Source organism: Ammospiza nelsoni, chromosome 11, assembly GCF_027579445.1.
Source record: "Ammospiza nelsoni isolate bAmmNel1 chromosome 11, bAmmNel1.pri, whole genome shotgun sequence".
Classification (NCBI taxonomy): domain Eukaryota; kingdom Metazoa; phylum Chordata; class Aves; order Passeriformes; family Passerellidae; genus Ammospiza; species Ammospiza nelsoni.
This window is the reverse complement of record NC_080643.1, coordinates 3,485,552-3,628,702: the sequence shown is the minus strand read 5'-3', so window position 1 is coordinate 3,628,702 and position 143,151 is coordinate 3,485,552. Positions and strand designations below refer to the sequence as shown.

Sequence of the window (143,151 nt, the reverse complement as noted above, 5' to 3'; positions counted from 1 at the left end):
TTGTCATTAGATCTGTGTAACATCTGCATAGCAATGATATGTGGGAGCACCAGTGTCAAAAAATAACTCCTGATAAAATGTATTTAAATATTAGGATGACATGAGTGAGGGAAGTCAACATTGCAATTCAATCACCTGAGTGAATTATGCATTGTGGAAGGGGCTGAAAAGCCCCAGTACAGGTAAAGTCAAATTCACACTTGTCCAACCACAAGTATTCCAGCCAGGCACCTTAAATACTGCAGTGAAATTGTCCTGTCTGTGATACAAAGTGGTGGCAGTCCATTGCTATCTCCACAGCACAAACACCATTTTGTTGGAGCATTTCCAGTGGGAGAGCAAAAATGGGAAAAGCCTGGGAGGATGGGACCAAAAGTACCAATGCTGTGTATCCTAGCACGGCGAGCAGTGCAGTGGCAGCCAGCCAGCACGATGGTGTGAGCAAAGCCAGCTCAGGTAGGGCACTGGGAACGCCCTCGGGTGGAGACTAAGCCGGTAAATACGCAAGGTAAGGGTGATTATCAGACCTCCTCAAACTTCCTGACTTTGCAAGGTAGAGCCAGAGAAAGCAGGCTCACTCTGGAGACTTTGGTATTCACGCTTCTAGCTGCTGCCAGAAAGTGGAAGTGGGGGAAAAGTGGGGAAAAAAACTCAATCAGCTCTGTCTACAGTATTTCAGAATCTCAGAAGCCATCCCGTTTGGGTTCAAGTTCAGGAGGCGGCTCAGGCAGCAGGGAGGTCCTGGCTCTCTATGGAGATGTTTGTCCACCTCCATAAGCAAACAAAAGATCACTAAGGCTGGTCCTGCTGATGTGCAGCCTGAGATCTGGCTGTCTGCTCTGGCCAGCCTCATGCTCACCCATCTCCCAGCTTGCAGGCTGAAAAGGGGCACAGGAGTTTGGCTGGGCTCCCCTGGACAGCAGCAGCCATTTCCCACCAGTGACTGCTGCTCCTGGCTCTGTGGGATGAGCAGTTTGCTGGCAGGGGTTGCATAAACCTGGTTATCCACCTGCACAGCCCCACTTTGGAAACAATGGGTCTGCACACCTTGAAAAAGCAGAGAAAATTGGGAGTGAAAAGCCAAGTATGGACTGTCATGGATATTGAGCCACAGCACAAAGCAGAGCAGCAGCAGCTGTGTTACTCCAGTGGAACTGTAACAACATGATCCCAGCCCCTGTCAGGAATGTTGTTGTTCAATACACATCTAAGTCACACAACAACAACAAGCCTGCTGCACGCTCAGTTTTCTCCCAGGTACAGCAGATCTGGCTTGCTCTGGGGTGTGTGAAAGCACCAGCTCCAGGCAGCCAGAGATGCTGTGCTCTGTGCAGCTGGCACTGGCATCAGCAGCATCTGGGGGAGTGCAGCTACTCAGGACTCACCAAAACAGCAACAACAAAAAAGCCTCTTTTCTCGTGGAGTACAGCTGATTTCCCTTCCTCCCATTCTCTTAACAGATGTCAGAAAAAAGCATGAATGGCTGCAGCTCTGTGCTCAACTCACAGATTTCACACTTGCTGCAGAGCTGGCCTTCTGCTTCTGAACCCAGTTCTGGAAGGTGTTGCTTTTTCAAAAGAAAAATAGAGAGAAAGGGAAAAAAAAACCTTTAAACACTTAATAGTAAACTCCTTCAAAAGAAAACTTGCTTCAAGCCAAAAAACATTTGCCAAGTTCAACTAAATGTGGATTTTCACGACTCTGTAATAAACACCTCAATATGGGGGTTTCAAAATGAGAATGCTGAGACAACTTTGCTCCAAGCAGCTCAAAAATATATATGTATGAAATACATAACTTGTTTTTTTAAAAGAAAAATCCAACTACCCCAAGGAGACATTTTGTGGTGTTTCAGTTACATATACGTATAGAAAAAAAATCCAACCAAACACAGAATAAAACAAAATGAAAAGCTGTGGATTTGTGAGTTGCCCATCATTCCAGTCAGGCAGGAACAGGTGACTCCCCAGAACCAGATCACAGATCTGGATGCTATTGCAGCAGATTAACCTGAGAGCTCTACAGGAAGGAAGCATTTCCAGGTGAGAGAAGGGGTTCACTGCAGAGATGCTCTTGCAGAACCTACCTGGCCCTTTTACCTCATCCAGACTGCAGCCAGGGCTCCCCTGGTCTCTGTGACTCTGACCCAACAGAGTGGTGCTCCAAGTTGTACCCACTAAGGCTGTGGGTGCCAGAGGGGATCCAGCAGTGCTCTGCTGTGACAGGTAGGGATGGAGTGAGCCATTAAACATCCCTGGGGCTGGAAGAGTCTCAGTTCCTGACCTCTCAGATGTTGAATGGCTTTTCCTGGTGCATAAGGTGGGATCCCAGGGAAGCAGAGCTCTGGGTGTGAGGGATGAGCACATCCATCTCTTCTCAGGGCCAAGTCTGGCTGTTTTGCGGACAGACGTTGATTTGTTTTGGAATGCACCAAAACACCCTTAAATCCAATTCAGGCATTAAAGGGAAAATTCCCCACGAGTGCCTTATGGCAGCTTTGCAGCCCTGAGGGCACCTACAGCTTGTGAAGGAGCAGAGGTGACCCAAAGCAAGCATGGTGGTGCTGCCAAGCACAGCATCCCTGCAGAGAGGAGCAGTGGGACTCTGCTGCCAGGGGACCAATGGCCTTGGGCTGCTTTTAATTCCTGCCAGCTCCCTCGTGCTGTCACGCAGAGGACAGATTGGGAAAGCTGCAGCGGGAGCACAACCCACATTTCCGCAGGGAAGAGACTGGAGTTAGGACTGCAGCCATGAGTTAGCTAAACTTGTCCAAATAAAGGGAGGGAAAAGCTATTTGTGTTGTTTCCCCAGCCTCAGAGCAATATACTTCCCTAGGATCAATTCATAACAGGTTGTTGTGTTCAGGGCTAAAATTAATCTTACATCAGGAGAATGGATTAAAACAATGAAGAGCTTCCTGCATTCATTGCTAAAAAAATTAATCTTCTGAGAGCTTCCTTTTCTACTTTCCAACTGGCCACCTTGCTTTCATTCAAGGAAAGCCTGAGTAAAAAATGTAAAACTGCTTCCAGGTGGTTTTGGTTAAAGCAAACAAAGAGCCGTGAATTGTGTCAGAGCCTGGTTTCAAGGCATGGCAGAAGGTGGAGGGTTAGCCAGAAAGAGAGAACCACCACTGCTGAGATACAGCCACTGGCCTAATTAGGTGGAATAGCTATTAGCGATTCCACCTAATTAGATAATTAGATTAATTATCTAATTAACTGAGATTGTTGTTAGACAAAGGCAGGTAGAGCTTCAGAGGTGATAAGGAAGACATCAGGGCAAGGTTACTCTGATTTATATTGATTTCTTTAACAGTTCAAGAACTCCCCTGGTTCCCACATTTATTTACCCAAGTCTTGCTCCTCTAGGGTTGTTTTAAAGTGATTAAAACCAAGGAAGGGGGAGGATGTCCTTTTTAAAAAAGGAGAGGGAAAAAAAGGATGTTTCACTGCAAGTTTCCCCCGTGCTACTGAAAATCTGGGATTTGGCAGAGCAGAGAAACCAAATGAGGCATGGGAATGAGAACTACCTGTGCTCCCCCTACTTCTTGTGCTTGGATCTTGGTGTGCATCCTCCCCACAGATCTCTTTGGCTACCCAGTGTGTTTGTCTTTGGGGAGAGAGACAACATGTGAGCTAATGATGCACCAACAGCGAGCGGGAGCTGTGGCTGGCAGCTTTTCCTGCATGGCTGGCTCCGTGCTGGCAGTGCTGGTGGGAACCACAAGCCAATTAAGGAGGCCTCGTTGCGGTAGATGTGGCGTAAAAGGAGCATTAGAGCATCCTGCCCCAGAGACCAGGCAGTCCTGGATACCCGAGGGTGAGCACAAGGCAGGTTTGCAAATTTAATAAGCCAAGTCCTCCCCGCTCAGGCGTGAAGATAATATTATGCCAGGCAGGCCCGGGTGGAGGAGGCAGAGCTTCCACAATTTCAGCCACCTGCTTTGAATTTCACCACCACAGACTCAGGCCCACAGTGCAGCCTGAATTTTGGGAGGCACAGGAGGGCACACAACTGAATCCACCCTGTCCTTCCCGCCCTACATCTATTGTTAGATGCATCAAGGAATTTGACCCACTTTGGGACTTTGTGGTGGTTTTTCACATTCCATTTGTCCTTTCTGACTAACATTTTGCACTTGTTTGTCACAGCCCTGGCTCTGCTCCCTGTGGTGGATGCTCAGATTGCTGGAAAAAGATCCAGCTGCTGTATCCCACTGTGTTTAGAGCTTCTTAGCTCTGAGTGGATCCAGGACACTACCCACGCTGGGTTTTGAGGCACCCTCCTTTCTCACTGAGCTTCCCTCCTCCAGCTGGCTTGAATTCAGGCCTTACAGGCTTTTTACACTTGCTCACACCAAAACCACGAGCTTTGCACACCTAATCCTTGCAGAGGCCCATAACAAATGCAGTCCCAGGTGGGCTTTCCCTGGGGTTTTGGAGCTTGGCTGGTCCCTGCTCATGCTGCAGAGCACAACAGCATTTAGGACTAGGATGTCCTCGGCACAAGGGCTCTTTGGCTCAGCTCCCTGCAGGAATCCTCACAAATCAGCCATATGGCAGAAGAAAATGGTTTACACACCTTGTCAAGAGCTCAGAGGTGACTTACAGTTTATCTCCTCTGATCCCACAGATGCACCAGCCCCTTCCCACCACAAATGCCTCCCCAGCTCTCTCCCTGACTCTGCTGCACACCTCCGAGGTTTCTCTTTTGTGTGCCCTCCTATCACTTGACTTCTTCATTCAGCCTTAATACCTGTGTATAATAATAGCTTAATAACTTTATAATAGCTTCAGCCTGTCTCCTGGGAGGTACAGAAATAAGCCTGTCTTTCCTACTTGCAGACACTGTGTTAACAGATCCATTATTGGTCACACCAGGACCATGAGAACTCAGTGCCTCGGCATCCTTTTGGGCAGGATGCCCTTCCAGGCCACAGGGAAAAGCTGCATGGGTATCTCATGGGGCAGGCTGTGCCCTGCCAGGTGTGCTGTGTGGGGTTCCCACACTCTCCTCCTGCACCCCAAAAAGCCACAGAAGCCCCAGCCCCGATCTCAGGCAGAACTTGCTGTTTCCTGACAGAACAGCCAGGTCTCCACGGGAGCTAAAGGGTTGCAAGCACAGAGCAGCCACATCCCTGCGAGCCGCCGGCCATCTGGTAAGAGTATTGGAGAGAGGGACTTCCAAAGCCAACAGACACTTATTTTGCAGAGTTTTTCCACTGTAGAGAAAAATCACAAAAATTTCTATTTTGTTGTGTCATAATCCTGGTAGCTAAGAGAGATTTTTATCAGTTTCAACAAACCCTGAAAGCCATTGCAGACCTTGGGGAAGGAGCACTCTTCAGCCAGCCATGGGATGTTGTGTCCAGGGAAAATACAGGTCTTCAGGAATCCTGGAGGGTCATGTCCCCTCTGGAAAAACTTTCCCCAATGGGTTGGGTCTCCTTGGAAATCTGCCACCAATGTGCCAAGGCTGTCCCCCCTTATCCAGCAGGACACAGGGAGACCACAGGCTGATAGAAATGAATTTAAAGCAGATTTTCAGTCCCTATCACAAAATCTGGCTGTTCTGCTGCAACAGTAGTTCAACAAGTTGCAGGAACCAGGCTATAAGAAATCAGGCAATAAAGCTGGAGGCTGATCATCCACAGAATCCAGCAGCATTAATGTGCTGATCACATTTGGTGCTGAAGGGCCCAGGTGGGCAGTTATTTAACTTTTGGGGGGCTTGGAAATGGACCAGCACATCTCACCAGCATCCCCAGAGCTCACACCCCCAGAGGACAGTAAATCAGGGAACGGTGCACAGGCAGTGCATTGACACTCCTCAGCACAAATATCAATTTTCACACTGTGGTCAGGTTCTGTAAGTGTGGGGAATTGGTGTGGCAACGGGATTTTAACGAGGTCTGGCTGCGATTAATCCCTTTCTAGGCAGTTCCTCTAAAGGCTCCATTCCTTGCTCAGGAATTACAAGACTAAAGTGAACTGTAAGAGACCACAGTGAACACACAGATGAAACCATCCAAGGATGGAAAACAAAGGTACTCGCTGGAAATTATTAAAACAGCTCAAAAACATGGAACTTACCCAAAATGGAAGGTACCTTGGAACAAGTAAGAAATATCATATTGCAATTAATGCAGTGCAGGATATGAGAGCAAGACAGAGCCTACCTATGAAAGAGCATTCCAGTAGTGGAGCAAAACCTGTGGCCAAGCCTGGCGAGCGTGCTGGGGACACCCATCCTGGCCTGGGGCGGAGAGGAAGCGGCAGCAACCCCGGCAGGGTGAGATAAAGCAGCACTGAGATGGCTCACTCAGGTTCCAGCTCTTACATCGCTCACCCTCCAGCTTTTACCCCTGCGGCACAGAAGGTTCCCTGCCCAGCAGGCAGCCTGGCTGTGCCAGAGGGCGCTGGGAAAAGGGAGAGCGGGCTCGCTGTGCCGGGGAAGCGAACGCCTCCCTGCAGCCGATCCCCATCGCTCGTTATCTGCCCGCAGCTGCTCGCAATCTGGCCCGGCAGATAAGGGAGGCAGCGCTCCCCATCCTTCTCTTCCTGCCGCCGGTGAGGTCTGGCAGCTCCGCGCCTGCTGGGGCCGGGCACGGCAGCGCCACGAGGCAGGGACAGCGGGGACACGGCTGTGGCCGGAAGGTGCAGCTGTCCATGGGGATGGCAGGCATAGAGCAGGGCTCCCTCCTCACACATCTGCTCCAGCCCACAGCCTTCCTGTGCTGGTCTCGATCCCTTCCAGACCCATCCCTCCTCTCCATCCTTTCTGCCATCCCCCTTCCCAGCTGCAGTAGTAACTCGGTACCCTTCTTTCTTCCAGCTCCGTCGAGTGCATCCACTGTAAAAGGGCCAAATTCATCCCAGGTGTCCACACAGAGGCTTAACTGGAGGGACGCTGGGGATGGATTTAGCCCATTACACAGCGTGTTAATCATATTACTGCAGAAATCTGACGCAGTTCCCAAAGCACAAGCTGATGAATCCTCCTGGAGCCCAACAGGCCTCGTTCCAGCATGCCAGAAGTTCTTTTATTCATTAATCATATTTGCTTAATAACCTTGTATCTCTCCAGCGGAGGGAACTGCCAGGCTCGCAGAAGGTAATTGTGGGATGGCTCTTCTGGAGAGATGGAAGAACTGGCATTTTCAGCCGGTGTGTGTGGCACAGCCCTGGAGTAACTTCCCTCCTCATCCTCAATCACAAGGGCACAGGGAAAAATGTAAAGCCCTGCAGATGCTTCATACCCTTCTGTCAGTGCTTCTCCCTCAGTCTGGCAGCAAAGTTTACGACAGCAAATTTATGATCTTCTGGGTCTGAGCTTCCTCTTGATTGACAAGCCCCCTCCAAGCAGCAGCAGCACGCTTAGTGCAGGTAATTACTGATGATGTCAAGGAAAAAATTGCAGAGAAGATCCTGTTCGCAGCCTGTTAATTGTAACTGTTCCTCTCGCTAAAAGTTTTGATAGGTGCAATCCATCAAATATGCTTTATGCAACTTTGCAGGGCTTGACTAAAGGTCGATTTGATTGCTTTAGCAATCAATGGGGGCTGCACTGTTGGAAGAGAAGATCCCACTGGTCTTTCCCCATCTCCTGTATCAGCACCCGGTGGAAGAGAGGGAGGTGCTGATTCCAGAGCCTGTTTCTCTCTGCTGCTCACTCACTCCATGAGGTATCTGCTGCCCTTGTCCCAGGAGCATTTTTTAGCTCTTGTAGTCTATTAAAGCCTGAGATTAGTGCTCGTGTTGTTCCAGCATGTGGTCTCACTTTGTAGCTGAGGTTCAGGAGCTGCCCTTTTATTAGGCCTACTGAGAATCAAGCTTTTTAAATATCCTGTGATTATATCACTGGAAATCTTTAACTGGCGCATTTTCCCAAGTCTGTGCTGTTTGTATGTGGTTTGTTTATCAATCATCCCAGGGTTCTCCATCTCTCAACACACTTGTTTCAATACATTTCTTCAGTGTCAGTCCCAGAGCAAGATAGAGTGACACCCCACTACAATCCCCAAGGCACTTTTCCCCCATTATTGTTCAGGGAAAGGATTCCCAGCTGGCAAATTCTGGGGCTGGAGCATGGAAGGAGTGCTACATTTGATTGCTCATTCCCATTCAGTGTTGTTCACCTCACCCACAACTCAATTGCAGTTACAAAAACCCCAGCAGATGATGCACCATGCCTCAAAGGGCCCAGGAGTTGTAGAGGACAGGCAGTGCCCATCTGGCAGCTGCTACTTCCTCCTCTTCCTCCTCTTCCTCCTCCCAGATGAGGAGCAGTTTCACATCAGCAGTCTCACGGATGCTGTTAAACTACAGCCTGGGCCAGGTTTAAATCAAGCCCAGATGATCCCTCTCCACCTTCCAAGGAGTGCTGAACACCCTTCAAATCCCACCAACCGCAGAGGTGTTGGGAAGCCCCTCATCCTGGCAAGGTGCAGCTTTTACCAGGCGCTCCCTGTGCTGCCAGCACTGCCAGCTGCCTGTCAATCCCTCCCATGAAGGACTGCCCTCATTCCCGCTTTCCAGCTGGAAAAATGCAGGAGGACAGGCCCCAGGGAGAGCACACGCGAGGGGTGCTGCTGGGGCAGGGCACAGCGCTGCTCTGCTCCTCCTCCTTGGCTCATGCCAGCGGAGCAGCGCGTCCCGCTCCAACGCAAAGCGCAAGTGACGCTGCCGGGGCACGACGGCAGTGCCAATGCTCTTCCCATCAACAGCGCGGGCAAAGCAGGCACAGCATATGTGTGTGCAACTGTGTCACTCTTCCTCCACCACCCCAGTCCCCAGGCTGGAAATAGAAAATCAGGCACCTGCTGGCGCACACGTATGGTGGGAAAGAACTTGGGAAATTCGGTTTAAATGCTTTTAAAAAGCGAAGGGAAAGCCAACACCCTCCCAAGACAAGGAGACTAAAAAGGGCTTCAGCTACTGGGAACAGCCACAAATACAGGCTGGTGCTGGCAGAGTCATGATATTGTTTAATAACATTGCTGCAAAGCTGCTTGCATGGTTTAAAAGCAACCTTAATAAGAAGTAGCTACCAAAATGTTCGTTTTGAAGTTACAGGATTAGGAGAAAGCAGAGTAGTCTATGCTGTGTGTTAATGGCTGAATCAATGTATTAGAGCAGAAATCTGCACTTGGTCTCACTGTATAAACCTGCTTGATATTTCAGCAGCGAGATATTTTTGCCTTGGTTCTCACAGAGAAAAATACACTCATTTATTTCTCTGAAATACCATATTATGATGGATGCAACTGCCAGGTTATAGCTAATGGATGTAACATGATGGAAAACATCATTATTTAGGTGTGGGAAATTGTTCTTTAGGAATCTGGTGTCTGTAGCAAACCTGCACTCCTTGAACCTCAATTCCACAATGCATTTCAGATGTGGATTTTAAGTGACTGTTTCTAATTAGTGTATCACAGAGCCCTGTCAAAATACCTTTTGGTGAATGGCAATAACGTGTGCACAGGATTCTAAGCCCTGCCTAGAGAGCAGCTGTGGAACTCGATGCTCGGCTGAGCAGCAGGAGCACAAATGTGGTGACCACCCCCAGCACTCGTGGGTGCTGCTGCCCCTGTTGCACTCATCCCCCACATCCTCTAACAGGGGAGGTGCCTGGGGACACAGCAGCTGGCAGTGCAGACCAGGCTGGTGACATGACATCTGCAAGATGCTTCTTCCGAGAGCCCTGCAGCTCCCCAGGGCCCTGCAGCTCCTGTGTCCCACAGCACGGGTACCCGAGGGCCAGGCTGAGGGGGTGAGATGCCTGGCACTGCTAAGAGACGTTCCCAGCTGCACAGGGAATCTGGGAGCTCCCCGGTGGCACATGGCACAGGGGGAAGGCATTTGCTACAATTTCCCACAGGAAAATGAAAAGGAGCCATCAAGGAATGTGAGTGCAAGCATTCCAGCTGCTGCGGTGAAAATTCATCCCTGGCTTGCGATTTCCCCTGGCTGCCTGGGGTGACGGAGTCAGCCTGGTGTAACACCTGAGGAGAGCTGCAGAACCAGCCTGTGCTGAGCTTTCTTTGGCCATTTATTCAGCACTGACTCACTGCAATGTCCCATCACACTGCCCAGCCCAAGGGTCACAGATCACAGATCCATGGCCCAGCAGCCCCAGCCCAAACACGCTCATTCACACTTTTGACACCATTTCCTTGCAGCAGAAGAAACCCCTCTCTGCTCCCCAGCAAGGGCACACATACAAACACTTGCAGCTGGCTCCCATCAGCCACACAGAGGCAAATGCTTCAGGTGTTTGATAAATGCTCCTTGCTTCCTATTAATGCTTCTGCTGTGCATCAAAAGAGGCACTAAACCTGCCTCTGCAGCCCTAGCAGGGGCACTCCTGATGGTTTCTGCTCTGCTGGAATAACACGCTTTGCTACTCCTGGAGCTGCACAGGCAACTCCCACTGGATCAGGGCTGCTCGAGGGATGGGTTTCTGAGCACTCTTGTGGGTGCCTCAGCCAGTTTGAGAGGTGCCAAAGGCTGGGTGCTTTGGGATGCTGCCAGATCATCCCTGTGCTCAAACAGGAGTGAGACTCCAGCTGTGGGCTGAGCCCTTCTGGTCACTCAGGCTTGGCTGGCACCAGAGGAGCCACCAGACCTGGCTCTTACCAACTCTGCTAGCATTGAAAAGGCACTGGCAACATTGTCTCTCGTTAGCTTATTGAGGAATTAATGCTAATCACCTTGCACCAAGCCTCTATCTCCAGCTGGTATGTCACTGTTGCTGTCTTGTGTACAGTTCTTTTCTGCTTCTCCAAATTGCCCCAAAAAGCTTGGTCCATGCTCAGCCTCAATGACCACAGCAAAAGGAATGAAGGAGCAATAATTATTTCTTTGGAATGCCAATCTTAGATAATTTCTAGCACCCACTCTATAGTTTTAAGCAGTTGGCAAAGTCCTGATTGTCAGAGGAAAATTCACCAGGCTGGATCCAACAGCCCAGGGGGGCAGGCTGCTGCTCTCTGTGCCCTCAGCACGTGCACAGTACAGAGCACATATACAGAGATGTACTGATGTGCACAGCTGGCCACACACATCACAGACAGCACTCACACTCATGGGGCCAGCCCATGGAGCCTCATCCTGCTCCCCTTTCTGGCTGGACAGGGTGGAATCCCACTGGTAGAAAGGTGGCCCATGGACCCCTTCACTGCACAAACCCTGCCAGGGAAGCTGTCATGCTGGGAGCCAGCAGACTCACAGAATGCTTTGGACTGGAAGGGACATTTAAAACCCCCCAGTTCCAGCCCCGTGCCGTGGCAGGGACCCCCTCCAGCAGCCCGGCAATGGGGAGGCTCAGTCGGCTCACGAGCCAGCACGCAGCCCCTCCAGTTCTCCTCATTAGAGCTGGTACCTGTTGCAGAGCCAGGCTGGAGGGAATTGCATTAAGCTGTTTATGGATGAGAGCAGAGCTGCAGGGAGGAGGAGGAGGAGGAGAAGGAGGAGGAGAAGGAGGGGGAGGATGGGGAGAGCTGTGCCGCAGCCACCGCCGCTTGCTGAGCAGGGAAAGCCATGCCAAGGGGCATCTGGGGAGCCAGAGCCACCAGCCAGGGCTGCAGCACCCACATGGAGCCAGCCCCTGCCCACAGCCCCCGTGGAGGGGGTCCCTGCCCCAAGGGGATGGGGACACCCTCTCCAGCAGGCCCAGCACACGGGTCAGGCCATTGTTCTGACCACGCTTTTCTCCAGCCAGCACACAGGGCTTGCAGCTGCTGGGGGTTTTGTTTGGCTTTCTCTTCTTTCTCTTTCATGGCCGGGAGCTTATTGTGCATTTCCAACAGCAACCGAGTGACCCAGGTGATAATTCAGCTGCCACTCGGCCTGGCACCGGCACAACTTGGACGTGTTTCAGACACCTGGCATCACGCAAGGAGGGAGGGAGACAAAGGGATCGATACCCTCTGCCCCCGAGGCAAACAAATGGCATCGATTAACTCCAGCGGCCACGGAGACTCGCAGGAATTAGCTGGGATTCAGCAGGTCCCACAGAGACAAACTCCCCCACGTGTTTCTCTCTGAAGGGAAGTGGTTTCATCCCCCTGTGCCTCCTCCCCCAGCTGCTCCCTCTCTCAGATGTCCCAAACCCTCCAGGAGCACACACAGGGCAAAGAGGCCCCAGAAACCTGCTAGCCCCCCTGGGATCACTCCTCAGAGACAAACATTAAATAGAAAACAGGGGTTTTTGCTGCAAATAGCAACAATGCAGTTGCAGGGTTTGGAGACAGATGTGCAGAGAGAGAAGCAATCCTCGCCTGTAGCTGCCAACGCCTCCTTCCAGCTCCAAGGCATCTCTGTGTGGAGCAGCTGATGGCTCTTGGGATGCACACACAGCTCCCAGCAGCATGGCTGGCTTCTGCTTCCTTGGAAAAGGGTCCTGGTCCTTACCCACGTTCTCCTCCTGGGGTTCAGCCTCAGGCTCCCCCCTCAGCCCTCCCCTTGCCCACGGTCCCTCCCAGCATTTCCTGCCATTCGTGACTCCAGGCTTGATGGAGGTCAGGAGTTAACACTCTCCTCTAAGCTAGTCCCTCTGAATTGGATTCCCCTCTGAATTCTGGAGGTGCTGGTGTTCCATAGGCAGAGCTCAGTGGGAGCTCCCAGCCAGGCAGTGAGCAAAACTCCCCAAATCCTGCCTGTGAACAGTCACAGCCCCCTCAGAGGGCTTTGTGGCACAGAACCCCATCCTCACAGTGCACTGGCAGCCTGCTGCTGCTCCTGGTTTGTCCCAGGGGCTTCCCCCAGAGCTGCTGTGCTCCTGCTGCCTTTTCCTCTCCTCTCCCTTCACCCTTGCACTGCTCTTCTCGCTGCCCAGCTTGATACTCAGCCAGCAAGGACATAAGCCACTGATAAAAGGCTTTTATTTATTATTCAGCCATCTCCAGGGTTTCAGTGCCACAATGCATTACCCTACTTCCCATATCCATTATTTATTTCCTGGTTCAACACAGGTAAAGCTAAAGTGAATGTGAAAGATGTTTGAAGCCCATACACAAAAGATTAATCCAGCCCAGCTTCCCCAAGATGAAATCCCTTCTCTGCTCAAAACTCGGACTAAAGATGAAATCCGGCTCCTGCTGAAGTCAAAGAGAGTTTTTAATAATGGATTTCAAGGGCTCAAAGCCTTCACAGATATCTGAGGGAGGAGTGGTCCTGGATGCAGGCTTCTCCTCGCAGGCAGGTCTGCCCCACCACCCCTGTGGTGCTGCCCTTGCCATCTCCCTCACAAATGGTTCTGAGCTCACAGTGCTGCGAGACCAAAACATCTTGGGATCTTCCTACTTCTGTCTTTTGTTTTTCTTTTCCTTTTTTTTTTTTTTTTTTTTTTTTTTATTTGGCATTGAGAATCCGAAGGGAAGCAAATTCAGGAACCGGAGATGTCACAGAGCCCTTGGGTCAGAGCCTTTCTGCCATCTGCAAAGGAAGCAATCGAATTTCACCTCAACCCCGCCAAGCCCAGGCTGGGCCGGGGCCATCCCTGCAGTTTTCTGCCCTGCTCCCACCTCCCCAGGCTGGCACCTGCCCGGGGCATCACTGCTGAGCTCCCCTGGACAGCATTTCCTCAGGGAACAACAGGATGGCTTCGGATAAACTGTGGCTCCAGGAAGGAGGGGGAGGAATTTTATCTTCCACACCTCAGTCCCAAGAGGAGAATGAAGAAAGATCAGCTGAGATTATTCAGGCATTTATATTCTGAAGAAAGCCAGCACTCCAAGAAAAGGGAGAAAATCCTTTAAAAGGCAGGGGAAAATCCAAAAGAGGAAATGTTCCTTTTTTTTTTTTTTTTATGAACCCTTCTGCAAAGGATTGAGAAAGTCAGAGCAGGCAGGCTCACAACACAGCCTTCAGAAATGCTTTGCCATCCCTAGACCTACACCCTGAGACGTAGAAGGGAACTCCTCAGCACAGAGTGGCTGGATTCCCTCCCTGCCTTCTCCCACCCCTTCCCACCCTCTGCCCCAGCAGGCCCATGCAGCTGGGGCTCCCCAGGCAATGTCTCTGCCAGCCTGGGCTCCAGGGACGCCCCTTTCCATGTCAACTCATGCCTCACCCTGTCCCTGCCTCCTTGCTCCAGGACTGGCTTTAGAATTCAGACTTCGCCTTTTTAGCCCAGGTTTCAGCTGTGCCCAGCGGCAGCAGAGTGTGGGAGATGTCCCACAGCTTGTTGCACGGGGCAGGACCATCCCAGGACCCTCCTTTCCCTCCTGCTGCCACCAACTCTGAGCATCCCAGGACCCTCCAGTTCCTCCTGCTGGCGCCAGCTCTGAGCAGCGATGCCTCTCTGAGGGCAGAGACACGGTGCTCAGCATCAGGAACCCAAAAGCCTGGATTGGATATTGGATTGTTACCCTCGATGCCCCTGCCCTGCTCACCCAGGGCTCGCTGGAGCAGCGGGGCAGAGATGGAGACCTGCGGGCATGTCTGGTCCCGCCTGTGCCAGAGCCGGGGCAGGAGAGGATGCTCCCCCTGCCCATCCAGCCCCTTCACTGCCACAAAGCCAGCCCCAGGGGGCTGCAGCCCTCCTCAGATATGCAAGATCTCCCGGGCAGGAGTGTTGATACAATGATTAGCGTGTTTGTTATGTTAAACAGCCCTACTTAAACACGCGGTGCCCTTCAGCCGGGAGCCCGTGTCAATATTGGCTCGGGAGCAGCGGCAGCAGATAAGCAGGAGGCGAGGAGTCCTCTGCCATGTGCCACCAACAATGCCTTCCAAACCCTCTTTGATCACTCCCCACAATTGTCTCGTCATCAGGACTGTCTCTCTGTGTAAATAACACCAGCTTTGATGTCATATCGCTACCTTTTCTCCTAATAAAACGGCCTCGATTCAGCCCAGCTCTGAGTAAAGCCCTAAATATCGCTTTTCCCTCCTTAAGAGCGCACTTAAGTCCCTCGGAGAGCACGGGAAGGTGCAGCCGTGCCCGGCGTGGGGAGGATTCATCACACGCTGCAATCTGAACGTGCACTTAAGTGATTTACTGAACTGCAGCATTAAATGGGAAGCAGCGATTTCTTTTAACTGCCTATAAATACCATAAGTTCTTGTCATAGCTGGAGCTACTTTTAATGACTGGTGCTTAGCTACACCGAAGTTTTAAACCCCGTGGAAAAAAAAAAAAAATAATAAGCCTTACTTCAGGACATGGCTAACACAAAAGCAACATTTCTTGTCCATATGGAGAACATATTGGCTGAACTCAGCTCCGAGGCGACCTTTATCTTCACTCGGGAGATGAGACCAATTAAGCCGGAGGTGGCAGCGCTGCCGGTGAGTTATCACTCTCCTCCTCGGGCAGATAAAGGTCAGCCGTGAGCCGATGGGATGCTCCTCCACCGCGCTGCCTCTGCTACCTGTTGCCCTGAGACAGCTGCGGATGCCCACAGGCTGCTGCTCTCTGCATGGCCCGGGGCTGATTTCCAGCTAATTTGGAGATCTTCGACCCTGCCATACCTAGATGTATGTGTACACATAAATATATAAAAATGTGTATACACACCCCCTGGCAGAGAGCTCCAGCACCTGAACCAGACCCTCCCTGCAGTGCCAGGGGTTTGTCCCCCCTGTGCCAGCCCTGTCCCACAGCTGGGGACCATGGTGGCCTTGGAGCCATCCATCAGCACAGGCGGGTACCAGGGCCGGGGCCAGGGCAGCCGCCTCCCCCCGGGGATGAATTACAGAGCAATAAACCACGCTCCTCTCAGCGGCAGCGTTTTATGCCTGCCATCAATCAGGAGACACAAACAGCTCTGTTCCCAGCAGGGCTGGCAGAAACAGAGGCACAAGGGGGATCCTGGGGATTTACGGGGAGTCCTGGTCGGGGTGGGAGTGCTGGGCACCTTTGTAGCTGTCTGCCCAAAGCTGCCCTGTGGAAAATTCAAATCACAAACCCCAAATCTGCCAGGAGGAGCTGGGGAGGTTTGGGAGTTGGGTCCAGGGGAGGCTTTGGCAGAGGTGTTGCAGGTGCAGTTTTGCCATCTGCTCATTAGTTTGATCTCAAATTGATGAAAGAGCATCGTGTGAAATAAAACCCCAACACTTTGGGATTTGAGGTTTTGGAGGAAGGGAGTGGAGTATGTGTGCTTGGGGCTCACAAACCCTTCAGTGGCCATTAGATACCTCAGTGCCTCGTTGAGTATTGCCCTAAACATCTGCTTTCCCATTACTTACAATTAGGAGAAAGAGCAAAATCCAAGCTGGCACATCCAAATGCCTGTATTCTGAGCACAAACACCTGGACAGGGAGAATATCTCCTCTTGATACCTGCTCTCTGGCGAATTTGCATTTTCCTATTAGGCTCGTTTCTCCAGTGGAGTGGAGCTGCTTCCTGAAGCATCCTAAGCATCCCAATTCCAGCGCTCTGGGGCAGCCAGCCTCTTGTGCAGACCTTAACCAGAAGGAAAAGGCAATAAAACCACAGACCCCAGCCCATTCTTCAGGAGGAAAGCTGAGCTCCCCGAGCAGCACATGGTCTGCAAACCTGTTTCACTGGGGTGCAAAGGTTCAAATGAAGCAGCAGAGTCACATCTTAGCCCTGAAGCCCCTCGGGTGGTGCTCCCTTCAATGCTGGGGCAGAAGCTGCCCGGCTGTCCCAGAGAGCAGCAGAGCAGATCCTCCCCTCTCATCTCCTGCCCCAGGCAGATCCTCCTGGCACTGGGAGCCCCAGCCTCACACATCCCCACGGGATCCCAACGTGCACCGTGTTTCCTGCAGGAGACACTTCAAGGACATGGATAACAAGGGATAAGGACACAACAAAGAGCCGTTCAAGTATTTATGAACGGGCTTTTCCCTGGCTCCAGGTAGCTTCCATAAAGCCATCAGTTTTAATGAGTGTTTGGCTGTTACCTAACGTTTCAGGATCTTATATTTTTCCTTGCTCTGCTAGGAAAGTTTTCCTTGCTGTTGTATAGATGTTTTTCCAAGCTAAAAATAGGGCTATCTTTTTACCAGTCAAGTCTGTCTGGGATTATGTATTCAAAGAGCGTGACATAGAGATGTGGAATAAAGGTTTTATGAATCACAAAATTGAATTCTTTAGGGGCTGGCAGCATTTTTCTGAATAAAACAACTTAATGTCCTACGTGTTGTACTTTATGAACTGGGACCTAAACTTATCTTGTACAAAGGAAATTACAGAGGCAATCATGGGAGGTCTTTTATTAGTATTTCTTCTCTCCCCGGCACAGAGGAGAATATGAATTGATTGTCAAAGATTTTTTAAGTGCCTTTGATTGAAGAGATGATCTCTGATAAGCTGCTGGAGGAAAATAGAAGCCAACAGCTGCTCCATTTACCATCACTTAGCCTCCAGTTCTGGCAGTTTGCTAAATAACTCTTTTACATTCACAAACACATCTCTGTGTCACGGCCATGGCACACACACCTCCCTGTCCTGGGAGTGTGCTGGGTGCCAGATATTCCATGGGGCTGCAGCAGAAGTTGCACTGTGATGCTGGGAACACACCCAGGTCCTTCCCCATCTCCCCAGCCCGCACGCTGCCTTTTTCCAGCACTGCTCCAGCCCTTCTTAAGCTGGGAGAGAGAGAGGGAATCATTCCTGCTTGAGAGCCCAGGAGAGACAATAAGCCACTGGTTGTCCAGGGCATTGTGTCTAGCAGATAATTAAAACATCAAGACAGAATCTTTGCTGTTAATGAATTTTGAAGGGGTTGCTGATCCCTGCATAACTCTGCCACGTGTTCCCCCCTGCGTCTTCCCCTCACAGCTTATTACACCAAGGCACTGTCAGACACATCTCATATCTCTGGAAGCTGCTTATTGCCATAAATCACCTTTGCCAGTGCCACACAATTTGTTTTTATTTTAACACCATCACTGCCCGTGTGCTATGCATGGATCCCAGCCTGCAGGTGCCCAGCAGGAGGGCACTGCCAGCTGCCCTCCCTGCCCAGCCTGTGCCTCCCCAGGCTGCCAAATCGGGACAGATGTGGGCATGAGCTGGGCAAGGGGCAGCACCAGGCTCTGCTGCTGAGCCTGCTGCTTTTAGGGAGCCACAGCCCAGATCTGCTTCCTCCAGGGGACCCTTTCCTGCCCATCTCGTTTAAAAAATGAATCTAAATGACCTCCAGCTCATCAAACAGTGCCAAGTGCAGGGTGCCCATCTGCAGCACCCACCTCTGCACATGGAGCAGCCCTACATGAGCACAGCTGGGGGAGAAGAAGCTGCTGGTGACTCCCCCGTCCAGACCATGACAAACAACTGCCCTGGGCACAGGATCACCCTGCAGATGTGGGAGCAGGGCCAGGGCAGCAGCCCCACACTCCCTCCCTGCCTGGCTGCCAAGCCTGACCCAACAGAAGAATTTACATCCCACACCTCTCCTGCAAGAGGTGCCTCGAGGCACCAAAAATCAATCCCTCTGCACAGTTTTATTACTCAGTTCAAAGTGCAGTCAGAAGATGTCCAACATATTTCCTCCTCCTCCCTCCCTCCCTCCCTCCCTCTGTATAAGGGAGAGGAGGAAAATGAAGTTGCTGGCTGCTGTTGGCCCCAGCCCTGCCCCGGGCACTCCCCAGCTGGCTCAGCAGCACTTCCACACGTGTTGCAGCCTGGTTTCTTGGCAGCCTGCATTTGATGCTATCCTGGAAAAAGGCTCTGAGAAGCTCACAGGCTCTGCATTTAGCACAAGCAAGGCCTTTTCCAAAGGAAACACTTAAAGGGTTACGCAAGAATAAAGCTAAAAGGGCTTGTAATTAGTCAGTGCTGGGCAGGGGCTAAATTAGCCAAGCAAAGTCATTACCCGCCTGAGATCCTCACTGCAAGGCAGCAGAGGATGCACACACATCTCCCTGAGATGGTCTGCTAGGAGGCTTTATTCATCCCAGAAACCCCAGTGCCCCAAATGAAGCACAGCTGCAAACCACTGGCCCTGCAGAGCCACCACCTGACCTGCTGCAGCACAGAGGAGCTGATGGGAGCAGATGAACCCTGCTCCAAACCCCCCTGACCCAGCAGAGCCACCACCTGACCTGCTGCAGCTGATGGGAGCACATAGACCCTGCTCCAAACCCCCCTGACCCAGCCTGGCACGTTCTGCAGAGGATTTCTGCCCTCTGCCCTCCCTCACAGCCAGCTGACTGCTCTGGGGCAGATGGGGATAAAGCAGGGATGCATTTGGGGTGCAGCAGCCCTGGGGGGCTCTGCCTGCTGCCTCCATCATGTCCCAGATGCTGCAGCTTCAAGAATGAGTGGAAGAAATGGTGGATTTTGGCCATCTCTCCTGATGGGGCACTTGCCAAGGCAGAACTGACTTTTTCCTTCTGCCACGAGGCTCCTTCTGCTGGGAAACATCCCTTAGATGATGCCTGGGATAGAGGGATCAGAGCAGGGTACACTAAAGGTACCAGTTTGGGCCAGAGCATCGTGATCAGGCTGTGCTGGGAGTGTGGCTTTCAAGAAAACCCCTCCAGCCCGAGGGGAATGGAGCTCTGACCCACTGCAGAGATTCCTGAGCAGGAGCAGCCAGAGCAGGGACAGGCAGGGCTCTCAGGATGGCTGGGGCTGTGGGGATGGAGGAGCAAGGACAGGACTGTCCCCACAGGTCACAGTGGCCCTCACCACATTTTCCTAACAGAAGGGGAGAGGAGCTGTGTTTGTACTGTGGGTAGGGGTGAGATTACTGGAGAGATGGAGGGAAACTGAGGCAGCACTCGGCAACACGAACAGTTCCCAAGGTGCTGGGGGAGCATTGCTCCAGTGCCCTGACCCAGACAGACATCTCCCCTGGTGTATGAACCTGCCTGCTGCTGGAGGCCAGCCCTGCAGCTCAGGGAGGCACTGGGCCAGGGCCAGAGCTGCCAGCACTGTCACACAGTGGCTGTGGGACACCCCAGCTGTGCCAGCCTGCACCCAGACACCGGGGATCCCATCTCCTCCTGGGCCCTCTGAAGTACAACCTGTTAGAATTTGATTTCAGGATGCAGCTCCACCATAACTGATACCATAAATGTGGAATCAAACCACAAACCAGCCCTCCTGCTCCCTCCACACTGGGAGTGCTGCTGGCCAGGCAGGATCCTGAGCTCTGTAGTTATAGCAACAGGCACCGTCCTGATGGCAGCACTTACACAATCCCAGCTGCTCCTCAGAGAGTGCAACTCTCTGCACAAACCTCTGAGCAGGAACCGCCACCAAAACCCCGGGACAAGGGCTTGGGCATCCCTGGGAGTGTCCAGGCTGGGCAGGGTTCAGAGCAGCCTGGTCCAGTGGAAGGTGTCCCTACTTGTGGCAGGGGGTTGGAATGAGGTGTCCCCTCCCAACCCAAACCATTCTGTGATTCTGTGCCATCCTTCCTGCAACCCACCTGCCCCAGGAGCCTTCAGAGCTCCCCAGCCACTTCCACACTGTCCCCTGTGGGCACAACCCCCCAAAAAAGCAAACACCATGTGCCTGCTTTGCCTGCACAGCCTCAGAGTGTCCAATCCACACGATACAGAACATCTGCAAAGCCTGCTGCTGCCCCTGGGAGTAACAAACACTCTCTTTGGCACCCGGGGCGTGTGGGGTCAGCGAGGCACACTGGATCTCTAAGTGACACTTTGCTGATTTTCTCTTCTTCACCACACGCAGCCAGGCTAAAGAGCAGTTCTCTTGCTTACAGCTCAGACACCCTGCTAGAAAATCAATAGTCATTTGGTGATGCTCTGGCACTTGGCTGGCTGCATTGCAATGCCTGGGGAGGAGCAGCTCCCACTGCCAGCCTCCTGATCAGGCAGAAACCAGCAAGAATCAGACTGGGCAGATACTCTGGGGCCATTTGAGCAGCACAGCCTGATAAATCCATCCCAGCCTGCAGGAGTCTCATTCTGTGGTTGTCCAAGGGGCTCCCCCAGCCCATCAGATGGCAGACAGCAGCCTGGAAACATCCCCTGGGCTCTCTGCATCCTCCCCGTCCCAGCAGAGCACATCCCATCCTGAAATCCTGGAAAGCTGGGAGCACACCTTGCGTCAGCCTCGCTAGAGCCTGGAGGGGTTAAATATCAGATTTATATGGAACACATCCCAGCCTAGACCAGCAAACGGTGGCCCCAGTGTGAGCTTAGGTACCTGGAGCCTCTGTGGCAGGAGAGCAGGCAGGGAGCATCCCAGGACCTGGACCAGCTCACGGATCAGCCACAGGTACACAAAGATCAGACTACAGGGCACAAAGCACAGGTACCAGCTTATTTACCTCACCTTGGCTTATTTACCTCCAGAAACAGAACAGGAATGACAGAATTCAGTGCTAGAAGCAGGATCACTGCTTCAGGGCTGGGAAGTGCCCCTGGATTCCCGAGCCAGCATGGAACCAGGCTAAAGCAATGTGATTCTGTGATTCTGCTTGCTGGCTTGGCCAGGGAGCCAGGAGCAAAGGAAAGTGGGCATCAGCCACGGTTTAAAAAAATCAGGAAGCATAAAATAGCTTTGAGCTGCTTGGAACCAAACCCAAAGGCTGATGGAGCGGATGGCATCTTTGTTTAATGAGGAACAGAAATTGCTCTTTTCTGCAAATCCAGGGCAGCACCAGCAGGGCTGGATTTCAGCAGGCTCCAAAGGGCAGCAGACACGGTGCTTTTACATGATAAATAAAATGTAATAGCCCGACCTCAGGAATGCAATTGCCTGTTTTCAATGCTCCCCTGTTCCTTTAATTCTTCTCCATCAGTGCAGATAGATGGAGTGCCACAACTCCCTGCCGCCTCCCCATCTGTGTGGCACAGCCCCAGCCCAGGACCTGCATCGGGAGGCGAATCTCTCCCGGAGAGCAGCAGGGGAAGGACATGACTCTTCCCCTGGGCGCTGTCGGTGATAAGAGGAGAATTAAGACCGCCAATCTATTTCTAATGGAGAGGTTACGACGGGGCATTTTGGAAGCACTTGAAAGGTTGGTAAAGGGGCTCAGCCAGGAAATGTATGGAGTCTCATTACCTTTTATCTTCCGAGCACATAAAGTTTGCAGGATCTCTGTTTAGGTTAGCAGGAAAGCTCTGCAAGGATTATATATGCTGCCCACATGCTTATCAGGGAGAGGGAGCTGCGCTCTATCAGCCAGCTGTGGGGCTCGGCAGAGATAGAGATATCCCCCTGCCCGGCAGGGACCGGGATAAATCATCCTGTCCTCGCCCTGCCATGAGGCCTAACCCCTGCCTGGCCCCTTGCAGCCCTGACACCCCTGAGCTGCCACAGCCAGGGCCAGGGAGCGTGGCTGGGGCTGCTCCATCACCCTGGGGCTGTCCCTGCAGCCAGGGAAGGCAGGGAATGCTGAATTTACAGCACAGCTGTGAATGCTCTGTTCTACAGAGCCATTGGGACACAAGCTTAAATATGAGCACCAGGAAAACCAGTGTTTGGATCAGCTGGTTTTCAGGCTGGATCCCCAGGCTGGAGCCTGAGGGGCAGCTGGTGACCCACTGGCTGAGCAATGCCCATTTTTCTGCAGACCACCATCACCAGCTCCATGGGTGTCACTGTCCCTTTTTGCCTTCACCCTGGCTGCCCATCAGGTCCCATCAGATCCCATGTCCACCAGCCCCCCCAGCACCTGCTGCACCACTGGACACCATGGAAACATCTGGCCTCACCACACACATTTCCCCAGGGACCTCTGACATCCTCAGACCCTCTGTGAGATGCAGAAAACCACACGGGCCAAATGATTGTATGGAGAGGTTTAGGTTGGGTGTTTGGGAAAATTTCTTCAGCATGGTCAGGCACTAGAACAGGCTGCCCAGGGAAGGATGGATTCACCACCTCTGGAAGTGTTCAAAAGATTGATGTGTGCACATGGCACTTGAGGACATTAGTGAGCACGGTGGTGCTGAGGTGACACCTGCACTCGGTGATCTCAGAGGGCTTCTCCAACCTAAACAATTATGTGATTCCATGATCCTTCCCTGCTGTGGCAAAGAGGGTTTGCTCCAGCTCTAAGCACTGCTGGCAGGGCTGGCACTGGGGTTGGTGTGGAGGAGGGACAGCGGTGACCATCTGGGGGACAGCAGTGACCATCTGGGGGACAGCAGTGACCATCTGGGCTGGGGGACAGCAGTGACCATCTGGGCTGGGGGACAGCAGTGACCATCCAGGCTGGGGGACAGCAGTGACCATCCGGGCTGGGGGACAGCAGTGACCATCTGGGCTGGGGGACAGCAGTGACCGTCCAGGCTGTCAGAGCAGCCCAGACCCCACATGGGCAATGTCACCCCCAGCACTTGGGGACTGTCACAGCCATGAAGCAGCACAGAGATGTCCTCAGGTGCCAGAACCTGCTGCAAACCCCAGGCTGTGCACACAGGCAGAGACAGCCAGTGCCTGCAGCGTGTGTAACTCTGCAGAGTGGGCTCAGACAGCGCTGAGGGCACTGCCACGGCCACCCAGGGAAATCTGTCCCTTCCAATGTGTCCGGCTGTGGTCACGGGGACTGTGCTGCTCAGGAGGCTCACACAGAGCTGGTTTGCCATCAGCCAGTGCCACCAAGGCAGGAGGAGCAGTGATGCACATAAGTCACGTCCCAGAAGACTCATTGGTTTGTTTAAGCACCGTATTTACACCCGGAGAAGAAAACTGCCCGCGTGAAGGAGAACAAATTAAAATTCAATTTTGTCTATACCAAATAAACGCTCTCATCAGTGGGAGGATGGTGGAGATATATTGGTACTCACATAATTCCTTGGTGGATTTTATGGGCCAATTGATAAAAAATATTCTCATGAGAGCAATGCACATTATTTCTAGAGCTCCAGTATTTTACTAGCAAGGCAGCGTAGAGATGTGTGATTTACACACTGTGTGCAGAGGGCTACCCCAGCATGGGCAACACAGGCACAAGGGCTCCATGGGGAATTCTGCCCTGGAATCAAGGCACAATGCCTCTGTTTGGCCTGTGGAGAAATGACAACCTAAGCCAGGATTTTTGTGGGTGTCCGTGGTGGGCCAAGGTGGCACATGGAGCACACAAGCAACGCAGTCACACCTCCAGTGCACGTTCTGTCTGCACAATGCCTTTCCTTACCCATGGTCTCAAGGGCACGAACAGTTAAATAAAAGCCAACATGATTTTTCTGAGCTCTGAGTTTCTGGTTTCTTTGAATCCACAAGTCCTGTCTGTGAGGAACAGAGCTCATTTAGTTAATTAGTGTCATCTACATAGCAAAGAGCACTCTGAAGCTCAGACTCAGGAGCACAAACTTGAAACTCACAGGAAAAATACCCTGAAACTTGGAGATCAGGTGCTTGACTGATAACATCATTTTTGTATTTTACTACACCCCTGCTGTCCGTCCCTGCTCTGCTGCCCCTGGCAGATCAGCAAAGGCCAGGACTCCAAGCAAGTTTTCCTCACCCAGCTCCAACTCTTCACCCCAGGCACAACCTCTCACCTTTGAAACTGGGAAGGAGACATAGCTGAGACAGAGGGCTGTGCCAGGAAATATTTACTGGGGTTCAACATTCACCTGTTGGGATTTTATTTATTTATTTATGCACCTCTGCATTAATGTATATCATAGCTCGGCCAATGCTTCTTGGCATAAATTTTAATAAAATAATGCAAGATGGTTAAAACCAAAACTGACTTCATTACTTCTGACTACCAGTCGCTGTAATCAATTTTGCCATGTTTTAGGCCACTCAGCAGTTTTGTCTCTGCTCATCTGTACTGACACATGCAACTATTTTATTAAAATCTAATCCAACTACAGAATAAATAAAAAATCCAATAGTAATACTGAGGTCTAATTAAGGACAAAAATCTGTTGCCATCTTCCTAGACTGAACTGTCTTCATTTTACTTCACAGATTTGTACTCCTGTCAATCAGCTAATCAGATTTTCTAGCCATGTAGACAATTCCAGGGGAGGGATGGGGGCCCTGGAAGGACACCCTGGTGATGGTGGCATGACCTGAGCACTGCTTGGGCAGGTTCAGGTAAAAATGCAGCATTTGATTTTGCTGGTTACGTCTTGGGTTGCTTGAATCAAATCTTACTTTCCAAAAGGCATTTCTGTGGCTTCAAGGTGTTCACCATGAAACGGTGACTTTTGGTATTTATTGGGTATTTTCAAAGGCAGGGATGGCTGCTGCATCCCTCAGCCAGATACACCAAATTTAGCATCCTGTGGGAGGCAGCTGGCCTCAGCTTGCAGGGCTGCCTTGGGGCTGCAGCCTCTGTGTCTGTCACGAGAGCTCAGTGAGTGTTTGCGAGCTGGCAACATTGGGGGCTGTCAGAGCTCCACAAATTGTGCAGGCCCATGTGCAAAGCACACCCAGCAGAGCAGACACTGAGGATCTCCAGGCAGATCCCTGGGTTTGAAATCAGATGTTGCTGCTGTGTCAGCTCGGGTCCACACCTTGTATTCCCCCTCTGGCCTCCTGTTCCTTTCTTTAAACTGCAGGAGGAGCTTCCCAGAGCCCCCAAACTGACCCAAACTGTGAGAGGACACAAGGATGTGACCAGACACCTGCAAATTGCTGCAATCAGAGCCTCCAATACCAGCACCACATGGATTTGCACCATTCCCTCCAACACGATGTTCCTGTGCTGACTTGTGGGACTGGGGGATTCTCTGGCTCCCCAAACTACAACAAACACACATGAAAACACATCCTGATCAATAATTTATCACACTGAGATGGCAGCATAATTAAGTAACCAGAGGGCTTTGGGCAAATATCTGGTAGCATAAGGTGCAACGGGCTTTTGGCACGAGTTTTATTTAAACACGTTGGATCAATTTGAATCAATCTGACATGTACATACTTCAGGGCATGGCTAGTTTCAAATCAATTAAACTCCTTACGACTTTATGATTAGAAACCTGAGGTTAAAAACATTAATATAAAATCCCAGTTTATAAAGTGAAAAGTAAAATCCCAGCGTAACGTTTCACGAAGATCACAGGAATCATTATATAAGCTTCATTAAACAAACAAGGTAAGAGTAATTAGGCTGTAAATTGAGCACAGTAGTTAAAAAAAAAAAAAAAAGAGGAGACTATAATTAGGAGGTGATGGCCACTTAGCTAAAGATAAGGAAATATGGAGAAGGGTGCAATTTCAAACAAAAACACAATTGATTTCCTTGTGGGATGGTGCTTCCAAACAAAACCTTCCATGGCAGATACTGGTTGGAGGAAATAGATGCAGGACAAGCAAGCAAAGCAACTGGTCTGAAACTGGCCTGGAAAGAGAGAAAAACCCCACATTAGGCAGCAAGGTACAGGTAGTGCTGGTATAAAATAGTGAATAAAATCCTAATTTGTGTCATGGGTGTAATCTGTGCTCTGAAGCTGTGGTTCTGCAGAGAACTGAGCAGGTGCTCAGGTCTTCCTGTGAGGAAACTGTAATGTAAGTCCCACTAACTTACACACACAGGACTAAAATGTGACCATGATCACCTGGACTGATGAGGAATGGGTCAAGGTGGGTGTCTGGGAGCATTTCTAGGAAAACCTGCCAGTAAATTTTGCTCTCTTGTGCATTTAGTGTAGGAATTGCCAAAGTCAAACCTGCCACCCCTTACTAAGATAATTAACAGAAATCTCATGAGAACAAAATCCTTCCAATGAGCATTTAGAGCATGATGATTTTGCTGCTTCTTTGGCTTGGCACAAATGACCCAAACAGATCCAAACCATTCCCAGCATAAGTGCATCCTCAAGCAGATCCAGGCCAGCACATCCTTCCAAACACTGTGAAAGAGCCTGTAAGTGATTCTCCTTCAGAAATATGGATAATGATGTTTTATCTGCCCTACCCAAAACATATCTGTTAATACAAAAAACCTCTGTGGATGAGAAAATGGAAGGGGCTTCCCAGGAACTCCCTCTCCTACCCACAGGGCATCAATCCCTTCTGAGGGCACTCAGCCACAAGTGCCAAAGGGCAGAGTCCGAAGTCCTCAAAGTTATCAGGGAAACTCATCAGCCTCAGTGAGCTTTGCACAGGGCTGGGTGCCAGCAGATCTCCTTCACTCTTTGTCTTCATGGGGCTGAACACGAGGGGCCCATGCATGGCTGTGGGAACTTAACCTTTGCTCACCCCCAAATGGATGGTGCTGTAGAGATGTGCAGGGTCTGAGGAATAAAAAAAGGATCTGAAGGATCCTCCTGTGCAGGATCTGAAGAATAAAAGAAGGATCTTTTTTTTTTTGCATAAAAATGCAAAATGTAGAATCAGAGAATGATTAGAAGGTTAGAAGGGACCCTGGAGATCATTTGGGACAATCCTAACTGATTCCAGGCAGATTGCAGCAGACCCTGCCATGCAGGCAGCCCAGGTCAGGAATTGTCCTCTGTGCTGGTGTCACACCCAGTGTGCCCCGTGTGCCCACTCTCACAGCCAGGTGAATATTAATCTTCTCTCATTACAGCCCAGGTGTTTCCAGGCAGCCCAGCTCCATGTCCTCCTCTCCCCATCCTTCTCCTTGGAGAGCCCCTGACACCCACCCAGGCCTGCACAGCCCAGTGTGGAATGTCTATCTGTCTGTCTGTCTGTCTGTCTGTCTGTCTGTCGCCAGATGGATTCAGTTCACACATAAAGGCATCTGCTCTCTCCTCCTCTCTGCTCCAGGCTTGCTGGGGGCTGCAGCACCAGGTCAGGCATCATCCCCTGCCCAGAGGGGCCTGAGCAAACACAGGACCTGTTCCCCAGCCACAAACCCAGCCAGGCCACCAGAGCCTCCCAAACCCCAGCACAACATCCCAACAGCTCAGAAAATAAGGTATCAGGACTTGAAACAAACCCCAAATCTGCCACTTTGAACTTCTTGGCAACCAGTTCAGAGCCTTTGAAGCTGCATCCCAGTCCCACCTCCCTCCTGGTTCAAACGCAGCCTGCACGCCTCCCTCAGCTGGCCAGCACATCAGGACAGCACATGGACGGGCAGCTGCAGCACCCTGGCCGATCACCAGCACCACAGCAGAGCCTCCAGCACCCCAAAAAACCCAGCAGCACTTCAGCAGAGCCACCAGCACCCCAGGAGATGCACGAGCACCCCGACAGACCTGCGGGCACTGGGCAGCACGAGCCAGGAGCTGAGCCTCGAGGGAGAAGGTTGTGGTGAAGGCAGAGGCTGGGGGTTATTGCAGGGAATTAATACACAGAAAGAAGGGATGGGCCACTGTGGTGAGGCACAGGGCCCCTGGGATCAGACCCTGCAGGGTGAGGAATGTGAGTCAGGCCCCACAGCCGCGACCCTGGGTCAGAGCACGGGAGGTTTGACTGGCTGCCCGAGGCTTGGCTGCCTCCCTGGTGGCTTTTGGCTTGGCTTTCAGGGCTGGGATGAATCACTTCTCCACGCTTTTCCTCCTGCCTGGAAAGGTGAGAAACTGCTAAAACCCAGAGAAACCCCTCAAGTCGGTGATATTTCCTGTGGCTTTGCTGCAGGCGCCAGAAACCATCTGACCCCTGGGGAAAGTGTGCAAACGGGAGGAGAAAAACTGGGTCTGTCACACAGGTGCTGGGGCTGTGGTGGCTGGGTGACACTGTCCAGCCTCCTCCCTGCAGAGAACAGGGCAGTGAGCCTTAAGTACGACTTGGGGGGCTCACAGGAACCCCCCCTAGCTGGCAGTGGCACCACAGGGATCTGGTGTGGGGAGTGGGATGGGAAGGGGACCAGCACGGGAGGGTTTTACGAGCTGGCACAGGGCAGGTGGCCAGGGATGCCTGAGCCTGGCCAGGAGCCAGCACGACGCTCCTGCATTTATGAGGGGACCTGCTGGCTTGCCAGGAAATTACACAACAGTTAAATACTTTATACCCTGAACTAGTTTATTAAGGAACTGCTTGGGATTTTTTCACAGAGGGACTGTTCTGGAAAGGATGATGCTGCGAGCAGGAGCTGGCCCCACGATGTGGCACAGGCTGTGACACTGTGTGAGGCTCAGTGACTGCTGCTCCCAGGGAACAGGAGCACACTGTGCACAAAAGGATTCATCAAACGGGAGATCTCTCCCAGGAGCCTGCAAACAAATCCAGAGGAGCAAATCCCAACAGGCAGCTACAGTTACACATCAGCAAAGGCATGGCTGCCGCAAAGGCTGGCAAACCCACATGGGTTTTAATCTGTGAGTGTGGGCAAAACCCACAGTAGGATAAATCCCACAGGAAAGAAATGCTTGTTCCAGGCCTGGAATGGACAGGTTCCCACCAGGGCTCCCTGTGGCAGCACCCCTGCCCTGCTGTGATCTCTGCAGATGGGATCAGACCCCGCTGTGCCTTCTCAGGTCTCCACTAATTTTCCATGGATGCAAAGCCAGCTGTGACTCAGCCTGGGCTCACACACCAGGCAGGCTCTGGAGGCTGCCAGGATGGTAAATGCCAGCACAGAAACTAATGAGGAATCATCCCTGCAGGTGAGGAGTGACTCAGGGGCAGACCCCGGGCCCGCAGGTGCCAAAGCCAACACAGATAAATGACAAACACTAAACCTTGAGACTAGAAATGAAACAATGCACTGAGTGAGAAGGTCACAGTATGGACTGACCAGAACAGTCACCAAGGATGTTGTAGATAAACAAAGAAAGGAGAAAAAAAAAATCCCCACATTTTCTTATGGCAGTGAAGGAGCTCTGGGCTGCTGTCTGACCCCTTGTGCTGATGGCACAGGGACTTTGCAGAGGGACATGAGCACAGCCAGGGGCTTGCACACCCATCCCTACACCCCACCCAGCCCCGGGGAGCACCCAGTGGCCTCAAGCACAGCAGCAATCTTCTGCAGGGCCAGGGAGGGGAGTGCAACCTTTTCTGATCAGGCAGGGTAATCAGAGAGCCTGTAACTGCCAGGGTGGCTCCGACAGGGAGCTCCTCAAAGGAGGCCGTGAAAATCAATCTCAGATTGGATATTGTACAGGAAATTATCTGAGATTGGCTATTAGGAAAATGTTCTACACTTGAAGGGTTGTCAAGCCCTGGAACAGGCTGCTCAGGGCAGTGCTGGAGTCATCATCCCTGGAGGGATTTAAAACACATGGATGTGGCACTTGGAGACATGGGATTTAAAACATGTGGCACTTGGAGACTGGCACTGGCAGTGCTGGGTTAACAGTTGGACTTGATGGTCTTGGAGGTCTTTTCCAACCTAAATGATTCTGTGATTCCATGAAAATTGTCTCTGCCAGCAAGGTGGCACATGGCAGGAGGGGCACAACCGTTATCAAGGGACCCGCAGCCATCCTGCACCTCCCAGTGAGGAGCAGCAGAAAATGAGTTTTCCATGGCCACAACAACTGTCAGCACAGTGTTTGCAGCTCATCCATCACCTCTGCAGAAAACAGGGATGGTGAGTGTGCTGACCTTTCCAGGGAAGCACCATGGGCTGGCCCTGCCGAGCGGGAGCGCACGTCTTGGCTGCTGCTCTGCCAAAAGGATTTGTCTCACTCTCCACGGCCTCCAGGGCACAGGAATCTCCAGGACTGGAAGAATGGGTTTCCCTTTGGCTTTGCCCAGAATTCAATGCCTTGCTGCACAAGCCTTCCCCCAGCACCTGCTGCCCTGAGCTCCCACTCTCTCCCTTCTGGCTTTGGAGATGAGGTTGTGGAGATGCTCTGGAGCTCCAGAGTGCTCTGCCCTCATCCCCCTCTGTTCCTGCACAACCCTCTGCTCCTGGACAACTCCTCTCCCTTCTGGCTTTGTTGACAAGGTGCTCTGGAGCTCCAGAGTGCTCTGCCCTCAGCCCCTCTGCTCCTGGACAACCCAGGCACACTCAGCCAGCGGGCACTAGATCATCTACAACTGCTGGAGTGTCACCAGCAAGGATGTGGCAAGCAGCAGCTATGGCCACTCACCCATGAAATGTAAATTTAATGTAAGTATTTGCAATGTAAAGTGCTTTGCACTTTGAAAAATACGCTATTATTTGTGCCTTTTATTGGAGAGAGGGGGAAAAATATATTCAGAAACAGTCTCTTGTGCGTGTTCAGTTCTTTCTGCCTCCAGAGTTAGGGAGTTTATGTTGAAATTTAGCAGCTGTGGGATCTGTGGACCAGCAGTGCCATCACCACTAAATCATCTCTTATTTAGCTAATGCCCTTCATCGCTCGCACTCGCCTGCAAAAGCTGCATCCAGAATAGAAAATCACCTGCCAGGCTCCCAGCACACTGGTCAGGAAAATTCCTCCTTCCCTCAGTTCCTCCAAAATGCATCATCCCAATAATACTAACAATGTATTTATAAATATTTCAGGACTAGTGGGTTTGTTTTAAGGTAGTTGTAATATTTTATATTTTCCTAAAAGTCTTTTTTTTTTCCTCTGGTTCTCATTCCGCTTACCAAAAATGTCCACCTCCAAACAGTGAAATCCATTGTGAAGGAATAAATGCATTAAATACTGTTTAATCCAGTCATGAAATTTTATTCTATTTAATATTATGATTAGTAGAATAACTTCTTAGTTAATATCATTAAGGAGCTATTTTTTTAACTGTTACTCTGTAGTTATTAACAAACCAAGAAAAAAGTGTTCACAAACAGAAATATTTCAATTAATTAAAAATATTGTGGGTTGGTTTTGTCATTTCCTGACTTTCAAACGCAGAGAATCATAGAATTAGAGAATGGTTTGGGTGAGTGGGTACCTTAAAGGCCATCTAGATCCAGCTCTTGTGACAGGGGTCTGCAAGGGACATTATCAGAGCAGAGCCACCCCCAGCCCAGGTGAGCTGCAGGAGTTCCCTGCACCAGCCTGGTGGCACAGAAAATGGAAGGTTGATGATGGTGAAGGAGATTTTCATCGTTTGGTGAGGTGAGAGGCAGAGACAAACACTCCTGCGGGCTGCAAGGCTGGGGCAGTGCCCTCCCACCTCGTTAGGCTCCCCCCAGGCTCCATCTGCTGTCACTGAGGGCTGCACAAGGGGACGTGGTGGCCTTCCAGGGGCTGGCTCCAGGAGACAGCAGAACTTAATCCAAGCACTCTCTAAGCCATAGTGATGATAATAGAAAAAAATAATGAAAGGGAGAAGAGCAAATGTGGGTCAGTAGAAGCTGTACAGGTGGTTCCCCTCAATTTGCTGCGCCACAAAGGACAGTGGGAAGGAAGGAAACCCAGAGCAGAGAAATCCCAAACCTCACAGCCACATCTGCAATGCTGCTGGCATAGGGAGCCAAGGAACAGAGAGCTGCAGGGCAGCAGAGAATTACTATGAAAAACCATCATTTTCTGGCTTAAATCAGTGAAAATTGGGAGTTACCCAGGTAAAGGCTAAAGCAACAACAAAGCAGCAGAAATATCCATCCCAGAGAACCAGATTGTGCTGAACTGACCCCAACCATGAGGGTGGTGGCCCAGGTTCCTCCGTGGGTGTAGAGGTGACACCTGAACATGTGCAGGGGTTTGGGGCAGGGCAGGATGCACTTGGGGAGCCCTTGCTCATGGACCTTCATCCCCAACCATTGTCCCAGTGCCTCCCTGCAGACATCCAGTGCTCCTGCAGGACCTTGCAAGTGTCCAAGCTGTCCCCAAGGATCTCCATGGGCAGAGAACTGGTCAGGCTTGGACTCAGCTCCCCTCACCCCACAGACCCCACAGACCTGGGGCCATGGGGTCCCCTGCACATCCATCATCTCCTCCCCGAGCTTCTGCCACTTTCCTGCCCAGTGTTCCTTCTCATTCAGCACACACAGGGATGGGTTAAAACCTAAAGCCATTTATAGTAATTATGCTGAAGGTTGTCTACAGATAATGCAGCAAATAACACTGGATTTGGAAAAAAAAATCTCCACTCTCAGCTTTAATAAAAGCATTTCAAAGCCCTGGAAGGTTATTTATAGGGTGTGTAAATGTAACTGGAGGGGAGGCAGAGTAAAGGGAGTTCAAAGGGTGTCTGTGAAAAGAAAAAAACCCACTGTGTTATTGACACTGCTTCCTGCTTTCTCACACTCAACAACCTTCTTAAAACAAACTAGAGGAAACAACAACAAAAAAAAGCTACTGAGAGCTATTTGAGATTAAATAATACTTTTTGACAGCTGGTAGGAAAGGGACTGATTCTGCATTCATGCTTACAATAGCATGCTGCTCCCAACCCTGGCTGGCATTGTGGAGGCATCTGAAAGCCCAGAGGGGGCTGAGGGTCAGGGCTGGCATGGGGACAGGGATGGCAGGGACATGGGGATGGCAGGGACATGGACACAGGGATGGCAGGGACACAGGGATGGCAGGGACATGGGGAGGGCAGGGACATGGGGACAGTGATGGCAGGGTCATGGGAACAGGGATGGCAGGGACACGGGGATGGCAGGGACATGGACACAGGGATAGCAGGGACACAGGGATAGCAGGGACATGGGGACAGTGATGGCAGGGACATGGGAACAGGGATGGCAGGAGGATGGTGGCTGTGGGAAGAGCTGAGCTCTCTCCTGCAGCATCAGTGGGCTGAGGTGCTGCCCCGAGGTTCTCCCTTGGACCATCATCCCCCAGCATCACCCACAGCTCCAGGGGTATCTTTTAGGATAAGTTTTTCATTCCTCCAGGCTGAGCTCACTGCTCTTCATCTTGAGAGGACCCCAATTATTTTGGGATGCAGCTCTGGCACTCACTGCCCCTGGGCTTTGGTGGGAGACAGCAGCAGCTGCTGGGGGCTGCCCACACAGCTTCAGTTCAGGATCCGTGGGAGAAATTTGCTGGCAGAAAGTTGGCTTTAGGCAGAAATAAAATCGTGTAGTGCCATCATTTCCTCAGGGCTTTGGAGCATCTGTAGGCTGAACAGGGTTAGGAGCAAGGCTGAGGTCTGCCCTGCAGCTCCCAGCTTCTCCAAGGAGCACTTCCCATTCCTGATCCCTGGCCATGACTGGCCCTCAGCAAAACCACCCCCTGCACCTACAGAAAGCCCTTGGATTTCTCCTCCAGCAGGCTCAGCTGCAGATCCATACACAGCATTTTCTGTGCAGGATGTTCCCAAACCCAGTGGCTCACCCCTTTTCTTCTGCTCTGTCTGCTGGATGCCCTGAAGATCCCTGGCTGACAAGAAGCCCACGTGGGAATGTAACTGCAAATGTTTTTCATTGTAGCAGAAAGGAAAAAAAAAGTGATGGAGCAGGAAGAGAGTTCAATTCATTGCAAGAACCAGGGTGGGGAGGGAGGCACACCTGGATAACAAGAAGGATTTTTATTCCTTTGGTTTATCCAGCCCTAAGGGGGAAACTGAGGCAGGTGCCCTGCTGTGTCCTGAAGCCCCATCAAGAAACCTGTCCCAATCCTCCAGAGCTGACCTTGCTGCTTCCAAAAAGTTTCCCACTGAATGCAAATGAAGCCAGGAACATTGGAACCACAGGACAGGAAAGCTGCACAAACACAGATCCTGTAAAGTGTCTTCATCTTCTGCTGTTCCCTTAAAATACAAACCAATCAAACCACGAGCTTGTATTCCAGGGAGGAAATCAGTGAGGCTGGCCAGGAGCAGCCTGTCAGCCCTGGGCTCTGCTGATGGGCACTCCCCCATGGCCAGCTCAGTTTCGGGGTTCATCCAGCTCTCCTCCTGCCTGGCTCGGGGCAGAGGCACCTTTGAGCAGAGGGAGGAGGGTTTGGATGTGCTTGGCTGAGCAGAGCAGCTCGGGGAGGAGTGATGCTGGGTGAAAACATCAGCATGTGAGGCACTTTGCTCTTTGCAAGAGCCAGCATGGTGCAGGAGAGCTGGGCTGGCTGCTCCCCTCCTGCTCCAGAGCCAGCCAGCCTGTGAGATATTCATTCATTTTGGGTTAACTATCTCCTCCATTTCTGAACAGCTTCCATTTTCCTGATGTCTCGGGGAATGGTTTATGAGGAAATAGAGCCTTGAGGGTGGACAGATGGAGAAAAATATCCCTTCTCACCAAATTGATCCCTATAATCTTTCATCTGCTCAGCACAGGTCTGGGCTGCTGGCATGTGGAGGTGCCACAGCTTTACCTGTGGATCAGGGTGCCCAGAAGAGAGGAACCCTGGAGCAAAACTGGGAGGAGAATGCAGAGCACAAACCCAGACCATGTCACCTGACAGAAAGAAGAGGAAAGGAGATGGGGGGTTGGGGGGTTCAGATCCAGAGTCCTGAGCAGCCTCAGGGTTTGCCCACAGGGAGCACTGACACAGATTTAATTGCTGCCCTTGCCCCCTCCCTCTGCTGCTGTTCTGGGGCAGGAAGGAGCTCCACATCACTGCTGCTAATCTGGTTCTCATTCCCCTTACCAAAAATGTCCACCTCCAAACAGTGAAATCCATTGTGAAGGAATAAATGCATTAAAGACTGTTTAATCCAGTCATGAATTTTAATTCTATATAACATTATGATAAAGAAGTGAATTACGACAATCAGGAGAGAAGAGAAACCTGCTGTCCTTGTTATGAAGCACTTGTGTAAGAACACATCCATGCCACAGGCTGTAGCCAGAACTCTGACAGGGCTGGCAGGGACACACTGTGGGACCCCCAGTGCTGGCAAAGTTCAGGAAGGGGTTAAATAAACGCAGCTTCAGGGACTGATTTTGGCACAGATCAACCTGCCTGAGGGCAGGAAAGTAGGCCTTGCAAGGTGCGTTCTGTTTTTGGGTTCCTGGTGCTATGACACCACAGACATGCTTCCCCTGCCCAGTTCTAGGGTTGCTGAGCTGAGAACACAACCGGCCCCAGCTGGTGCCAGCAGAAGAAACATCTTCCCCCAAGAGGAAACACTGGCTAGCTGGCTCTGAGCAAAACTAAAAAAAATGGATTCAGGGAACCATCCTGACACCCCAAATTCAACCAGGTGCGCCGGGAAGAAGACATGCCGACTGCAGCCTACACATGGCGCAACTCAAGTGCCTACACCCAGACCAGGTGACCCATTTGACCATCACCCTTCTGGTCCCCACACAGTTCCCAATCCTCCTCCTCCTCCCTCAGGACTCACTTTTCGTTTCCAGGCTGTCCAAACTGCTCAGGAGAGCAGGCCCAGACTGCCCCGGCCTGCTCAGGGGTGCCAGGCCAACGGACCTGCCATGGCGGGGCCTCTTGCCAGAACCTCCAGCAGCAGCAGAAGTAAATCCACAGCTGAGGTAAGCACATCCAGGGGATGTTGGACAAGCCACGGGGTGGGGCAGCCTCTGAGCCAGCACCCAGGGAGATCCCCCACATCCGTCCCTCCTTTGGCTCCAGCCACTCCCACGACTCTCAATTAACATTTAAGATTTCACTGAATAGCTGGCTGATTTATTTCATTTCTAGGGCCAGTAATTTATGGAAATATATTCTTAAAAATCAAACAGAATGCACTTTACTAATAGCTGGGCCATTCTCTGACATTTTGCAGAGTAAATGAGCATTTGTGCCCAGTGGCGTGTTGTCCCATGACTGAACCCCTATAAAGGGCTTAAAAATACCTATTAGCCAAGCTCATTAGCTTAAATATCATTAAAATAAATTATATTTCTCTACACACAGGCCCCAAAGTGAACACTGCTCTCAGTGGTTACAGGTCAAACGCTCACTTACTCTAAGGACTCTGTGCTGGAAATAGAAAGGGTGTTAAAATTAGTTTACACATCTGCAGTGGTACAGAAATGATGTGCCCGTGCCTCACTGATCAGTTTGAAAGCGTTAACATTGCATATGCTGATTTTTCTTTTCCAGAAACATCAACGTAACGATTTCCTGCTGGCTCTGTGAACATTAAAAATATCTTTACCTGCATTGTTCAGCGTTTTAGATTTATTCACGTATCCATTCTCCTGTTTAGACATCCAGCTGAAGGGAATAATTCAAAGGTGGTTTATTTTGGTGCAGCTCAGTTTCTCCCATTTCTGGTTTCAGTTTGGGGGGGTGGTTTGTTTATTTTCCCATTAACCAGGCGTAAAATAAACAAAAGTAGCACCAGCTCCAGTGCAGCCCCAGCAGCTCAATTAGGCTGATTTAAAGCCCTCCCCATCAGCAGGGCTGATTTACAGCCCCTGCCCAGCGCCACATGGCCCTGTGAGCTCCACACTGCTCTGTCCCCAGAGCTGCCACCAAGGGACTGCTGCCATCCCATCCCAGCCCTGTCCCCAAGGGACTGCTGCCATCCCAGAGCTGCCACCAAGGGACTGCTGCCATCCCAGAGCTGCCACCAAGGGACTGCTGCCGTCCCAGCCCTGTCCCCAAGGACTGCTGCCATCCCAGAGCTGCCACCAAGGGACTGCTGCCATCCCATCCCAGCCCGGTCCCCAAGGGACTGATGCCATCCCAGCCCTGTCCCCAAGGGACTGATGCCATCCCATCCCAGCCCGGTCCCCAAGGGACTGATGCCATCCCAGCCCTGTCCCCAAGGGACTGATGCCATCCCAGCCCTGTCTGTCCCCAAGGGACTGATGCCATCCCAGCCCTGTCCCCAAGGGACTGCTGCCACCCCATCCCAGCCCTGTCTGTCCCCAAGGGACTGCTGCCATCTCAGCCCAGGACATTCCTCTGGCTGCCCTGCAGGACTCCAGACCCTGGCAGGGGCTCAGAGACCTTGGCACAGAGTCAAAGTCAAAACCACCTGTGCCTTTGATTTTAACCCATGGAAACAATTACCAGCTTTGTGCGAGGAGTTACAAGCCACAAGGGTTTGAGTAGAATGATAGTGAATTTGTCACAGGGTGAAAAAGTAGAATGTTGGGGTTTTTAGAATGAGGGTTCGGGTTCCTCCAAAATGGAGGAATCTGGGTGTGTCCAGTTCTTCTTCTTTTCTTCTTGTCCTCCATCTTCTGCTGGGATGGTGACACTTCTGGATTGGTTTAGAGTAGAGACAGACTGTCTAACATAGGTGATAGGTATTGGAAAATTATTGTGAATAAAGTACACGTTTTTAGTATAAAAAGATAACACCACCCCAAGGGCAGTCACTGTGCCACAACCCGACCTGCTGGACAGATCTCAGCAGGTCAGAGAAAGAATGTCATAGATAAGGGAAAATAAACAACCTTGAGAACCAGAGCTGAGGAATCCTGACTTCTTCCTTGATCACGGGGCTGGGAAAAAAAGACTTTTTAATACCTTGGGAGCCATTTCAGCAACAACAAACCCAACACCCAGGCAGGATGTGCCAATGGTTCCCTGGTGGCCCACAAAGCACCATCCTCACCCAACAAACAAGGCAGTGTGTACAGGGGCACCTGGAGATGATACAGCAGCAGGCACCTTCAGCCCATAGAGCAGGTATTTTTGAGGAACAGAGATGATGATTTAAGTTGTGGGGCTCTGCTGAACCCAGGCTGCCAAAAGGGAGCTTGTCTTTCTCTTTCTTGTTATGCCTCAACACCAAGCTGTTCCCAAAACTCAAAACAGTTGCATTTATGTGATTGTAGGGGCTCAAAAGGCTGGAGAGGGACTTTTCACAAGGATTGTAGTGACAACCTGGAGGAGGGCAGGTTTAGATCTTACACTTAAGAAGGAATTCTTCCCTGGGAGAGTGGGGAGGCTCAGGGTGCCCAGAGAAGTTGTGGCTGCCCCTGGGTCCCTGGAAATGTCCAAGGTCAGGTTGGATGGGGCTTGGAGCAGCCTGGAACAGTGGAAGGTGTCCCTGCCATGGCGCCAGAGATAGAACAGGATGGTCTTCAGGATCCCTTCCAACCCATTCCATGATTTTTGTTGGACTATGGAAGTGAATAAGATGCAGTGCCATCACCAAGGACATAACTGGGAGGTGTGATTGCAGAGAGGTCACACAGCCCTTGCTGTGCCCTACTCGACTCCACGTCATGGGCAAGGGGATCCGGGGTGGCTCCAACGGCCCTGGGCTGAATTTGCAGAAGTTCAAGTTGCTGATGAATAATCTCGTCACAGCACAGCGAACACGACAGCCCACAGAGTGATTTTCACAGCCAGCTCCTGACAGGCTGAAGCAACAGGACCTTTTGACCTGGAAAGAACACCGTCCCAAAACGCTGCTGGGGCAGGTACCTGCACCCCAACCCCACAGCTGCACACCAGGGCTGATCTCAGCCACATCAGGGGAGAAAAGCACATTCCAACCAAAGCAATCCGTGTCTTGCTATTCTCCAAGCATCCCACGAGTTGTATTTTCCTTGTTAGCAGCACCTCAAGAACATTGCTGGCAGTGTAAGAGAAACCCAGCGCTGAGGTCCCCCCGTCCGGGCTGTGACAGATTGCTGGGAGAAACAACGCGGTGATTGAGGAGCCGGACTAATCACAGCAATTGATATAAATTACCGTGTCAGCTACACCGATGCCGCAGTCTGCAGGTTCACACCTCATTAAGCTTCCAAGTGCCAAATGAATCAACAGGGTTCAGCAGAACCATTCTTAATTAATTGTTGTAGCAATAGGGAAAAAGTAACGGAAAAAGAGAATCAGAAGTCCCGGCGCAGGCGGGCGGGCTTGCACAGACTGAAACTCTGCTCCGATTTAGCATTTCAGATTAAAGACGCCCACGGATTAATCTCAGCCGGCAAAGAATTGCCTGGGGCTGGTTTTGGACTAGGGTGGAGTGAAAATTCAGGCTGGCGACTTGCAGACGTTTTTCCTCGAGTTGTGCAGTGAGTTTTGCATGGAGCTCTTGTGTCGCCTATGAAATCTCCAGGCTTTGATTTCCCACCCCACCCGCAGCGGGCAGAGGCCACTGCTGGGCATCTCTTGGAGCCGATGGAAATTGCAATTCAGCAGCTTATTTTTAAGCCAGATGTGTCCATTTTTTCCTGTCTATATTCCCCAAAGCAAGATGCAAACTTAGCAGGGAGGGACGAGGCCCGGAAAGCCACGGTCTCACCTCTGGCCGAGCTCCCTGCCGCTTTCTCCATGGACTCCACCATGCCAGGCTGCTGGAAGGACACAAAGTCAGGCTTGGGACAGAGCAGCAGCAGCCACAACTGAGTTTGAAAAGCAAAGGGTGTCCTTGTCTTTGGAGGGGGTTTTCCTTAGACCTCATCAAAGCCTGGAAGTTGCGGAGCTCAGGGAATGCTGAGGAAAGGCCTGCACAGCCTATGGGCTCATGGCATCTCCTGTGGCTGAGCACACAGCCAGCCTTCACAGGCACTTCTTCTGGCATCTTTAGCATGGATTCCCCTCAGCAGAGCAGCAGCAGCAGCTCCCCAGAGTGGAGGCAGCCCAGCAGGCCCGTGGAGCGGATCCAGCTGGGCCTGCGGCTCCCGCTCTCCAGGGGAGGTTTGGATATCTCCTCCTGCCTTCCCTCGCGCACGTTCCGCCAGCTTAAAGCCTCCCTGGAGCTCCCATCTGCTCACCACACAGCTTGCAATTGTGTGTGTAATGCGAGGGGCAGTCCAGCACTCAAACCACATTCCCAGCCTGGGATGTCTCCGGGTGTTTGCACTTTCCCCACCGCTGCCGCTCATCCGGCCCGTTCTCCCTGATCCATAAAACATCCATCCCATGTGGTATCCCAGCCAGGAGCTGGCACTGCCCTGATCTATCCAACATCCATCCCGTGCTGGTATCCCAGCCTGGAGCTGGCACTGCCCTGATCTATCCAACATCCATCCCATGTGGTATCCCAGCCTGGAGCTGGCACTGCCCTGATCTATCCAACATCCATCCCATGTGGTATCCCAGCCTGGAGCTGGCACTGCCCTGATCTATCCAACATCCATCCCGTGCTGGTATCCCAGCTTGGAGATGGCCCTGCCCTGATCTATCTGGGGTGGGATCCAGTGGAAATACCCAGCCAGTTTCAAGGAACTCAGGACTCCTTTAAAGCAGCATTAGCAGCCAGGAAAAGCTGATACTGCAGCTCCAGCCCTTTCTGCAGGGCCTGGCTGGGTCAGAGCCCATGGGGAAGGAGGATCCCTGAGCAGACACATACTCAGGGCTGGGCATTCCCTGCACAAAGCCTCCTGCATTCCCACAGACACGTGCACCAGGGTCTGCTTCACATTATCAATGAAAATATCTTCCCATGACTCACCAAAATACAACAAATTCTCTTAATGGACTGGTCTGTGACTTTCCTCACTATTTTCTTTAGTTTCCCTTTTCCCCATATAAATCTCTACTTAATTAATAAAGCCAGAAATTCTTTAAGAGAAAATATCTAAACCATATTTCTAAGCCTCAGAAATACTGTTCTAGCAACTAGCAGTATTTAAAAAAATATATTAATAGCAGTTTGAGAATGAGGTTTTGATAAATTTTGGTCCAGAAACACTTGTATTATAAATATTTATATTATAAATATTTTGTTCTTTTACGCTTATTACTACAAATCAGCGCGACAACATTTCTGCCCTTGTTTTATTTTAAGGGAGTTAAAGTGCAAATTGGAGGATTAGCAATCCAAACAGAATAGCAGGAATACAAACAGGCTTTCCAAGGCAATTGCCAAAGAGTCTCTGTTCTCAAGGAGGAGCCCAGCACAGGAAGGAAAGCAGGTTCTTGTGTGGAAAGTCTCTTCACACCTTAATTACAGCTCCTGCCAACCACTTCAGCTCTGGAGAGGGATGTTTTCTCTGGTGAGAGGATACCATTAGCACAAGGAGCAGCATCCAGGGAAAGCACCTCGCAGGGGGAACTCCTCAGGCTTCTGTTTTCAGCCACTTTGAAAAGCAAATTGATTAATACACACACACACGCCCTTCCCTGCCCGTGCTGGCTTTGCACTGACACCCAACAGCTCTGCAGGTTATAATCGAAGTGTGATTTAGGACTTTTCATTAGGGTCATTAAGAGCAGGGTATTAAGGCTTCACGGGCTGTTTCAGCGATCAGAATCCTGGAATATGCTGAGCTGAAAGGGACCGGAACAGATCATCCAAATCCAGCTCCTGTCCTGCACTGGACACCCCGAGAGTCCCACCCTGTGCCTGAGAGCATTGTCCAAACCTGCTGTGTAATAAATACATTCTGAAAAGGCACATCACTGCAATTACTCATAGCTCAAACCTTCAGGATTTCAGAGCATAATCACGTTAGCACCAGGATCTTCTTGGAATAGAAATTTATCCAAATATTTAGGCAATGCTATTGCCCCTACTCTCTGAGAGCCTCCCCTCCCTCCACACCGAGCCCAGTGGGGTTTGCTGTCGGACATGTGAAGGTAAAAAGCAGCTTTCCATGGTGCCCCATGGCAAATCCTTGTCTAATCCTTCACACCGTGGATAAAGGGCTGGAGCCCTGCCAGGCACCTCGGCTCAGTTTCACAGCTCCCGACCGCGGCACCCGCAGCTCTTTGATGCTCCCTGAGTGGATGCAGCTGGGACGGTGCTGCAGGATCACCTGGACACAGCCAAGCCTGCACAGGTTGTGTGCAGCTCCTCACAGCCCTGCCCTGCCGTGCAGAAACCACAAAAAACTGCTGAGGCAATTTAAAACCCTGCAGGATACACAGCACGACTTTAACTTTGATAGCGTTCCCCCTCCAGGTGTGTTATTCCCAGGATGTCACAGCCCCTGTGTGCGGCTTGTTGCCTGGCACACGGCAGGTTCTGGGCAGTTTTTACCCCTCAGGTATTTTCCAGTCGGACTAACAAGCTGATTTGCTGAGTTACCTGCTGGCAGCAGCAGGAGAATGAGCAGCACATTCCCCACTGCCACCCCTGATCCATCAGCCATCCTGGCAGGGAGAATCAGCTGTGGAGGGATAAAGCTCCTTGTTCAGGACAGCAAATCCTGACAGCTCACCCTATGTCCCCCTAGGATTCTCCTGGATTCTCCCTGCACTGGCTCCCCCAGTCCTGAGCAACTTCTTCCCAAACCCACAGCACAGAGCAGCACTTGCTGATTTGTAATGTCACCTCTGGAGCCCAGATCCACAGCTCGCATGCTTTGACTTTGTCTGCTGCACTCCTGCATTCAGATTTTTAAATTAATCATCTCATTCCTGGTAAGTGCTTTTAAATTCGGCCGAATGGGGCATGAATCCTGCTGGATGGGGAGCGCAGGTCTCTGCAGTGAGATGGATGAAGCCCTGCTGCACTCCCCGTTTCGTTCCGAGGCTCCAGCAGCAATTGCCTGCTCTAATTCGAATGGGAAGACTCGCTGTAGGGTAATTAAGCACGTGGGGAGCTCAGGAGAGCCGCCTGCCAGCACCTGGCAGTGGGATTCCTCTTCCAGAGGCACCTGCACTGGATGGTAATTTCTTCCCTCCATTTCCCACTCCGTTCCCAGCCTCTCCCGGCAGCTCAGCTCGCAGAACAGATGGAGCAATCACCCTCCTCCTCCTCCTCCTCCTCCTCCTCCTCCTCCTCCTCTCCCCAGCACGGACCCCTGCTGCTGCCAGCGCCTCGTGCCGCTGTAATACACATAATTAGGCAAATCAATGGACAATGCAGCATATTAGGGGAGGTGGAGTTACATCAAGGCAAAACACGCATCCCTATTTATTTACCGCAGGAAATGGGACATTTCTGCCTAATTGCCCAAAATTGCGGGCAGGAGATGGAGTGTAATCACAGCCCTGGCAGGTAGGGTGCAGCCAGCAGGTCACTTACCCACCTTGTCTGGGGCACAGCTGAGGGGAACCCACTCTCATCTTGATATTCTGTTGATTTATGCTTTAAACATCTCATTACCATTGATGAGTTAGGCTCCCAAATCTCTCACACATCCATAATTAGAGAGAGGGATGTTTGCAGCCATCCACCCCACCACTGACTCCAGACCAAAAGCAAAAGTGGAGGCTGCAAAATGCAAAATGCAAACAGCAGCAGTGCCTGCCCTCCCTGGGAAGCCAAGCACACACAGCTGGCTCCTGACTGAAGAAGGGGCTGCTGAAATTCTCCTCCTGTGGCTCCCCAGCTTTGTTTAAGCTCAGTGCTGACTCCCTGCTCCCTGCTCAGCAGCTTCTCTGCTCTGCTCCTTCAGCCCTTGCAGCTCCCACCCCGTGGGAAGCAGGACATGGTGAGCTCCCACCACATCCCAGGGGCAGAATGAGAAAATAAAAAATAATATTAAATAAAATGTGTGGAATTAAAGAGTGTGCTGCAGATGAGCACCCTGTGAGCAGAGACGTTACCCTGTGGAGCAGGGTGACACTCAGGAAGGGGGCTCTGCATGGAGAACAGGGGTACAAGGCAAATCAGTGATGAGTGAGAGAGGGTTTTACATTTCTGGGCTCTTCTAGGAGGGTGATCCTCCTACCAGGAGGAAATGTTTCCAGGCCTTGCACACAGCCAGGTTTTACCCTGGGTTATGGATAAAGTCAGCTGTGCCCCTGCCTGAGAAAAGGAGCTGTCCCAGAGAGCCACCAAAGCCCTGTTCAGGGGCTGCTGAGATGCCCTGGGCAGAGGGCTCAGGGTGTTTTATGGAGCTGCTGACACACAGTGGAACAGAGCCCAAGCCTTCAGACACATTACATTGTTAGGAGGTTTCTGGGATCTAATTTTGGTCAGCTTTGCCAAATTTCCAGGGGTTTGGAGGAGCAGTGATTGCAGCTGGTGTGGGTGAGCACCACAGCTCCCAAAGCACCCATGGCCTCAAGTCACTTGGTTACACAGAAACATATTTAATAATACATCAGAAATTGCAGGTTTTGGCTTCTCGTCCTTGCTCTTCACAAGTCAGTAGCAGACCAAGAAATCTCCACTGTCAGATTTGAGTTTTACTCCTTTTTACTCTATTTCTGTGCTCCCCTTGCAGAGTCTGGACCTTCCTGAGTTAGGCCTGGTACCTCTGTGAAACTGGGGAAAATTATTTCATTTAAGTCACTCAACACATCAGCATTAAAGAGAGAGACTGAGCACAGAGCTCCTGGGATCACTGTGGAGTTACATTATCAGACCTTGCTGCTTTCTAGACCTGAAACTTTTTGTCCTTTTCCCTGCTTATCACCTCTCCCACAGAAGTGAGCTGCTCTTGGGTCAGAGCTGCCCTTCATGGAGCTCTGCCAACGCCTTAGTCCCCACCTAAGGGACACACATCTTGTTTTTGTCTCCAAGCATCCTCACAGTGCCACCAACTGTGCTCAGCTGCTGCTGTGTGCTGCCTTATGATATGAGAAAACATTTAAAGAAATGCAAACCAACTGGTCTGATCTCAGGTCACCAAATTCAGCGTTTGTCAAAGCAGGACTGTTACTTCTCCACAACCTAAGGATTTAAAAATAGCCTGATTTATGGGCACCACAGTACTACAAACCCAGAGCTGTTGTGTCAATGCCAAATCATGCCTCACATGTGCCCACGTAGCAGGAAAAGGGGGAGGAACAGATCCACGAGAGGCTCAGGGAACACTTGGGTGACTCACACAACTGCCACAGACACGTTTGTTTGTTTGCTGTGAAGGTATAAATGTCATCCACTGCTGAAATGCCTTGGAAGGGCCTGCAGGTTCCCATGGGACACCTCCCTGGTGCTCACCCTGTCCCTGCAGGGCTTGGGGACCCTCTGTGCTCCCTGTGCCACCGCCCAGGTGCCACCACAGCCGCTCCACATCCATTTTCTTCTCCCAGCTTATCTCATCTCCCCCTGGCTTTGGAGTGCATTCTTCCTTATCTTGGAGACAAATGGCCTCCACGGAGAGCTCCGAGCAGCAGAGCCATTTATCTGCCTGACACGTGTTTCCCTGTTTGTTTTCTGCAGCCTTGAGCCACGGGCTGGGCTGTGACAGCGCTCAGCTGTGGCACTGCTGGAGGGTCACCCGGCCCCTTCACTCAGGACTCTGAATCAATGCCGTGCCCATATTTATCATTTATTGCACTAAATCAAGTCCAATCAATGCTTTCTTGTTTTGACGTGCAGTAAAGCCCTTACAAGCTTTTCACAAATCTGTTTGGAATCAAGGAAAGCCAGGGGGAAAAAAAAAAGATATTTAATCAATTCAGCTCTAATTTTTGATTTGGAGAGAGAGGAAAATGTGGAACTGTTCCCATGAGAAAAAGGAATAAAAATCAAAACCCGCTTCTGTTTAGCTCCTTCTGATGGTTTCCAGCATTTCACTTGTTGCTTTTAACACCTTAAAGTACTACATGAACAAGCATGTCCCTAAGACATCTCCATCCTTCTCTAGGCAACTTCTGGATGCAAAGGCCTCCTTTTTACAAAAATGTGACTTCTTAGGAGTTTTTTTTTTTTTTTTTTTGGTGTGTGTTTGGGTGGTTTGTGTGGGTTTGTTTGTTTTGTTGTTGTTGTTGTTGTTGTTGTTGTTTTGTTTTGTTTTTTGGGGGTTTTTTTGTCATTTTTTTGTTTGGTTTGGTTTTCCCGAGTGTTGGTACTTCACACACTCAGTAAGCCTCAATTTTGGCTAAACAGTATTAAAGCTCCACTTTTCTTTTGGAAGTGTCTCTGTGCATTCTTTCTGGAGAAGCAAAGCTTCCCTTTGACAGGCACTGCTCATCCTGACCCTCCACTGTGCTGGGCAGTTCAGCCTCAGGTGGAATTCTGATCACAGAATTTCAGGCAAAAACCTCACACCCCACCCCTACAGAGGTCACTTCAAATTGCCATCAGTCAATCCACAGCAATCAACACCCCTTATCAGCTCCACAACCAGAAAACAGAGTTTCACACAGATTTCTCCAGCCCCTGGGCAGCTGCAGAAGCTCCTGAGCACATCCCTGGAATTTGGGGAGAGCAGGACCATTGCTCTTCTCTTCTGAAGTGCATTTCCCCATTCTCTCAGACTTTGGCAGCTCTGGTGTGGATTTTATTGCTGGCATTTAGAAGAATAAGTGCTCCCTGCCACACAGGATGGGAAAGGTTTCTCCCCCAGGGAACAGAGCACAGAGCCTGATTAAGAGAGCAGCAGGTATTTAAGAACATAAGAAATATTGGCAGGTGAGGGCTGCAGCTCTCACTGAGCAGGAGCTGCTGCAGGAACAGAGCTCACCTGCTGGTTTCCAGCAGGGAACAGCACTGGGGAAGAGTAAGTCCTTTAGCTTAGGATTTCTGTACAATTTAATAGAAAAAAGGTTGAAAAGTAATCAAAACTTGCTTCTGCAGAGGAGTGAATCAGATGCTCCTGTTGGGTCTGGGCTCCTGCTGAGCCACACCGGGTGGTCCATGCTCCATCTTCCCAAATCCTTCTGCAGAAATTGGCTAACAGAAAAGGAGATGACTGGGAGCAGCCATCTGATTACCCTAACATAAATTGGCTAACAAACTCTGTTAACCTGACTGGGTTATTTCAACATTTTAAAGGCAAAAAAGGATAAATGAGTTGGCCAAAGCTGTGGGCCAGACTAACAAAGCCAGGACTACCCAGGCCAGGTTTGCTCTCAGTCCTGCTCCAAGACCCACAAAGGGTGTTGTTCCTTCACTGGTTAACCCTGTTGTGGTGGAACTGAGAGCATCTGCAGAAAAACATTAAATAATTGGGATTTCTGTTCTTTAAACAGCGACAGAAGTGTCCACACACAGAAACTGCTCAAAAACAGCACAAAAAAAAAAAAAAAAGAACACATTACAAAACTGCTGAAAGAACCTAGGAGGACTGCAGAAATATAAACTTTATCTCTCACACATAAATGACACAACCATTGGCTCCTGTATTGATGGCATAGAAATTTCCTTTATTTTGTACAAAAAATACAGAATTTATATATTTCAAAATAATTTGCCATCACTATTTAAACTTATAACCATTATTTGAGATGGTTTACTACAAAGCATTTTAAAATAGCTACAATGGCATAAACAAGTTTATCCAAACATAATGAGGACATTTTTCAAGTAAATCCCAACAGCTAGACAAAATTAAAATGAGTCATTTCAGTTGTATTTGATTAGGACATCATTCTATCACAAAATAAGCTTAATGAAAAGAGTTTCCCAGAAGTTTATTGAAATTATACATTCTCCCATCAAATATACACTGTTGAATTGGACAAAAATAAAAATTAACTGCAAGAGTATCACACAGTCCTATCAATTCTTTTCAAAGCAGTCTTGTCCTCCAACAAAAAAAGAAAAACATTTTTTTGCAGCACAGGACAGCCTTGGGACAGCTCATTCTAGAACAAGCTGTGAGCTCGTGGGTCACACTGCACAGTCCTTTAGTCTTCATCTTCATTTGTGCTGCAGAGAAAAAGCAACGGGTTGGGCTTGGGAGACACCTCCAAGAAATTTCCCTTCCCAGCAGCATCCTCTGAAAATCTGTCAGGCTCGGGTACAGGGTTTCCTTCTTGTTCCTGTGAAATGCAGCCTGCAGTAGCCAATCCTTCAGGCTGCTCTGAAAGTCTCATTGCAGACTGGATTTGCATTTCTAATTCTTCTATCAGTTTTCCAGGAGGAGCCGTAGATTGCAAGGGAACCTTTGATTTCCCACCGCCGACCTGCATGGCCCAAGTGTCCGCGCCCTGCCTCAATCCATTACAGCCAATAAGTGGAGCTGTCCTCTCCTCCTGCAGCGTGCCTTGCAAAGAATTTATTTCCCCATCTTCACTGGTCGAGGACTCCTGCTCATCTGAATCAGAGCCTTCTGTCTCAGATGATGAAGTGCTGCTGGATTCTTCAGAGTCACTTGTCTCCGACTCGGAGCAAAGCAGCTGTTGCTTGGAAACTGTGCCAGCAGCTTTTAACGCCTTCTCTTCCTCCTGCACCAGCACTGCTGCTGCCTCCAGCTCTTCCAGCTCCAGCCCCATGTGGGACTTGCTGAGCGTGGTTTTCTGCAAGGACTCACAGAGTGCAGCCAACTTTTTTGACCTTTAACAAAGAACAAGATATGTTATTGAACCTGACAAGCAGAACTTTCCCGTTTGATAACGAGAACACCAATCTCAAACATTTCTTCCGTTTGCTTGGTATGCAAACAACTTTCTTCTGCAGCCCTGATTGTTTTTCCTCCTGTAACATCCACTTTTACAATCAGAAGGATTCCTAATTACAATTATTTAGGGTAACTTTTCCCACAAGGTTAGACAATATCCCACTGAAAGGCTTTGAGGATACCTTCCTGAAAGATCCTGCTGTGGGATGCTTCAGCAGTGCACAGTGAGGGAGGGGAAATTTCAGAACACACCTTTTCAGGTTTGCTGTCTTTTGCAGCACACTCTGCAGCACAGGGCTGGCTGGATGAAGTTTATGTGCAGCAAAATAATTTTGGTTTCCTACCCTCCCAGACATCCCTGTGAAATGCAGATGAACCAGGAGAACATTCTGATCAGTGATCCAGGCTCCTCCTCTCCCACGATCACAGGAGATGTTCAGTAACTCTGGCTGCAGATGTACTTCACCCTTCCCCTGGAATTCAGCTGAAATATAATTCAGCAGGAGTACAGGACCATTGAGATAGATGCCCCTAATAAAGCAGACACACCACACTGGCTTCAAATCTGTGGTGCAGCCCCATCCATTTCCTCCAGTGCTGGAAGCCAGCACGTGCTTTACCAGGAAAGAGCACCAAGGATTTATAAACAGAGACTGAAATGGAGGGGGCTGAGGGCAGAGGGGAAAACGGGCATAAAAACCCAAACATACATCCTGTGTCTTGTTGTGGAGTTTTGCCTCTGACTATCAATCAGCTTTTCACCACTTCCTGCAGCAGCAGGGCTGCTATAAATCCTGCAGTAACTGACTGGGTTTCATTTCCTCTGCCAGGGCTGTGAACCTGCAAGGCACAACACACTGACACTGGAGCAAGGAGCTGGGGATGTAATACACAGCTCCTGCAAGGCAAAAGTTCAAGTGCTTCTTCTCTCACTTCAATGATTTTAAAGATCTTTATATTTCATTTCCCAGCGGGCATAATTACTCAGTATAACATAGATGCTTCCACTTTTTTTTTTTTTTTAGCTCCTAAAGGAATTGCATTTTTAAGTGGGGGAAGGGAAATTCAGTGCAGCTTCTTACACGTTTTACAGACAGGGCAACATTTAAATGCTTTAAAAACTTGAAATAAAACACACTAGACCTCCTTAGTTCAACCCACTGACCAGGAAACTGTGAAATAATTTTCCCAGAAGTAAAGAAACAGAAAACAATTAACATTTCTAGAATGTTCAAGTTTAAAGCTAAGAATTAAATGCAACATGATCCTCTAATAAAAAAGGGGCACAAATTTTTAAAAACTTATTAGAATAATGTTTTCTTTCTAGCAACTTATTTCCATTTTTTTTGTCAAGGACTTGCATTTTTCTTGAAAAGTTACGGGGGATTTGAGAAGTTGCCGACTTAATTGGGAAGAAATCAAGCATTCTCCCTGCTCCATCAGAAAAGAGAAAGGAAAAGAAGCCAAGTGATGCACTGAGAGGTTCATGGAGCCCTGCAGGTAGGTGGGACCAGAACAAGGGGCTGCAGGGAAATCTGCCTGCTGAGCACACTGGGGAGGAGCTGATTTATTCCCCAGGTCACAAGAGTTTACATCCCTTTCAGAAAGCATTTTGCTTTGCTTTTCCAACAGCCTCTTTCCTTCCTCCTAAGTGTCTGCGCACAAGCCCTTCCCCTGTGAGAGTGCTCAGACCATGAAGGTTCAATCCCTTTTCCTCCCCTGCCCTGTCCATGGCCACGGGAGCTCCCAAGGCTGGCTGTGCCCTGCCCCAACCCTGGTTTGTCCCATTTCATCCCACTGGCACCATGAGCAACTCAGCACACACCCCCTGCCACAACTGCCCCAGTTCCCACTGCCTGTCCCAGCCATTTCACTGCTGCCATTATGACAGAAATGCAATTCTCAAAATCCTGTTTCTCCCCACACTTCCATTGTATCTGTCAATTTCTAGAGGTATATTCTATGATTCGATTGGGTTTTTTAACTTTTGCCTATTTTTTCTGCCTTTTCATGCCCATTTCCCCTGCTCCAGACTCTCAGTCCTTAAAATTCTCTCCCCCCTACTTCACTATTTCCTTATAATGCAGTTTATATATTAAGATACAGAAATACATCACATAACTGTAGAGAGTATTAAGGAGTTGTATGACATAATGTGCTTTTCTGGCATTAATAAATACTTTGCTGTGTGCAGGTTACCTAATGCCAAGTGTTAAGGAAGAAAACACACAGTGATGAACTTGTTTGACTCAACACTCATTATGCTACCAAATTCAGAGTGGTCCTGCTGACAGATAAAAGAATGATCTCCCTAAAACAATTAAAACTCTTGGCCACATCAGGTATTTGCTGTCCCTGCTCACTGGATTAGATGGCCTTTAAAGGTCCCTTCCAAGCCCAAATATTCAGACTACAAAAATTCTCATTTCAGTTTTCTCAGTAGGTCAAATGTTTCTTCCCAACTTTCACTCTTCTCATCCAGTCTCCATCAGAATCTACAGATCTCAACTCTTAAATATGAGACAAACTCAAAACTGTCAGCCCTTAACAATTTTATACATAAACCCAAAAAATTCTGCTCCCCAACTCTGCAATCTTGTATTTAAAAAAACCCCAACAAAGAACACCTGAAGAATGGAGTTGTTTCTTTTCTGCCCCTGTGCAAGGGACTAAGAGAATTACAATTAGCCATCAGTTCATCTCCTTTAAGGCAATTATCTAATTTGAAGGAGAACCAAGTTTCAGGAGTGCATTTCACATCAGCCTTAAGAAAAGGTGGCAGCACTCCCTGGACAAAAAACAAGGCAAGCAGAATAAAATCAGCATGGAAATGCTTTCAAAGGGAGACTGTGGGTCTCTGAACTGATGGTTTCCCAAGGTGAAAGATAAGCAACATTTCAGGAAAACAAAAATGAGACACCAGCAATGAGATCTTGTGTATGAGAGACCTGCAGTAAACAGGCCCTGCTGTTTCCAAAACCTTTTGAGTAGTGTTTGAGAGATTAGACAGCAAATACTTTAATTTTTCAAGTATGATTAATGGAATCCATGATTACTTTAAGACATGCTCATTCAGTATGCACATTTGTGGTAATGATATCTTATTATTATGGTAATAGTGTTCTTACATAAACATGCATAATGGGTTTTAAAGGTGCTACACATGATAATTATTAGTTATCACAATGTCAGTTGCTTAAGGAAAATGTTTAATTACAGGTTAAACTGATCAGATGCATGTTTTGTTTAATGCATAGCTTTGAGGAACAGATAAGAGAAGCATCTCGGGGCTTGTCCATGTAGTCTGGAATTAAAATTCCAAGACAGAACTACAGTAATCCTTGTCTAGGCACAGGAGAGTTTCTTCAGGTGCTAGAAGAAGAAAAAAATCTTGTTCTACAGATCTTAGATTATAAAGGAGTGAAACTGGGCTGAAAAGAACAAAGAATCAAAGGAGATTTAGCAAATAAAGGGAGATGGAGAGAACTCTGAGAAAAATAAAAAGAGGATTATGGCAACAGGCAAGGGAGATCATTAGAGGTTTACAGCAAAGGCCACCTGTGGCAGCATGAAGAGAAAAGTTGGTGATGGCACTGACTGCAGGATGGGGACAAGCAGGGTGGGAGCAGAGCAGGACACAGCTCCAGGTAAAGCCAAACTCCAGTTCTGCTTTCTGTTCCAGGGAGTACAGGGAACACAGGATCTGAGGAGGCAAGATAGCTGTTATCTCTGGAACATAGAGCTGTGAGGAAGAAGTCTCACTGCAGACAGACATCAGGGATTTGATTGTTTTCAAGGAAGATTTCACATAAGCTGGAAGACAAAAATCAACCCAGTCACTGACAGTAAAAAACCAATGCAGGACTTGGGTAAGGGGGGTACATCCAGTCACAAAATCCTCTCATTTTTCACCAGCGATGAACAAAAAAAAAATTATGCTTCTGTATACTATGTCCATCAGCTAGCACTATGTGAAGAAAAAGGTTCAAAGAAAGTGTTAATAACTCAGACCTTCCCATCTGCCTGGTACTTCCCTTACAGGCAGAACTCTTGTTTTAGCAGTTATGTTAAAAAAGACCAAACAACTCAAAGAGAACTTGAAAATACAAAAATCAGCAATCTGCTCCTCATTCTGAATGATGGTGGTGCTGCATACTCAATCATGGCAGGGGAATTACAGATCTAAACCACTCTGCAGATGATTTGCAAACATGGGAGTGAGTGTCACTGCCCAGAGCAGCTGTGGCTGCCCCTGGACCCCTGGCAGTGTCCAAGGTCAGGCTGAAGGGTGGCTGTGGTGAGCTGGGGGTCGGTCTCTTTCTCTGGGCGACAACAGATAGAACAAGAGGACACAGTCTCAAGTTGCGTCAAGCGAGATGTAAGTTAGAATTAAGAAGGAAATATTTCACAGAAAGAGTGGTCAGATACTGGAATCATTTACCCAGTGAGGTGGTGGAGTCATCATCCCTTGAAGAATTCAAAAAAAGACTGGATGTGGCACTTGCTGCCATGATCTAGTTGAACAGTTAGAACATCAGCTGGACTTGATGATCTTATAGGTCTTTTCCAGTCTTGAACTTCTGTGATTCTGTGGTTTGGAGCATCCTGAGACAGTGTAAGGTGTGCCTGGTTGAAACTGGCTGATCTTTAGGGTCCCTTCCAACCCAAACCATTCCACGGGTCTGTGAAAGATTCACACTGGCAGCACAGCCTCCCAAAGCTGCAGTCAGTAAAATCTGTGGAATGGAAAGTGACTTTTCCTGCACAGGCACAAGCTCCAGCTCGCTTTTGTTTTTGTAAACAATAGAAGGATTATTTCTACTGGCTCATCAATTTGGCTTTGCATTCACAGATGCACACAAACACCCCCTGTTGTGAAGTACTCAGTGTAAACAAGGTGTAAGACATGGCACAACCCAGCCGAGCCTCCCTGGTATCTCCCCTGGCTCATCCTGGCCAAGTGACAGCTCAGAGCTGCCAGGGCACATCGAGCTGCTCCTGCCCCAGCACAGGACCCTCAGTGTCACAATCACTGACAGCAGCTCTGCTGGCCAGCCTGCTGCTTGAACGGGACCCAACTGATGTTGCAATGAACTAAAAGTGATGTTGCTCACATGTGGATAGGGCCCACTCGGTGCTCCAGTGGGAACCAGTGCCCCACGCTGGCAGGGCCGCCAAGCCCTGTTTCAGAGTGTGAAGCACTTCCATTAATTATCTTTAAGCCTTGCAGGCAAGATAAACAAGTCTCAGAGGCAGCAGAGTCAAGCACGGACGTGCCTGCGGAGCGCGCGGGGCTGAGCGCGGCCCTGCAGCTCCTCGGGATCAGTGAAACATCCCAACAGCACAGCAGCCTGCTGTGCCCCTCTGCAGGGTGACACACCCTCTGCAGGGCTGACACACCCTCTGCAGGGTGACACACCCTCTGCAGGGTGACACACCCTCTGCAGGGCTGACACACCCTCTGCAGGGTGACACACCCTCTGCAGGGCTGACACACCCTCTGCAGGGCTGACACACCCTCTGCAGGGCTGACACACCCTCTGCAGGGTGACACACCCTCTGCAGGGTGACACACCCTCTGCAGGGCTGACACACCCTCTGCAGGGCTGACACACCCTCTGCAGGGTGACACACCCTCTGCAGGGCTGACACACCCTCTGCAGGGCTGACACACCCTCTGCAGGGCTGCTGTTTAACTTATCTCCACTCAGCAGGAGCTCTGGACACACAGGATCCATCTCACAGTAAAGCTGCTGCATTAAGCAAAAGGCTCCCTGTCTGCTGCATCACAAGAGCCTTAATTTTATATCTTTAACACACAAGGAGTTACCAAGTTTAAAGAGAAGGCATCAGGCTATATTTACACCACCTTTCTCCACGAGGCCTGGCAAAACTCAGAGTTAGCAGAGAAAGTTTCACAGCCAGCCTCTTTCTTTGATAAAACAGATAAGATATCAAGCGATACAACCAGACCAGCACCCCCACTTTAAATGTGTTCCAAATTACATACCTGGCAGCACTGCTTACAGTTTCCCACAATTATTCATTTAGCCAGAGGCACTGCAAGTATTAAGACAATTCTAGAGTTAATGTTATCTCAGACATCACCAGATATTATCCCAGAGCCTCAGTAGTTCAGATACAGAGCGTGTGCAAATTTACTATCTGCGAGACATAAATGTCAGTTAAACTACAAGGAAAAATGAAATTTTCTGCCTTGCCACCAGGACTGGTTGAGGACAGGCTGCAATAGGGACATGACTGGTGTTTCTGCAGGGTCTGTCCCTGGTGAACAAAAGGGCACCTGCAAAGGGACAGCTCTCCACATGCTTCAGATGGTCTCATTTTCCCCTGGCTCTTGCTGGATTCCATCCATCACTGTCCTCCAGCCCAAGCCTTTTCTGCCCACACATCAGGGGTATGAAGAGGCATTGTTCCAGTCTCCAGATAATGCCAGATGAGCTCCCCATGGAACTCTGTCAGGATCCTGGTGTACATTCACATCCCTACGGCAGTAAGTCTGCAGCTCAGGTTCTCTCAAAGCAGAAGGCACAACAAGTTACAGCCAAACACAGAAGCAGAAGATAAGAAGTGAGCTCATACAAGAATGACACAGCTGGCAAAGCACCCAACCAGTCCATCAGGAAGAAAATAAATTGTGCTTTGCTCTAAATTCAGATGCAGCTTCTATCTAGTCCCAAACAGCTACTGGAGCAACCAAACTGGTGATTTTTGGGGAAAGCTTGAAGCTGGTAACTGAGATCACACTGATCAGCACGTTCTGACAGCCAGGGGTGGAGGATAAAGCAGAGGAAAGGCACATTCTCAAACACCTGTAACTGAACTTAAACTTCAGGGGTTTAGCCCAAAAGTAGCACAATTCCTTCAGCAAGGCAAATAACAATGAGAAACATCCCTCCACACCTGATGTGCGCTTTCAGGCAGCTTGAAAGAAAAAAAAAGACTGAATCCTTATGATACAGAATTGACAGACAATTTGATTTTAATAAAATATTCAAGACATGGAAGAGTCTGGGTTTGATCAGGCCTGACTGGTAAGACACGGGAGCAATAATGATGATGGCACTGAATACTAAAGCAGAATTCATTAATGCAGAAACAGCTCCAGTCAACAGGCACAAAATTGCATAAATGGTCCAACAATGGGGTTAGATCACAAAACCCCTCCAGTTCAGGAGAAGAACCCTTACAAATGGACATTTAGGTGCAATAATAAGAAACTCATCACACTAAAGGCACCATCCATTTGCCCAAACCACTCTTTAAAAAGTCATGGGTTACAAAAGAATTGAGCCTCAGAATCTGCCCAGAGACAAGAGACTAGGGCTCAATTACACTTTTAGAGTGTGTTTTATAGCATCTCACATATTTCACCATTTATTATTTCACTTTCAAGGTTATTTATAATGAGTGCTTCAATTATACACTAGTCAGTGACCTCCAATCATAGTGAATTAGCTTTGAAAAAGCAAGTTCAGGATCAGGGAACAAAAATACTCCAAAGGAAGTTCTGAAGGAAATTCAGAGCAGAAAATAATCTGGGTAAGTATTATTAGTGCCACCCACTTTGCCTGTCATGCACACTGCTGTATTACAGACCATGACAACAACTAACTTTACACAGTTTTTGCTGTTGAAGTACCTTACTACAGACTTTTACCCCAATTCCCCACAAGTTTGGGCAATCTGTACACAGATTTTATTTCATCCAAATCTGGGAACACAACTATTCCTTTCAGCACAATACTACCATGAAGTTTAAGGCATGAACTGAAAAATACACACCTGAACCCTTCCATGGCAGCAAAAGGCCCTCACCCAGAAGAGCACAGAAAATATTTTATAATCATCAGAAAGATGAGTAAGTAACATCTACTAAATTTCTTTCCAGCCTTTATTAGCAGGTTAGCTCATCATACCCTACCTGCCTTAAGAGATGTGAAGGAATCCCAGAAGAGGTCGTAGAATTAACAGAAATAAAAACAAACAGCACCATCCAACAGCTTCATGTGCTCAGTTTATGATACACTTTTATAGTAAGAGGGAGAAGCCATAAATAACTCCATTAAAATCTCATTAGCTCTGATCAATGAGTACAGAAGATAATGGAGGAATGTTAGTAAAGGAAAAACAGCATCATTTTCTTCAGAACTTAGGTAAAAATTGACCTAAACTTTAACTAATCTTCTACCTTATCTGCAAGAAAAGACAGATGAGTGTAAACACAACAGCAAAAACACAACATTTGTTCACAGGAATTAGTTCTGGATTAATCACTGTTTTCATAGGAAAGAAACAAATCTCCCCAGCACATCAAAGACTACTTAATTTCTAAACTTCAAGTCAGTACTCAAAAAAATAAGTGCTCAGTCTGTGCAAGATCTTTTATACAACTGCAGGTAGGAATTCTTGCTTTCTATCCCTCAAGATGATGGACTCTGATTTTCAGCCTAAATAACCCAACTTTGCACAGTTACACTGCCCATGTCCATACTGACTGGTCATCATTTCCTTTCTAACAGCTCCTGGAAACAGCAGGCAACTTTACCAAATTTAAGAGCAACTAGAATTCAAAGATGGTTGAATTCGTACATATTTTCATTAAAATAAGGAGAGGGATGAATAATGAGCCTGCTGGGACAAGGCTGGTAGGACACAGCTACTGTAGGAGGCCAGGCAGGCACCCACCAGCCAGCTGAGCCATGCTGATTCCAGCTGTGGATGCACCTCGTGCCTGGTGGAGGTGTCAAGGGATGTGGGGAAGGGACAACAGCACAAGAATTGGGTTGGGAAGTTTATAAAGTCTTTTTTCCTCCTTTCCTCACAGATACCAGACCAAGCAGAGACTGGAAAAGTGTTCCCTGCACAGCAAATCTTCACTGCAAACAGGAAAACCTCACTGAAAAATCAGTGCTGGGTTGAAAAGTCTGGAAAATGCATTTCCCTGTGAGCAGCATGCCCCCACTTCATCTGGAGAAAGCAGAAAAGCTGAAATGCAGCACCAGGAGCAGAAAAGCTGAAATGCAGCACCAGGAGATGACTCTGGGCAGGAGAAACCCCCCTTCTGTACAGGTGACAAAACACAGCCCTGCCCCATAAACAAGGGCTGATGGGGAGAATCCAGAGGGCTTAAGGGGAACATAAAATGCTTTAATCTTGGAATTCTGGCTTTCAAAGGGCATTACATGGATTCTGAAAGCAAGAGAGTGATGTACTTACACTGCAATCCAACTGGCAGTCTTGTAAACATGAACTGCTATCTACATAGCTTAAAGTATTACAGTTTGTTAACCATAAATCAAATAGAAAACAGCACCAGTGTTTCAATTTAAGTGACTTCTTTTATGTTAATAAGTCTGAATGTTTCAAGTGACTTTCTCCCCTTATTTATTCTGAAATTCCACAGTGCTTCTTTCATAATGAATCTAAATACTGCATGAGCTGAACTTCACATTTATAAATATTTTAAAAAAAGATGAAGCTTTCCAATATAACATCTTACTTTCATTACTTGGTCTTTTTGATAAGTTGAAACCAAACAGATCATGGATTATAAAAGAAATCAAGTACAGCTTACTTATGTAGATGATATTATGAAAATATTAGTAAGAGAAAACAGACTTGGAATTAATATTGCACTATAAAAAGAAACTGAAGAGTATTTGTATGTTTTAAGAATAGTTTAACAGAGCTCTGTTGCCAAAACAGCTCCAGTAAGTTGCAGCCAGTCCAAACATCTAATAATGGCACAGCTTCCAAAGTCATTTATGATAAACACAAATAATGAAAGATGAATAGATAACTCACCACAAAACAGATGCAGAGAGAGAGATTTTATAAAATGATAGCAATATTGGCTGTGTTACAGAAATGGAACACTGAACTGCTCTGTATTAGCCCCATTTCCCTCAAGTTTCTTTGCTGCCATTACCTAGAATTTGCTCTTCACCATCACTGCTGGTGATCTAGGAGAAAGCTCTTCTCATGCTGCAAATCAGACAATTTGTGTTACAGTATGGGAATGAAAGGCACTCACACAGCAGGGCAGAAAATGTGAATTTTAGTCTCAGGATAATGCTAGCAAAGTCCTGCATTACAAAAATAACAACAATGGCAGGGAACAGGCTTAAAGGCACAATTACAAACATTACTCCAACATGATCCTACCCCTTCACAATGGAATGTATCCACCAAACAACACAGTGGGGCTGATCAGAGTTTAACTCCTCCGTTGCTCCATTCCTGACACCAGGAACACCTGAAGGGAAAACCCCACCTGCAGCCCCCTCACCCTCAGTCTGACCAGGAAAAGACACCAAACCTGAGCATCTTGCAGACTGCTGGCAGGAAAGCAGATTTTTGCAGGGCCTGGAGCGAGCAGCCTGCTCCCGGCTGCTCTGGGGCACCACTGAACAAGAGGGGATGGCCTGGAACTGCAGCAGGGCCCATTTGGGTTAGATATAAGAACAGTTTTAACAATGAGGGCGATAAAACACTGGAAAAAGCTGCCCAGAGAAGCTGTGGCTGCCCCATCCCTGGAAATATTCAGGGTCAGGTTGGGCAGGGTTTGGAGCAATCCGAGTTGAAGATGTCCCAGCTCACTGCAGGAGGGTTGGACTGGATGCCTCTAAAGGTCCCTCCCGACCCAAACTGCTCCATGATTCCATGATCATGCCTCATAGACACAATGATTATTATTAAGCTGGCTGCAAACAAAGCAGGAAGATGTTCCCAGCCTGGAGCTCAGCCTCCCCCTTGGAGCAGAGCTGCACATTCCACCTGCTCAGAAAGGGAACGACTGCACCAGCTCATCCTTCCCCTCATCCAAGCAGAAATGCACTCAGCTGAGCTGTGCTGCCTGAGCAGACACTGATCACTGACCCTTCTGCAGGCACACAGCAACTGCCTCCCAACAACTTTGGAAAATCAAAGCAGTAGCCTGAGGGGGGGAAAAAAATGGCTTTCTTCTTTGCCTGCTCTGCCCACAGCAAGGTGCATTCAGACACAGCCTGAAGGAAGCTGAGCTATAGAAAAGTGATGGAATAAATAGGAAAAAACAGAGGGCAGGAGAGCAAAAACATCAAAGGAAACTGCAGCTAGCAGCTGGAAGGAGAGATTAAATCCCTTGTTAAAAATCCATGTTTTACAGGGCTTGCTAAAACATACATGAGAGGGAATTTCTGGTAAAATACACATCTGTCTATCACCTTTCTGAGCCCTCAGGGCAGTGTTCTGCCTCAAGGCTCTTAGGTCAGTGCACTGTGTTAGCTGGGTATTGTTATTTACAAGTGCTCTGTGTGCACCTCCTGCTTTGCAGACACCTGAAGTGACAGCTCAGGCCTTAAACAAGATGCAGGACCTGAGGAGAGGCACTGGCAGCAAACCAACAGAAATTGTATTAAAAACATGCATCAAAACACTGAAAGGGGAGACACACAGAATGTGCCTGCAAATTATTAGTTTCTCTTCTTAAATCCAAGAACTGTGATCTAAGGTGCAAGAGCAATGACTTAGGATAAAAATAAATAAATTTGGAAGTTCTACCAACTCTCTGATTAATTGGTAAAGTCCTACCTAAGTTTTAAGGAAAACTATAGCATTTCCTGTTTTAGTAGCATAATAAACTGCTCAGAATCTCCAAAACTTCCTGCATCAGACCCAGAACTCAGGTTGGAACCAAAAGGTGTTTAACAGAGCTGTGCAATTTTGATAGAAACAAGTAAGGCTGTACAGAATTACCCAACAACACAGGAAGAATGAGTCAACTCAATTACTTTTCACTAGGAAAATGTGAAAATTTATTGCTGTCTGAATTTTTCCTGTTCAAATAGACTGTGTGATTTTTTTTTTTTAATACAACTCAATGACTAAAACCTGAAATTTCTCTCCCATCATACTTGTAGACAAGTCCTAATCAACCTTTAATTTTCTTACCAATGCACTCCTGAGTTTATTTGACATCTTGGTGTAACACAGGTCACTCAGACATTTACATTGATGAAGTATTTCCCCCCTAATCCTCTCCATTTTTCAACATCTTTTTGAACAAGCACTAGAATCAGTGTTTTAACAGTCTTACAAATGATGCATTTTAAGGTCATGTCACTTCCTTTTTCTAAGTGATACTAGTCTGCTTCTCCAGCTGAAGTGCACTCGCCCTCTCACCTGCTCAGGTTCAAACTGTTCTCAAGTACAGCCCAACCTATTTTTCTGAAGCTGTTGCCCACAGCTGTCTTTTATTCTCCAATTCATAACTGTGCTCTACAAGCTTTTACTGAGTGTGTCATTTTAGACTCACTTGTATTAAAATGCACATTGTTCAAATAAGCACTTATGGCCTGTTTGGGGCAGCCTGTGCAATTCATTTTACACCTTTAAATAAATAAATAACATTTAATGCCACAAAAAAAAAGAAAATCTAACAGGACAGATTATGTGCTTTCTTACAGATTTTTAAATATGCATTAAATTAATCTCAAAGCCCATCTGAAGCAGCCACTCATTATTGGTAAGAGCAGCTGGGACAGCTCAAAGTAAATTCAGCACTCCAGGCCACCAAGGAAGTGAATGGGAAGCAAACCCAGCCCAGCACGAGTGCTCCAAGCAGTGCTGCACACTGAACTGCCTGCCAGCAGCAGCAATGCCAGCTTGTAAAACCTGCTAAGAAGGAATTACAATAATTGGGGATTGTAGTCCTGAGCTGCAGTAATTGGGGATTGTAGTCCTGAGCTGCTGCAGCAATTCCTCCCAGGGCAGTCAGGGTGCAGCCCCAGGTGTGACCACGAACAGCACCAAGCTTTTGGGGTTTGTCCTTGTACCTGCATGGCTCTTGCCAAAGCAGAACAGCAAAGGAAAGAATAGACTCCAAATTAAAAATCTTCAAAATAGGAGGGGTTTTGTTGTGCAGGGAGTAGGGGAAGAGAATGATGTGGCTTCAGTGCATCCTACCATGACATTACCATTAAAAACTACAGTCCAAAATATAATCCTCTCACTACAAACCAGATCAAGTTAAGGGGTTTTGTGATGGGGTTGTTACACCACCTGATAAGTGAACACAACTGGCTGCAGCAGAACACAAGCTAAAAACTCACGCGAATGGCAAAGCTGCTTCCAAAGCAGCACCATGAAAATCATTTGGCTTTTCTCTGCACCACACACTCTGCACACTGGAGTTTTTATCCAACCTGAACCTCCTGCAGCCCCCACTAAGGCAAGGCTGCCATGCAATGAAGGGGAAGGCACAGCCAAAGGCAGGCAGAGCAGGACAGCTGCCCATGCCCTGTGACACAGCACCACCAGGGCCATTTCCCTCACGCCTCAACTGGATGAAGTGCTTTAAACGTGCTGTACAAATCAGATTAATCCCACAGAGCCAAGAGGCAGGATTTTCATCCAGAATATATTACTGCTTATGCCTTTGTTCTTTGGAATCAGGGCTGCTGGATCCAAGAGGTTAACAGCTGAAAATTAGCATATTCCTCTAACATTTGAGAATGCTTTAAAGCACTAATTCATTCTTATTATGTGTTAACACATTCCCTCTTCCCCTCATCACAAATCAAAAATTTAATAAACTAACATTAGCAGTGCACCATTTGAAAACCTTTTAGGACAATTTTGTTCCTGAATTCTCCTATCTGAACTCAGTATTTTCACAGTAGAAGTGCTGAGACTACAAGAAAAACTCCATTCACTCCTCATTTAGCAGTCCTGAGTTTCAAAGGTTACAATTAAACCCTTCCGAGGAACATGTGAAAGTGCCATAAAGGTGAAATAGGACTTCAGGAGTATAGGCAGGTTTAGATGGGATATTGGGCAGGAATTGTTCCCTGGCAGGGAGGGCAGGCCCTGGCACAGGTGCCCAGAGCAGCTGTGGCTGCCCCTGGATCCCTGGCAGTGCCCAGGGCCAGGTTGGACACTGGGGCTGGAGCACCTGGGACAGTGGGAGGTGTCCCTGCCATGGCAGGGGTGGAATGGGATGACCTTTAAGTTCCCCTCCAGCCCAATCCATTCTATTAATCCATGAATATCAACCCTACAAGGTGCCTACAAGCAGCAAAAATGCAAATAACAAAAGACTTTTAAAAGCCTGGCTTGTGTCATTTCAAGTGTTTTGAGCTTCTCAAAACCCCAAAGCACTAAAGAAAACAAAAATGCCAAGAAGAAACAGCTGCAAAAGTGGCACAATCAAGATCTTTTTTTACACACTTTGAAATGTTTTTCAAAGTTTTCCAGATTTTAGCAAATAATAACCAAATCCAATTTCTTCAGTTTGGGGATAAATGATCCATTTCACAGATTATTTTAACACACCATTGGAATGCATGTTAAAATTCTATTTACATTCACTGAAAGATCATATTTGACTGCAGAAGCTTAAAGATGTTTATATGTTACAAAATATTTTCCCAAATCCAGGAAAAGCCCGAGGTAAATCCAATGCAATGGACTGAAACTACAATATTAAAAGTTGAGTTCTTTACTCCCTTGTGCACTTTAGGATCTGATGTGAGACAGGCAGTGAAAATCCTGTATCTCACAAATCTTTTTTTCCTCTCTCAAAGTCCTGGACTCCTTCATGCCTCTGCAGCATCAGGGCAGCATTACAGTGTATTGATTAAACACGGGATTCAGAAAACCTGGGGAAAAGAAAAGGGGGCCTGAACAATCACAGTCGATCTCATCACCTCCGTGACATGCTGTGAATGTAATAAATCCTACATTTATTTAGGAGAAATTCACATCCTACACATCAAGCAGCAACTCCCTGCTGGCTTCAGACTGGGTAATTACAGTGTAACAAGGACAAGGCTTCCATTGTAAGGAGGAGATGAAAAGGAAAACAGACCTATGAGGCCAACCCACCTTTCAGGGGCTGTCTCACCTGCAAACCAGGAGAAGCAAATATGACACACTCAGGAATATCTGATTTTAAATTACTTAGTACTAATGAAGACAGCAGCTTCTACAGAGACTGTATAAATGCCACAAGGAGTCCTGGTTTTCACTTCAAATCAAGGAGTCCATGCTCAAACAGGCATGTTACACCTACAGTCACCAAAATTAGCACCATCACATTTGTCTCGGGGTGCAGAGCACATATTTGTGAAGGATAACAAAGCAAGCTGCAGCTACAGTTGCACAGAACACAGCAAGGCAATTTAATAGCTCAGCTGCCTCAGCTCACAGCTCTCCCTCACTGCACGTGTTGAAGCTACGACAAAATACAACACAAACAATGATCTTTATAATCTTATGCTAAGTTAGAAAGTAGAAAACATACACGGGATCAAGCATTTTCCTGTACATGTCATACCTATAAAACTGAGAAAAAAACCACTTTACAACAGGCTGGATGGATGAGTAAGCTGGTCTTGTGGAAGCCTCCCTGCCCATGGCAAAAGGTTGGAACTGGATGATGTCCACAGTCCCTTCCAATCCAAACCATTCTGTGGTTCAATACTGAGAGCACCAAACCCTGGGAAACTGCCAGAACACTCAGAGCTTCACCTCCAATTCAGGAACACAGACAATACACACTTACAAGTGGCACACTTTTAAAGCTAAATATGCATGTAAATATTAGGTAAAAATCCTTTAAATTGCCATGGGCTGGAGCTATTCCCTTGAGCAGGGGTGCAGAACTGCCTGTACTGCCAAGGACTGGAGGAAGCTGGTCAGCCTCCCAGCCATGTCATGGCCAGCAGGCACACATGTACAACAGCAGCCAAAAAAACCCATGTGAATAGAGCCTGGCACAAAGGGGAGCACAAAACACTGGAGAAAGACATCAGGCCACACAAAGGAACCTCAGCACAGCAAGAGACAGTGGGTAAACTATTCTGGCTTCTCTAAAGGACACAGCTCCTGGGGTCACAGACACAGACTCCTGACAGGAGGGAGGAAAACCTCTCCTGCACTAAATGCACACCTGGATTGCCCTGGTCCCAGCTGCCCAGATTGCAGCCATCAACCAACCAGTGGTTCCCCAAAAACCCTTCTCCTCTCCTTCACCCCCTTCTGCTTCAAGTAAGGTGTGAAAGATGGAGAAAATCCCAGACTCAGAAGAAAAATTCAGTTCTAATTTCACCTTGGAGAGGCTGCCATATGTATCAGAGTGGCTTGTAAAAGCTTGGACCTGAAGAACAAAAGCATGCAAACCAGGCAAATTAAATTTAATTTTATTATGGAAATGAAAGCAATAACAGAAGTGACAGCAGGGTGGATGATAAGCTCACTTAGCAGGGGGATCAAATGAAGTGATGACATGTCATTATGACCTCAGGGGTTAAAGACACAATTTTCCATCTGGCTGCATCTGGCTTTTCAACAGAAATGTTGACACCACCTGCTGAGATTTACCACAAGCTGCCTTCATAGGTCTTTGTCAAGCTTTTGTTAGCCAGGTTAACATTTACTTTTCCCTCTTTTCTGATAAGTTTGGCCGAGCAACATGCTCCCTTTCTTCAAAACCTAACAACACTTAAAAGGATTTACATGCCACCTTCCACAATGGATGGAATTATTAACAGTCACTCCACAAGCAGCTTGAAGGGAAATACTGAGAACCTGGAAAGCAGGTGAAACTGCCTTTAAGACTGCAAGCACAAAGATGACATTTCAGCTACACTTGCTAGTATCTTCCATTGTCTAAGACATTTTGGAATCTACTTTTTTCTTAGTAACAGGCACCTGAATAAAGTAATTTTTCTGGAAGAAAAAAAAAAAAACTAAACAAAAAAATCCTTAGAATTCCAGACCTAGCTTGTACTCCCCATCCCCAATTGACTATTAGCCACCTGTGTGTGTTTTATTCAGCATCTTCATCATTTCTAATTCCAGATACACTGTGCTTAAAGTAAATCAGCTTTTGCCAGCCCAATGACACATTCACTTATTCATCTAATTTACCCACAGCCAAACTATGATCTCAAACCAAATTTGTAATCAGCTATTGACACTCTTCTGGCTATAAGGATTTTGTTTCCACATGGCATATTTAAAAGCTCGTACCTACCAGGGGTGATTCTCTTCATCTGGAATGGAAGATGACTGATGAAGCTCTGAGGGACTGAGTGCTCTCTTTCACTGGATATATCCATTATGGTTTTGCCTGTGCCAAACTTTCCTCCTAAACCCAGAGATCTGTGCCAGCACAGGTGAGCTGAAGAGTTTGTTTCCAGCTGGTTTTAAAGTGCCTATATTCTTCACTAAAAAGAACCTACATTCTGTTTTAACTGTGTAAATAGAGACCCCAACCTTCACCAGGAGTTTGTTGCTTATAGGGAAAGAGGAGAAGAAAAGGAAAACCCTCCATGGATTTTGAGATGATCCTCAGCCACAAAAGGACAGGAGGAAATGGAGACATAGGAGGTTAATGAAGCCTGATGGAGCAAATAATAGTTAAGAAGCAAAACAGGGGAAGTATCCAGACTGACTGGAGATGGAAATAACTTTAACATGGAAAGACCATCACAGTAATACCTTCCCCTCCCAAAACTCTTCCACCACAACAGCAATTATATAATCACAGAATGGTTGGGGTGGGAAAGAAACTCAAAGCTCTCCTCAATCCACCCCCGTGCCATGGGCAGGGACACTTTCCACTGTCCCAGGCTGCTCCAAGCCCCATCCAGCCTGGCCTTGGGCACTGCCAGGGATGCAGGGGCAGCCACAGCTGTGCCAGGGCCTCACAGGGAATTCCCAGAGGGATGTCACAACCTTCACCCCTGAAAGGGAAGATACACCACCCTCTTCTCCAGGTGCCTCACCCTGGGGAGCTGGGTCCCCTTGCCTTGAACACACAAATCACCACCCTGCCAAGGCATGTCCTGAGTGACAAGTGAGCTTGGCTGTTCCCTTCCACATAAAGGAACAAAACCAAGCGTTCCCATTCCCTTTGCACTTGCTGAACTTCAAACACTGCTGAACTGCACAGCAATAACTGCAGCATATGCTTAAATGCTGTCCTGATTCAGGCCTAAAAATAGGACTGGGTTCTGCAGCTCCTCTCTCTCTCTTGCTCTCTAATGACAGACAGCCATTGTGCCATGTCACTCTGACAATAAGATAGCTTAATTGCCCTCTTTCCAGCAGCTGTCAGTTCTGCTTAACTGGGACATAATGTGAGAGTCTGGGAGGAAATGTGTTAATCTATCAGTCACTTATAGCTACTGTGCATTTTCCTGGGCTGCATTTAAAGAAAACTGGGTTTATGACTGACTTGCTAGTCATTATATTCATTGATATGGGCAGCAGAGGTATTACTGCTTAATGACTCATTTCTTTGTGAAAGACCCATGAAATAACTTTCTCCTTTATTTACTGCACTTTTTCTACTCAACTTCAACCTGAATCTCCCCATACCTGGTGAATTTCCCACACGTCAGGTGTGGTTGAAAAAGGCCTCTTCAAATTTGACACTGTAAAATGAACTGGCTGTTTCAGGAATTCAGCAGGATTGCTGAATCAAAATATTTAGAAACACCTGTAGTTGTTTCAAGGTATTTTCTATATTGTTACCTATAGGAACAGAGACACTGAAAGCACACAGAGAATAAGAATCAACATTACAAACCATCATGAACAGCTGTGAACTGAGGGTCTTTAATTCTCCAAGAAGTACAGCTAAGGTCACACCGAAATGTAACAGCCTGTGCAAGCTGCCTCAATTCTGCCTCATTCCCCCTTCTGATCACAATTATTACCAAATTCCCTCTAGATCCCCTTCACTCTCTTGTGCACTTCAGATATTTTATCTCCTAGAGTCTCCTGGTAAATACAAAGACTATTTTAGCCACTGGTTCAGGAGTCTGCATTGCTGTATTAACTAACAGACAATGACATTTTTTGTGTGTGTATTAGTCATGCCTGCTCCAACTCACACCTTTTGTGGCTTTCAGAGAAGGCTGTGAAGACATAAAAAGGAAGGAAAAATAATAAAAAAAACAGTGAATCTGACAAGAACAATATAAAGCTTAGTAAGATTTGAACATGCAGCTTGCTTTAATCATTTAATCCATTTCCCACTGTTTTCCTACTGGTACTTTTGGTTTTAAGCCATTAAAACATGCTGGTATTCCAACCAGTCTGTCTGCAAGCTACCCAAAACTCTGGGAATAAGCCATGCTGAGTCCATTAAAAGAACACAGGTGAGACACAGAAGTGCAGGGGTTTTGTCTTTCCTCTCAAGTAGTGGAAGCCAAAGCTTCCCACAGCGCCAGGGAGAGCTGCAGGGGCACAGAGCACATGGGGATTTGTGACACTTGTTCTGGTGTTAATAATCAATTGGTGCAACTGCTACAGCCCATAAATCAATGCTCCATGCAGCTGGGAATGCTTTGCATGAGCTGTCATTTTTGAAGTGAAAGCTCCTTCCAGCCTTTATCCTGAAGTTACATAAGTGCTACATAAACATTTCTCTTCATAGGAAAGATCACTATAGAATGAGATTTTCCCAGAAGCTATTTTCCCCCCAAAACTCCTATTAATATATTAATGAAAATTCACATTTTTATTTCTAATCCAATTCCTCCTTCCCTTCTCCAATGGCATCCCTGTATTAAAAAAATGCACTGAATGTCTTTGCATCTGTATCAAGAACTGCTGGACAGACACAGTTACTAAATGAAAAAACTGATCACATTCCCACGTATAGGAGACAGAATTTATTTTACTGATATTTGTTCACAGATGAAGCATGCTAAAACCATCTCCCACATCAGCGACTACTGAAGAACTTACTTGACTTTCTGAATCCAGATGCAGTAGTCTGTAATGAAGAGATCATTAAGGATGTAAGCAGGGTCACTCTCCATAAAAATCTTGTGAATGTCCAGCAGACACTTCAGCACTGCAGCTTTCCCTGGAAGCAGATTTTTGTTTTTGTGATTCACAAGAAATTCACAATAACAGATCATCGTTATCCTGTCCCACCTGAGGGTTTAATACCCACAGTATCCACGGCCTCCTTGGAAAGTGGGGTTGATTCCCAGGCTGGGAACAGCAGCCCTGTTACTGTGTCCTCCAGCATCCCATCCCTGGGGATGGGGAGCCCTGGATTCAGCAGCAATCTCTGCAGGCCCAGCCATGCATGAAATTCTCCACAGCTGAAGCAGCCCCTTCCCCCAGCTCCTCCCCTGCTCCAAAGCGCAGCACACACAGGCAGGGAACTCTATTTAAAAAGAAACAAACTAAGCTGAAAAGCAGCTCACAAATCACAAGAAGTTATGGCCCATCACATGTCTCAAGAGGAGCATTTTTCCCTTTGTGCCTACACAAGCACCAGTGCTGGGAACACACAGCTCACAGCAGGGCCAGGCACATGGAACTGGGAGAGGCAATGGAAGGATTACCCACCAGGGCCTGGAATTAGGGAGAACTTTTCCTGCTTCTGCTAGTCCCAGAATAGTTATGCAAAATGAAAGAAAAAACTCACTTCATGTTCAGGAAGGAGCTATTTGACACAGTCAATAAATACAGTGAAACATTAAAAATGCGTTCTCAGTCCACAACCAGTGTGGACTGTTGTGTTGTCAGCTTGACTTTTCCTTCCTCTGCAACGTTCCAATTAGCTGGAATCTCCCCCCTCGGTTTTCTGATGACAGTTGCTAAAGGGTTAAGTGCTGGAACCCTTAAAAAAATTTATTTTCACCGTTTAATGGTGGGGAAAAAAAACCCCACATTCAAATGAAAACAGCCACCACTGCAAATGGAATCTAATAACCCTCTCCCAAGAGGCTGGCTCCTCCTAGGCTATGAAACCTGAACAGGGATGAAATTACATTTTACAGATTTAGAGGAGAGGGAAAAAAAAAAAAAAAAGAAACAAAAAAGATCAGAACTCCCCCTGCTGTTCAAGCACAAAATTTGTTTGCTTATTTGTAAGTAATTCCATGCTGAAAAAAAGATACAGCCAGAGAATGAAAGTTAAAGGTGAGGAAGATGGCAATAAGGAGGAGGAAATGGAGAGAGCAAAAAGCCATGGCAAACAGAACAGAATAAACCCACTGGTTCTGGAAACCAAGTCAGCAAAGAAAACCTAAAACCCCAAATATAACTAATAACTTTTCAATTGTATCCCCATCAATGCTTGTCAAGCATCACTATTTTGACTAAAAAGAAGTGTGCTCTTTCACAAAGAAATGATGTGTGGAATTAAAATTTTGCTGATTTTTTCAGGTTCCAGCTGTCAAGCTGTCAGCCCAAACCATTTCCAACATCCACTCCTGTTACTCATCTGCCAAGTAACAATGTACATCAATGAATGTTACACTAATTCCCAACTAAAAATGTCTTTCTTCATAAATTCAAAGTTTTGGATTACAGTAGCTTGATGGGTCTCTAATGAGAGGCTGCAAATCTTGCCAGACTTGAAACAGGGAATCCTGCATCAGGCAAACTATCAAATGTCTGCTTTCAGAACATGGCCCATGATATTTAACAGATTTTGCACAGTTACAGCTCTGCATTACAGTGATCAATAAATAAACTGCTTTTTATGTACAGATGCTACTTCCTGATTATTCAAAAGACCCCACTAGTTGTGTTTCAAAGCACAAATAAAAAAGCTCCCAATGTGTGTAGCAGGAAAGTCAGAGGAGGTGTCTGCAGATCACTGGATCCTCCTGGAGCTCCTTGCTGAGAGCTGCCTGAAACCTGAATTTCACAGACTCAGAATCCAGTCCCCTTCCCACAGACTATTTCAAAATGAGGATAAAATCTGACCTCAGCTCTGTATGTGCCATTTGATATGATAATCTGATTTTACACCATCATGAAATTCTACCAGCTTTCTTCCTGTGTATTTGGAAGGAAAGTTGAAGTCGTATATCTCTGTTTTACATTCCTCTTCCCCACAGACTTCTATGTGTTTTCCACATTTTCAAAGAGGATCATTCCTCTACAGATAAACTGAACTTTGCTGTTCTTCTCACTTTTTAATGGAACAGTATTCTGGGACACAAGGAAAGAAATCTACAAACTTTTTAATTTAATATATCCTGGTAGTAACTTACCCAGCCAGGCAATATTTCACTGGATCACTGAATGCTCACTGCAATACCATTTTCCATTGTGACATTAAAATAAAAGCAAATTTTTTACCTCACGTGAACTATATCCCCCACAGAAAAAGGCTGTCAGCACTGCATCACTGCAGTTTTGTTATCAGAATTTTCTTTTTCACACTTATGAACAGCAACATAAGGCAGTGCAGATAAGTGAGGAGGGACAGCATCCATCTTCCCCTTAAAACTTCACTCCCTGACTGTTATAATGTCAATGGGATTTTCAATCAGCAACAGTTTTTGGCAGTAGTAAAGATTAATATTGCCATTTGTGTGGGGTTTTAATCCTGCAGCTCACAAGTGTTTAAAATAAACCATTGAAGCACTGCTTCTCAGGGATCCTTCTGTCCAAAAAACCAAATCTAATGCTTTTCTCAAAGAAAGAACTCATGTAAATAGAGAAGCTGAGGTAACTTTAACAAGCTATAAAGATGGTTTGTGCAACTCCCAGTCCCTGAAGACTCACCCAGCTGCAGAATCACGACTGTGTCACTGAGGGCACGTGTCACCAGCTCAAAATGCCTGAACAGGGGATAGCACAGCACTCTTCTTCCAAAAGACACCAGGACATCATGGATGCTGGAGAAACTCTGTGTGCATCAGTGAAAAATCTCCATTAGTCTGTGTGCATCACTGAAAAACCTGCATTAGTCTGTGTGCTTGTTTGTTTTCCCTTAAGAAAAAAAAGCCATAGCAGAATAGGGGGAAAAAACCCCACATTTTGATTTATTATGCCTCTAAAAATCTGTATTTGAACAGATAGGAAATGTACATGTTAAATAGAAACAAGACACTGCACACGGAGTTTGCATGGCAAGATAACAGAAGTCCTGTACATTTTAGTGGTTTGGGATTTAAAAAAAAAACCTAAAGAACATGGGAATAAAACATCTCAGTCAAGACTTTGCCATCCTTTAGATTAAAGCAATAAATTACATCTGTCCCACATTATTACATATATTAAGGAGAAGCTATAAAAAGCCTTTTAAGAATAAAGGAAAATTAAATCCATATGATATTAACCAAATACATGTGTACATGTAAGAACTTAAAAAATGATACATGACTCTGCTTTTCATGAAAACTCTAGATATTCAGGACAGGGATAAATATACCTGCCTGGGGAGAACAGTTCATTGTCCTCCTTCATGAGTGAGGAACACCCCTAATTTACTCAGGCCAGAGGCATTAAGGAGTTATTAAAGACTTTTTTTAAAGTGATTTCCCTTCCAGCTTTCACTTTTCAAGACAAAATGCTCCATTTATTAACGAATTTAAAAAAAAATACCTATTTCATCTTGAACTGTCAATCTATTAAAATTAATAAAAGCACTTTGCTGACAGCCAGCACTTCTTTGCATTCTGTGACTACCTCAACCCATTGCTCACTTTAATGGATCACCAGCAAGCATTTAAATCATTTATGGTTTGTGATTGAATATTTAGAGGCTAAGGTGTGTACATGTTATGGTCAGGAAAATGGCAGTCAGCTCAAACAAACCAGAGCTGAGCCATTCTTTTCTGTACAGAATGATGAAAACTCCCAGCCCTAATGGTTTATCTAACAGAGATAGTTATTAAGAGTCTGGTGCCAGGACTGTGACTTTTCTAGGTGTGAAATACACTGTTGGCACAGGCTGCACAAGAACTGCCCTATCAGAGGGTAAGCACATGCAGAAAACTCCTTCACTATGTTAGGATATGGATAAGGAAAAAAAATTGTAAATTAAGACAGGGCATTTTTACTGCACTCCTTTGTAACCTGCTACTGCAGAACTCAAAACCTGCTGTCACAGGACAAGTTAGAACTGAATATAACATTCAACACTAGTGGAAAAGATTGAAGAACTGGACTCAAAAATCCTGTCCAGTTTCAGTTTTGATCCTGCCAAGTGAGACTTGGCTCAGGAGACTCAGCTGAGAGCTGGACAGGCCTTTCCACCTTCCTGCATTTTAAGAATTAATGAATTTCAGGTCCAGTCCTTCCCACCCCAGCTCTGTAACAATTTCTTTGCACAGGCCTGGGTGCTTTCAATGAACAACCTGAACTGGAGAGATGGAATACAGGCTTTCCTCTGATCTCTGCTGGTTCCAAAGGATGAGCAGCAGCTCAAACAGGGAGTGGCACTTGGACATGGTTTAATGGTGAATGTGGTGATTGTGCAGGAAATGGTTGGACCTGAGGATTTATAAGGTCTTTTCCAACCTTTATTATTCCAAGAGTAGGGCTGAAAAGAAGGGGGCAGGTAAACCAACACATGCCAAATAACTTCTGGAGCTCAGAAATCAATTTCTGGTACCGTCAAAAACAGGACAATCAATCTTCAATCCTAAAGGAACAAACTTGGCACAGAAACAACACAAAACACCAAAAAAACCCAAGTAACCCAGCAAAAACACAACACAAACTTTACTTTTACCTTACCTCCAGCCAGCACAATGTTGCACTCAGTTTCCTGATGTTCCAAGATGATTCAACCTGATTTTAACAGAAGACAGTAAAACAAGTATTATCTAATCCAACACTGCTGGCAAACTATTTAAGATAACATTCTGGCAGCAATTTAAGAACCTTTGTGAATCAGAAGCAGTAATTACATTATGTGCATTGAAATGGCCACATGACAGCATTAAAATTATATTGCAATGCAGATGTTGAATGACTGAGTTGCTTTCCATAGCAGGATGATCCAGCCCATGCACAAAATCTTTAAAACATAACAACAATACACAGAGAAATGGTATTTCAGTGGAATTCTGTCCCTTTGCACAAAGCAACAGAGACTTGAATCAACAAAAGCCAAGCTCAAATGCCTTGTTTCATGAAAACAGCTCAAGCCTTTTGGCTTGCAGAGAGGGCCCTGAAGCCAGCAGTACATGTAAAATGTCATTATTCTTAATATGTGACAGATTCATAGCATTTGAGTGGAAGTGTGGTCCAGTGGGATGACTGGGGCAAAAAGCCAGAAAGCCTTAATCTATAATCCTGGCTCTAGTAAAGATTTGTGTGGCCTGAATGTCTTGGTTTTCCTATTAAATAGGAATTAAAAAAAAAAAAGGACAGGAGGGAAAGGAGAAAAAACCCCAGTGTGTTTTCCACACACATCATACAGTTACTGCAAAACCAATAAAGAATTGCACAACTGTGGTCCTGGTAGATTTGCAATTCTGTGCAGCATGCTACAGCCCATGCCCTGTGTGTCAGTCTGATTAAGCCAGAATGGCTTTGATGACATGTGCCAATATTTTGGTTAAAAGCATTGAGAACACCACTCCTTGGTTAGCATCAGCACAGGAGAGGCACAGAGCTGTATCTGGGAAGCAATTCCAAGAGGGCAAGGTATCCACACAGAGCAAAAAAGAACAATTACTTGTTAAATTTGCCTAAACCAAGATACAGAAATCAGAACTGCACAGAATCGTCTGGAATCTCCTGCTACTCCACATCTCTCCTATTCCAGTGCTGCTGCAGAAAAACAGAGGCGTTTAGAAATCCTGCTAATCCCCATGTGCACCAAATTTAGAGATATAAAGTCCTTCATTTTAACTTCATCACGTAAGTTTAATGCCTGGCAATAAGTTCATGTTAAAAGGTAAGTTCCCTAAATGGCAGTAGAGGTTCCAGCACTAAGTTCCTAAAACATGTTCTATTTTTTACTTTTATTAACTCACATTTTTGTCCCCTTCATTGACACGGGTCTCATAGCAATATGCCAGAAGAATATCAATTAATCCAAGATATACATGGCGGCGGCTCCTTTTATCCAGAAGAAAAGATTTATTTGTGAACTTTCTCATCTGCTCTCTCTCTGCCTCAGAGAAGACAACTATAAAAAGTAAAAGGATAATTGATTATGAATTTAAAGCTGGCACATTGACTTTAATAGGTGGTAATACTACCTCAACAGTGTGTTAAAAAGGAGCAGGTAACTAATCACAAGTCACCCACCACTCAAGAAAAAGCCTAAATCACTCTTACTTTCCCTTTTAACTTTTATTAAGCTCTGGTATATTCATTTCAATGTCAAGCTCCAGCACAGCACTGCATGTACATATTCATGGTTTTGACCCTCTCCAGGTGCCAAGGGTTTCTGTGGATGCCTGGATATCTTATACAGGGATAAAGGCACAATCAGGGTCCAAGTAAAATCAGGATTCTGAAGCCCACACTGTATGGGACAAAAATCCAGAGGCAATTTAGAAAGAGCATGGCAGTTCTAACTCTGTTTTTTCTGTTCATGCTAAGCATATCACCCCTTGAATCACAACTATAGATGATGTATCTCTGTTCTAATCAGTAAATTTCTTCAGAAGTTGATTCTTCAGTGTAAATATGAACCATAATTCACTTTTAAACACCAAAGAAACTCCCAATGAAATTAATGAAATAGAGCAGTAAAGTTTTCTTCCTTTAAAATTCAAACTCTGAAGCATCTACAACTGGACAATAAACACAGAAATTCCAGGTCTATTACATACCAGCAAACAAGATGTAGACTAGACAATTCCCAAAGGTAAATGTTACAAGATGCTCATTAAGTTGCTGCAAAGTGCCAGGTGTTCTAAATAAAATATCTTTCTCTGAGAAAATACTTCAATGCTGAAAAAAAATTCTATCAATTGCCTGAAGTTTTTGAAAATTAATTATCCAAGCCTGAAACTCATTATTAACATGTCCAAACCACCACCTACTTTGTTTTCCCTGTACTTCTAAGTACATGGTGTGAAATTATCAGAACAATCAAAATTGTAATTACATTTCTGCTGTACTAAGCCTGTACACTTTTGTACACTTACACTGCCAAGTTTCAGCTAACAATCTGTACCACCATCAGTATTAATCTGATGCAAAGCAGCACTTGCTGCTACTTATCAAGTAAGCTAAATTGGCAACTTTTTTGTAACTTTGATTTAAAATTGTTTTGTGCATTTGCCAGTGGCAAAACCATGCCAGAATATAAATGTGCGTTAATATACCCACATCTAAAGGAGTAAGACATTCATCTCACAAAGTTTCTGACAGATGAGGCTGCAGACATTACCTTTACATTTTAATCACCTCTTTTCCTTGTTTTAAGCCGGCCATTCCTCATGTTGAAAAAGAAGATACTTCAAATTGTCCTCCAGTAGCAGTGTCAGTGAAGCAGAGTTTAATCTCTGAGGGGAGGATGAGGTCTGACAGCCAGAGGGTGTTTTGTTACAGCCCTACTGCTATTTTACACTGTGATAACACCACTTAAATCACTGGGAGATCTCTATCTGCAGACTACCATGACACTTGCAGCTCTAAATGTGTTGGGGGCACTTAGATAAAATGTGCTGGACCCACACAGGGAGCTGACTCAGTGGTCAGCCAGGAAAGCACAGCTCAGGCAGCACCTCTGATAATCTGCTGGCGAGAGCAGAGCCTCACTTTATGATCCTGTCAAGCCAAGTCCTGAATCCCACAGCTCTCCCAAAGGGAAAGAACTGAGCAGAACTGAACCCTTCTTACGTTTGTTTTTTTTTCTTTAAACTGAAATATTATGTTACGATTGTAAGGTTTTAAAATGTGTGCATCTACCCCTGTAGGTTAAGGAATGAGCAACATCAGATGGAGGAGGAGAATAGTCAGCAGAGAGCAGGTTAGTCAGAATCAAGTTAATCATTGATATTTATCTTGCCTTTTAAAACCAGGGATACTTTACAGTGGAGCCTAATCATTAGGAGCTTTGTATGAATAAAAAGCAGAATTTCCTCACAAATAACAAAAACTGCTCTGCAGCAGAGCCAGGAAGGAACACAAGATGCAAAGCCCTGAAAACTGAGCAAACCAGGTAGACAGAAATTTGATAAAAAAAAGAAAAGTAATCCATCTTAAACTTATGAATCCACCAGTAATGGCATATATTTGAGCCAAGCCTTACTGAAAGGTGGAACTTTGAGAGGAAATTGCTTCTCTTTCTATAAAGAAATAAAAAAGAGAACAGTCACTGTAAGCATGAGAGGTTACCCTGAACAAAATAAGATATCCTTGGAGCATATAAATGTTAGATTAAATACATATGTCAGCCTGAGCCTTTGAAGATGATTGTGCTGCCTAAAGAGTTGTTTTTTCCAGTAGTGCAATTGGAAGTAGAATAAAAATGAACTCTTAACCAAGCTGAATGTGACTGTTAGAAAACACAAACCCTTTCATCTGGAATCTGTAGAAGCAAGACACTAATGTAAACTTCAGCAGCAGCAGCAAGGAAGCTTTCCAAAAATGTTATCCCCTCATGGGAAAGGCTGTGTAATTAATAAGGCTTTATGGAGTATTACTTGACTTGAATGAGACATTGTAAGTGTGAACAAGAGAATGCACAGCAAGATGTACAAAAAGGACAAAAAGAAAAGACACTTGGGATAAGGAAAAATTTTAAAAAGGCAAAATACACAAACCATGCACACAAACTGGAGAAAAAGTAAAAAGGTCAAATAAAAATAGATTCAAAGTAAGGACAGAAGAGAGATGAAAACTTTAAATGTTAATGAGAAGAGATGAACCAAAAAGAGAAAAAAATTTGGTAATGAGACATTAGAAGAACTTGATGATGTAAAAACAAAGAGGAAATAACCAGGGATAAATATAAGAGCAGTAATCAACCAAAGAAAATCTTCAGTTAATTGCAATGTCATACAAAAAATAAAAAAGGCCATCTGTACTTCTAATTACTTCTTGCAGCCAAAGACATTATAAAGACAAAAGTAATCAAGATTTTGGTTCCAAGAAACCAATAAAGATAACAACTGAAAAGATATCAATGTAAGTCAGGAAAAGGAAGAAAAAAATAATTCTCTTTATTCAGTGTTCCTAAATAAGAAAATAATTTTTGAAAGAATATGCTAGTTTTATTGTCATTTTCCCACCATAAACTCACTTTTACATTTAACCTGAGGAGCAACATGTCTTTATTCAAAACCAAGCCCTTCCTTCCCACAGGCCAGAGAGGAATTGCTGTTTAACTGCACCATTCCCTTGGCTGGGCACAGCAACACAAACCCCGGGGACAGACACATGCTGCTGATGCTCAATCCCAGGTGGAACAGCCTGGAGCACCTCCTGCCCTCCTGCATTCCCCAGCACAGGAGACCTTCAAGTAGAACCTGCACTCCCTCTCATGGTGGTTTCCTTCACCACAGCTCACTCAGGGCTAGGAACCCCCACTGATTTCAGTCACTTACTCCAACAGCACCAATGTTACCAACACTGGAGATTTCTCCAAGGAAATGGGTGGGTTTGTTGGCATTGACATCACCCAAACTCCAGATTGCCTCTTTTGTTACTTAAACTTCCTCAAGATTCACAGAACAGCATGAGCCCCTCCACTCAGCCCCATGAAGGTGAGATTTTTTTGATCATTCTTATTAATAAATAGATATCTGTTATAATAAATGGTTTAGAGCAAAGATGATCCTTTATAAAGTCCCTTTTCTGTGTAATTTCCATTTTAGCAGCCTTACTAGGCTTTGGAGGAGTTTTCCTTTTTTTTTGACCCTAAAACCCAACAACAGACATGTTTTTCCTCAGTACCTCAATTTGGAGGAGAAACATTCCTTATCAAAAAAAATCATCCAGCAGCTCTTCATTTTAATTATATTCCTTAAGCCAAGCAAACAGGAGTAGTGTTTCATTCACTAAGGAGTGAATGGATAAAAACAAACAAAGGAAGCCCTCATTATTGTATTCTCAAGCCTCTTGTACCTTTGTCCACTGCTTTTTAAATCAAGTATTTATGATGGACATAATTAACAATTTCAGAGGCTGAAAAGACAGCAGGAATTAAGATCAGATTACATTCACAGTAAAATACACAACATCTATCCAAATTCTATTTTTCTCCCAGAGAAAATGGGGAAGTGCAGGTATTATCAGTGCACTGAGAGCCCCTGGTGAAGGGATTATCATCATCTGCTTTAGGAATATCAGATTTTCGTACAACATAGGAAATGAACAAAGAACAATAGGAGAAAATGCTCAATAGTAACTTGCAGTGCTCTCAGTAATCACTGTGTGCAGGGAGGCAGCCTCAGTTATCTGTTAGCAGTGCTCCCACAAGGTCACCTACTCACCCTGCAAACATCTCTTTAGGCTTCTAAATGGACACAAAGAGTTTTCTTTCATAAAAAGTTTCTGAGACACATAAAGTAATGTAATACATTAATAAATATTAAATGTAATAGAGCAATAAATTTGCTTTAAGAACAATAAGCTATAACATGGCACCACAGCAATTATTCAAGCAACAGATGTGTGTATATATATATATTTTTATATATATGTATATTCTCACCAAATGCAGGACTGTCATGTTCCTGATGACTTCCTCCCTGCAAGGCTGTCATCTTTCTATGAGCATCAATCCACCAGGGTTTGTACTTTAAAAGATGTTTAATAGCTTCATCTTCAAAAAAATCAGCTCTAGGGAAAATAAAAAGAACTTTCATATGCTATTTATTTCAATTCATATTATATGTGGGTAGATATTAACACATCCATAGAATACATCTCACTTGGCCCCAGGTTATTTTCCATGTTAGAAATATGTTCTTTGACTTTAAAGCAGAAAATAATAATTATCTAAGAAAGCACAATATTCTCCTATGTTTCAGTATTCCTTCCTTACCTCCTCCACCTTTCCTGAGCCACCCAGAAGCCCAGGAATTTATGAGCTTGCAGCATCACATGAAGCTGAACCAACCTGATGTGTTCTGAATGCAGCTGAAGGAAAACACTCCAAAGGCTTCTCAGACAAGTCATTTGTTGGGTGGCTCTCCCACTGAAGAGCCAGGGAAGTTTTTGGGAGGAAGTCATGCAGCTGAAGGGTAAAGGTGGAGCAGGGATGGGGATGGACTTAAGCAAGGAGATGCAGCAGCAAGGTGGAAAAAGAAGAGTTGTACGTGAATTCTGGAAGGGAGATCACCTCCATCTCAGCACAAAGCCATTGTGGTGAAAATCTCAGTTCTGGGAGGATTTATCCTAAAGGATTCAAGTTCTAAGCCTCCTATTACCAGCTGAGCTTTTTCTTCAAGCCAAACAATGGTATAAATACTGAGAATTTAAAAAAAAAAAAAAAAAAACACAGGAAATTTCTTAATACCTTCTTCATCACCACACAAAACCTAAACACAGAATGCAATCTGCTTCTCTCTCACACTGACAGATTTTTTTGTTGCCTCCCTTCAATGTCAAAGCAACTTATCAGCCAGGGTACACTTTCCTCAAGGCCACCAGAACAGTTGTTTGCCCCCATTTCTACCAGAGCTTCTGTTTTTCTCAGGAAAACAATTTTTGTTGAAGAAAGGCTGGTATCATCTGTTCTGAAACAACCAAGACACAGCCATTAAACTAAATGTTGTAGCTCTACCAGGCCAGAACACAGAGTCTAAAATTGAAACTTGAAATTACTGCAATTTGCATCCCATTAGAGGTTAGGAACTACTTCAGTTCTAGTGAAATGTAGTTCAAGAAAGCACTTCTTGTGTTACAGGAAGATATGAGGATGTCTCTCTCTGAAATATCCAACTGAGGAAAAAATCCAGGTTTGCAAATTTACCCTCTGACACAACCCAAAATGGGTTAAGCCTTCCTGTCCCCACAAAACACACCACAGTACTAATTCTCCCCACTGGGGACTACCCTCTTCTCCCACCAGATCCATCTTGCAGCAATCAATTAATAAATCTCATGGCTTTCATTTATTTTACTTATCTGAACCTAACTTGACCTGAAATACTCCAACCTGAAAGGCACAAAGAATCATTTTCACCTCACTACATGGAATGAAGCATAAAAGAAATGCAAAGTTTTGGTTTGGACATTTTCTTCATTCTGCTGTAAAACAAGTTTCACATGATGAAGGCAAAGACAAGATTTCATAGCTTCAAAACTCAAATTCCCCCTCTTAGACAAGTGTGGTTTATTAATCCTTCTTTCATAAGGTGGAAAAAAGTTGTGATTTTGTCAACCCAAGATGCCAGCAGGGAGTGGCTGCTCAGCTGCTGAAGAGGTGAAGTATGAAATAAAGTTCTGCAACAGCTGACAGCAGCCCCCTTTAAATACAGTAATTAAACAATTGAGTAACCCCAGAACAAATGAGCAATGTTTTGTGTCAGTGTCATACTAAAAATACCCACTAAGGTAAGGATGCTCTGATGAGACAAAACCAGACCAAAAGGAAAGCTGTTCTTTCCAGGAGTGATCTGAAAACCATCATTTGTGAGAGGGAATGTGTTTCAGAGGTACCTGGCCAGGTGAGGTTAATCAGCACTAATCAGCACTCACAGGTAATGATCAGGCTCAAACTTGGCAGCCTCAGCTGCCAAACGTCTCCTCCTCCGTTCCTCTGCAGGAGTCTGGTCTGGATCCTTGATGTCAATAACATCACTGAGCTCATCCTGCAAATGGCAACAAAATCATAGAACCAAGCCTCTGGTATGGCACACAAGATTGATTCAGGAAGAATTTAAGAAGGATGCTTGTCAGAATTGCACTGAAATCCCTAGAAAAGCTTCAGTCTCCAAATTCAGGCTCCACTATGCAAATAAAACATCAAAATTCCAAAGAAATGCAATTATTTGAAGCTCCTTAGAACTCATGATATTATCAAGTCTATTCAGGTCATTTTATCATAAGACAGGGAGGTTATTTTGCATTATGATAAATTTGCAATGTTAAACAAAAGCACACAACCCCAACAAAGACAAGAATCACACACCATTTGTGACTTTTTAGAACCCTCTCACTCTCTGAAGCGACTGTATATTAATTAATAGGCAATTGCAGTGCCCTTTTAAACATCATCAGGTAGTTATTTCCCATCCCATTTCCTGCTGGGAAATTTCCTCACAAATTTCATGGTAATAAAGCAGCATGCATGTCCATACAATGTAAATACTTTACTCATAAACAGCAATCCTGCTCCAAGCCCTGGGAATACTGTAATTCCTACACCAGCAAGTTAGAGTTACATAACTGAGTTGCACTTTTCCAAAGTTGTTGTCTTGTGAGCAAGGAAGCCTACAGAGTTACCCAGAACTTCTAGGACAGGAGAAGACAAAGTTGACCCACCTGCAGCCTCTGGAACACCCCTGAGCGCAAATTCCCAAACCCATAGGGGTGCTGCAGGGGTGGAGGGCTCTCTTCATAAGGAATCTGTTCCATTTCCCAGTCAAATTCTTCTTCATTCTCTTCACACAGCTCAGCAGAGGCAGCTGCATCTACAGCATGGTCAGAAAATGATTACACAGAAAAATGCATGCTATTTCCTTGAAAGGTTTATTGTGCTACTGGTGTTTGCCTTTCTTATTTTACTGCATCTTTTAAGAAATCTCACTCAACTCTGGGTCATACAAATCTGTAACCCGCAACTCCTGCTTCAAACTCCCCAACTTCCAAAAATGACCATCAGGAACACTAAATTTTAAATGCACTCCCTCAGACTGAAAAACATCTTCCACTGAATTCAGTCAGATCAGCGTTTGATCCTAGGAGAACTCTTGACAGAACTCAAGTGATATTATCAATAATTTAAGGCAGGAATTAAAAAGAGACAGTCAAAAATTTTTGTCTGTTAAATACTGATGTTAAGCAAGACATGCACCAGAACCTGTGGTTTTAATCAGCTTCTCACTTGAGCTAACAGTCCAGTTGTAGTTTGTAGAAAGCAGAAGACTCAACTGTGTGTGTGTTCTACAGCCACTAGAGGGGTACAAAGCCCTACAGAGCATCAGCATTTTTTAAAGCACATTTTAAGCATATTTTGGAAAGATTTAAACATAACCAAACCCCTAAAGTTGACATGCAAGATATTTATTTCTGCTCTTATCCATACTTTTATTTATTTACACCCTTCTCATACCTTGGACTAGTCAATAATAAAAATATTGTACTTTTCTACATGTATCCCTCTATAGATCAATAACTGTTTCATTACACACATGTATCATCTTGTATAAACAAGATTGATTTTGTCATACCCATCTCTTCTACCAAAGGTTTTGCTGATCTTGATTTCTTTGGTGCTAAAAGAGATGTCAGCATGTCCAGCCCCTCAAAATATTGGCCAGGAACCTCCTTGGGCAACTGAATTGTAAAAGTACCTTAAAAGAGAGTAGGAATATAATTATTGCATTAAAATATCTGAGACAGGCAAACGTGCATTCTTCCTCTGTGAGAAAGGCTCAGAGGAAGTAGGACACATGCAGGTAACATTTTATTCTGCATTGATCCCCATGCATGTTTTTAACCTTATTTTTCACAACATTTCAGGACTTTAATGATAAAACATGAAAGAGAATATTTAACTACTTGAAGTCTCCTGACTTAAACTGTATAAACAAAAAGCAACAGAAGAAAGCAAGCTTTATTTAATTTTTAATCCTTACACCAAACAATCCACAGAAGCTACATTCACCAATCTGATTCTTAAGTCATGTAATAAAGGTTCTGCAAGCAACAAATTTATTGCTTTATCTCTTTTTTTTTTTTTTTAAAGCATAAATTACTGGAAATAGCAACATTTTTTGACACAGATACCAATACCTTCATCTGTATTGTAAGATGCTTTTTCTCTGCCATCCTCTACAATTCTTCCAGGAAGTGTCAATCTGCAGGCAAAAAATGAGATGCCTCACTGAAAGCCTGACTAATTCTGCAAGTTAATGTCTCAGCCTATAAAAATGTAAGGCACATTCCAAAAGCAGCACAAGGGACTCAGCTACACTCCTCTTCACAGTAATGCAATCCAAGCAGTTCAGTCCCCCTGGATTCCTCCCAGCAAATGACACACTCTACAGAATTTACACCCAGAGAGCTGTCTGGCCATCTACAATTAAAAAGCCATTGTACAGTAAATTTAGAAAAGTATTTCTTTCAATTCCCTTTAACATGATTTAATGCCTAGGAACAAAGAGGCCAGATCAAAAAAAAAAACCCCAAATCTTTGCATGAACTGAGCTGTCTGTAGTCAACAGAATAAGAGTTGCAAATGAAGAACATTCTGAAGGGACCAAAATTAAGTTCATTTCCTACTATGAAGACCAACTTTTGAAAACTTTTTCTACTACTTGCCTGAGAAAGTATGGCTTAGCATAAAACTTGAAATCTTCCCCTTCAAAGTAAATGTCAAACTCTGAAGCTCTGGCATAAGGCACTCTGATTTTCACTGTAAGGAAATCCGGGTCCTGGGTCAGCTCAAAAGCTGGAGTTATCATGATGAATCCAGCAGGAAAAGCAAACGCTGCTTGTGTGGCCCTGCAGAAACAGGAAAAGAAGAAAAGGATAATTGTAGCTTCCAATTTGTGAGAGCAAGTGATGCCTCTCCAAAATTCTGTAAGAGCATTTCAGATTCCCATTAATTACATTAATTACCCTCCACATGCTCAAGAAGAAAACAGAGGACAACAGCAACAGCAGCAGATCTTAGACCTTTGCAGTTCTCTAGTGAATTGAACAAAAATCACTATTAAAAATCCTAAAAACAAGTAATACTTCCAACAAATAGAGCTGTGTTTTATAATTCACACACATATTAGCCAGAATATGAGCAACAGATTCAAGGGCAGTTGAGGTAACTGCCTGAGAACATATTCCCTCAGAACCATATGTATGTATATATTTAGCACAAGAAAAGGAATTTATATAATACAATTTATCTAATATACAACTGTCTGACCTTTCAATAGCTTCTCATCTCATGTTAAATTTAGAACCCAGTTATGAATTGTTTGAGGATTTTTTGTTTGTTTTGGAAGGTGTGTTTACAAAAGGTCACACAGCTTTGAAAATTAGCTTTTTAAACAAAAAATATTCTAAATATTTAAACAAATACTACCAGAACAGAACTATTATTTGGGAAACAACTACTTTTCACTCACTTTCAGTTACCTTTACTAAACATATCCCCATTCTGAGAATTCTATGAACAGCCAGAAAACATTAACAATTAACAAGGTTAAATTAACTGAGCACTTTTTTTCTCATATGGTTAATGAGCCTTAGCATGCATGAAAAATATTAAAACTTCCCATTTCACAATATCACCTAATTCCAGGGGTAACATTCCCACCCATTCCAGGCTGAGAAGCTGCCAGGTTGTATCTAAATAGGAAACACCTGGCTTGTAGAACACCTACACCTGTACACCAGATGCACTTTCCTGTGGATTTTCTTCTTCTCCCAATACTATAAGCACAGCTAAGGGGCACCAAAACCCCAATACCTCATTAGGATTCTTCAGGGATGACTTGCCAGTGTGCATTTTTGTTTTCCCCACCCAGAGGTTCACAAATAAACAGCAGCTCCAAAAACAGGCCCGGCTCTCCTGCTGCACCTGGAGCATCCCTGGCCCAAATTCATCACCCCAAACCCCCGATATCTCACAGCTGAAGAACCACTGGGACACAACACTCAGAACCGCAGATATCCCAAATAATCACATCTCCTGTGCACCAGGGCAAGGCAGAGTGAGCAGGGCAGGGTCAAGGATGGTGCATGCGAGACATTAAAACACAGAATTGCTCGGTTTGGGGACCCCTCCAAGGCAGGGTCACCTGGAGCAGGTGTCACAGGAACCCCGGTGGGCTTGCAATGTCCTCAGAGAGGGACACTCCACACTCCCTGGGCAGCCTGTTCAGTGCTCTGCCACTCGCCATGCCAAAGTCCTTCCTCACGTTGAGGAGAAACTTTTTGTGTTTCATTCTACGGGCGCTGCTCCCCGTCCTATCGCTGGGCACCCCTGAACAGAGTCTGGTCCCGTGCTCTGACACCTCTTGGCGGTATTTATGTACACTAATCTCATTTTTCCCTTCTCCAGCCTAACCAAGCCCAGCTCCCGCAGTCTCTCCCCATCAGAGAGAGGCTCCAGACTCCCCATCACCGTTGCTCCCTCCGCTGGACCCTCTCCGTGTCTTTCCTACACTCAGGAGCCCAAAACTGCACACAGCCCCCCGCCGGTGCGTCACACCGGGCCACGCGCCGACCTGCGGCCGTACCCTCCCTCAGCCACCCAGCAGCGAGCCCTGAAAGAGAACAGAGCCCTCGGGGAAGGCGGCTGGCAGTGGGAGAACCCCGGGAATAGCACCGGGAACGGCCCCGGCCATGCCCGCCCGCGTCACTCACTGAGCCCCGCGCCGCTCCGGCCGCCACTTCCCGCGCCCGCCCGCACCGGGGAGGAGCCGCGCGTGCGCACTCGGGCGGACCCGCCCCGCTACGGGCACGCCCCTCATGGCCGCCCCTCAGCGGCCCGGCGGGCTCTGCCCCGCCGCTCGGTGTTTGTAACTCCGTTCCTTTGCGGGAAACGTACAGAAATTTAAAGATCTGCTGTAAATTCTTGCTGACCGTAAAGTTGGTGGAGTTTCCTGATGTTTGCAGGAGCTGTTGGAAAGGGAGTGATTAGCAGGCAGTACGGATGTGGGCAGTGTAAAGCTGGGTCGTTTAGGGTGAAAATCATAATCCATCGTCTGGACAAATAAATGAATTCTTACCTGTGATTGCATAAAACATCGTACACAGACTGAGCGTATTTTATTTCAGCAGCCGTTTTTCATAAAGAAGTGTGGAAATTGAACTTGAGTGTGGAAATTGAACTCGAGTGTGTTAGGGCGATGGTTTGTTTCTTTCTGTGACACCGCTAGTTAATCCAGTACTATTCCTGTGAACAAATGTGCTATTTCTGTTATGTTTACACTCCTCTGCCTTCTCCTTTGCTGCAGATAAGGTGGAAGATGAGTAAACAGAAGAGTGACCCCACAAGCACTGTCAGAGGAGGAATTCCCAATTACGTAAAACTCCTCTAAGCTACTGGATTAGTGCAAACACTGACAGGGTGAACAGGGGACAGATCCTGGTGGATCAAAACGAATACAGCAGGAAGGAGAACAGGAAGATCCAAGAGCTGTAATTTATTAAAAGTAATAATAATTACTTTTTAAATAATTAAATGTAACTATTTATTTATTTATTTATTTATAAAGGGTGCAATTTATTAAATGTACCACCTAATATAGAATTCATCTAATTTTTCTGCCTTTGGACCAGGAGAGGTATTCTGGTTCTAGATAATTCTCTACATTTTAAAATGCTGCTGACTGCCTTACTGCCCTCTCTGAAATGCATTCAAATAATTTTCCTGGAGGGGAAAAAAAGCATAACTATGTAACCTCTCCTAATAAAGTTTTCTTTAAAAAAAAAAAAAAAAGTAGATAAACAATCCTGCACACTGGAAATCCACTGAATATGTACTGAACTGAACCAGCAGTTCAAGTACTGCACAAAAATTAAACAATTTGCTTCAAAATATATAGTTCTCCCCACTGATTTAAAATTGATGGATGGTTTTAATATTCAGCCTAAACTTGTGCCCCAGTTTTTCACGTGCAGAAATTGAAGATGTATGGCATATAAAAAGCTTTATTTCATGTTAAGAAGTTAATGAGATCTATTTTCAGATGCTGATTTGTTTTGGACCAAGGCCTCAGTCCTGTCCTCAGAAACTTTTGATGCATTTCCAGAGAACTTCAGCACTAATTAACTTTTAGACCTTACAAAGTAATCTGCAATAAGTATATTGGACAGAACACTGGATTATGAACCAGTAGGCACCATCTTCTCTGGATAAGTTCAAATTTGCAGGACAAGCCTGTGAAAGATAAAGAACTTTCATCTGAGAATTTATTCTTGTCTCACTGACACTTTCCAAGACTGCCTCAGAATTGTTTTTTAAGAGCCTAAGAACTCACAGCCTTTTTTTTGGTGCTAATACTTTCCTTGTAACAGAACTATTTATATATTGATTTTAGTGAAGAAAGTGGTGCATCAGCCATTCTGCTTTTCCATCCAAGTAAAGGGTGAAGTAGCATCTCCAAGGAATGTGTATTGTTTTGTTCTGTAAAATACATACTGATTTTTTTTAGAGCTACAGTGAAAAAAATTTATTTGGAAATGTACAAAGATGCATCTATTAGTGCATCTCTCTGATGAAGGGAATTTGGCTAGTATGTATTTAATGGAGCACAGAAGAATTAAAATGCATTATCTACAATGTTTTGGGCAAGTAATTATGACAACTTGCTGTTTGCTTGAGAAACAGAAACATGAAGCTTTGCAATTGATAGGGACAATTTGCTCTACATTGCTAATAATAATGAGTAAATCTGGCAACCTTGGAAATGGTAATCCAAAACAAAATTACTAAAAGGGCTTAATTGATACATCTAGAGAAGAAAGTGATTGTATTGGTGATACAAAAATTACACATTTGAACAGCTCGAGGATGTCAGCCACTGGTATTCTTTTTCATTAAGTATAAAGTTTGGTAGGGTTTTATTATAGTCCATATATTCTTGGGAAAGAGCATATGTTTATGTATTGTGTTTTTTCTGTAGTTTCTCATTTAGTATTGCTATTTTCTCTTAGCATGAAGTAATTTACGTTTTCATATGTGGCCACAATCCGAGTTGGATGAAACTCTTGAAACAGTAGTTGTTCATTGCATTTGGGCTGATGCTGAGGCAAAGTACATTTTGGGACACCACTGGCGAAGGCATGTGGTGTGAGCAGTGTAAAATGCACTGTAATTTACATTGTGATGTGACAGTGTAAAAGGCTGTACAGTTCCACTGCCAAGTGAATGCCAGAGTCACTTCAGTGGCTCCATGAGGGACACAAGGTTCCTCCAGTACTAAACTTACGGGGCTCCACTTTCCCTTCTCTCCTCTTTGGTGTCTCCATTCTTTGCACAGCTTGTTCTCCAGCTCCACGGGGCGGCAAGAATCCTTGTATTTCTGTCATTCTGTACATTTCAATGTATATTTCCGTCATTCTGTACATTTCAAGGTCTGTTTCTGTAATTTTGTACATTTCAATGTATATTTCTGTCATTCTGTACATTTCAAGGTCTATTTCTGTCATTCTGTACATTTCAGTTCGTAAATCAGATTATGACCCCAAGCAGGATTTACCTCTGTGAAATTCAGTGTTGTGATTTCTGCTGATGTCCCACGGCAGACTGGCTCGGATGGGTCACACGGGGACAAAGCCTCCCACAAGTGAGTGAACGCCTTGTTCCCCCTGCAAGCATTGCGCTTTCTCGTTCACCTGCCTTGGGTGCAGATGCAATGAGGAGTGCGCGCTGTCTGCAAGGGATAAACCGGGGCAGCAAGGCGAGGGAGGCTCGGTTTCCCCGTTAGCACCGGCGGAGGAAAGGCGCTGTCGAGACGAGCTTCTCGTTTTTCTCCGGATCACACTCACGCTCTCGCAGCCGTGAAAGCAAAGCTCCCTCTGAGTACCCGCGGTGGGTGCCGCGTTAGGAGCACCCAGCTGGCCTGAGGCACAGCCCGGCCTTCGGCCGTGCCCGGCGCTCCCGGGGCCGGGCCGCTACTCCAGGCAGTACGGTAGGCGCGGCCCGCCCCGCCCCGCCCCGCTCGGGCCGGGCCGTGCGGCCACGTCCCCGCTCGGGCCGGGCTGAGGCGATGCGGCCGGCGGGACGCGGCCGTGCGGCGCTGCTGGCCCGGCCGTGCCGCGGGGCGCACCCGGCCATGCGGCCGTGCTGACCCGGCCATGCGGCGGCCCTGCAAGGTGGCGGCGGCCCTGCTGTGCCTGGCCGTGCTGCTGCTGCTCTATCTGCTGGCGGGCAGCGCGCCCCCGCCGCCCGCGCCCTCCGCGCCCGCCCGCCGCCCGCCGCGCCTCGGCCGGAGCCCCCCGAGGAGGAGCCCCGCGGGCGGCGGCAGCGCCAGCGCCAGGTAACGGGGGAGCTCCGTGCCCCGGCCCCTGCCCTCGGGAATCCCCGCCCGCTGTGTGCCCGTGCCCGCCCGCGGCTCCCCTCGGCGGTGTCCCTTCGGTGTCCCGTCGGGCACTTCCCTCTCCCAGATGTTCTTCCCCCGCTAGAGATGGGCGATGAAAGACCCTTTGCGAACTGCTGAGGTTCGCAAGTACACACTTTCCGTGCGCGTTTCCCCTGGCAGCGTAGTTGTCGGAGGTGCCACGGAGGGTTTTCCCCGTGCCCGGGCGGGGGGTTCCCTCCTCTCCGGGAGCAGGTTCTGAAATATCGGCTTTTCCCTCGCTCCCGGCCCTGTTCGGGAGGCTGACGTGGGCACTGTGCTGCTGCTGTGTGCGCTCAGGGGCTGCTGTCACCTCCGGAGTGCGCTCCCAGGGTTTGCCAGGGAAAAGGGAATGCGGCTCCTCATTCCGTGTGCTGCCACCGGGTTCCGAACTGCGGAGGCACTGGCAGATTTTAAACTTTCCAGCTTTTTGTTTTGAATGTTTTTTAAATGTAAATTAATTCAGCAGAACTTTAAAGGTGTTTTAAATCGTGGTGTGGTGTGTTTCCTGTCCCAGCATCTTACAGGCAGGGTATTTTTTTAAAAAAACTAATTAGTAGAGAAAAAGGGCAGCTTTCAGTGGGTGGAGGACTTGTTTTCCCCTTTGCATTCCAATTATATTATGGTCAGCGTGACCTCATATATCTAATTAACTTGGTATGTCTTTGTGTCTCTGATTCATGATTTCACAGAGATGTTCTGAATGAAAGACTATTCCCGTTTCTTGAGCCCTTACTCCTTAACTTATTAAAGCAGTTGGTTTCTCCCAGCATTGTTACCCCACTGAATGCAGGAGATGTTTTCTGGGGCTGAGAGTGGGCCACGGACAGAATTTAAATGCCGGTATTAAAGCAGGATTATTTCCACTAGCAACTGTACCTCCTGAAGTCATTTTTCTTTAAGGCATATCTCTGTGATTATCATGGAAATCAAGAAGAACACTGAAGGAGGGAGCCCGGGAAGTGTGGAACTGCCAGAGAGTGTAAACAACCATTCCACTCCAAAGCGCTTTGCAGCGGCATCTTCATGTTTCACAATTTGACATTATCTAACTTTTTGATTATTTGTTGACTTTGCAAGTCCTTTTTAGAAGGTCTGCAACACAATAGCAAAAAAACCAAAAAAACAAAAAAACAAAAAGGGAGGAATTTAGTATTCAAAGTGTGCATTTTCTTCAGAATTATGTTTGTGGGGCTTGGTGGTTGTTTTTTCCTGTGTCATCCTGCACCATTGGCCCCAGCAGGAGTTTGTACAACTGAGCAGCCCAATTCTGTAGGTCCTGTTCAGCCATTTCCTGAAAGATTCTGTGTTATATTAGTTACTACTACAATTTATTCAGGTGAGGGTATCCATAAAAAAAGAATTTTTGTGGGGAGGGTGTGACATAAGTGGTTTGAAGTGGAGGTGATGGAAAGGCATCAGGTGGTGGGATCTGCTTGGTTTAGAAAGCCTGATCCAAGCTAAACTGAAAGCACTGTGGGGGATTTGAATTTGGATTGTAAGAAACAGGCCATGATTATCATTTCAGTTCCTCCTTATGAGCAAAAGCACATTATTTTTTTATTTGATGCAAGAGATCCCACTTTATCTAACTGATTCATTCAGGATAACAAATCTGATTAGGACTGTAGTATCTTAGAGTGTACATGCTTGTATGAGACTGCAGAGTTGATTGACAGAACTTGAATGTAAAACATTCCAATTCAGTTTTGTCAGGGTGGTTTGTCAGAGGATGCAAGTTTTGAGCTCAGCTGAGAAACAAAGGTGTAACTTAGGATTTGTGTTTGCTTCATGAGAATCAGCATCATGCAGGGAAGATGAATTGTATTTTGACTGGGATTTGTAATACTGCTTTCTGTAGTCCCATAATATCAGAATACATCAGATTTTAAGTTTTAAGCAGTGCAGAATTCTTTTAGCAAAAGAAGCTGTACATAAAGCTTAATGTAGGCACGTGTCATTAGATGGCTGATGCCTCACAAATGTTAGCAATGACATTCATGTGTCCTGCTTTGGTCATTAGATAATTTTGACAAGTCTAGGTAAGTTTCTGGTTAGCTTTGAAAACTTGATTTTTTATGGTGGTTTTACTGCTCATTCCTGTTGGAAGTAGCAAGTTCTATGCTTTCAGTAAGACTTTTTTATATAAAGAATTTGAAATACGTGCCAAACCCATGTGTGCAAAGTATCAAAAAGAAGGAGGATCATTTTACATTTGAAGGGCAGTTGTGACCATGCTCTCTCTTAAACCAGCGTGGCAAGGCAAGGGAAGTGAACCTTCTCCAGCACATTCAGTTCCCTGAAAGTAACTTTTCCAATGCAAAACATCCCTTGCATGGCAACCTGTCAAGATACTTTTTCTTTCTGTGCAGCCTCTGTGCACACAGATGCAAGTTTGGCTTGAGTTTGGCAATAACATGCTGAAACCCCAAGTATTTCATACTTGTTTCATAAAGAACCCACTTTATAAAAGGAGAGAGAAACATCCATTCTGGTTTTGTGTGGCTTTTTTCCCCTTTCTCTCAGTGGTAGGAGGAGGTTGAAACTTTAACCATTTTTGGATTGACAGCAGCTCCAGTTGGTTTTGTGCAAGTGCTGCAAAGTGAGAAAGGTTGATTTAAAAAATCTGTGTTTCAAAGTGTGCAAGAAAATGTGTTTCACATCATGGAGCTGTTGTTGGGACGTTGGCTCCGGGGTGGCTCTCAGGGAAGGAGCCTGTTCAGTGAATCACCAGTTTTGATACAATGCCTAAATCTACCCTTGTTTGTGCTGCAAAAGTAAATGAGATCATAATGGGAAGAAGGTTTCAAACATCAACAGCTATATTGCATTTTGGAAGTGTCTGCATGCATTATCTTTCAGGAATAAATTTGAAGGCTTGAATAGATTAGCAGGCTCTGAAATGAGGTGGGAATGCATTATTTTGAATGGATTTGGATTGATTTAGACAGGTTTTGGGTTAATTATGTTTGAGGCACTTTGGCTGTGACTAATAAGAAAATTACATGTAATCTAAACTTTAAGACCTAGGAATGCACACTGTTGTGCCTGAGCACTCAGGCTGCTCCTGCTGTGTCAGTGCCTTTCTGCAGAAATTGTATTCAGTAAATAAAATACGAGTGAGCAACTGGATGGGAGTTGTTCTGTATTGTTGGAAGGTCTTTGCTGTAAACATTTTATTGTGCTCCATCTTATCGAGTTCAGTCTTCAGCCACTCTGTGGGGATGTGTTCTGCAAGTATTTTGTGATGGTTTCTGGAGTGCTTAATCTTAGTTTGTGTATTTGTTCTTTTCAAACATATTAAAACTTTAGAGCCCAGGTCTCTGTATTGCTTTCAGTGTGCTTTAATATTTAATTTAGGTTATAAAATCCTGTTCATAACAGACAAGTTGAACTATAAAGGAATGAAGCCTTAGGAAGAATTGGCTAATGATAATAATTGCGTTACTCTGTTGGTCTTTGGGCTTTTTGATGTCTTGGGAGTCTCTTGAAGTGGGAAATTTTTAGAGCTGTAAAAACTGTTCCCATTTTACAGGTGGGACAGCTTGGCTGTGTCCTGCACATCTTTAAGGGATGTCCTTCCATCCAGCTGTTCCTGCTGTCCTTTCCATTCTCCGTGCCCTGTGTGGGATACCTGCATGAACACGGCAGAGAAGGGGAGCTGGGATGTTCTTTGCCATGATCTATCTGCTTGTTTGCCCTCCAGGCAGTTTGACTTTGCCTCTTCTACACCTGCTCTTCTCAGACTTCTGGATAATTGTTATTTTTAAAGGCTAAGTTGAAATTGCAGTCAAATGCATCTGCTGTGGAACTATCTCCCGTTGCAGCTCACCTTTGTTTTCACTGTCCTCTAAGTTTCTTTATGTACTTACAAAGGACATGCAAAATATTGTGTCCCAAAGTTCTTCTGTACCTCATTGCTACTTCTCTCACTGATTATTGCCCTCAGTGTTCCAGTCTATGACTGATGTAGTTCAAATAGCTCCTTTTTCTGGGATCTTTATTCCAATTCAGGCCACTCCGGGCTCCTGAGCCCCTGCAATGTCGGAAATCCCTCACCTCCAAGGCTCAGCGTTCTCCTCCAGGATGTCTGTGTTGGATGTGTGTTGTTATCCCTACTCCCATGGGCTTTCCAGGCATTCTGCTTTCACCAGGGATTGCTTCTGCTGAGTGAGTCCTTTGGAGGTGTTGTCCGCACATACTGGATTTTTCACTGCAGAACAGCTGCATAATGCAGAGCTCACTGTGGCTAGAACTGCCCAGGGAAGCTGAGTGCTTTGGTGTGGGGTTTTGAAATGTTCCAATAAAAGTGCAGGGTTTAGTCCCTCTCCCAGTGAATTCCATTGCCAGAAACTACATCAAAGCAGCTCCCAGCCTGTGCATGGCTTGATTTAGAGACTCAATTAAGGGGAAACATTACACAGATGGAGAGAAGGGGGAAAGGTGATCTGTATCAGCAGCTAATTATTCACTTCAATAATTCAGCAATTTTTACACTAATAGGTTGGAAAGTAAATACCACTTCACATAGATGTAATATTCCATTATTTATACACTGATGAAATTGGGGGTTAATTAGGACTAAAGCAGAAGATTTTAAACCCTTAATGAAACGTGTTGCTGTGTACAGTCAGTGAAGTGTCAGTGCCTGGTGTTCCTTTGCACAGAGGTGGGTTACTCTGAAGGGTAGAATGCTGCTGTTACACAGAGCAGCACTTCAGTGTCTGGAAAAAATAATAACAGCTTTAAACTGTCATTTTTCTCCTTATTTAGAACTTCTGTTTGTAGCATTAACTCCAGTGATTAATTGTGTGTGTAACTGTGTGCTCTGAGCAGGGCTGGGATTGATGTGCTCTGCTCAGAGGTATGTCCAGAGCAGGCAGTGATCTATGATTTGCCTTTTGAACTCCCCAGGAATGATTTCTGTGCCTGGGATTTGGGGGCTTGCTCAGCTCCATCCTGTGTGATGGAGGCTAAGTGCCATCTGTGTTGGAATGTGGATACACCATGGTGCAAGCATTCCTGGAGGATGCAATTTTTACCTCCACACTAAGCTCAGAACCAAAAGACTGCTTTCAAAAGGTCTTTAGCTACCCAGGGGAACCTGAATTTTCTGGCTAGTTGGAAGCTTCATTGTGCCTCTTGCTGTGTTCCCTATATGTGGATGAAATGTATTTAAAGCCCACACAGGTGGGTGCTAAGTGAAAATCCCAGTTTGGCCCTTAGAATATAGTCTGATTCACCTGGGATATGTGACTCTATTTGTTTTCAAAAATCTCTATTTTAGCAAAGTCTCATGGATTCCATGGGGTGATATGGAGAGCAGTCCTTTGAAACTCTGCCAGTGCCTTCAGGCCAGGATTAAGGCATGCATCTTTAATAGAAAATTAATTAACTGTTAGAACAATTTACATATGGATGCAATGGGGTTTTTTTTAAAGTATGGATGTCTTCTTTCAATCTAGCCATTATGGGCTAGGAAATGAAGTTGCTGGATGCAGTTGTGTGTTCTGCATTGTGTTAGAAAGTTGGCTGGGTAGCTGTAACTGTTCTGGGTTTGTGACCTCTGGGCTGGGGAAAGAGCTGTCATTTGCACAGAGCAAGGTGGAGGTGCTGTGAAATGGCTTCATCTGTGTCTGTAGTGCAGTGATTTTTGCAAGCTCAGAAATGTAGGAATAACAGAAAATAGCCTTTTTCTTTATGTTATAATTGTAACACTGTTGATCTGTACCATGGACAGGAATTACCATGCTATTTGCTTGTTCTGTAAATATCTAACCAAAAAAACCCTCCTGATCCTTTGCAGAATGATGAAGAAAAAAACCAACCCTGATGTCTGTTAATGAGGGATTCTCTTCATGTCTACCTCAGTAATTTTTGTGTGCCTCTCCCTGAATTTTCAGGAAGCCTGGAGAGCAGAAACCTCCAAAGGAGCCCCCGTCCTTGCAGTGCATGCATCTGGCAGTGGTGGCATGTGGGGACCGGCTGGAGGAGACCCTGATCATGCTGAAATCAGCAGTTCTCTTCAGCAGCAGGAGGCTCTGCTTCCACATCTTCGCTGAGGATCCCCTTAAGCCTGAATTTGAGACAAAGGTGAGTTTCTTTGCCATTTGGTAAATAAATAAATAAATAGTTGTAAGTTTTAAATCTCTGAGAAGATGACATTAACAAGTAGCAGCTGAGCACGTTGCTTACTGTCCACATTTATAAATTCCTTATGCATGCATTATTTTACAAAAGCTCTATAACGTGTAGTGTCTGATTTCCTCCCACCATGTCTTTCAGTTAAAGGAGTGGCCTTCCTCATATACAAAGAAGTTTGAGTTCAACATTTACCCAATAACCTTCTCAGTAGGAAATGCTCAGGAATGGAAGAAGTTATTCAAACCATGTGCTGCCCAGCGCCTGTTTCTTCCGGTAAGGCACCTGCATTTCTGAGTAGTTTGCTTCAGGAAAAGGTTAATTCCACAGAAAGGAAGCTTTGCTGCTTTGCTGGTGTAATATTAAAACCATTTTCAGGCTGAAACATCTGCTTAAAGATAATTTTAGTGTGAACTTTAAGACACTAAAAAAAAAAAAAAAAAAACCCAACACAGAAATCCAGCCTGGCTTTTTCCTGGCTAACAAATGATGTGTGTTTCTGATTTGTCTCTGGTTCCATGAGCCCCTTGGGCTCTCCAGACTCTCCAGACTCCAGAGAAAATGTGAGAACTCTGTCAGGGCAGTTCTTTTGGGGTAGATGCTGGGTGCCTTTAGTAAATAACATTCTTTACAACATGCCCTCTCTACCCACCATCTTCCTTTCCATATGTTAGCCCTTAAACTGATGCTCTCAGCATTCCCTTTTCCTTGAGTTTTACTTATTTTTTCCAAGACTGTTAGAATTGCCCTTAAGGTAATAATTCCTGTGTGTTTGAAGTTGGATTTCATGCAAGAGCTTGGTCTATCCTGGACTCTTGAAGTTCACAGAAAAGTTATTTTATACTCAGTGTTGTAAACTTGGAGAGAAGGGAAGTGTTGATACCAATTTTGCATATCAGCAGTTGAATTGCGTAAAGCAATTTCTGTGGAACTGAGAACATCTATCAAAAATACCTCGTGGGTTGCTGTTGATTGGGGTGACTCTAGTGAAGTGACAAGCTGTTCACATGGTCCAGATTTCTTCATGGCTGTCTCAGGAGAAGTGGAGGGGGGACAAAGAAATCTTTCCCCTCTCAGATGGAAGCAATCAGAGACAGCTGCATGTCCAGATACGTAGCCTGTGAATACATATGTGAGAAAATATGTGCTGTCAGCAGTTCTGCTGATCTGCCATTTAGGGGTGGACTATCAACAGCACAAGGGCCAGATGGGCTGGAAGTAACTCCAACTGCAGCAGGGATCCTCTCTCCCCTGAGTAAATATTTGTATCACCTGGAATATAATCCCTAAGTGTTAGTTTGTTCCATACAGTGTCGGGATGTCCTAGGTGAACAGAAATCTCTGTTCTTCTGGGATACTTTCTGTCATTTTGGGAGACCAATAAGAATTACTTAACTTTTATTTCTCTTCACTGTTCTGATGACAGGAAGAGGTTATGCATTCATGCTGATTCCTTCAGGCTGGGCAGTGCTTTTACTGATCCCTTTTGTCACTCAGACATTGCTGAATTCCTCCAGTAACTTGTTTTAAGGAATATTAGGCTGTTGCTTGTTGTGTTAGCAGAATGAGGGGGCAGCTGTGGATGTTTGTTTCTCTAGGGCCAGTTGCAAAGTGCTGTGTGTGGTCAGGCTGAGGTTTATGGCTTTGTGTAGGAGGGGCTGTCCAAGAGGAGTGGCAGCTGACTCGGAGTTGATGTGGGTATAATAAACAAGCTATCATCATAGCTGAGGTGGCAAATGTCCTGGGGGACCCTCAAGGTTTGGTGCTCGAGTTCACAGGCTGGCACAACCTTAGGCTGTTTCTGGGCAATTCCAGCCATTATTTTGGTTTTTTAGTGTTTGATAACTGCGTTCTGATATCCCACTTGAACTGTCAGCACACAGTGGGAGCGGAGCATTCCAAGTGTTCACTAGTTCACTGTTTAGAGAACTAGTTTGACTTTTACCAGCAGAGTATCAGTTTGGGTATTTTTCACCCTTCTCTGTACTGAGAGCACTTTTCCCTGCAGCAGCATGAAATGTGCCTGGATTTCGGGAGGACCCCAGGAGAGCAGTAGTTATCAGCTGCTTAGCTCTCAGTTGTGCAAATTGTCTTGCTCCTGATAATGCTAAACCCGAGTGGAATGCGAGTCTTTGATTCACAAGTGCCTTTCCTGCCAAAGAAATCTCCTCTGCAGCACCAGCAGGCGTGTGAAAGTGGACAGGAGGGTCTGAGGAATGTGTTCAGGGAAAATGGGGTAAGAACCTTTCAATGCTTTTACCCAGTGATGAAGGCAGAGCTGTGGGATGTGACCCTGCAGTTTGCAGAACTGAACTGTTCTGTCCTGGACACAGGTTGGAGTGCACATTCCCAACTTGTTGACCTTACCCAGGATGCTGAAATATTCAGGAAGGCTGTACAGCATCCTGCATTTTTCAGAGGCATTCTGAGACATCACATTTGCCACTTCGATGCAGGGGACATTGATGGAGCCTCTGTGTAATCTCACAAGTCAATCTCTTGCTGCACTCTGCAGCAGCAAAACCATCCAGGGCATTTGTAGAGACACGGGAAGGAAGATGTAGATCTTTTTGTAAGCACAGAGTGAAACTTTAACATTGAACTAGGAGGGCATTAAACTGGGAACTGGATTGTGCTCCTGCCACGGGTGTTAGGACAGCAGGTGAGGAACATCCTGTGCTCCCAGGGATGTTGGTCCCTCAGGGCTGGCTGCAGCTGTCTCTGTGCCGCTCTTCTGGAGCTACCAAAACAATCAGCTAAAGTATCCTGAAATGCCTAAGGGATTTTTGGATGATTTTTGGATGAACATTTAGAGCCCTTCTCAAAACACTTAATCTACTTAAGAGCTTTTAAGATAGATTAGCAATATCCCTGTGTTACAGCTTTCCTCTTGAGGGATGCTCAAGTATCCAGCCCAGGGGGAATAGATGCCAGGGCCTTATCTAAACAAAAGTCTCTGCTGTAACTTGAGTTAATCTCTTACCACAATGAGGTTTAGTAACTCAACTTTGTGGCACTGTTACTCTAGCATTAAGCTTGGTGATTTGTCCCTACTTTTGGATAAAGCTGTGCTAAGCTGCCACATGAGCCCTCACAAACCCTTAGGTAGCCCAGCTTCACAGTGCACCAGTGTGTGTTTACTCAGGAGTGTGTTATTCTTTGCCAACCTTGCTAACACAGGGAGAATCTATGGAGACAGAAGTTGTGAAATCAAATTACAGATAATTGAGTATTTAAGAGAAGTGCCAGGCTAAATATAGCCAGTTCTATGCAGAACTTTTTGACAGATTTACTAAGAATACTCTATATAGCTGCAAAAAAAAAAAAAAAAAAATCGCACTTTTAAGATGTCAGTGCCTGCAGAGCAAGGGGAAGACAAGCAGAGCAGGCTGCTGTGTTTCTGGCCATCCCTTTCCAAAATCCCAGGCTGTCAGGTGTGTGTGCATGGTTTGCGTGAGCTCCATGAGCAGAGCTCCTGCTCCAGGTCACTGTGTGTCACTTTTAACCTGCACTGAGGTTCCTGCTCTGTGAGCAACTCCTACAGCTGCAGTGGGTGAAATTAAATCCCCCCTACCCAAGGCACAGCCAGGAGAGATGTGAGCAATTCAAACTGACATCTGCAGCTTTTAAAGGAGTCTTAACACTCAACATGTGAAAGTGGGAAGGGCTTAAAGGAGCTAGCACAGCTCTTTTTTTAGCCACTTGGGTGTCATTGCAGGGCAACACCTTGGACGCAGGAGAGGAAGAATCTTTTAGCCAGCAGAAAGGAGAGCATGTGAATCCTGAGAGGAGGAATGCAAGGGGGGGTCAGGTGCTGGTTGGCACTGCACAAAGAACTGCAATACCTGCTTGAAGCTGTAGGAAAATTATAATAGTCCATGGACTTCCACAGATTTAGATTTATTTGTTTTGAAAGCTGCTGAAAGAATGGGTTTTTCTGCTGGAAGAAGCAGTGGCCAGGCTGTCACTTATGCTTGGGCAGGATGAGGAGGGTCTGTAGGTACCCATTAAACTTCTCCCTGAACTGGGGTCAGTTTTTCCTGCTGGAAAATGCCTCAATTTGCCTTTTTACCAAGGCCCCCTTAGACAAAAATCCTGCATGGTCTGCAGTGTGCTGTGGATCCACAGGCAAAGTCTGCTCTGCTTGTATTCCAGTGTTACCTCCTGTCTCAGACTAAATTTGGGGGTCATTTTTCTTTTTCTAATGCATTTTGATTTTATGTGACTTCATGTAGCAGGTCCCTATGAATCAGGGCTCCTAGGTGCTGCAGAATAATTAATACACAATACCCAGGATATCCTTAAACTGAAAACCTTTCTTCCTTTCAGACTTCTAAATAAATCTTCTATTGATTTATTCTTACAGTACCTGTCTTTTTTTATTGGTTTGGTTTTTTAATGCTGGACTTGAGGATACTTAACATCTGCCAATATTTACTCTGAGCTCTTAGTGTATTACTGTACAATTTTTGTCACTTACTTACAGATACCTCTACGTGGTGGTTTGTGAGGTTTTTGTGAGAAAATGCTGTATTTCTATAATCTTCCATCCAGCAGAGATCTGGACTGTGTTGAATGTGTTTACTTAGAGTTTGTTGTAAGCCTAACTTCTGTTTAAAATGCGGAGACAGTTCCTTCTCCTGGCTGCCCTGTTCTGTAGGAAGAACATGTAGTTATCCTGTCAGAAATACAGGTCAGGGATTTGTTAAACTTGACTAAATGTCAGTCTGAATCCCAATGTGTTGAGTCAGGTGAAAAATCTCATTTAAGTCTTTACTCAGGGATTTGGCATCTTAGTGGATTCCTGTTGAGCATGCTTAGGAGGTGATATTTTTCACCCACTTTTCCACCCATAAATCCTAATATTGTTCACTCTTATTTCACAGGTAATCCTCAGTCACAATACATTAGAATTTATGTAAAACCCAATTTCTTTGGTAGAATTTCTTTTCACCTGCATAAATAGGAGAGTTTGTCATTAATGTTATTGCAGTTGGATGAGAGAATGATTGTTGTGTTCCACATGGTGAAAATCCAAAGCCCTTTGGGTTTGCTTTTCAAAGAAAGAGAGATAAGCAAATAGGGGTTTTGGCTAGACCAAAGTAAGATGATTTCAGTACTTAAAGTAAGAAGATTTCAGTACTTAAGGAAATTTTGGACAGTTTTAGCAAATAATGAAGAAGAGCAATGAAAATGCAGTTGGCACTGGTGGTCAGCTGTAGGTAATGATCTTTATTCCTTTACAAGGACTTGAAGCACCAGGTCATTGTGCCCCCATGGATATTAATGAAGGAGTGTGTAAGGATTTTGGCAGCCACAAGGGGGAACATGGTCAGCAGGAACCGCTGAAATATCCTGGCTCTAATCTGCAGTTACACCCTTCTGACCTGACCAACTTTACTGGGGTTATTCTTTATACAGAATCTGGTAACAGTGCTCAGAGTACAACCTGGTGTATTTTAATGTGACATTTCTGTTTAACAACCAAATTTTGTTCTTCAGGGGGATGCACATATGTTGGTGATCAATGGGGTTATCTTGATTAATGTGAAACAGTTGTATATATTAATTATATATGAAGGTAAATCTAAATCTTCTGGTCTCCTGGTAAATCTAAATCTTCCCCTTTCTGCCAGTGGAGATCTTGAAAATAGCTCTGTAAATACATTTTATTTACATGTAATTTCTGAACAGGTACTAAGTATTCCTGGCAGGTATTTTTGGGAGCTCAGTGAATTGCTGCTTCATAGGAAGGTTAATCCAGCCTCAGTGCTCTGGTAGCTGCTTTATTGTGCATTTCAAAAAAACCCCACAGCAAACAAGAAGCCAATAATCTGATAACTGTTGTTCCTCTGTGTAGTTACATTTAGCTGATAAATCAATAACCTCTCCCAAATGATCAGTTTATTGGCAAAAGGGACTTCTACTTTAACCTTTATGTTTTTCGCCTCTCTGGTTTGTCTCTCATCCTGTGCACAAACCCCAAAGGTGATTTTAAAGGACGTGGATTCGCTGCTTTACGTGGACACGGACGTGCTGTTCCTGAGGCCCATCGATGACATCTGGCAGCTCCTGAGGGAGTTCAACTCCACGCAGCTGGCTGCCATGGCGCCCGAGCACGAGATGCCCAAGATTGGCTGGTACAGCCGCTTCGCCCGGCACCCCTTCTACGGCAGCACCGGCCTCAACTCGGGCGTGATGCTGATGAACCTGACACGCATCCGCAGCGCCCGCTTCAAGGTGAGAGAGGTGCAGCTCCTGCACACACTCAGGCTTGGTGTGCTTGTGTAACCATGTTTCTCCTCACAGAGAAAAGCAAGGCAGTCTTCCCAAGAGTATTTCTGGGGTTCACGTTCTCTGAGCCTCAGAGAATGATCAAAACAATTCTTGTCTCATTTGCTACGCCTGTTTGTGCCAAAGTAGAATGCAGTGTGGAGATTGTTTACCCAGAGTGACGGTGTTTTGTTTCCTTGGCCTATCAGGGCCAAGCATGTCTATGTTGGAACTGTTGGCTGACAGTCACAAGTTGTTGTGCAGTGGTGTGCAGAGTTGAGTGCTTGGCAGATTCAGTTTACATGTAATGTACTATAATATAGAATAATATAGTATAATAAAGTAATTAATTAGCCTTCTGATATCAATGGAGTCTGCATCATTCCTCTCCTTAGTCATGGCATTCCCTGCAAATACTGTATGTTTTCACATCTTGGAAAGCTCAGTGTTCTGCATGAAGTTTGTAATACAAAGAATCAGAGAAATATGGAATATGTATGAGTGGATACTAAAAGCTGTTGTGAATGTGATTATTAAAATAAATGGAACTTCCTCAAGGCTCGAGCAGTGAGAACTTGCAGCTGAAGCAGTCTGGTAGCAGTGTTAAAAATGGCTTCCCCAGCTTCTTACATTTCCGTGAAAAGATACATGACAGAACGAACTCACAGATCTTCAGTGCAGTAGCTGTATTGTTTTTAAAACTGGAGAGCTTGATGTGAATATCCAGAGGAGCTGGTGAATTCTGCATCTGTTGTAAATAGAATTTGCATCCTGCTGCAGATAAGTGACTCTGTGAACTGGTGTAAGTGAGAAGGGAACGTTTTCATGACACATCTGTGTTGTTGAGCACATATTCTGTAATGTCTAAAACTTTGCATACCCCAAGGGGTTCCTCTGACAATGCCAGGAGTTTCCCACATTGTTACTGGAACAGCTGGAGGAAAAAAACCCCAAACATTGCTCTTACTACCATAATTCCCAGGGAGAATGTTTAGTCTGTAATTTTCCTTGCTTTTATACCTTGGTTTTCACCTTGTCCCTGCATTTTCCACTTTTTCACTTTTTTTCCTCTCCTGTTACTTGGAATAGGAAGATTGTGAATAGCAGGAGCTGACATCACAGCTGGGCCCAGGAGATTTGTTTTCCTGTCCAGATAAACACAGTGAGTTCTGCTGTCACAGCCCTGTCCAGGTCCAACATTTCCTGGCTGTTTTTCACTTTTCACCTGGATGTCCAACATGGCTTAGCAGAGCTTAGAGATTTGTGTGTGCCCTCTCTGGGTCAGATACCACAGCACAGCACTGATCATGATTTTAACCCCTTGCTTTTGTTTTCCTGCCCTGCAGAACAGTCTGATACCAGGTGGCTTGACTTGGGAGGAAATGTTGTATCCATTGTACCAAAAGTACAAAAATTACATCACATGGGGAGACCAGGATCTGCTAAATATCATTTTTTACTTTAACCCAGGTAAGGAATGATCTTGGAATCTTCATTATCTGTGTTGGGAAAATATTTTGAGCTTGATTTTTTAACTGCTATTTGTTATTTTTAATATGCGTAAATACTCTGGTATGGAGTTACTCTGTAACTGTATCCTCAAAGGATTTTTAACCTATGAAAACATTTCTGACATTGCTGCAGGTAATGGAGCTTGGACTTGGTTCCATTGAATATATAAATCTGATTTCTGGAGGTTTGAAAAAATAATGAGGTGTAAAAGTAATGATGAAGTGAAGGGGTGAAGTTCATGTCAAGTGTGAGCTTCAGGGTGTCACTGGACCAGGGTGTAGCTGCAAAAATGTTTTTGTTTCAGATATTTATCTGGATGTGAAAGTGCCAAACTTTCTGCAAAGCTAAGCCCACTTTTTCTGAAATTCAACTGACCTGTGATACTTATGCAAATCAGTAACAAAGCTAATATAGACAGAAAGTGGACACAGCCATTGGAATATCTCATCTAAAGCAGCTTCCAGCCTCTGAGCTGAGTGACCTGCCTCAGCAGGCACCAGATGATGTCACTGATGTCCTGCTGGTGGGAAATGCAGGGATTTAAACACTGGAGCATAGCACACACTTCCCAGAGAAGCTGAGAATTTAATTTCATGCTTCTGAATGGATGCTAGGTATCCATCCCTGCTGCTTCTCCTGGTTTTCTATGTGACCTTGTCACCTTAACTTACCCTAAGAATAAACGAAGTTTGGAATTGTCTTTATTTATTCTGCTCCCATTTCTTTTTCTCTGGGGAGTCACAGGGTAGGTAATTGGATATACCCAAATCCAGGCAAACTGCTGGAATGACGAGAAGCAAAGCAAAAGGCAAACATGTGTTTACTGCAGACAGATGTCAAACATCACTGTCCCATAGATTACCCCCAGTCCTAGGGAAAAATAGAGTGGCAATTAGTTTCCAAAAAGAAACAAATGTTATAGGAGCATGGTCTTCTGGAGAAAAACATGGAGCCAGATTAGTTGTGAAGTCAGACCCTGAAGTGTGCAGGAAAAAAACAAAGACTGCAAAAAAAATCAATATTGTGGTGAGTGTTCTCTATCAAAGCTACATGTGGAGACTCCTCTGCACCACAGTCTGTCCTTTCCTCAGAACTGGTAAAGAATTTTTTATGAATTGTGTAATATCAGACTGCTCAAGAAAAGAAAATGAAAGAACTGTGTACCATTAGCACAGAAAACTGGATTTTCTGAAGTCTTCAGTTCTGTGTTGTTGAGACTGGCTGGGAGGGGAATTGGCCAAGAGTGCTGCAGGTGCTGTTTTGTGGATGTGAGTTAAAACCACAGAGAGCCTGAGGAGCTGCTCCCTTTGCCCATCTCCAAAGACTGCTCTCCCTTTCTGGAGAACTCTGCTGGAGAGGCCTGAAGGGAAGAAAAGGTCAGAAAGTTTTTCTTCTGCTTTTCAAGAACCACACGAGACCAGCTGCAGGCTTCCAGGGGAGCTGGGAAAGGCCAAGGGAAGAATTCCATCTTCAGTGCTTCTGCCATGCCCTGCTGGCACCAGCCATCACTCATTGTTCCCCAGGGCCGAGGCAGAAAGGTTGCAGGGACTGGAGTGATTTATGATAAGCAGATTGCAAGCGCTGTGTGCATGGAGTTTATAAAAAATCACCAGGAGAAAGGGAGTTCTGAGCCCTTTTGAGAAATTAGGCTCATCTCTAAATAACCTAGACCTGTGAAATTAATGGATGATGATTCTTGGGAGAGCTGTGGATAAAATACACCACCCCTTATGCTCTGCTGTGTAACAAATTGTCATGGCCCCTGTGACAGCAGCGGCAGCAAACCCTGGATGTACTTTGTAAGCTTTCCCTTGCTGGCTTCAGGAGGAGCTGGATTTTTCATGACCCCAGTGCTGTGTGTGCTTCCCCAGTCGCTCCTGTCACTCCAGAGACTCCTTCCTACGGCACAGGGTGCTGGACACTGCCACCTGCTGCGTGCTCTGGTTTGGTTCTTCACTGCAGCTTTCTGAAGGGCTCCCTTGGGTCGTGTTCAGTCCCACATTTTGTGTTGTCCTGTCTGGTCAGTGTCACTGTAAGATTTTCTGAAAAATCCTCTTTGCCAAGGATTTTTCTCCTGGGAAGCTGAGAAGCCTCAGAGAAGAATGAAAACAATATTATTTCATTCTTCTCTCCTGTTTTTGCTGCTTTGCTCTGGAGAGTGTTTATCCAACAGGTGGTTGTTTGATTGTTTTCATATGAACTGTTTTGACTTAATGACCAATCACAGCCAGCTGTGTCAGACTGGAAGCAGTCATGAGTTTTCATTATCATTCTTTGTAGCCTTGTGTATGTATCCTTTCTCTATTCTTTAGTATACTAGTTTTCATATAATATAATACAATACAATATAATATATACAATATGATATGATATAATGTAATATGATATGATATAATATGATATAATATGATATGATATAATGTAATATGATATAACGTAATATGATATAATGTAATATGATACGATATAATATGATATAATATAATATAATATAATATAATATAATATAATATAATATAATATAATATAATATAATATAAGCCTTCTAAGAACATGGAGTCAGATTCTCAATTCCTCCTCATCCTGGGGACACAGCAAATACCCCAGTTCAGGACCAGCAGCTGGGGAGTGGGGAAGGAGGGAAGGAGGTGACTCTGTTGGGGATACTTGCATTGTGGACATTCCCCGACCATCGGTGCCAGGCTGGTTTGATTTGTTGTAACTCTTGTCTGACGTGTCTCCTGTCCCTCCCTGTGCCCTGCTGCCGTGGGCAGAGTGTCTGTACGTGTTCCCCTGCCAGTGGAACTACCGGCCTGACCACTGCATGTACGGCAGCAACTGCAGGGGCGCGGAGGACGAGGGCGTCTCCATCCTGCACGGCAACAGAGGCGTCTACCACGACCACAAGCAGCCCACCTTCAAGGCCCTCTACGAGGTGATCCGGGATGTAAGTGCTGCCTCCACAGAGCCCTCCCTGTGCCCCAGGGTGGGTTCACTCACATTGCTCTGCCAGCCATCAGGATGGGTGGTTGTGTTTGGGTAAAGCCCCCCAGGCATAAATCAACATGGTTGTTCTGGCTTCTCATGCATTTTAGGTGGTTTAAACATTTCTTTTTTTGTATTATAGTAATCAAGAAGGCTGATCAATTGCTTTGCTATAGTACTGAAGGTAGGAAAAGCTGGAGTGAAGTTTCTCATGCTGGGGCTGCAACTCTGGTCCATAAATTCCCAGGAAAGCTTCTCCTCCCTGAGCACCTCAGGCACATAGAGGGCAGAATCTTATCCATAGGCAGAGGCTAGATGTTGTGTGTGTACAGCTCTGCTTGCCAAAACTCCTGTTTCCTTACACTATCCTTACATGAATAAAATTCCTGTAAATGCACGCTCTCAGGCAGGCAGGATGTGAAGTGATGGGGTTGGTGACACTCAGCAGGTGAGGGACAAGACATTCCCTACCTGTGGAAGGTTTTCTCTTACAGAACTTGCACGCTGCCCTTTCACAAATTCTGAAAACTAAAAATTCTTTTTTGTTTCTTTTCCTTAGTTTCCATTTGAAGACAATCTCTTCCAGTCCTTGTACTACCCTCTGCAGTCGAGGTTTCTGGATACAGTGCACACTTTATGTGGGAGAATTCCGCAAGTGTTTTTGAAGCAAATTGAGAAAACAATGAAGAAGGTGTATGAAAATCGTGTCATTGTGTACTTGGGGGCCAACCACAAATACTAACTGTGGCTCTCTTACACAGAAGTTTTAAGTCTTGCACTCCATTTCATGAAGGATATAAATGAAGAATATGAACTCTTTTGCTGAAACTCAGAATTAAAGTATTTCTTTTTCCAATTTTCTAATAACCCTTGAAATTACAAAAAGCAGGAAATCCTAGAAGCCTACTGAGATTTTTGCTGAGAACAGCAGGAGAATCCTTTCTTTGTGGAGAAAAATTGTGGCCTGCCACCCCAGTCCCTTACAGTTTAAGAATGTATTCTCTGGCTTGGTAATGTGAATTGCAAGAGGCACAGTCCAAGATTTTCAGAGAAGAGTACAAACCCAGGTACTGTTGATCCATCCTCCTCTTTAAGTGCTATTCCCTGCACAGTAACAGCAGTATTCCACTGCCAGACAGTTTTCCATCCCTGCCTTGGGGAATGGCCAGTGCTGCCCCTGACTCCCCTCTCCTGCATGGAAATGTATTTCTGCTTGGCACTCCTTTTCTGGGATCACAGGACCACAGAATTCTGGAATGGTTTCGGTTGGAAGGGACCATCATGGATATCTTGTTCCACACCCTGCCTTGGGCAGGGACACCTTCCACTAGACCAGGTTACTCCAGCCCTGTCCAGCCTGGCCTTGGACACTTCCAGGGGTGGGGAAGTTGAGACCTTTATGCTGGGATCAAAATGAATAGCCTCTAAGTGGAAGAGGATACAAAATGGCTTTGATGTTTATTAAAAATACTTCATTTAGCTTAAATTTCCAAGGTATGATCATCATCTTGTGATAAGCACAAAGAGCTTATTTAAATTGCAGTAGCTGAAAGATGCCTGGAACCATTCCCTGGGGAACTGGAAGTGAGGACACTCCTGCAGAGCAGCTCTCCAAGAGCAGACTCACTCCTGAAGAGCAGTGATCCAAGAGCAGACTCCCAGAGGGCATTTTCTAGGTGTAAGCCCCATGGGTGTGTGTAGGAGTGCTTCAAGGAAGAAGCAGCAGAGAAAATGATGTTACTTTTCAAGTCTGTTGAGCAGAAAACATCAGCCATTACTTGGAACTGCTCATTTTTGTATCTAACAGGCAAAGTAGGAGCTGGGTGAGATAATGTTTTCCTTCCCCTAATGAAAGGAAAACTGGCACAGGTGGGATATCCTGTACATGGATCGTACATTTGTTAGAGAGAAATTCTTGGGGACTGTGGATGAGGGAAAGGATATATTCCCAAAGTTAAAATAGGATTTCTGAGGAATTGCAGTTTAGGGCATTCTCCCCTATCCAGTCAGGGTTTCATAAGAAAACACCAGCAGTCTCCCTTTTGTCTCACACATTTTTGTCTCCTTGTGTGGCAATTCTGAGAGGAGGGAAAACACGACCTTGGTGCCATCCCAGGCTGTCAGATAAGAGCCTGTGCACGAGATGGAGTCCCAGGAAGCTTTTCCCAAGGCCTGGAGTGTGAGGGTGTGTGTGACACAGCCTGGCAGAGAGCAGGGCTGCAGGCAGCTGAGCACTGGGACAGGGGCCTGCAGTAAGGGACAGCAGAACTGCAGGACCTCGCAGGAGTGACAGGAACAGAAACCTTGTTTGCACCTCTGCTGCAAGTCGTAATCACAGTTTGGTTAAACAATGTGCTCTGACTCCAGCCCTTATCTCGCAGTGTTTGCCACCGGAGTGTAAATTGACATGTGAAGGACAGAGGCAGCTAACTCGACTGTTGTGATTGAGAGCCTGGGAGCCAGAAAGTCATTTAAACTTGAGCAGAGATGCCTTTCCAACTTGCCGTAGGATTTTCTATTTCAGTTGCCAATTTTTAAGCAAGAATACACTTCTACCTACAGAGAGAAGTTTGAAATGTAACCCAAATAAGCATTGAAGATTTCAGAACCAGAAGGCGGAGAAAAGAAGGTAAAGCTGCTGATTTAAAAAGTCTAAAATAATGTATGACAGGTAAACCTTTAGGCCAGCAATTCTGAGAGCTTGTATGAAGTATTAGCTTGCTTTTGGTCTTTATTTTCAAGCATAAGGGTAAAGCTGCCACGTCTAAGGAGCTGGTGGAGCTGCATGCTGGGCAGGCTGAATTGCTGATTTCCATGGTGTCTCCAAGGCACAGAGAGCTGCAGAGCACAGTCGTGCTGCCCAGACAGTTGCAGCCCCAGTGCTCTGGAGTTTGGGAGGCTGAGGTTGTGTGAGCTGTGATTCAGCACAGAGAACCCTGCAACTACAGGCACATTCAAATGAAGGAGTGGAATTCATTACGAAATAAAGGCATTATTGCATATGAACTGATAAGAGATGAAAGCAGTGCTTTTTATGTTCACAGGAGGTGCTACATTTTGTTTAGGAAGAACTGAGTTGTGTTCTCAACAGCTATTAAATATATGAAGTACTTGCTTTAACATGAAGACTCTTGTTAATGTAATATCAGCTGGCAGGAAGAATGGGGGAGGTTCCCCCCTGCTGGGCTTTTTCTGAGGAAAAAAGCAATAATTGGAGCTCTCCAAAGTGTTTTAAAACAATTACGTAACTTTGTTTTTTGTTGTTAATAGAATTATTAATTTATATTTCACTGCAGCTTCCAAAACCATGTTATATTTTATTTTTAACAGTACTTGATTGTAATATTCATCTTACTTAGAAACCAGTTTTAATTCATTTTGTATTTCATACTTGTGGCTAATTCCATGTTAATTAGCCTTCATTTATCTTAATAATGGGATGTGTAAATACTTACAAAGACTTTATGTCCTCATTTCCCCTTCCTCTCCTGTGTTTTAGTTATTTCCAGTGGTATAAAGGATAGAGCTCAGCAGCATTTTGCTTACAGGGGAAACTGGAAACTGCTCAGTGTGTGTGTGTGTGCGCAGCACGAGCATGTGTGTAAAAAATGTCCCTTTTCTCTGTCACTGAATTGCTTGTGGATTTTTCTTTGACAAATGCACTGGTTGTTACAGCTCCCAAGGAGGCTGAGCAGTGCATTTCTGAGTTGAGGATGATCCCTTGGCTTACAATGCAAATAAATGAAATTTTAAGCAAGCTCTATAATTTGCTAGTTTTCTTTTAAACACAAGATTTTGTGCTGGTCTGGTTGGGATAGAGTTTTGTAGGTGTGATGTTTTAGTGTGTGTATACCGGGTTTGACAGCAGGGAACACAGATAAATGTTCCTCTTTTACAGTTTTACTGTAGTGAAAGAGTCTGATATTGGATATAAAGAGACAAATACATTTAACTTCCCCCAAAGTGCTCGTGTGTCATGCTGCAGCTCCAGCTGTGTTACAGTGAGCATAGATCAGAACCTGCTCTCAAAGGAAACTGGGTTTTATCTTTTACTCTTTGCTTGTTCTCCATAATGTTTCACTCTCTGGAGGTCATTTAGCATCATTTCCTCTCCCTCCTTCTTGTGGGCATTTTTGACATTCTTGTGTGGTCACTGCTGTGCTGTCCTTGCTCGTGACATCTCTGTGTGACAGAAGCTCTGGGCTGTCTGTTCAGCCAGATCCTGGTGCTGACACTGTTCCCAGCTGGCTGATGTGTTGGGCTCAGCCTCAGCTCTCTGAAATCAAGAATAAAACTGTCCTTGACATGGATGGGCAGTGGGCCAGCTGTAAAACCCCAGCCCTGGGTTCTGGGAAGGCTCTGGGTGTGTGGGGTGTGTTACACACTCAGTCACACTCCTCAGTGATCCAGGGTTTTCACTTGCAAACCTGGCTCCAGCCAGTGTTGCTGTGGGGAGAAGAGAGATTTCCCAAGCTGGGAATAAAGTACAACTAAAGAAAGAAATAAATCTTGACACTTTATCAACTGTCAGAGAATCCTTTCCCCCTCTCCATCAGGTACAATAAAATGTGATGCTGGTAAATAGAGAGTGAGCACAGCTCTGGAGGTGGGCTGGGGCAGTCACCAGGATCACATTCCCCACTGCTCCTGTGTGCTGGGATCAGCCTGCACCTCCTGTTGGCACGAGATAAGGAATTGTTATCTCAGCTTCAAAAGAAAGAGTGATGTTGGGAAATTCTGCTTTCATTCTGGATCAGAATAAAAACCAAACTGTCAACACTTCCTTTGAAATGAAAATGGAGACAAAACACCAAATTGAGAATCAGCATGGAAGATGAACAAAGCACTTTGTTAATGTTTTCTTTTGAGGTAAAATATTTTGGTTTGACTTTCACATTTCTGTGAACTTACCTTAATTGCTGCTGTTACTCTGCTGTAGTCCAAAAGAGTGTATGTATAATTTTGGTCATTAATGCTGAAATAATGACACAGAAATGACACAGCTCTTTATTTTAAAGACCTCTTCTTGTAAAGCATCTTTTCCTGAATCCTCCTGAGAATGTTAATTCCCTTCTGTGAGGGTTAGAACTGTGCACAGCAGGTGCTTTGTCAGGGTTCACACCTTCAGGGAAAGATCTCCTTCCCATTCTGCTCAGCACTTCCAGAGGGCACCTTGGTTCTCACACCTGAGGCTCCAGGTGAGAAAACAGTGCTGGTTTTAGTCTGAGTTTGTGGAGTGATGTCAGGAAGCTCCTGATGCAGGGATGCACTGGGAGGAAGGTGTGAAATACAGCTTGGAAAGAAAACTCGGCTGGCCAGTTTGCTCTTGGATTAATAGGAGACAATCCCTGGGGACTTGCTGGGGCCAGTGGCTGAGCCAGGTAAAGCCTGGAATGTTTGTCACATTCCTTGGTTTTTTTGTGTCTCCTGTGGGTAATCTTTCAAAAGAAACAGCTCCCACAAATACAATTTTTCTCTTTTCAGCCTCTTTTTTTAAGGCACTGTGTGTGAGCTGTTCTCATCTTTCGATACTCCCAAGTCTTCCAGATTTTTTAAAAGCACAATAAAGATTTTTAGTCATTTTCTCACAGGAGAATCATAATTTGTCTCAAGGTGGCTGTGATATACTTTATAGAAAAAAGACAACAACTTCCAGAGATCCGTGATTTTTAGTGTCAAGTTACTGTACCACACTCAGGTTCTGCAGCTATAAATTTAAACAAACCAAACAAAATCTCTATGCTCCTTTTTTAAATCCTTTGATGTGTATGGATGTACAATATTTTCTGAAGAAACTAAGTGGGCCTTGAAATATAAGATTGTTGTCATTTTCTTATTGTTCTCACTGGATTCTGCTGCATCTCCCTTGCTTGAATGCTGAATTGAATTGCTACAGATTGGTTCAAAGCACAACAATCAATTTTGGTTCAAACTGGGTGGAAATACCTTACAAATTGCTGTCACACTTCAGTGAAGGGAAACGGCTTTAAGTCAAGTTGGGTCAGGGCTCTCTAGATACCTAATCTAAGCTTCATTACTGAGAGCAGAAGTAGCTGCTGGTCTTACACCACAAATAATTTTAATTATTGATCCATGCCCAGGGGTTGAACAGCCTATAACTCTCAAAAAGTATGTTTTTAAATCTGAAGCATAAATCTTAACAAGGCTTTGTGTGAGTTTAATGGAAGAAAAAAAAAAGCCCTGGATTATTAAACATTTTCTCTTTATTCTTTACTTGGATGTTTAAACCACCACATCTTCCCCAACAAGGTGATTTTTCTTGTTGTTGGGTGTCAATGAATACAGGCAGGCTGGGAACTGACACAAAATGAAATCATCCTCTCTGTGTACATTTTTATTACAAGGTGTGTCAAATACCTTACAAGGAGTAATTATAATTTATGTTTCATTAATGAAGAAGCTCAGGTGTGATGCCTCACCCATTTGCCTGAGATCACACAACAAACTGATGATGAAACTACCTACAAGCTTTTTGTGTCCTGGGATTACATTTAAATGTTTCAGCTTTGAGAATGGAAGGAAAAGGTGATTTGAACTGGTGAAAAAGGTGAACAGGAAAAGTCTTGCCTAGTTAGTGGAGGGGCCTGGGCTGGAGCCTTGTCTGCTCCTTGCCTCACCTTGGGAGCTTGGCCAGCAAGGAGTGACAGCTCTGCCAGGGCTCCACATCCTCAGAGCCAAGAGCTGGCACGGGATGGGCGAGGGGATTCTCACAGGAAATGTGCCAGGCTGGGAGAGGCAGCAGGAGAGTCTCCTGGAGGAGTCTGAGGGGAGAGAGACCCCACTGGCATCTTCAGCACCCTCACCAGGGGAAGCTGAGGGGACAGGTACCAATATCTCTGTCTTCACTCCTGTGACCAGTGACAGGACTCGAGGGAATGGCCTGAAGCTGTCAGGGAGGTTTGGGCGGGATATTAAGAAAAGATTGGTCCTCCCAGAGGGTGTTTGGCGCTGCCCAGGCTCCCCAGGGAATAGTCCCAGCCCCAAGGCCGAGAGTTCCAGGAGCATTTGGACAGTGCTCTAGGGATGCACAGGGTGGGATTGTTGGAGTGTGTGCAGGATCAGGAGCTGGACTGGATGGTGGACCCTTTCCAACTGGGGATCTTGAGAATAAAAAGACAAGCACGTCCTTGCACAAACGAGGGAGCGCAGTCACCCTCAGCCTGAGGGCAGGGAGGAAAGAACAAGAGCTCTCTGAGGAGCCGGCGCGTGAAGGGGAAACGGCTCCGCGTTCCCTCCCCCGAGGATCCACACGGCGGGGCCGGCATGAGGAGAACGATAACCCGCAGCCCGAAAAGAAGCCCAAAAAGAGCCGCGCTCAGACCGTGCCCGCCACTCGGACCGTGGCCGCTGCTCGCTCAGCCGAGCGCTGCGGCCGAGCCTTTCCCGCCGCTTTTCCCGCCGCCTTCCCTGCCCCTCCCTCACGGCCGCCGACCCCGCCCCCTGCCGCGGGACCCCCGTTAACCCCGCCCCCGCCTCGGAACCGCCCATTGGCTCCGCCCCGTGGCTCCTCCCCCGGCGGGCGGGGCCGCGGGGCCGCGCACGGGCACGGCGCGGGCGCCATGTTGGAGCGTCGCTGAGCGCGGGGTCTTACTGTGAGCGCGGCCCGGTCTGCGCGGGACTGGGGCGGGGGAGCCGCGCGGAGCCGCGGGGGAATCGCCCGGGCGGATCATGGACGTCGAGAGGCTGCAGGAGGCGCTGAAAGGTGGCGGCGAGGCTGGCGGCGGGGGCTGGGGGAGCGGTGTCGCCGCGCGGAGGGGAAGACTGAGGTCCCTCAGACGCTGTGGGGGGAGCGCCCCTCGCTGAGGGCGATGGGTCCCCGCGCTGTGGGGAGGGGGCTGCTCGCTGGGGAGGGTCCCACAGAGTGGGGAGAGCCCGCGGGTCGCTGTGGGGAAGCGGAGGGCAGAGCCCCCGATCTCCCTACCCAACGACCCTCGGGGCTGCGTGAGGGGGATCGGTGACTCTCGGGGCTCCCCGGCTGCCGCCCTGGACTCCCCGCTCTGGCCGCCCCTTCTCCCTCATTCCTTCCCCTTCCCCCGCATCCCGGCCCCTTCCCTCGCATCCCGGCCCAGCCCGGACCCGTCCCCTTCTCCCTCGCCAGCCCTCTCTGTTCTGGGCTCAGCCTGAGGAAATCGGTCTCTTTCTGTGCCGTAGCTGCTCACAAGAAGTTGCAAATCAACTTTTGCCACTCTGGTGCGTGCGGTTTCTCCGCAGGAAAAATAATAAGTGTTTCCCAGGGCTGGGAAGCTGGTGGAGTTCATGGGAACAGCCAGAGCATTGTGAGAACACAACAGTGTTTATGTGGGAGCTGTACTGATAGTTCAAGCAAATCGCTAATTATTGTGAATTTTTGTTCTGTCCCGTCTTCTTTTACCATTCTTTTTGTGTCGTTCTCATGCCAACAGATTTTGAGAAGAGAGGAAAGAAGGAAGTGTGTCCAATACTGGATCAGTTTCTTTGTCATGTTGCTAAGACTGGAGAGACGATGTAAGTGTGACTGTTTTGGTGGTCCTCAGTTGTGACTTTAAACAATTCTTGCATTTACGTCAATGCGATTTTACCAGGATTCTTTTTTTGCCTGTAGGTTGCTTCAGCGAGCTGAATAAGCTTTCCTTAGTTCCCATTTAATTTTATATGGATTAATTTAGTCTGCTGATAGTTTGATCTAATGAGGAGAGACTTCTGGTATAGGCTTTGCTCTGGGGTGTCTGTCAGGTCTTACTGATCCTGCTCAGCACAATAAAAGACCTGTTGCTTTCCCTGTAATTTTTAACAGAGATTCAGGTTTTGTAAGTGGCGAGTTCAGCTGCTGTCGCAACGCCTGCCATACACTGTTGTATAACTGTGTTCGCAGTATCTAATTGTGTTATTTACATAAAGATACCAGCCGCTCACATTGTTTCTCTCTGAGCTCTGTAACCATCCTGTGATTGTGTCAGGGCGCTGCCGGTGACGGGGCCGATCCGGAGGCGCTTTCGCAGCCGGGGTGCGCGGGATCCGCCCGGAGCTGCCGTGGTTGTTCCCCCGGAGCTGCCGTGGTTGTTCCCCCGGAGCTGCCGTGGTTGTTCCCCCGGAGCTGCCGTGGTTGTTCCCCCGGCGGAGTTTCCCGGTGCCGCTCTCCCGGCGCTTCCCTCCCGCCCGGGAGCTGAGGGAGCCGCGCTCCTTGCAGGGATCGCCGTGCTGACTTCCTTGGGCTCACTATTTGGCAGGAAGGGGAAAGGCTTCCCCGGCTGCGCTGCCGTACTGTGGCTCACTTTGTGGCGCCCAGGCTGTCTCCTTGTTTTTGAGGCCTAGTGCCAGACTACGGCTCCAGCAGGGGAGAATTGCTTTTGCGAGTGTTTTGTGATCAGCCAGTGACCGCAAGGGCTTTGTTTGAGTTTCTAGAGTCCCGCGAACTTGTAAGGGCTTTTGTAGCTTTTGGTGGTTTTTCTTTTTCTTTTTTTTTGGTAGCTTGCTAGTGCTGCTTGGATTAATGGTTTAGAAAGAAAAACAAGTTCTGAAATGTACTTTGCTCTTTGAATAGAAGGCTCATGCTCAGCAGACATACACAACTGTAATGCTTCATGTTTTCGGGTAGTGCTTATTATACAGAAAAAACACACCACAGTAAGCCCGTACTAAAAATATGTTTAAAAATTTTTCCCCATTCTGAGATATTTCTTCAGGTTGTTTTTATTGTTTCTGCTACTATCATGCATATTCCAAACTAATTTTTAAAAAGTGATTCTATAGGGGCAAATTTTTGGGAAAATTATTTCCTCTCTGATTTTATTTTCATTTAGGAAATCTAGGTTTATTCTTATTATTTTTATTTTATTTGTACAAACTTAAACATGAACTGGGGTCTGTCATCTAATGTACAGATCTTGCCTTCTATGTTTGCAGAGTTTTATTTTTGGTTTTTTTGAGGTCTGTGGTTCTTTTCAGCCTTCTTAAACCTTTCAGGTGCATTAAATAGTTTTTTAAAAGGTGTTGGATGTGAATATCAGAAGTGCCTAATATAATCTGGAGGTAGGCATGGAAATACTGTTTTATAATACTAAATTTGCTTCAGATTATCTAGCAAAGTCTGTATTTGTTCATCAAAGATGTTTGTTTGTTCACTGATGTGTTATGTGTGAAAGTACCAGGAAAAAAAATGAGTAAAGAAATTAAAATCTCCTGGGAATCACTCATATGAAGATTGCCAACATGCCTTTTAAGAACTTAATGTACTTTTGAGCTGGTACAGCTTGACAACACAAGTCTTCTGGAATAGGCAGACCTACCAAATACATGCAAGTTTAAAATGCACTAGATAGTCTTTATTTTCACTTATATAAAAATAACTTTGTGTAATACAATGAATCTAAACCAGCAGATACTTTGGAGTGAGAAGATAAAATACTAGTTTGCCATGACATTTGTTAGGATTTTTACAAAGTTCAGGGTGTAGCTTAAAAAAAACAAGCAGTGAGGATGGTTTAGTCAGGGGTAATTACACCCGTGCTTTGCAGACTTGATTATTGAACAACAATGGATCTTACTCAGTCACAGCCTGTTCCTAATGTAACAAACAAAAAGTACTGAGGCAAATCAGGACAAGTGAAATGTGAAATATTTTTGTGTTCAGTTGTTAGTTCTGGGAGAGTTACATGGTCTTCATGGGGGTTCTGTCAGCTTTTTAACTTCATCATGAATTCTGATTTTTAGAGGATGAGCTGCAGTCTGTATCCTGGGGTAAATGCTCTCATCCTCCATGTGTTTCCAGACAGGGTTGCAGCAGATCTCGGTGACTCAGTAAAATTAGTTTGAAAAGGTAGTAATGAAGTAAATTAAAGTGATGTTTGAGGTTCTCCTCCGAGCTTGATCACTGGCAGCTCACCCAGGTAAGGTCGCTGGGCGCCTCCCTGCCCCCACTTGTTCCAAAGTGCTTATTCATCTGAGGAGCTGGGAACAGGTAGGTGCAGGTCTGGGTGAGGCTCTGATCTCCCTGGCATTTCCATGGCAGCAGCCTTGCCCGCTGCAGCCCCTGGGTCACTGTTCCACTTGGGCTGCCGAGCTGCCTCTGCAGGAACTGCTCACAGTCCTGGCTCTTCAGGACAGGCTCAGTTCATTGATCCTCGTGTTCTGTCCTGGAGAGGTGGTGAAGGGGAGGAACAAAGGGTGAGAGGTGATAAAGCCTCCACTGCTCCTGTGATAAGGCTCTCAGTATCTGTATTGTAATTACAGGTCTTTTTCACTTACGAGGGAGGTGTGAAACAAAAACATTGCTGATTTTGGTTCTGTTATCACTGTAAGCTTAGGTGTGTTATCAGTGCTGTGCAGTAAAATCCTGATCATACAATGATGTGCATTCACTTCATCTTTTTGAAGTTTTCCTCTTGTGCAGAGTTAACCATTCACTTAATTGCTGGTGAGATTATGGCCTGCATTTACAGGAGCCAGTCTAAACTTCCTTGATTAGAGTTGATAGAAGCAAAAGTCTGATTGCTTGGCTACTATGAAATATTTTTGGTTTTTAACAGTTGCCATGGTAAGACTTAGCCTTAGGTGGAACATAATATAAAGTTTGTTGTTCAACCTTTTTAAAGTTGTCTTGAATCTTAGGAATTTTTTTCTTCTTTTCAGAGTAACATACTCCTCAATTAACCTGACTTTTTACTGAGATGCTAACTGGAATTTCCTTTGTGAGACCAAGTACAGTCAGGGAAGTTTGTTACAACCTCCTTGTCTCCAGTTTGTACCAGATCAGTGTGACTTGCAGCACTGAGGAAAGTGAAGAGGGAGGAAATTTGTTAGTCCTGGTACTTAGCTGTGTCTGAAAGACCTCTAGAAACAGGATGAGGTTTTGTGTTCTTTTTTTTTGGTAAGAAATCCACTTATCTATTTTTTCTGAAGTAGAAAGAGCTTTAAAGGATGATATAGAAATCAGAGCATTGCAGTTCTAGAAGTAAAATGCAACAGTGACATTTTTTTCTTGTTTCTGAAGAATTCTTAAAGATAGTTATGAAGATCACTTCTCAGTTGTGATCTTGTGTCCTGCGTTTAAGATGTTTTCTTTTACCTCTTAGGAAATTGTCTTGGGTTTAGAATCACTCTGTCCCTTCAATAGCAAAAATGTTTTAAAACCATTTATTTAGGTACTTCACCAAGAAAATCTAATGTGTTGGACTGGAAAGGAAAACTAGATTTTTCTAAAGTGGAAAATAAAACTTTGAAAACTAAAGCAATCAAAAATTTTATGTTGGTTTTTTATGCATTTCCCTCACTCTTGCCCTGGGGCAGGGAACCTATAAAGTGCAGTTTTAATGGCTTACTGTAGTGGGAAGTATAATGCAGAAGCTTACTGCCAGTGAAGGAATCCAGAAAGTGGTGAAGTACCAAAATCTGGAGCAGTGCAGTTTGTAGGCAGGAGTGATTAATGGTAAAATCCTTCTGGGCCTAAGCAGAGAGCACTGCCCAGGACGTGATGCAGTTACACTGGTTCTTCCCCTCAGTGCAGCTTAAACATCCATTAAAATACATTCTGGTTTTATTTCTTCCTGTAATGAAATTCTTTTGGAAGCTCTGAAATGTTTATTTGAACCTCATCTGGGCCTGAAAACAGAAATTGTTTCTTTGCATGTTTCCTGGAGGGCCAACATAAGTGGGTTTTGCAGAGTTTCTTGAACCAGGTTTGATTCATGTGATTGTAGGACACATCTGGACATTGGTGCTGTCATCATAGACTAGTTGGAAGTGACTTGTGGAGGTGATCCAGGCAGATCCTGTGCCCAAGGAGAGCTAATTCCAAAGTTAAATAAAATGGATTAGGGCTTTGTGCAGCATTTCTGAAAATCTCCAGCCGTGGCAATTCCATACCCTCAGTTTGGCTCCCTGTTTTACTGCTTAACCATGTGCACTGGGAAGAGCATTTCCATGGAGCATCCTGGGCCCTCAGAAAGGAACCTGTTTCCATCTCCCTGGCTGCAGTTGGCCCTTCCCTGTGGCACTCAGCAGCTGGATTCCACCAGCAGAGCCCGTGTTTCTCTCAGCAGCCTCGCTCACAGCAGGGCTGGCAGAGCTCGGCTCCCTGACCAGCACAGGGGGTGCCCTGAGCACCAGAGCTCAGCTCTCCCGGCAGCACAGGGGGTGCCCTGAGCACCAGCGCTCGGCTCCCTGACCAGCACAGGGGTGCCCTGAGCACCAGAGCTCGGCTCCCTGACCAGCACAGGGGTGCCCTGAGCACCAGAGCTCAGCTCCCTCACCAGCACAGGGGGTGCCCTGAGCACCAGAGCTCGGCTCCCTGACCAGCACAGGGGTGCCCTGAGCACCAGAGCTCGGCTCCCTGACCAGCACAGGGGTGCCCTGAGCACCAGAGCTGGGCTCTCGCAGCCAGCGCAGGGGGGCCCTGCTGGGCTCTGAGCCCCGCCTGTGGCGCTGGGTGTGGCCGGACTTTGGCACCGCAGGCGCTGCAGCGGAGCCTGGGCTGCACCGGGGCTGCAGCTTTGCTTTGCTCAGGGTGAACTGAGCGTTCTCTGGTCCTCCCTCCTCGGCAGCCGTCAGGTGGATCAGGGATGATTTGCCTTTGGTAAATTACATAACTGTAAATGTAAGTTACATAACTGCAGCTCCACCAAAGATAATGGCAAAAATACTTTTGACCTTTTGATGCTGTTTCATGTATTTATGTAGCAGAGAACTTTTTTCTTATTACACTTTAAAGCTTTTTTTGAATCAGTTTAACTTTCCTGTTTGTTTATTAGGGCAGTGAAATAGTTTGTTTACTAGGAGAGGTAAATGAAGATACAGTAGCCATGAATTCGTACAAGAACAAGTTTGCATCTCAGTTTAAGTGTTTTAACTATGTACTGTGAAGGCTTGTGTAATATCCTTTCTCTTGTTACAAATGTATAGGTTTTTTTAGCCATATGTTCTCTGGCTTATTTCACATGCTTAAATTTAAATCTATTTTTTCCTTTAACTATGTTCTCTGCTTTTATTCAGTGAGCATTTGTCTTGCTCAATATGTGTGCTCTAGCATTTTTTCTGATTTCGGACTTACTTTCTGGAAATCTTAATGCCTCTTTGGGGAATGTAATTCCTTATGATTTTTTTAAAAACATGAAATAAAACAATTCTGAGGTTTCTGTTGTAATAAGCACAATCCTGTTTTTCTGAAAGCAGTTTCTGTGTGCCTTTGATTGTGTAAGCCTGTTCCATTTCCATGCTCTCAGTAAAGCAAGAGATGGAAGTAAACTTCCTTGCATTGTTGTGCACTATTACTCCTCACTAACTCCATTCCATTCAGCATCTGGAATTACCCCCTACTAATTCCCATTCCACTGATGTCTGGAAAGGAGAGGAATCTTTGGTCAGAAAGCCTGCTGATGTACATTTGTCAACACTAATTTAGCTTCCTTGTTCTTTTACCTCTATTATAAACAAAAATTTCTGTCTGTGTGAATTGTGTAGCTGCAGTACTTGAGAGCAGTATCAATGAAATCACTTGCTGCTTTGGGAAGCACACACTGTTGTAGTGTTTTATTTTAAGTGCTGCCACTTCATATCTGTTGGGAGTGGAGTTTACAGTGTAAAGGTCAGACTTCAACTGCCATTGTAAAATGTGTGTGATGAACTGAGCCTAATAAACATTGGTGTCTCTATGGAACACGTGTAAGGAAAGGCAGAAAGCAAACTGTGATTGCAGCACTGAGTTTTTGGAGTGATTGGACTGTTTTAATCACAAATGGAGCTGTTTGCACTTTCAGATTTGCAGTGTTAGTGTGCCTTCCTTCCCTGTTGCTATACACAGTTCTTGTGAGCACATTTCCTGATAATCTTTTTGGCAGCCAGTCCATGTCACTTTGCACAGAAAACCCCCCACCATGCATTCTCTGGTAGTTCCTGCAGCTGCATGTGTTTCTGGTGATCACTTTTACTTGTATTCTGTGCTCATCCTTCCCCTCAAGCTCATTTCTCTGCCTTGCTTGATGGGATTTGTTGTCACCCTCAGGGTTTCTCCTGGTTTGTACCTTCACCTTTCAGGGACATTGCTGTAGTGGCTGCCTCAGTGTGACCCCTGATACTTTCCAGTGGGCCTCAAATCTCTGTTCTGTGGGGGCTGTACTTGTTAATATTTCATCTGAAGGACTTTCCCAGGCATTTGGGTCTTGTTCACTCTATTTTACACTTCTCTGTGGCAAGGATGTTTTTCCATTTGACTTTGTAATTGGTGAGCCTTGATCCCTCTTCCTGTGTGAAGCTTTTGGCAAGGTTTGTGCCTGGTGGCACCTGGAGGAAAGAACAGGGCAATAGTGCCCACAGAAGGAGGGGTACAAACAGTCTGGTTGGCTTGGGGAAGGTGGATTATCAATTTGTGGATAAACCAGACTGATGCTGCTGTTCCACAAAGCTGATACATGTCTGGCAGGTCTCAGCTTTAGAAATAAAGCTACTTGAAGACAATGACAAAATTTCCATGATGCCAATACCTGGTGGTGCTTGGCTTGAAGTGGCAGGGGAGTGTGATGATGCACAAACCCCTAATGCCTGTGAGGGAGGGCACACCTTGGCACGCCAAGCTCAGCATGTGCCAGCTGAGCTGCCTTGTGGAGGAGCCACTTGAGTGGCTTTTGTTTCTGGTTTGGAAGGAATCAGTAACCAGTGCAGTTTCCTTGGTCCCAGCAGAACTGCTGTGAGAGCTGAGTGAGGCCTGTGGGGTTTTGGGGCACTGCAGCAGGTGCCAGGCACAGGGAGTCCCTGCAGCAGAGATCCAGGAGGGGCTGCACAGGGTGCATTTCCCTAATCTGCTCTCCCAGCTTTATTGCTTGACACAATAAACATCTGATCATGTTATGGCAGTGTGGCTGCAGCTCCTCCAACAGTGACAGCCACACTGGCCAGAGGAGCTGCAGCAGTTCTGGTGTGGATTTGGTTATTCTGGTGATACCTGAAGCAACATTGCTGTCCTGTATTGCCTTCTGCTCTGCTACAAGGAAGTTCATTTTTGAATGAAGAATGTTGTAATCTTGTACTTTTTTGTTCTGTGGTCAGTGTTTGACTTTAAAATAAAAGAAAACGAAAGGTACTTGGGTTTGGTTTTAGATAACTGTGTTCACAGATGTACTTCTTAGAAAGCTTTGGCCTGAAATTTTGTTTCTGTTCTGTGGGACAGCTATATTCTGTTAGAGTCAGCTGAATATTTATCAGCAGAGATTAGAATTAGTCCCTTGATGATTACAGATAGTGCTTTAATGTCTTCTTCAGCTGCTTGTTTCCATAACTAAGTCTTAATCTTTGTTGTTCCTGGCAAGAGCAGTGGATATTTGCAAGCAGCAGAGGTGAACGCTCTCACTACTGAAGTAGTTGTAGTTCTGATGTCTGACAGTTCCCTGGTTCTGGAAGGAGCTCACTGTGCTCCCAAGGAGAGCAAAGGCTGGATTTAGGCTGACAACAATCAGTGAAAATGGAAAAACACCTCCTGTGCTTGTGGGAAATACCAGTTTTTCCTCCTTTGAACTCTTCAATATATTTTTAATTAAAGTGAAAGGTAACATGAGGTAAAACCCTGCTGCAGATAAAATGTGAGTGTTTAATTTTACATGAGTTATCAGGTGAAAGGGAACAGGACGCTCCCCCAGGACGAGGCTTTGCCAGTGTTCTCCCAGCAGGAGCACCCTGCAGCACGGCTCAGCGTTCCAGGAAAGTCACCCTACAGCAGCACCTCAGCCTGGAAATTGTTTAGAAACACTCATAAAGGATCTAGCACTTGTTTAGGGCTTTGATTTGATGTTAGGCTGAGGTGTTTGCTTGCCAGAAGCCACTCTCCATTGGTGTTCAGGGGGTTTTACAGTGTAAATTTCTTGTCATTGTTTGGAATTTGCCCTGTTAATCTGCACTGTGTGAATGGTGAAAATAGCAGCACTGTGCAAAATCATTATACTAAAATGAATTGCATCAAAAAATTGTTGAAGCACAACAAATAGAAAAATAGGTTTCAAATACAAGGAATCTTTGACACAAGAGTGGAATTAGGTGAAATATGTTCTTTTACCTGATAAATGAGTGCTGCTGCTTAAAGAAATGGCTTAGCTCCCTACTAGTCACATCACACACCTTACTCAGGCTTATCTGCAGCATTAATTCTGTGGTTAGATCAGTGATCTGCCTCACCTCCCTGTGTGTGGGATCACAGGAACGTGTGGGAGCAGCAGAACAGCCTTGCCCCTTTTGGTGTAGACAGAGGACAGACTTGAGTGTCTGGTGGGCCAGCACCCCCTGCCCTGCACTGGGATGGGATCCCTGTGGGAACCTCAGCATGGCTCAGGATTTTTATCTCCCTCTTACTGGGAGTTCAGTGCTGCAGCTTTTTATCCCAGAAATGGTCAGTGGTATTTTCTGAAAAAGTTGAAAGTACACCTGTTTAAGAAGCAATCTGTTTCTATCTTAAATAATGAAATAGTAATTCCTGTATGAAAGCTAACATGTCAAATGGCAACAGGTTTGGGTTTTTTCATTTGCTGGTCTGAAAATGCTGGGAATTGTGTTTTACAGGCAGTTCTTAAAATTTTTAACTTGTGCACCCTTTCTGTATAATTGTGTATGTCCAGGTATCCTTGTTTACAGCCACTGAATAGGTCTCAAATCTGGGTGTGCTGGATAAGGTTAGGATTGAATGAAAACCATGAAAAGGTGGAGGGAGTGGGAGTAGAACAGAGACACCCGAGGGAAGAGCTGAGCGTGGCCTTGGTGCCGTTTTCCACAGGCCTGCAGTCCGTGGGTGCCCTGGGCTGTGGAGGGGATCCCTGGGTGCTGCTGCCAGGGAGGGGACAGGACGGGATGGGGGACAGGACAGGACAGAGTGCCCGGGCAGGGGGACAGCACAGGACAGAGTGCCCGGGCAGGGGACAGCACAGGACAGGACAGAGTGCCCGGGCAGGGGGACAGGACAGCACACCACAGAGTGCCCGGGCAGGGGGACAGCACAGCACAGGACAGAGTGCCCGGGCAGGGGGACAGGACAGCACAGGACAGAGTGCCCGGGCAGGGGACAGCACAGCACAGCACAGAGTGCCCGGGCAGGGGACAGCACAGCACAGAGTGCCCGGGCAGGGGACAGCACAGCACAGGACAGAGTGCCCGGGCAGGGGGACAGCACAGCACAGGACAGAGTGCCCGGGCAGGGGGACAGCACAGCACAGCACAGAGTGCCCGGGCAGGGGGCAGGGGGACAGCACAGCACAGCACAGAGTGCCCGGGCAGGGGGCAGGGGGACAGCACAGCACAGCACAGAGTGCCCGGGCAGGCTCCCGGCGCTGCCTCCCCGCCGCTGCTCTTTGCACAGGCCGGGGGAAGGGGCCGCGCTGGGGCCGCTCCTGCCTGCCCTGGGCTCTGCTCCCTGCTGGCAGCCACGGGCTGTGCACCAAGAACGAGCTGCAAAGTTCCCTGCCTTGCCAGGGCTTTGATTGGGTATGTGATTGCTGAGTGCACTTCATTTTCTCTGCCTTTTCACTTTCCAAATAGTTCTGGAGATCCCATTGATTGACCAGAATAGCAAAGGAATTCACTTGTTTTGGATGAAACTTTAATTTTGCCTTTGACAGCCTGGGGAAATTACTGTGTATTAGAGTATATCTTCATCTCCTATGAGCTCTAGAACAAGATACAAAAGAAAAGAAACAATTACTAAAGTTGGCAAATCACTTCAAAACACCTGTTTCCTACCAGCAGGTCTCTGTGGGTCTGTCATCTAAGTCAGCAAAAATTGAAGGGGCAAAGGTAACAGCAGTGACTGACATCTCTTGTTCCATGATGTGACTCCCTCAGAGATTTCCTCTGGTTCTTTCCTTGTGTGTTCTGAGGACACTGCCTTAAAATCAGTTTAGCTGGACATTAAATGTTTGCATCCTAAATATACTAATTTGGTGGGGGTATTTTTGTTTTGTGCTGGTTCTTTGTTTGTTTGTTTTTAAATTTCTGCTTGTCAGAGAGCCAGTAGTGGGAGAAGTGTGGAGAGGGACCTATTTCCTTTTATTAAGTTCTGATATTTCTTTTATGGCCTGTTCAATGAACAGAATCAATAGTAGATCCACTTTGGTTTCATTTTATGTTCTGTGTGGTATTCAGCATCTCTCCAAAACAGATGGCATCCTCTTAAAATTTAAATCAAGTAATTTTGTAATGAACTTAAACACTGTGAAATCTGAAGACAGACATCCCACCAGGACTCCTGGGACTCTTCATGTTTTAAGTACATAGCTGGGTCTCTGGAAGCTTAACATCTCTTCAATATAATGTTTTTCTTAATTAAACCTCTAATCTGTAAGGCAGTTCCAGAAAGATTTATGGAACAATTGCAGTACTTTCATTTTTGGAGTTAGCCTTGTTTCAGGCACTCTGAATTCTTCCTCCATTCTTCAGTCAATTTTAGGTTTTGTCCTGCTTTGCTTCAGTAAGTCTTACTGGAGTTTGAACCTTAAAATCTGCAGAGTTTGTCTAAAGTGGGTGAGCCATATGCACTCCCCCAGGGCTGTGTCTGATGTTTTATGTCAGTTGTTAAAAGGGAGATGAGTAAATCAGTGGAGTTGCCTTCTGCACTCCTGGAGACTTGGCAGCCCAGCCTCCAATTTTACAGCAAAGCCTTGCAGTGCTAAATACATGAGAGGGAGCCATGTCATTTGTTCAACATGGATTGTTTTCCCTTAAAAATAGTAGGGATTTTTATCTTTGTTTTGGGTTTGCCCAAACAACTTTGTTAAATATTTTTGCTCTTTTTGTTGATACCTTATCTCCCTATGACTATAACAAGTGGCCAGAGAATCAAGTATGAAAACTTGTCCAGTGGTCAGAAGAAAATATCAGTTAATTCTGTGACACAACAGTGCAGATACTGAGCTGGTCTCCTCCTCCCCAGTGACCATTGTGGCAAGACAGAAAGCTGCTTTCACAGTTTCTCCAGGACAAGCATTTTGCATGAGCAGGGAGATAAGGGAATGGAGGGATGTCTTTTACACCCTGGGAATGATATGATCAGATTATTTCCATGTAAAATGCAATTTTGTTTGGATATGCATGTTTGAAAGGATGAATCCTATGCAAATCATGTTAGCAGAGACACAGTCATTCCTTGCAAGCAACTTTCTGCTACTAATTCTTTGAAATCAGAGCATTGCATCAGATTTTGCCCTGCTTTGTGTCTGAGGTGGCCTGTTCCCTGCTGAGGATCTGTTCAGCAAGTAGAATTGGTGCATTTCTAAACTTGGTTGATGTTGCTTGGCAAATTCTGTTGATCTGTAGTAATGGATTAGTTCCAAGAGCAAATCATGTAATTCAAGTACAGGTGTGAAATAGATTGATTGCTGTTATTAGAGAACAGAGCTATTTAGGGTTGTGTTCTTCCATGACTCTGCTCTGACAGTGTTAGATTGTGTCTAAATTAATCTCTCTTCTTTTTGTTGTTGTATTTTATTATTCTTCTCTGTGCAGTGGAGATATTTTTGCTGCTTCATCGACTCTCAGTGACTCAGTGTTACTGTTTCATGTTCTGACTCTGGAGTTCCCCATCCCTCCTTTGTGGCTTTCCTCTTAGAGTTGAAGTTTCTTGTCTTCATCTACTAATTTTGATCCCATTCTGGGGTTTCATTAGTTATGTATGGGATTTTTGGAAAAAAATAATTTTATTAGCAATTTTTTTGCATAGCCTGTCATTTAATTTAATCCCTTGTGGCTCATTTCATGTCTCATGTCTTCCCTCACCCTTTCCTAGCCTTTTGTCACCTTGTCTCTCTAATTATATGTAAATCTTCTCCAAACTTGCTGATGTTCTTTGTAGGATTGGCTGTTTGGTCAGGTGCTGTCTGCTTTCCTGATGGACTTTGAAAATACAGCTGAGTGTCTTCAAACACTGAAATCTTTCATCCATTTTTCTCTTATGTTTCTAATGCTCAATGAAATTGCCAGGTCAGGGACTGCACTGGGGTGTTAAACATCTTCTCATACCTTGAGGCACATTCTTACCATGTATAAAATGTTTAAGTAAGGTAGAAAGACTGAATTTGTTGGACTCTGTTGCTTGACTTTTAAAGGTGCTTTTTTAAAACCAGTTAAATTTTTGAGTTAAACTACCAACATTTGTGTCTGCCCTGGGAACATTTGGATTGGGTGGTGTCTGTATGGATACAAGCTGTAGTTCTGCAGGGCTGTGATTGATTGTTCCTCTTCAGCCATTCCTTGACTTTGACTTTTTTTTCTTGTTAGGGGATTTTTACTTGAAATCAGTTTCTTCCTCTTGGTTTTTTGTATGCCAGGGCAAATCATTGAGGTTGATGAAGGGGAGGATGGTGCAGGATTGCTGGTTTCTCGGCTGTTTAGGTGACCTGGAAAGGCCCGGGGTGGCCTTGGACAGCCCGCGCTTCAAAGGACGAGAAGAGGCTCCAGATCTTTTCTGGGTCTCGGTGTTTATTAATTGTTTATCTAAAAGATTTTCTCTTGGCCCAACAGAGATCTGCACAGCAGCCAGCCATGGGCACACTGCAAGCCCCCGGGGTGGTCACCTATCTTTATACTCCAAGTTACGTGTACAATATTTATCAATTTTCCCCAATGCCTTTTACCCTTATTAACCGGTGCACTTCTAGTAATAACCAATCCCAAAGTGCCACCATCACCACAGAAGATGGAGGCCAAGAAGAAGAAGAAGAAGAAGGACAGGACACGCCCCAATTCCTCCATCTTACTTCTTTAGACCCCCCTGTACAGAAATCCTAAACCCTGTGTCTTACACTCTAATTAACTTATCCCTTCACCATTCACCCAGTGAAATCCTCCCATCCTCACACAGGTGTCGTCTCCCGTGCAGGATCAAAGTGCAGCCACCAGACACTTCTGGCAATGTTCCAGGACTCCCGAGCCCCCCAAGGGTGTTCTCGGTCACTCTGCACATCAGTCCTGAGGTGCTGAGATCCCACACAGGATCTTCCCTTTGGAGGGAAGCAGAGGACTCTCATGATGAGCTGACATTTTTTCCTAATTTTTTTGGAGCATGTGTGGAACTCCAGGCTCATTAGCCCAGGAGAGCTCTTTGTGCAGGTACATTTACACAGGGTGACCCAGATATTGTAGTGAAAGGTGCCTTGATGTACAGAAAATGTATAGAACTACAAAGCCATCATTTTCTAAAAGGAAAGTACAGCAAACTAAAACATTTTGGGATCAGCTAATTTTTGTAAGTATTATTTTTGAAGGTGTTGTTTCAGATCATGCAGTGCTCTCAGTAACTTTTTTCTTTGAGTGGCTCTGAAAGCTCTCAAAGTTGCTGATACAAATTCCCAAGCTGGTGTGGTGGACAGGAAGAGCATGGTTTGGAAGAAAAGGCTGATTATGTGCAATGCTGAGTGGGAAGAGCAAGTATTTATAAACAAGCCTGCTCTGAAAAAAAAGTATCAACAGTATTTTTTCCATGGAGTTTCTTCAATTTGTTTTTCTTACAGAATTTATCTTGTTTATCAGTTATTTTCCAGTGTATAAAACTTAATGAGCTTGTACATAAAGCAGAGAGTACAAAAAATTTCTTTTGCTTCTGTTTGGTTCTTGATCTAACTATAGAAAATATTGACCAAACTTTTCTCTTGGTTTTGGGTTCTCACATTGTGTAACAAAGCAGAGAAAAAAGGGGTTTTCTCAGGAAGCTTATGATACATGTGGAATATTTTTCTTTTCCTAGAAAACAGATACTTGGCACTTGTTTGTCTCTTGTGTTGTCTGTATTTCTAAGCAACCAGTCTTTCCATGAATGGGGAAAAAAATTCGAGAGTTGTAGATAAAGATTGCTTTGATAACTAGCAGGATATGTGACTTGTAATCTTAATTTTGTACTGCCAAGCTCAACCCACTGTTAGGAAGGGTTGGGATGAGACATGTGAGTTTGTAAAGTTCAGCTGGTGCCAATTGTACGTGTCATTTTCATGGACTGGTAAAACAGGAAAGGTGACTTGGCTCTTGTGACACTCACTTCTGATCACTTCCACTGAGTAAATGGGAACTGAGAAAATCTTACTGTGCCTGCAGAAATAATTTTGGTTCTTTTGGTCAGAAATGAGTTCATTATTTGAACAGCACTGCTGTCAGGAGATGCACAGGACAGCTGTGTTTATTGTTTGAATGCGGCTCTGTCTGGGATTGCACTGGGTGTAGCAGTGGCCTTTGAGCAGCTCAGCTTTCCTGCTGCAGCCTGGGCAGCAGGGAGCCAGCAGTGCTGGGGAGAACACAGACTGTCTGAGCCCTGCAGCCCACACAGAACCCTGCAGCAGTGCTGGGGAGCACAGACTGTCTGAGCCCTGCAGCCCACACAGAACCCTGCAGCAGTGCTGGGGAGCACACACTGTCTGAGCCCCTGCAGCTGCTGCGGCAGCCTGCTGGCTGGGCCTGAGCTGCTGCTGCTCTCTCTGGGCGAGCTGTGCTCACCCTGTGATTGATTGCAGGGTAGGTTTATCCTCAAACCCTGCTGCCTCTGTGTGTCACCTGGCCTGTGTCACCTGGCCAGCAGCCATTGAGCAAGTGGTTTGGAGTGCAGGTTCAGAGCTGCTTTCTGTGTCAGTAGTTCAGTGTGTTGCAGATGTGAGTTCTTAGCCTTTTTAAAATGGGAGAAATGCTAATTAAAATTTGTAGTTTAAAATCCAAGTGATAGTTTTCTCAACATCTCAATATGGACAACATTACAATCTTTGTTTTCTGTAGTTCCAGCATTGTAAAGGAGCTGGTGAGTGCTGCTTTCAGGCAGGAGATTGCAATTTTATTTCAAACACTGATGGGTTAATAGTGAAAAGATAAGTGTTACTATTTAGCAAGAAATAAGTAACAATGAAAACAAAGAACAACTCAAGTTTTACAGTGTGGAAATATATCCAAATGGGGTTGTCAAGGAATGTTTAGAATAATAGTGGAATCCCCTTTCATGAGGCAAGGAAAGCTCTTGGGATGCTCTGTGGGGAGTAATCCCACACTGTCATGGGGTTATTTACTGTGGTTGTGGTTTGTTTATGTATTAAATCTGTGATTTGTTACTAACACTTTGGTTTCATGGTGGTGACACTGCAGAATTGTACAGCTTTTTAATTTAACATTTGCAGTAGTAATGCCTGATAGTGTACAGTGGAACATTATGGTGTTCTGCTTTGGATGGAGAATGCTGGTTGGAGACAAGCCAGCTAGACTCAGTAGTGCTCTTTAATCCATACATTCCCTTTTGGGACCCTGATGTTTATTTATTTATTAATTTTTATTATTGTTCACCAAGTCCTGTGATCCCTCCTGTTGTGAGGTGCCTGAAGGTCTCTTGTGAAGGAAAACAGAGATTTGCTTTCCTCTTTGGAATTCCCCTATTCTTGCAAAATTTATCATTCCTGGTGAAAGACAGGGCTTTGTGTTTGGATCTCTGTAGATAAACCTGAGCTGTATTCCCCCCTTCTCATCTCATAATTATTTCTTTGAGACAAAGGAGAAAATAAAGGCAGAGATGACGAGGCCCTGCTGTTGTGGTGCAGGCAGGCTGCCAGAGCTGCCCTGGCCCATGGTGTGGGATTTGGTGGTGCTGGAGAAACAAACATCAGCATCCATGGTTCCCAGCACAGACAGCTGGGTCAGCCCCACAGAAGGGCAGCCCTGTGTGGGGTCAGAAATGGGCAGGGCTGCAGAGATAGAGCCTTTGCTAAATAGTTTTCTGTATATTGAATATTGCCTTGAGCAGAAGCTGAAGGGCTGTCCAGGGGCTCACATTTTACACTGGTTTGCTTTGAGCCTGCTCCTGCCAGAGCGTGTGTGTTACAGATAAATGTCAAAGATCATTTTCTCTCTTTCTTTATTGTTGGTTTGTTATTCCCTGTTTGTTCTTTTTTTCAGTGCTGGAGCTGTGCAAGCTCCTGCTTTAGGAACAGAAACAAATCGATCCTGAACTGAATCAGTTGCTGCTCTCACGTGGCTCCCTGTGCTGCCCAGGGATGCATCCCAGGGAGGCCCTGAATGGCTCCTGTGGCTGCCGTGGCTGGGGCAGGGACTTGTACCCAGTGAGAGGGACCTGTTTGCTTGAAAATGTCAAAATCTGGAATTTTGTCAATGATGAAACTTGAAGCTGTAAGGCAGGAGGTAACGTGGAGCCATCTTAATAGCTCACTGCTGTGGGAATGTTTATTGGGAGTCAGAGTTTTGCTCAGTTATTTGTCAGCAAGTGCCTGCTGTGATACAGGAATATTTGCCTTTTTGAGAAAAAGAGGTACCATGAAAGGTACCATGAGATGATTTTAAGGTGTGTGGAGTTACAAAAGGCCTTTGGTAAGGTTTTGTGAGGGGAGCAGATAATGCTGTGTATAGTTGCTCTATGGCTTCCAAACTTGAAAAACTTCATGGTTTGGTGTGGTGGGTTTTTTTGGTGTGGGTTTTTGTGGTTTGTTTGGTTGTGTCCCCTTCCACCTCATATGAGCTCAGTGAAGCTGTAGGTTCCCTTACATTGTATAGACACGTGTATATTTCAGGTTTAGGTTTGCCTTGTCCATAGATATTGGTTCTTAAGGGAAATGGCTTCCCCTGCTGTTGGTGGCAGTTGATTTGTGCTCCATTGTTCCATGTAATTGTTGAAATAGTTCCCGTGCTCTAAACTCAGGAAGGAAAACAGCCCTGCATTACTTGCCTCGTTTATCTCAGGGCTGGCATGCCAGGGTGAAGGCTGCTATGCAAACATAAACTCACACTGTTGTTCTTGGCTTTAGGACTAACTTGCCTGTGTCTCAATGCTTGTGTTTTATGCAGGGTTCAGTGGTCTCAGTTTAAAGGCTATTTTATTTTCAAACTGGAGAAAGTCATGGATGATTTCAGAACCTCAGCTCCTGAACCAAGAGGGCCCCCCAATCCAAACGTGGAATATATTCCCTTTGAAGAGATGAAAGAAAGAATCCTGAAAATTGTTACTGGATTTAATGGGTATGTATCCTTTGTTTTCTATGATCAGGATAACAAACATATTTCCCCTGTTTGTAACATAGTAGTTTGTACTGTCTCTGTGACTGTTCATTTTGCTTGCTTGAATGGATGAGCAGAAGCAAATATACACTTTGGAAATACATTACAATAGTTTCTGAACTTTATTATTGTGTCACTGAATGAAAAGTGTGACATGTGACATGCTGTGCTGACATTCATTTTGTTTTTTCAATATGTGTTTAGTTTTTACACAGTGCAGTTCAAAGAAGTATCATATTACTGTGTGCATTTAAGAGATTAAATAGCCAGTCAAGTCAGACTTCTTCTAGTGCATTTTGAAATGCCAAATGGACAGAGGTCTTCTGGTGTTCAGTTCCTGATTGTTTTGTGGCAGTTCACTGGCTTTTGAAGAAACCATGCTGTGAGAAGCAGGGTGTGACCAGGAGGCAAAGGTGTACCTGGGCTGGAATTACTAAATTATGCCAGATTCAGATTTCTAGCTGAAGTGATACTGCTGAAGGACATGGGGTGTTTGCTCTGTTGATGACAGTGTCCTAGACTGAAATGTATCTGTGCCCTTTGCTGGTTTTCTAATTTTGGAAGTTTTTGTTTCCTTTCAAATAAAGCTCCTGATGTTTTTGTCTTATTTGGTGTGTCCTTTTTACTAGCTTACCTAGTATTTTTGTTGTTAAACTGGATTACAAACTTGCCATGAGCTGAGTCATCCTGCTTGTGGTGCTCAGTGCTTGTTAAGAGACTTTCAGCATTTTTCTCAGCTTCTTGATAAATGGGCATGTTCTAAATCTTGCCTTTCCTGATACTCTGAAATTTCAGGTTCAGGGGTACTACTGACATGTCCTCAGTATTGTATTTGTCATTTATACTGGCATTGTTCCATGCTACTTCATTTATTTGCAGTTTAGGAGTTTTAAGTCAGATCTCCTCTTCCCCCCACGATTGCTCTCATGTAGGAGACTTCTAAGAATGTGAAATTCAGCTTGTTCTCAGCTCCCCAATATTTATACCGGGCTGCTTCACTGCAGGAATTTCAAAACAAACCTATCCTTTATGCTCCCTCTCTCCCGCCTCCCCCAGCTCTTTGTTCATGCTTCATTGCCCACAGAATGGGTAATGTTCTCCCAGGGACAGCTCATGAATGGGCTGCTGTTATCTGCTGTTGTTCCCAAGTGCCTGAGCAAACCTCTGCATGAGGGTCTGGAGCTGAGGCTGTGCCTGTGCTGTTTCCATCCTTTGCTGGAGCACTTCAGGGTGCTCAGCTGCCTCACGCTCTGCACTGAAACTGCCAGGCTCTGAGGAAGCAAACTGCACCCATTAGTTACCTTAAAGGAAATAATGCCTGGGGATGATTCAGGATCTGGGATTGCAGAGTAGGTCCTGTAACCCCCACAGGGAGGATGTGATTGTAAAAGCTGAATCATGTCAAGATCTGTCCGAAAAGCAGCAGCAGCAGGTTTTGGGTTGTGAGATTTGTGTATCCAGGCTGCTTTAGGGCTGTGGGTGTCATTTCAGGGTACCAGGACAGACAAGGAACCTACTTGATGTGACTTTATTATTGGGACATAGTGTTTGTCTAAGAGAGAGGGAAAGAGTTTGTTCAAAGTGGCAAATTTGTAAAAACTTTTAATTTGAGTTGAAGAACGAACACATTAAGAGACAAACTGGCTCTTTTAACCTGTTTATATCTTATTTGACATGGTGTCTGCACAGGTCTGCCGAGCCAGATTCTCTTTATAACTCTCTTACAATTGCTTTGGAGTAGGAATTCTGTCATTTTTTTTATCCTTTGTTAGTGAAACAAGGAAGTTCCAAGTTCTAAGTTATTTGGGATCTCTGATGATAGAGAAGTTTTCACAGCATGAACAAAATAATCATAATCCAAATTTCATTTTTGGGGTTATTTTCTTACTACAATTTAATATAGCTGTTATAAGTAGTGTTCCCAGGTCCCTCTTCAGTCCTGCACAAATGAATGTTTGGTTTGTTATTCACTCTGGACTGTAGTGCTGGAAGTGCAGTTTTGAGTGTGTTGCTATAGAATTTTAAGTGGTTACCTTAGATCAGGACTATTCATGCAGCTCATGTGCTGAGCTAATTGAATTTCTGAGTATTTACAATCAGCTCTTGTACTGCTCACAAACTTGACATTGGTGTTTCTTTATAGATTTACACCGATTTAAATTGCCTCTCTTTTAAAATCACCTTGTTGAACTATTTTAAAACAATAGTATTTTCACTAGAAAGAGTTTCTGAGGTGAAGTTAACTTTGGGTTTTGTCAACTGAAAGCATTTGTAAATGTTGAAGGAGTTCCGTGCAGAGGGGTGATTGTGTGACACCGGGTGCCATCTGCTGCTCAATGCACGAAGTTCACTTTGCTGGGAAGAATTTGGAGGGAAATGAGTTGGCTTTCCCTTTTTCTTTTTAACTTATTATATGAGAGAGTAAAAAAAAAAAACAAAACAGAACAAAACCACAGCTTTACAGCTTTTCCTTCTGGAGTCAGTTGCAGGCTGCACATTTCTTGAATTTTCTGTTGTACTTGGGGAGTTAGCCCTGCATTGATGTTCCAAAACACTCCATGTCACAGCATTCCAGGGCACCAGTTAAAAGTACAGCTAAACCCAAATTAGCCAGGCACCGATTCCCCAGCATGTCTTACAGATCTGGCTGATGGAGAATAATTTAAATCTGTATGGTTTTGTTTCTGTTGAATAAATGGATTTTTGAATGGACTGTCTATTCTATTAAAAAAATAGCAAAATCTCTTCAATTATGAGTTTCCATCCTAAAACCAAATGAACATCACAAGAAATAATAAGATCAATTTAATATTTTATCTATATGGAAAGATGAACAAATTGAGTAAATTCTTTGTGACTTAAAAGAAGGCACTGTGCAGAATCTGAATATTGTGAATATGGACTTGATCTGTAAGGTCTCTTCTAAGCTTGATGATTTTATGAAGAATTTGGATGTCAAACATTGCTGGTTGACCCATGAAGAGCAAGGGAAGGGAAATTAGTAATGCCAGAACTATTGTCAAGCTTAAGAGCCTTCATGTAATAAACTGAATTAGAAGGAACACTTGTTCCTGTGGTTTTTCTGGTTTGTTGGGGATTAGGACTTCCTCAGTAACATAATGTACAGGCAGTTCTGGAAAACGGAATTAACTTGTTGATACTTAGTCACTCTCTGAGTACTGCTGGCTTTTAGTTAAGTGCAGTGTCATGTGGGATGATGAATTGGAGCTGTGCTGACCTCTCTGCACTGAGCTGGTGCAGATCTGGGCATCTCTGATGTGGCTTTTAGCTAATGAGCAAGCTGGAGATCCATGCTGTGTTAGCTCCTGACACAGGCTGGAGATACCATGTACTGACTTCCTCAGAAAATAATAAATGTGCAATTTGGACAAAAATTTGCAGTATAGGGATGTACACACACATACATGTCAGATTGATGCTGCTCTGGATTTGGTGTCAATTGTATTCCCAACCATGACATGGTTCATAAATATTGTATTGTACCAAACATTCTTCTTAGATAACTTATAAATGCTTATGGCTTCAGCTTCCAATAGTTAACTATAAAAATGCGTGGTACTTCATCATTTTACTGAAATAATTTGGACAGAAATTTGTTAAAATGTGACACTGAACTTGGATTGAAAGTGTGTGACACCTCAGGTAACTGGGAATTGTTTGTAAAGTGTTGCTTGTCTGAAGGGTCAGTTTCTCATTTCACCAGGGATGAAACTGAGTGCAGAATTGTCAAACCCAAAAATGTGTTTATGTGGTTCCTATGGGCTTACACATCACTTATTATTATTATTACTACTTATTTTTCCTGATCTGTTCCTTGAGAGATGAGTACATTGTCCAGTTGTAGCAAAATAGATTATTTGTAAAACCTGAAGTATAATGGTTCCACTAATGCCAACATTTACTGCTTTTTCTGTAACTGTGTTTTGTAAAACCTGAAATAAACTACAAGTTGAGACTTTTTTAGCTCTAGTGTGTATGACTCAAATTTGTTTTGAATCCCTTACAATTTCTGTTCTGTGTATTGGAATAGTACAGTCAGAAAGTTTACTGTTGGTGATCTGATTTCCTTTTCATTGTTTAAATGAATCCTGTGAGATGTGGGATGATGTGTTTAGGATTCTGCTTGGGTTTTGTGGTGGTGAGCACAGGAAACAGCTTTGTATGAGACAGGAGAAAATAAATCCAGTATTGCTCATGGTAACAAATTTCAGTCCTGGTTTTGTTCCACCTTCTCAGTTAGGGGGAGAAAGTGATAATGTTGTTGCTTCCTAACAGTTGTACTTATAAAATAAAATTAAATTGTTACAAATCTATTTCATTGCAGCATCCCCTTCACTATCCAGCGACTCTGTGAGTTGCTGACAGATCCTAGGAGGAATTACACAGGAACAGACAAATTCCTAAGAGGTGTGGAAAAGGTATGTATTTCTGTGAGAGAAAACACAGCTCCACAGTCACAGGCACCACTTAATAACTTCCCAATTGCTCCCCAAGGTCTGCTGCTTTCCCTGGGGCTCAGAGCCAGAGTGCACCCAATGGCTGCTCCTAAGTGTCTGAGTTTGTTTCATAGCTTTCAGCAGCAGAAAACAATTTAAAAATAACTGCAGACAAAAATGAATCTCAGGGCTGCAATTGCTGTGTTTCCCAATCACTGTGCAGTGCTCCACCTGTAGTTTGTGCAGGTTGGCAGTTTTTGTACGGAGTCCTTGTTAGAAATACCCTGAATCTTTTGATCAGGAATTTCCTCCCTCATTTGGTTTCAGAGTAGATCCAGAGGTGAGGAAGGGAGGCCCCTTCCCTCCAGTGTCCTTTGTTTCAGTATTTAAATCCTGTGCTGTAGCAGAGTGTGCCTTCAGAAGGGCACACAGTTGTCTTACCTGGCAGTTTATGGCTTGTGTCAGAACGTGGGATCCTTCAGGAGCCAGGAAGAGACTTTGAGAATGTGGTTCCACAATAGGGTGCTTCAGTATTTCTGAATACTTTGTTCTCCAGAGATCCCTCAGTTAGGAATTACAGACACTCAGGCCTGAGGATTAATGTGCTGGACAGTAACAAACTTAATAAAATCTTGAATTTTAGTGTAATTATGGCCTGACCTTGTCAGAGGGAGCAGAGGTATTTTAACAGATAGGACCAAAATCCTGTAATTCTTAAAAGTTCTGGAATGTTGTCAGGAGCTGAAGCTTCTGTTTCTGATCTCCTAATGTGTTTGTATATTACAGAATGTCATGGTTGTCAGCTGTGTATATCCATCTTCAGAGTGAGTATAATGCTCTTTTCCATGAAACTTCAAGCTTGTGTTGGTAACAGGGAGGATGTGTGTGTCTGATGTCTCTCTGTTGCTGTCAGTAGTTGTGTCTGAAAGCCAAACATGCAGAGTTCAGCTTTTGTTATCAACAGTTCAATCAGCAGGGATGGTGCCTGCAAGTGTAATAATTTGTGAATAAATAAAAAGCCCTTGGGGACTGACAGTGGGGGCTTTGTAAGATTTGGATTGGGAAATTCTGTGCAAACAAGCTTGAAGTGATTTAAAGTTCCTTTATTCATAATATTTTGTTGTTGTTTTGTTTGTTAGGAAAAACAATTCCAGTAGTTTAAATCGGATGAATGGTGTTATGTTCCCCGGGAACTCACCAGGGTACACTGACAGGTGAGTTTGGCTCCAGGGGTTTCACTGTACTGGATCACAGCAGTGGAGTTCTGGGAATAAGCACCCTTGAAAATGAGGTGTGACATGGGACACTGGGGAATGGGGTTAGAGGGAGCATGAGCACGTGTGCTGTGTACTCTGTATTTTGATCTCTCTTAACTTCATTGTTATTTAAATTCTTTATCAAATCTGCACATTGCAGGTGAGGAACGTTTTATTTAATATAAAACAGCAAAGCCCTTCATCTGTTTGTTTAGTTCTGTTGATCTTTTAAAGAAGAGGTATAACTACTTTCTGCCAAGTAGGAACAAATGACCTGGCTGAAAGGCTGGGTTAACTTTTCATTGTTATTTTTAAAGATCGAATGTAAATGGCCCTGGGACCCCCAGACCCGTGAGTCGGACGAAGGTTTCCTTGTCAGCTCCCATGACAACCAACGGTTTGCCAGACAGCACAGAGCATAAAGAGCCCAGCTTGCAGCAAACAGAGGAGAAGAAACACAGGTTTGTCTGGAGGAGTGTGTTTGAAGCTCAGGTTTTTTGTTTATGTTGTAAAAATAGTTTAAAAAGACTGACCCTCTAAGGGATGCATAATAGAGTCTTAAATCAGGAGTGATGACTTCGAGGTTTTGTTATGTAGAAAGTGGAGCAAATTCTCTTGTTACCACTTAATGTTTTTAAATCAAAGGAGTTGCTACTCTTTTCTTAAAGTGTGACAAGTTACAGAATGTTTGAATTCAATAAAAGCTACATTTGGTTTTGTTGCTTGTAGTGAATCACCAGCGTCTGAATCAGAAGGTGCTCAGAGCAGCCCCGTGAAAAATAAGCACTCTGAGGATGATCCTGCAGAAGCAGAAGGACATGAGGTAAAAAGACTTAAATTTGACAAGGAGGGGGAAGCCAGAGATGCACCAAACCAAACTGCCTCCAGTGAAGTCTCTTCAGGCATGGGGGAAGAGACAGAAGCATCCTCTACATCTCAGGATAAAGAAAAAGATGCTTCCTGTGCCAGACAGCACTGTACAGAGGAAGAGGAGGAAGGTAATTCAGATTTCACTGTCTTCTTTTGCTTCCAAGGAATTGGCATTTTCTTTGCAGGAGACCAGGGCTGTGGGATGGCTGAAGGTCTCCAGTTGTGCTTAAAGAAGAGCTGCTTGTTCATACTTCAGTTTTACATAATTTAGCAATTCTGTTCTTTTCTTTTTCCTTGGTTCTGTGCTCAATTTGAAATTTACACAGGGGTGCTTAAAACTTCTGAGGCCATGAATTAGATCAGGATGCACCAGGAATTCAAGAATCCCTGTGTTAGGCTATCATCAGGTGTTCTCATCCTTTCTCCAGGGTGGGGATGGGTCACAGCTCTGTTTATCTATATTAATTATGGAATTTATTTAAATACAGATACAAATTTATGTTCTTCCACTGAGGAGGCTGAGCAACAATATCTCCATATCCTATTAGAATAGTAAAAATGATCTTACTGTAGGGCAGGCTCTGTACGTAAGTTAAAAAAAGTAAATAACTGCAGTTAAAAGACTAATTCATTTTTTACATATTCTTCAAAGTTTACTTTGAATTATTTTTGTGGCTCATGTATTTGTACAATGTTCCTGTAGATCATGATGACTTTACACCTGAAACAGCTGTGGCTTCATAATTTCCAAAAAACAGCTTCTGAAAGCAAGTGGAGGGTGTGTGGAAGCCAAAAAAAGTTACTTCTTAAACTTTGTCTTTATCCAGTGAAACTTAATTAAATGAAGCTACCTGTTAAATAAACTAACTTTTTTTAAATTGTATGTTGGGATAGTTTGGATATCCTGACAAAGGTGGCTCTGACTCTTTACCTCTTCTAATAAAATTGGGCTTTGTCTGTTTTTCCTGCCCTTGGCTGTGCTGTGGAAGTTCTGCTCAGCATAGCTTGGAGTGGAAATCAGCATGATCAGGGTATGTGGGCAAACCCCTTGGTAACACTTTGCTTTTTGTTCCCAGAGTCCTTCATGTCTCCCAGGAGCGTTGGTGCGGACAGAAAGGATCCAGACAAAGACAGTGACTCCTTGAGTGTGGCTGAAGAGAGCTTTGAGGAGAGCAGTGCCATGGAGGAGTCTGAGCAGCCACGGGCACAGAAGGATTTGCACTCTGCTGACAGTGACACCAGTGCATCTGCCACCAGGGGAGCTGGCTGCAGTGACACAGAAGAGCTGGGCTCCTATGCCAGTGAAACTCCAGAAAACTCCTCAGAGACCCCGATGGAAAACAGTGATGAAGCCACAGAAGCTGCAGACGAACCTATGGAGCAAGACTAATTTAAATAAACTTAGAGGCAGTATTTTCCATAAGGCTCCGGTTTTACACTGTATAAATAATTTTATGTAATAAAGTGGACCTTTAGTTTTACAAAAAGAAGCAGGTTGTAAAATAAACTTCTCCATGGATTGAACCTTGAAAGAGTTGTACATGATAAGAACTGTGAATACCAGCTCCTTCAGGTCCTGCTTACCGCTGAACTTTCGTTTGGTCAAATCAGTGGTTTGTGTATAGTTTTTTTTATTTAGAATAAAAGTTTTTAAACTGGAAGGTAATTATAATTTTGACAACTTTTTTGGAGATCACCACACCTAGTTGTACGTAAGCAAGAAAGCTTTTTGTCTTGTCTTTTTCTGACAGCTCTAGCAGTTACTTCACTTTTTGGTTACAGTTTCAACATTTGACATGTGAAATTCGGGGTTTCAGGCTGGTTTCTGGATTTTTATTTAAATACACACCAAGGAACCTTCTGTTGTGTGTTTCAAATGTGTTCCATTTCACACACACATCTCCACACAGCATGTACTACCCTCGTGTTCTAAGGGGGAAAGGGTATATTTTTCTGTTTCTATAAAAGATAAATACAGCAAATACTTTTTCTATAGGAAAAGACTGAGTTCACCTCTCAAGGCACTTTGCTTTGCCTCTGGAAAAACAAAACACATGAAATCTGGCCCATATGAAACCCTGAAAATACTAACATTGTTGAAAACACCAGAGTAAACACATTCCAGGAGAACTGTTCCAATGACAACATTTTTGTATACTTCTGAGGTGCCTGAGTGAAAGGAGTTCATTTATTTATGAGAAAATGTGCTTTCTGTTGAGAACGTTGTAATCAAAACATTAGCTTAAACTTTTGTAGAAGAAATGTTTGAAAATAAAATACCTTGGAAGAAATGAGCAGGTATTTGCCTTTTTGAGTGCTTCTTGGAGCTTGTGAATATTGTAGAGAAGTCTCAGAGTTCCTCCAAGGTTTGCAGGTGGCATCGGGCTGATCACACCACGGGATGGGAAGGATGGAGATGTGACCCTGGTCATGTTCCTGAGCTGCAAGGGTTAGGGGTGCAGAGGAATCACCACGATTTGTATAACATTTTGGAAGTGAACTAAATATTTTTGAACATGTTACTTTGACAGCCAGTGTTACATTTTTTTCAAACCAGCTCAAAGCACAAACTACTGCTTTAAACTCAATATTTTCCGGTTCCCATATTTAAAGACATGCAAGCTGCAACCTCCCAGTCACAATTACTGGCTGCCAAATTTATACCTGTTTCTTCAACTGTACCTTTTTGATATTTAGAATTTTTAAATTTCTGTAAAGTAGATTTTTTGTAGATTGTAATGAGTGCTCACTGCCATTGTGAAACGGTATATAATTGTATAATTTCTGTGTGTAAACTGAATGCTTGGGCTTTCAATACAGTATTCATATAAAGCAATAAATATTAATGTTATGAAATATCTGAGTACATTTTTATCACACTTGTCCCTCTTTGGTTTTAAGTTCATGTACCTGAAGTACAAAAATGACCTCTAAAAATGCATGCTGATAGTTTCTTGTACTACATGGTCTGCTTTGTATTGTTTGGGGGAAATTTAGGTTTTGGTTAATACCGGAATTAATTTGGCTCAGTTGGACTATTTATAAAGTAATTTCTTGCTGATGTTACCTATCAAGTTGTGAGCAGACAGGATTCAGGGAGACGCTTGCAAAAAAAAATAAAAATCTTCTTGATCGAGATCCCCTTGCAGAAGGAAAATTGTACTTTGACTCATTTTCATTGTGCTGAAGGGTTGGATGTGTGTTATCAAATTAAAGGACTGAACCAATATATTGAAATTAGGAAAGTTTAAGAATATAGTGATATAGTGACATCTTACACTTCTTTTTTTTTTTTTAATATTTTGCCAATGAGAAAATTTTAAAATTTCTAAGTTTAGAGATTTCTGAAATTTTCTTTAGATTGTTTATTTGTGACGATATTGTCAATAAACTTGTTCTTTAAGCACCTGTGACCTTTCCAGATGTTTGTTTGAGCAGCTTTAGTGCCACTCCTGCAGAGACCTGCAGAGGGATTTGGAGGTATGGATCCATTGCTGTATCTGCAACTTATTTTAAAGACTAATAAAAGTTGAAATAATGCTTCAACCTCACAGCAAAGATCTTAATCCTAAATGTGCACCCTACATTTAATGAAATCTGGTTTAAATTACACACCCCAGAGCACATGGCTTCAGACTGGGAGTGGGTTTAGATTGGATGTGGGGAAGAAAGTCCTGACTGATGGTGCTGGGGCTGCCCTGGATCCCTGGAATGTCCAGGGCCAGGTTGGACACTGGGGCTGGAGCAGCCTGGGACAGTGGGAGGTGTCCCTGCCATGGCAGGGGTGGGGTGGGCTTTAGGATCCTCCCCAACCCACATTATTCTGGGACTCTGTGATGCTGCGTTTGCATACTCCAAATGGAGTGTTCTGCTTGAAGGAAACGTGAGGTTCAAACAGCGTGTGCTTGATGGTGTTTGTGGGTGGGGTTCCTATAAAAAAATGACTGAATAGAAAGTGAAATGGAATTTGTTCTTCAGAGTATGAGGTTGAAGTCAGCACTCAATTCTGCTCTTGATACTTAAAAAAGTTAAAAATTTATTTCCTTATGGTATCCAAGGTTCTCTGTCAACCTTGATTTCCAAACTTCAGGGAATACTTGAAAGCTTGCCCCAGGGAGAGCTTTCTAATACAGCA

General features: G+C 45.4%; 3 protein-coding genes across 4 annotated transcripts; 2 read left to right on the top strand and 1 right to left on the bottom strand.

The window, feature by feature from the left end:
* Positions 1–47,384: 47,384 nt before the first annotated feature.
* On the bottom strand, positions 47,385–85,859 carry SHQ1 (SHQ1, H/ACA ribonucleoprotein assembly factor). The gene is made up of 12 exons (XM_059480207.1): positions 85,836–85,859; positions 83,787–83,969; positions 83,259–83,323; positions 82,694–82,816; positions 81,786–81,934; positions 81,000–81,112; positions 79,009–79,136; positions 74,369–74,523; positions 73,122–73,175; positions 71,163–71,286; positions 68,373–68,493; positions 47,385–48,541 (listed from the first exon to the last, which is right to left on the bottom strand). Exons 2-12 carry the CDS (start codon positions 83,927–83,929, stop codon positions 47,893–47,895), a joined length of 1,824 nt encoding a protein of 607 aa, XP_059336190.1. The 5' UTR covers positions 83,930–83,969; positions 85,836–85,859; the 3' UTR covers positions 47,385–47,892.
* A 3,414-nt stretch (positions 85,860–89,273) lies between these two features.
* On the top strand, positions 89,274–110,202 carry GXYLT2 (glucoside xylosyltransferase 2). The gene is made up of 7 exons (XM_059480336.1): positions 89,274–89,455; positions 95,437–95,626; positions 95,819–95,950; positions 101,663–101,914; positions 103,294–103,417; positions 106,234–106,406; positions 107,004–110,202. Exons 1-7 carry the CDS (start codon positions 89,274–89,276, stop codon positions 107,184–107,186), a joined length of 1,236 nt encoding a protein of 411 aa, XP_059336319.1. The 3' UTR covers positions 107,187–110,202.
* Positions 110,203–113,971: 3,769 nt separating this feature from the next.
* On the top strand, positions 113,972–142,424 carry PPP4R2 (protein phosphatase 4 regulatory subunit 2). 2 transcript variants are annotated; one of them, XM_059479907.1, is made up of 9 exons: positions 113,972–114,167; positions 114,868–114,949; positions 132,224–132,394; positions 136,779–136,872; positions 137,677–137,714; positions 138,030–138,104; positions 138,464–138,607; positions 138,876–139,144; positions 140,093–142,424. In XM_059479907.1, exons 1-9 carry the CDS (start codon positions 114,134–114,136, stop codon positions 140,404–140,406), a joined length of 1,221 nt encoding a protein of 406 aa, XP_059335890.1. In that variant the 5' UTR covers positions 113,972–114,133; the 3' UTR covers positions 140,407–142,424. The 2 variants fall into 2 exon arrangements, with proteins under 2 accessions (XP_059335890.1, XP_059335891.1); XM_059479908.1 differs by lacking the exons at positions 113,972–114,167; positions 114,868–114,949 and adding an exon at positions 131,346–131,563.
* The last annotated feature ends 727 nt before the right edge of the window (positions 142,425–143,151 follow it).

Excerpts from the sequence above, each read along its gene's own strand:
- SHQ1 (XM_059480207.1), bottom strand. The coding sequence starts at position 83,929 with ATGATAACTCCAGCTTTTGAGCTGACCCAGGACCCGGATTTCCTTACA. Across the intron at positions 83,324-83,786 it reads GCTAAGCCATACTTTCTCAG|ATTGACACTTCCTGGAAGAA; the intron begins GCAAGTAGTAGA and ends TTTTGCCTGCAG. Across the intron at positions 68,494-71,162 it reads AGTCGTGATTCTGCAGCTGG|GGAAAGCTGCAGTGCTGAAG; the intron begins GTGAGTCTTCAG and ends ATCTGCTTCCAG.
- GXYLT2 (XM_059480336.1), top strand. The coding sequence starts at position 89,274 with ATGCGGCGGCCCTGCAAGGTGGCGGCGGCCCTGCTGTGCCTGGCCGTG. Across the intron at positions 103,418-106,233 it reads CATTTTTTACTTTAACCCAG|AGTGTCTGTACGTGTTCCCC; the intron begins GTAAGGAATGAT and ends TGCCGTGGGCAG. Across the intron at positions 106,407-107,003 it reads TCTACGAGGTGATCCGGGAT|TTTCCATTTGAAGACAATCT; the intron begins GTAAGTGCTGCC and ends TCTTTTCCTTAG.
- PPP4R2 (XM_059479907.1), top strand. The coding sequence starts at position 114,134 with ATGGACGTCGAGAGGCTGCAGGAGGCGCTGAAAG. Across the intron at positions 136,873-137,676 it reads TCCTAAGAGGTGTGGAAAAG|AATGTCATGGTTGTCAGCTG; the intron begins GTATGTATTTCT and ends TGTATATTACAG. Across the intron at positions 139,145-140,092 it reads TACAGAGGAAGAGGAGGAAG|AGTCCTTCATGTCTCCCAGG; the intron begins GTAATTCAGATT and ends TTTTGTTCCCAG.